Source organism: Theobroma cacao, chromosome 4 (assembly GCF_053813885.1).
Source record: "Theobroma cacao isolate CCN51 chromosome 4, ASM5381388v1, whole genome shotgun sequence".
Lineage (NCBI taxonomy): Eukaryota > Viridiplantae > Streptophyta > Magnoliopsida > Malvales > Malvaceae > Theobroma > Theobroma cacao.
In genome coordinates this window covers 3,393,151-3,537,329 of record NC_142642.1, presented here as the reverse complement: position 1 = coordinate 3,537,329, position 144,179 = coordinate 3,393,151, and the positions used below count along the sequence as shown (strand labels likewise).

Sequence of the window (144,179 nt, the reverse complement as noted above, 5' to 3'; positions counted from 1 at the left end):
AAAATTTCATCCACCATCCCAAATTTTCCCTTGGGTGGAAAAATGACCATTTTACCTCTACGTTATGAAAATTTCAATTTAACTCCAAATCAATCCCCGAACTTCGAATCACCATATTAAGTCATTCTAAGATTCAATAACTCTCAATTGCATCTTAAAATCTTTATTTGAACTAGTTCGAGGCTTAAATCAACTTAATTGTACCACTAGGTACACTATCGACTTTTAACGATTTTTTCGAGGTATTCAAGTATGCAAGTATGTTGTCAAATACATGAATGACATGGCAAGTATATTATAGGGCTGGGCTTGATAGTTCCTTTCAATTTTACCATTCTTGATTGCTCCTTTTATTATTCCACTTGATAAGACTAGATTTGTAAAATTTTTGGTGGCATTGCCAATCAATCTTTCATAAAAAGGAGCCCTAAGTGTATTTATGAACAATACAATCATCTCCTTATCTGTCAGGGGTGGTTGAACTTATGCTACTACATCTCTCCATCTTTGGGCATACTCGTTGAAACTCTCACTAGTCCTTTTTTCCATGGTCTAGAGTGATAAGCGGTCAGGACCTAACTCAGCCACATGCTTGTATTGTGCCATAAAAGCTTTTGCCAAATCTTTCCAAGATTTAACATGACCCCGATCAAGCTGTACATACCATCTTGCAATTGATTTAGGTAGTTTATCATGAAAAAAGTGAATTAACAACTTATCATCATGCGATTGTGTAGCTATTTTTTGACAATACATGGTAATGTGTACCATTGGGCATTTTGTCCCATCATATTTCTCAAATTTTGGCACCTTAAATTTGGCAGGAATAACCATATCAGGTACCAAACATAACTCAGTTGCATCCATAGTTTTGAATCTGTCCACTCCTTCCACAGCACGGAGGCGTTCTTCCAGCAAATCATATTTTTTTCTCATCCTTGTCATTTACTACTATCTTGAATGAGTTCCTCTTCAACCTCTCTTGCTCTTTTAGATCATCTAAATCAGAGACTTGTATTGGTTTAGCAGGATTCACTCCTAAGTTTGATCTAAATTGCCCATGGACTTGCTGAGGACCCAATAAAGGTGAGAAGTTGTAATAAGCATAAGGAAATCCTCCAACAGGTGGTGCCATTTGCGAGTGAATCCCTTGAGATATCTATGCACGGGATGGAACATATCCTGGCAGGCAAGGTTGATCATTTCTCAAATTATCAATGTTTTGGTTTTCTGTTGGGACCGATTCTCCAACCACTATTTTTCCATTGCTTAAACTCATTATTGACTCCATTATTTTTTATAACTGTTCTTTCATATCTTCTTGAGCATTTTCCATCCTATCCAATCACTTCCTTTGTTCCTCTTCCATGCTTTTCATTCGTCGACGAGTATAATGGACATGTTGATCACTTGGTTTAGGTGGTCGAGCTTTTTGGAAAACCTTTTGTAATCATAAACATGAATTAGATACTATGATGCCCCACTCATAAAGAAAAAACAAAAAGAAGAAGAAGAGAGTGAGGGGCCAGCCAAAATGGAGAAGGAAGAAAGAAGAGAGAAGAAGAAAAGTCAATGCTGTCAAAAAAAAAGGGGAGAAAAAACAAGGGAGAAAGAGAAAATGAAAGAGAAGGAAGAGAGTGGGGGGCCCGAAGAAGAGAAAGAAGAAAGGAGAAAGAGAAGAAAAAGAGAAAGAGAATAAGAAATGAGAGAGAGAGCACGGCAGATAAGAAAAATGAAAGAGAAAGAAAAGAAAAAAAGAAAGAGAAGAAGAAAGAAGAGAGTGAGCATGGCAGAGTAGAAAAAAAAGAAAAGAAAAAAGAGAGAGGGAGTAGGACGAAGAGGGAGAAGAAAGAGAAGGAAGAAAGAAGAGAAAGAAAAAGAAGGAAAAGGAGAGAGGGAACACGATGACAAGGGAGAAGAAATAAGAGAAAGAAAAAGAAAAAGAATGAGAGAATGAGCAGCGGTACAAAAAGAAAAAAAAAGAAGAAAATCGAAAAAGAAGAGAGAATAGCTAAGTACACGCGTGAAATAATAGCGAAGTAGCATCCCGCTATTGTGAGGTGAGTGGGTGCTAAATTTCAAAATTTATGTCCCTATAATATAATATATATACATATATATGTCATATTTGATAATTGATCAAATTGTGGACAGCATGAGTTGGTAGAAAGCCTTAGGTTGTTCGTGCTTGTGACAAGGATTTTAAATCCGCTTTTCTTTAAAATATATATATAAATATATATCTACATGCTTTTAAATATGGGGAAACAAACCTTTGACTAGTTTTCACTTCAAAATCATACCTTGCAAGTTTGTGAGATGTTTAGGCCAATGGCCTTTGTTTGATTCATAAAAGTTGATGATAAATTATTTATTTCAATTCGCATGCTAATTTGGTAAATATACCATGTTTTGAGATAGAATATGCACAACATTGATTTGTGATTATAATGTTTATAAACTATGATGTTTTGCTAATACATTAAATTGCAATGATTTTATTTTAACGTGATCGAGATACTCTGGGTAGGACCTATTACCACATCAGGTCAAGTGTGGTCTTTGTGCACAAAGTAAAAATTTTCGATTATCGATATTTGTTTGTAAAAGGGGGACATGAAGCCCCGATTTATATTTGGTGGCGTTGGTAGTTCCCACGAGTAGGTAAAGGGGGACCTGAAATTCCGATTTATATTTGGTGACGTAGGTAGTTCCCACGAGTAGGTAAAAAGGGGGACCTAAAGCCCCAATTCATCTGGTGGTGTGGGCAGTTCCCACGAGTAGGTGATGATGTATGAGAACGTAAGCCTAAGGGTTATAGTAAACCTACCCGAGGTTAATGCTCACTTGTAGATATTTATTTCACTATGCATGGCATTAATATTTGAAAATTTTTATTTTTCACTTGCCATTGAATTAAATGTTGACTGGATGTTGGGGTTGAAAGATTTTCTAGCATCCCAAATACAATTGTTTTCATACATGTTTACTTGGGAATTATTATTTTTAAGAATTGTAAGGTATAAAACAAAATCTCTCATTTTTATGGAATGTATTTTCTACTCTTACTCTTGAGTTTATAAACATTCCACCTTTATGTTGTTTCCCCTCTTCGCCTACTCACAAGGTCGACGATTATCACTAAGTCTATGAGACTCACACCCCTCTTATTTTCCCTTTTTGCAGATAGAGATCAGTCTAACGTGTAACCATCGGTGCATACAAACCACCATAGAGTAGGTAAAGGCATTTCCTAGCCTCGCTCTGAGTCGCTCCGCTATTTAGTGTTATTTTAGAACGAAATTACTAAGTGTTGAAAAATGTTGTCAACTCATAAACGTGAATTATTATTATTTTGAATGAAGTAGATAGTAGTTTAATTTTTATATATTCACTTACGCACGTGATTATATGTATTTAATGAATCTAGCAAAAGTTTTAAATGAGGCTTGTTCGGGACTTAGCAAAAATTCTTTAAAAGTCTCAGACGTCGGTAACGACCAAGGAGGGGGTCGTTACAATATTGGTATCAAAGCCCTAGGTTTAGAAAAATCTTAATATTTGTTGTGTTGTCAGCGGAGTGTCAGGGGTAGTGTAGAGTCTTATCCATGGTTCGTGACTGCAACATAGATTATGGATAAGAGGCTACACGAATTTCCTAATCTTAGTAAGCCACCTTTATTAATAAATTTTAATAGTTATTTGAAGGGTGTTTGTTACTGTTTAGGTACCGAGATGCCACCTAGGACACGAGTTGCCTTAAGAGGAATTAGAGGGTTTAATGCCCCAGATGGCGCTATGGAAGGACCACGTGCATCTTTCTCTAGAAGTAGTGGGAGAGGTGGACCTAGAGGTCAAATCATCATGCCTCAAGATAGTCAAAGTTCCAATGAGAGGAGACCTGGTACCAAATCTAGGGATACGGAAGGTGATTATCTTGAGGTACGCACTGCCACCTTAGAGGAGATAGTGGCTGGATTGCGAGGATTAACCCAGTAGTTTGCAGAGTTAAGGAGACAGGGAGTGTATCAACCAAATGACACAATGGGTTCTAGTTTTAAAGATTTAGATTATCAACCTTATGAGGAAATAGATCGAGGAAATGTCATGGTAACTCTAGGTGAATTTATGAAATTGAAACCCCCTTCCTTTTCGAGTGCTAAATTAATAGAGGACCCACAAGTATTTTTAGATGAGATGGACAAAATTTGTATTGCATTGGGTTGTTCTAGTCATCTGGCAGTTCAGTTGACAGGCTTTAGATTGACGAAGGTAGCGTAGATATGGTTCACTACGCTCAAGCGCTGTAGACCACCTGGTTTTGCTCCACTTACTTGGGAAGAGTTCACACAGGCTTTCATGGACAAATTTTTACCTGAAAGCGTGAGAGACGCTAAGGCACAGGAGTTTGAAACTTTAGTGTAGGCGCCTAGGATGACAGTGTCAGATTATGACATCCAGTTTACTCAGTTGTCGAGGTATGCTCTGTATCTGGTTCAGACTGAAAGGGAGAGGATCAAGAGGTTTATTAAGGAGTTACATAAGACAATATACAGAATTTTAATCTCTCAGAGATTTACATCCTATCCCAAGGTAGTTGATGCTGCTAGAAAAATCGAGGCAGGACATATAGAGGTTGGGGTTGAAAGATAGAGGAGTAAAAGAAATCGAGGTGAAGGATCTTCCAGATATAGAGACCCTAGTAGGGGTAAATATGTTAATATAGCTGGCCAACAAGGTCGAAGGGATGGTAACTTACTCAGAGGATCAGCATTCTCCAGTCCACCGAATCAAAGAAGAAATTTTCAATTTCGTAGTCCCTCAGTAGCAGTGATTTTAGTGGGGTTAATTACAGACAGGCTATGAGTAGTGGGATGACTAATTCAAATCCTAGACAGAGTGGTCAGTGGGGTCTTTTTTGTACTTTTTGTGGTTAGATTCATACAGGGCCATGTAACCAAATGACTGTGTTTTGCTATGAGTGTGGGGGAATTGGTCATCTGAAGAGGGATTGTCCTACCCATAGACATAATCAGGAGATGGCTCGTGGCTCAATACGACTCGATTTTGCTACCACACCAACTAGAAATGTCAAAATGGATAAAAGAAGGGGGTAGCTTCCTCGTCACAAGGTAGATTGGCAAGGTCAACTCAACATGGTGCTTCTGGAGGGGGACAAGCTAGAGTGTTCGCTTTGACACCACAAGATGCTCATGTCTCAAATGCAGTGGTAACAAGTAATCTTTTCATTTGTGGTTACGACGCATTAGTTTTATTTGACCCAAGATCCACACATTCTTTGTGACTTCAAATTTCATGCCTAAATTAGGCGAGCATTATGAATATATGGATGAACCGTTAGTAGTAACCACCCCGTTGGAAGATTCATATGTTGCGGAGTATGTGTTTCGTTCTTGTTTGGTCCAAATTAAAGATAGGGACACTTAGGTGGACTTAGTGTTAATGACAATATTAGGATTCTACGTGATATTGGGAATGGATTGGTTGGCATCTTGCTACGCTAATGTAGATTGTTATCGTAAGTTGGTGAAGTTTAAATTTCTTGGAGAGCCGTCATTTGTTAGTTATGGTCACAACAGCCATTTGGTTCATAGTGTGATGGCTACAATTACTAAATAAGTACAAAGTGAAGAAGGAAATTTAGCAGCTACACCTGTAGAAAATGAATTTGAAGATGTGTTTCCAAAAGAATTGCTTGGATTACCTCTCCAAAGGGAAATCAAATTTTGTATCGATTTGATTCCAAAAACGCAACCAATATCGATGCCTCCATACCGAATGGCCCCGGCAGAGTTAAAGGAGTTAAGGGAACAACTACAAGATTTAATTAACAAGGGCTTTATTCGCCCTCGTGTGTCACCTTGGGGAGAGCGAGTGTTGTTTGTGAAGAAAAAAGATGGGAGTCTCAAGCTATGTATAGATTACCGGTAGCTTAATAAAGTCACGATCAAAAATAAATATCCGCTTCCTAGAATTGATGATTTGTTTGATCAGCTGCAGGGGGCTCAATGCTTCTTGAAGATTGATTTAAGTTCTGGATATCATCAATTAAGGATCAGGAAAGATGACATACCCAAAACCGCATTCCGTACGAGGTATGGACATTATGAATTTTTTGTGATGTTTTTTGGATTGATGAATGCTCCTGCTGCGTTCATGGATTTGATGAATAGGGTGTTTCGAGCATACCTAGATAGATTTGTGGCCGTCTTTATTGATGACATTCTAATATACTCGAGAAGTTGGGAAGAGCACGCACAATATTTAAGGATCATGCTACAGACCCTACGGGAGCATAGACTGTAAGCGAAATTTCCTAAGTGTGCGTTTTGGTTTTGTAGTTTTGGTTTTCTGGGACATATTGTATCCAAGGATGGAGTACAAGTAGATCCTAGTAAAGTGGAGGTAATTGAGAATTGGGCTAGACCCACGACAGTTACAAAAATCAGGAGTTTTCTAGGATTGGCTAGGTATTATCGACGATTTGTGAAAGATTTCTCTAAGATAGCCTATCCGTTAACGAGGTTAACTCAAAAGGGAGCAAAATTTGAATGGTCAGAGGCTTATGAACACAATTTCCAAACATTAAAAGCTTGTTTAACTTTCGCACCCGTATTAAGTCTGCCATATGGGTCAGGGGGCTACACTGTTTATTGTGATGCTTCAAGAGTTGGATTAGGATGTGTATTAATGCAGCATGGTAAAGTCATCGCTTATGCCTCAAGAGAACTTAAGAGGCATGAACAAAATTATCCTACACACGATCTGGAGATGGCAGCGATCTTGTTTGCCTTAAAAATATAGAGACATTATTTGTATGGGGAAACATGTGAAATATATACGGATCACAAAAGTTTGAATATATATTTCAACAGCGAGATCTAAATTTAAGGCAACGTAGATGGATGGAATTGTTAAAAGACTATGATTGTACGATACTATATCATCTCGGCAAGGTGAATGTCGCAGCTGATGCATTGAGTCGAAAGTCAATGGGTAGTATGGCACATGTTGCAGTGGCGAAAAGATCGATAGTGCAAGAATTACAGGATTTGGGTAATATAGGAGTTAAATTTGAGGTCATTGGGTAAGATGCACTATTGGCACATTTTAGGATCCGACCAATATTGATAGATCGAATTCGAGATGCCTAAGCTAAAGATACATTTGTAATGACGATTTTGAGGAGTATGGGTGAGCAAGTTTCTGAGTTTGGTTTTAGGTCTAATGGATTGTTGAGGCATGGATCTCAAATCTATGTGCCAAACTTGGATGGGTTAAGGGAAGAAATTTTAAAGGAAGCACACGTTGCTACTTATGCAGTACATCCGGGAGCCACCAAGATGTATCATGAATTAAGATCCGTATATTGGTGGCAAGGATTGAAGAAGGATGTAGGGGAATATGTTTTGAGATGTTTGGTGTGCCAACAAGTGAAGGCAGAGCATCAAAGACCTTCAGGATTATTACAACCGTTACCGATACTTGAATGGAAATGGGAACATATCGCAATGGACTTCGTGACAGGCTTGCCCCGAGTCAAAGGAGGATATGATTCCATATGGGTAATTATAGATCGGTTGACTAAGTTAGCACATTTTCTCCTGATCAAGATAAATTTTGGAGTGGCACAATACGCTCAAATATATATTAATTAAATTGTTAAACTCCATGGCGTATCGATGACCATTGTGTCCGACAGGGGACCACAGTTTACTAGTCGATTTTAGAGGAGGTTGCAAGATGAATTGGGGACCCGATTGAACTTTAGTACAGCATACCACCCTCAAACAGATGGTCAGTCAGAACGCACGATCCAAATATTGGAAGATATGTTAAGAGCAATTGTGTTGGATTTTGGAGTTTCTTGGAACTTATACTTGCCTTTGGCAGAATTTGCATACAATAACAATTACCAGGCGAGTATCAAGATGGCGCCATTTGAGGCATTGTATAGGCGAAAATGTAGGTCACCCATTGGGTGGTTGGAAGTTGGAGAAAGGAAATTATTAGGGACGAAGATGGTACAAGCAACAATGGAAAGAGTACAAATAATTCGAGAATGAATGTTGGCTGCTCAAAGTAGACAAAAGGTTTATGCCGACAACAGACGTAGGCTCCTAGAGTTCGAAATAGGTGATCTTGTGTTTCTAAAAGTGTCACCTTGTAAAGGAGTACGAAGATTTGGCAAGAAAGGCAAACTCAGTCCTCGATATATTGGCCCATTTGAAATACTGGAACGCGTAGGAGCTGTTGCTTATCGATTGGCATTACCACTAGATTTTGAAGGGGTTAATCAGTGTTTCATGTATCCATGCTCATAAAATATGTTTGAGACCCTTCACATGTGATACAACATGATACGATATTGTTGGAAGATGGGTTGAAGTACCAAGAACAGCCTGTAGCTATAGTGGATTATCAAGTAAAAAGGCTTCGCTCAAAGGACATCTCCTTAATGAAAGTAGTGTGGCAAAACCACTCAGTAGAGGAGGCGACTTGGGAACTAGAAGAGGAAATGCAAGCAGAGTATCCATATTTGTTTCAAAGTTAAATGTACTGTTAAGTGTTTCTATGTTGATGCAATTCGAGGGCCAATTTATTTTAAGTGGGGGAAACTGTGATGCCCCACTCACAAAGAAAAGACAAAGAGAAGAAGAAGAAAGTGGGGGGCCGGCCAAAATGGAGAATGAAGAAAGGAGAGAGAAGGAGAAAAGTCAATGCTACCACAAAAAAAAAGAGAAAAGACAAGGGAGAAAAAGAAAAAGAAAGAGAAAAGGAAAGAGAAGGAAGAGAGTGGAGGGGCTTGAGGGAGAGAAAAGAGAGAGGAGAAAGAGAAAGAGAAGAAGAAAGAAGAGAGAGAGCACGGCAGAGCAAAAAAAGGAAAGAGAAAGAGAGAACACGGCAGAGCAGAAAAAAAAAGAAAAAGAAAGAGAAGAAAAATGAGAAAGAGAGCACGACGACGAGGGAGAAGAAAGAGAGGGAAGAAAGAAAAGAAAGAAAAGAAAGAAAAAGAAGGAAAATGAGAGAGGGAGCTCGGCGACAAGGGAGAAGAAATAAGAGAAAGAAAAAGAAGAAGAATGAGCGAATGAGCAGCGGCACAAAAGGAAAAAAAGAAAAAGAAGAAAAACAAAAAGGAAGAGAGAATAGCTAAGTACATGCGCAAAATAATAGCAAAGTAGCGTCCCACTATTGTGAGATGAGTGGGTGCTAAATTTCAAAATTTATGTCCTTATAATATAATATATATATATATATGTTATATTTGATAGTTGATCAAATTATGGACAGCATGAGTTGGTAGAAAGCCTTAGGTTGTTCGTGCTTGTGACAAGGATTTTAAATCCGCTTTTCTTTAAAATATATATATATATATATATCTACATGTTTTTAAATATGGGGAAACAAACCTTTGACTAGTTTTCACTTCAAAATCATACCTTGCAAGTTTGTGAGATGTTTAGACCAATGGCCTTTGTTTGATTCATAGAAGTTGATGATATATTATTTATTTCAATTAGCATGCTAATTTGGTAAATATACCATGTTTTGAGATAGAATATGCACAACATTGATTTGTGATTATATTGTTTATAAACTATGATGTTTTGCTAATGCATTAAATTGTAATGATTTTATTTTAACGTGATCGAGATACTCTGGGTAGGACCTGTTACCACACCAGGTCAAGTGTGGTCTTTGTGCACAAAGTAAAAATTTTCGATTATCGATATTTGTTTGTAAAAAGGGGACCTAAAGCCCCGATTTATAATTGGTGGCGTGGGTAGTTCCCATGAGTAGGTAAAAGGGGACCTGAAGCCCCGATTTATATTTGGTGGCGTCGGTAGTTCCCACGAGCAGGTAAAAGGGAACCTGAAGCTCCGATTTATATTTGGTGACGTGGATAGTTCCCACGAGTAGGTAAAAAGAGGAACCTGAAGCCTCGATTCATCTGGTGGTGTGGGCAGTTCCCACGAGTAGGTGATGATGTCTAAAAGAGTAAGCCTAACGGCTATAGTAAACCTACCCGAGGATAATGCTCACTTGTAGATTTTTATTTCACTATGCATGGGATTAATATTTGAAAATTTTTATTTTTCACTTGCCATTCAATTAAATGTTGACTAGATGTTGGGGTTGAAAGATTTTTTAGCATCCCAAATACAACTATTTTCATACATGGTTACTTGGAAATTATTATTTTTAAGAATTGCAAGGTATAAAACAAAATCTCTCATTTTTATGGAATGTATTTTCTACTCTTACTCTTGAGTTTATAAACATTCCACCTTTATGTTGTTCCCCCTCTTCGCCTACTCACGAGGTTGATGATTATCACTGAGTCTATGAGACTCACACCCCTCTTATTTTCCCTTTTTGCAGATAGAGATCAATCTAACATGTAACCATCGGTGCCTGCGGACCACCACAGAGTAGGTCAAGGCATCTCCTAACCTCTCTCTGAGTCACTCTGTTGTTTAGTGTTATTTTAGAACGAAATTACTAGGTGTTGAAAAATGTTGTCAACTCATAAACATGAATTATTATTATTTTGAATGGAGTAGATAGTAGTTTAATTTTTATATATTCACTTACGCACGTGATTATATGTATTTAATGAATTTAGCGAAAGTTTTAAATGAGACTTGTTCGGGACTTAGCGAAAAATTCTTTAAAAGTCTCAAACGTCGATAGCGACCAAGGAGGGGGTCGTTACAATATATTATTAGTACATGAATGAAATGAAGAGAAATGAGACCAGTGTCTATGCTAAGTTATAAATATTTACAAGTGAAAAAACTTAGTGTCATGAAATGAGTGTTTTATGCATGCATAAATAAATGGTCATGTGTAAAATAATTTGTCACATAACATCCATTAACAAGAGTGATCCACTACATAAAATGTTGTTTTTTATTACAATTCAAGAGTCATCTTTTACATCTAGAAATATTGACCAATTCTACCGTAATGGCTATACACTTCATCATAATACTCAATTAGCTGTTGCTCTTGTTTCCCCTTTGGAAAGACATGACTTCTTAGCATGTTTATCTTTTTAGCCATTCTTCTTGCCCTATAAGCCACCTCTATCATTTGCTTAATCAAACAATCCATTTGATCTTTTTTCTCCACATAGGCTTGTTTATGGGATTCACGTCAATCTCGAATTCAAGTGGTTTCATGCTTGAGGCATTCATATTCTCGTTGATAAGTTCCCATAATCCCTTTAAGCTCATCATACTCTTGTCTCAGCAACTGGATGGATTCTTATTGGAATCGCACCTAGTTTTTCAATCCATCATTGTACGCTTGAAGCTCATTGCCTCTATTTTCTCTCATTTGTATTTCCCTTTGGAGCTCGCTGGTTATGGGGAAAAACTTGTTATCCAGGCTTTCGAACTACTTTTCTCAATCCTTTTCTATTTTTTGAACCTTCATCCTTTGTTCAATTGCTTCTTTTTTCATCTTCTTACACTTTTTTTAGAGATCTTCATATCGTTGCTTCCAATTGGCACTTTCAGCTTCGAACTTCTATCGAGCCAACTCATTCTCAAGCAAAGCATCTCGAGGTTTCGAATCAATTGGGTGATGAAGTGCATCTTCGTGTAGGTATACTACATCTTCGGCATGCTACATTAGGTGCCCAGTAATAACTTCATCAATGTACCTTTCTTGGTGTACCTGGCTTATCTTCTTCTATGCTCATGCAACCTCCTCAATTTTTTTCAAGAATCTAGGCTCTCTATAATCAAACTCCTAAGTGTTGAGTCAATGTGTTATCGACACAAATTGCTCTAATCCAAATTGCATTCTCACCATGATTGCGGCATAACTGATTGCTTCCCATGGTACCATTAATGTTCCCCAAGGTTCATCTCCACATTTGTACATAATAGGGCGACAGGGCATCCACGAAGCTCTCCACGTTACCTCCACACTTATGAGTTTTCTAAGCTTGGAAATCCATTGCTCTTTAGTCTTGTTCTCTAGCCATTCACTCTCACAGAATTCTTTGATGAGGGCACTTTGTGGATGAAATGGTTTTCTAAACCACTTGACTTTAGAATCAAAGTGACTTATTATCCAGATGCAAAAATGTTGTGTGCATCCCACAAATCGTCCTTCCCCTTTTCTCCAACAATAGTTCAGCGATCTGAGAGTTTCTGTTAGGATTAATGGTGAAGGATTGGCCTTGTATATGCCCCAAAACTTTTGGAAAGATTATTAGCACGTATCTTTCTAATGCCATTGCAAGTTGACTTTGCTCTGTGTCCTAATGCTTCATGATGTAACCGCGTAAAAAGCTCTATGGGATGCATTCATTGTTCCCTTTTTTCCTTAAGTTTTGGTCGACTTCCTCCAGAGTTATACCCATCATTTTGGCTAGCTTTCGTCTATGATCGGTCTTTTGTCCTCCCCAATATATTTTATCTAGATTGTCAAGATCAATTTGGAGCAAAGCTAAATATTCTTCAATTGTCAGCACCATATCCACCTCATTAAAAACAAAACATCTATATGATGGATCCCATAATTGTACGATGGCCTTTAACAATTGATCATCAATTTGAACCTTAAGGAGTCGAGCTACATGGCCATATCTCTTATCAAAATTTTCTCGAGTCGTGGACTACCACCTTTCCCATATATCAATAAAGTTTGTAAAGTCATTCTGTTTAAGATCTAGGTGGACCCTTTTAAGTAGTGATGAAATGTGACCTTTTGCCAAGCAATCTCCCGCACTTCATTAAGCGTTCACCATGTGTTGAGTCACTTCATATATCTCGTCATAGCTTGAAGGTGGCCATGATGACTCCATGAATGCAATTGAACTCTCCCTCGTCAATGGTTGTTAGGTGACAAATACTTTTCCTATACGCAAAATTATGATGTAAATGTGCATATGCAAATAAAAAATGACAACAAGCTCAAGTCAGTATAGTAAATAAAATTAAAGAACATTAACTTGTATTTTAAAAAAAGCAATGATTAAGATCATGGGTATTTACCACGTCGTCAGACGTTATTTACACCATGATTTATTACTATTTTGGTGGGAAGTTTTAAAGTAAAGGGAGTAAGAGAAGTTCCTTCACGTGTGCCTAATCAAAGGGTATATTCTCACGGGTAAGGCTCTACCTAAGAAAAGGTTACTCACGACATTCTATATGCTAGGTTTAGGTTTGACAAAGCTATAGGTTCCCAAATTGTTCCTCACTGTCGTCCGCTCGAACTAGTAAAGCACCTCAATCCTCACCCATTACAAACTTCGAACGAACTGGGTTTAATCTGAGTAAGAGTCTTCACTAGCCCATGCGGAGGTTATCACCTCACGAGAGCTTAACTATTAAACCCCATTCTAACGAAAGATCTAGCCTGAGTAGAAGGCTTATGCATGAATGCAAGATGTGTCGTGTGTTGAGTCACTTCATATATCTCGTCATAGCTTGAAGGTGGCCATGATGACTCCATGAATGTAATTGAACTCTCCCTCGTCAATGGTTGTTAGGTGACAAATACTTTTCCTATACGCAAAATTATGATGTAAATGTGCATATGCAAATAAAAAATGACAACAAGCTCAAGTCAGTATAGTAAACAAAATTAAAGAACATTAACTTGTATTTTAAAAAAAGCAATGATTAAGATCATGGGTATTTACCACGTCGTCAGACGTTATTTACACCATGATTTATTACTATTTTGGTGGGAAGTTTTAAAGTAAAAGGAGTAAGAGAAGTTCCTTCACGTGTGCCTAATCAAAGGGTATATTCTCACGGGTAAGGCTCTACCTAAGAAAAGGTTACTCACGACATTCTAAATGCTAGGTTTAGGTTTGACAAAGCTATAGGTTCCCAAATTGTTCCTCACTGTCGTCCGCTCGAACTAGTAAAGCACCTCAATCCTCACCCATTACAAACTTCGAACGAACTGGGTTTAATCTGAGTAAGAGTCTTCACTAGCCCATGCGGAGGTTATCACCTCACGAGAGCTTAACTATTAAACCCCATTCTAACGAAAGATCTAGCCTGAGTAGAAGGCTTATGCATGAATGCAAGATGTGTCGTGTGTGTGAAGGAACGTACCAACTTTTGATCGATAACCTCATATCCCTCTATCCTAAATTCCCCATAATTATTTAATGGCGATAAAATAACAATAGCAAAACAATAAATGCAACAAATAATAATGCACAAAGTAAATGCTTAAGATTAAATATGACAATAAATTATTTAAGGCTTAGGATAACTTATGATTAATTAATGGCTTAACTATCTATTTCCCCAATGGAGTCGCCAAGCTGTCTAACGTGTGGGTTCGGGAACCTGATCGCTAGACGTAGAAGAATAAGGAGTCGCCACCAATCTTTTTTATCTAGGTGCGATTGGCCACCTGTTAAATTTGTTCTATTCGACAGAATCCTAAATTGATTTTAGGTCCATCTAAAAAACAATAAACTGGTTTGTGAATTTTTAGAGTTGGGTTCGAGAGTACGGTTACACACGGGAAAAGATTAGTACCCTTGTAATGCCCGTTCCATGAACAGTATCATTTAATCATATATTATCTTATTGTAGTCTAAACCATTGATTTTATTCTTATCTTTTCCTAATCCTTGTTTATTTATTTTATTCTTTATTATATTAGCAAATTAAAGCTTTTCATTCGGTTTTACAAGTGCGCATGATGTAGTTATGAAATAATGTCATGATCTACCAATTTTAAATAATAAGTAGCGAAAACCTTGTATAGGAAAATCATTCGTAGACCATCTCAATACTTTGGTGAAATCTCAAAGTTTTCCTTACCTAGGGATATCCCCCGAAAAACTCGTCTCTAAAAGTCTTTCGAGGAAATCCCATCATCGGAGTTCTTGTCCCATTAACAAAATATATTTGTCATATGCTATGCCAAGATAAAAATCGTGAATGATGCCAAATGAGCACGTTTATAAATATAATTTTATTGATTTATAATATATATATATATATATTTAATAGTTTAATACAATTAAATACCTCATTTATTTTTGCTATATATATTTTTTTTAAAAAATTATTTAAATCGATAATTTTTAATTAATATTACGAGTCAATATTATTTTGTTTTATTAAACTATTTTTTTGAATAAATAACAAATCCTTTATTTGCAATAATTGTTTAAATTGATTAAATAACTATAGCGATTTTAATTTAGATAGAACATTATATGAATTTATTTCTTTACGAATTTTAGGGCAATTGTTTGAATTAATCGAAATATCGAAATACAAAATTAGGATTTATCCCGACACTTCGAAAAAAACCTTAATTGAATCCCGTTCTTAACAAAGTCATCTTGAAAATAGCAACTCTTTGCCTTTACGAATAAAATTCCATTATCAGAATTAATCCAAAACAACCACACTATTTTTATATTTATAATTTTATATTATATCATATTTTTTATATTTATATATATCTCTATATAAATTTGTGTAGTTAAATATTTCATTTCTCTTACCTACCTAACCTATTTTCATTTATGACTAAATATATTTTATTTCTCTTATATTTTCTTTAATTTACAAAAGTCTTTTTCTTTATAACTAGGTATTTTCCATTTTTCTATTTAAATCTCTTTTTTTTGCTAAACATTTATCTTTTCTATATTTTTACCTTAACTAAATCTATCACCATAAATATTTTTTTTATTTAGACATTTACCTTATATATATATATATATATATATATATATATATATATATATATATTCTACTTACCTAAACCTCATTTTTTATTACTAAATATGCATTTAAACTTATATTCTTTTTATAACAAACCATACTTAAAACATTTTTATTATTTTGCTATCTTTGTTATTATTTCTATTTAACCCCCTAACATTAAAATATCATCTAGAATTTTTATAACATTATACTAAAATAATTTAAAATAATTCTTCATCATCAAACAAAACATTTATAAACAAATGGCATGGGCTAGACCTAAACAACCTAAACCAGCAACAGATCCACAAAAGATGAAGGGCTTTACCTTATTGGGCTAGGAAGAGTCCGAGTCTGCTGTAGCTCACTAAGTCTTCTCCCCAAAACACACCATCTGGTGCTTACAATAACAGCTCATTTTCTTCTCTCAAAACTACGTCGTTATGGGCTAAGATTTACTTCCCTTTCACTCTTCCAAAACAACACCGTTTCAACCCACAACCCTAGGTATAAATCCCTTCTTTTCCTCCTCTTTCTTCATTTTCTCTCTCTACCCGACGGCACTCTCTACCTTTTTTTGAAAACGTTCAACTCCCCTTTTTCCTTTCAACAGTCACTACCACCGCCAGCTTTGAAAGCCCTTACTCTCTTCACTACCTTGACAGCCATCTCTCTTACCTCTCTCAGTCAAAAAAGAAAAGAAAGAAGGATAGTTTAAACCCAAAAACTTTAGCTCTCTCACACTATTAGACCTTCCCTTCAAAACCTCACCAAACCCATTTCCTAGATCTTGCTTTCAGTTTTGATGGTTTCAATTTCTTTATTTTTTTGTGATTTTTTTTATTTTTGGTTATGGTATCTCACTGGTTGGTAGTAGAAGCTAGGGTTTTCAAAAATAAGGTTTTCGCCAGGTTAGGGATTTTTGAAGAAAATACCTTTTTTGATCTCTAACTCTCATTATTTGATTTGGGAGAAACACAGTTTTATAGCTACCCTTTGATGCTGGAGATACGGCCACCTATGCCGTTCCCATCATAGTAAGGCCTTTGCCAGACACAAATTTCTCACGTCTAGCAAGGCATGATTGTGCGGGTGCAAAACGCACCCTGTCGTATGCCCCCAATTGGCCTTTTTTTTCATTTTTTTTCATTTCTTATTTTATTCCTTTTTTGTTCTTTTGGTTTCTAGAAAGTTCTTAGTTTCATTTAGTTTTTAATTCTTGATTATCAGTTTTAATCTTGTTATCTAGTTTGATCTATATTGCTTTAATTTTAATTATCTGGCATGTTTCTATTAAGTCAAATGCCTAAAAATAAAATTTGGACTGCCTAAAGCCCATTGGGCACCTACATGAATTTGGCTAAGAATAAAAAAAAGTAAAATAAAATAAAAGCACACATATAAAGAGAAAAAGCACCAATAAAAATATTAATTACTCATAATTTAAAAATTAGTGTCTACACTAGCAGCAAAAACATTTCCTAAACCAACAACAAATTATAACATGATAATAGTTTGCCATGTTGATCATACCGTATAGCAATTAGTGAAAGAATGTATTGGAAAAGTGAGTGACGTTTGGCCAAGACCCTGATAAGCTAGGGGAATAAGGTATGCTCTTCGTGGCAAATTCCAACCCAAAGCTGTAATTAGAAAACGAAAAACAAAAAGTAAACCTTTTGTCATACCTCAATAATTTCAAAAGGAAGAAGAAAGGAGGAGACTTCAATCATCAAAGCTTCTTGTTTCTTGGACTAGACTATGGCCCGTGCATTGCAGAGGCCTCTTTGTACCTCTCTTTTTTCTTCAATATGTTTTTTCTTTCTTTCTGTGCTTTTCATGTGGTAAAATGAGAGAGCTTTTTTAAAGCTTCTTTTAAAGTATACTAGAATATTACCCGTGTGCAACATATAGACCTCTTTGCACCCCCTCTCTTTGCTTCAACATCTTTTCCCTTTCACTCTTTTTGCCCTCCACGTGGTTAACTCTGGAAGCCCCATTGGGGTTTCCTTTTAAGTATGTTATAGATTAGAGTGTAGCCCATGTTATAAGTTGGGTACAACTTTTTTATATATGAATAAGATATAAAATGAATTTACATTAATAAAAATAACTATTAAAAAAAATCAAAATATCATTTATAAATTACATTGTAATGTGTAAACATAAATTTTTAAAAGTCAAAAAATATTATGATGACATATTAAATTTATTCAAAATGAACTTGTTTATCAAATTTAAACAATACTATTACTAACAAGTCTATATAATGCATTGTTAGGACTTTTTTTGTTATTTTTTGTATTGTATTAAAAAATTTATTAAAAAGATAAAATTATAAATGTAATCAGTAAAAAAATTAAATATTAAAAAAATAATAACAAAAAAACAAGAGAGAAAAAAACTACAAAAAATTGAATCTCAATTAAAAAAATTACCCTTTTTTTTTCTCAATTTTTCTTTTTGTTTTCTTTTCTACTTTTTCCTCTCACATCTTCCTCTCAACCTAGATTTACCTTTCTCTCATATAGGTACGGATCTCCACCCCTTTTTTTACCCGTTTCTTTGCCCATTGCTTTTTTATCAAATATGATTTTTTCACCCAATTTTTTTTTCAAATTTTGTTTTCTTATTCTTCTTTTTCTTTCCACTTTATCCTTACTCTTTCCTAGCCTTTGCACCTCAACTATAACACCCTTTTAACCCCAACCTATCACATGTCAGCCCCCAACCTAATCCCCAACTCCCTCTTCATGACTCCACCTGTAGAGAAGCAAAAGCATGCAAAAGCCAACTTGAAACGTGGCCACCTTTTTAAGTTGAGACGTGGAAAAATGAGAAAGCTCCTTTAGGCTTTCTTTTAAATATGGAATAGATAAAATAAATATCTCTGGTGCAACATATAAGAAAGTTCTGTCGATTAATTTAATTGTTTAACATAAGTAGGCAGCACAGCATACACAACCTGGTTATAGCTACTTTTAGATTTGACTTGGTGAATCAAGTCGGGCAAATACCTTATCGGGGATTTTTTTTTTTTAGCCCTTAAAAATAACATGTTTTTATAAATAACCCTCGGGATAACTTTAACTGTTTTTAGCCACCATAATAGATTTTGGAACAAAAATGCCTTTAATGAGCCATCTTCTTTAGCGTGCACTCTCAAACAAGCGAAAAATAGGAAAAAATAAATAAATATGCAAAGAATTTTACGAACATTTAATTTTGTGCAAAACATCCATTTTTTCTTTTTTTGCGAAGGTTGTGCAAAACAAAATAATGTTGCATGAGATGGTTCTTTAGAGATTTGGGTCATGGCATTTAGATAAGAGGAGAAGAATGATATTAAACCGAACGAGGAATCGATCGTGATGAATGGAAAGCTTGGCTAATGATGTGAAACCAAAAATCCTTGATACGGTGGTGAATTAAAAGGAGAAAGATGTGAATCCAAAGCAGGAAATGGTCTTGTTATAGCAGGCCATATGTGAGACGGCTGTGGCAGGGCAGGGTTTAGAGTTCGTGAAACGTCATGTTGGGAATGTGTGACACGGCTGTGACACACCAGCGTTCAGAGTTGGTGAGAAGCCATGGAGGAAATCTGTGACATGCTAGAGTTAAGAGTTGGTAACACGCCATGGTAGGAATCTATGACACGTCAGCGTTCAGAGTTGGTGAGACGTCATGGCAGGAATCTGTGACACGCTAGAGTTCAAAGTTGGTGACATGGCATGGAGGGAATCTATGACACACCAACATTTAGAGTTGGTGAGATGCCATGGAGGGAATCTGTGACATGCTAGAGTTTAGAGTTGGTGACACGGCATGGAGGGAATCTGTGACATGCCAGCGTTCAGAGTTGGTGAGACGCCATGGAGGGAATCTGTGACACGCCAGAGTTCAGAGTTGGTGACATGCTATGAAGGGAAGCTGTGACAAGCCAGAGTTTAGAGTTGGTAACATGCCATGTTTAAAGTGTGTGACACGACATTGCTTGTTAAGCTGACACGCCATGGTTTAGAGTGTGTGACACGGCATTGCTTGGTTTAGAGTGCGTGACACGGCATTGCTTGAATAGCTGACACGTCATGGTTTGAAATAGAGAAAGGAAAAAAAGTGGACAGTTAACGTGGTAATTGTTTAAACTTCCACTGAATTGATTCCCCTTAGTGAAACGAATAAATAAGAATATTATAAGGCCATTTTTCATTTTAAACAGTTATTTTTTAAAATTCCTCATGTCTGTGTGATTCATTTCTCATTCCCACTGGTATCGGAGTGTTCGAGAAGGCTCTTTGTAAATGTAACGACAGCACAGCACCAGCAACAATGTCGGCTATGAGTGAAGAGGTCAGTGAGTCTCAAATTAAAACATTCTTGTGTTCGTTAATTTTTTACTTTTTTGCTGGGTTTGTTTGATATGTTCGTGTTTTTTGTTTTGCAAATGTGTACACTGTGTCTTGCTAGTTTAATGGTTTTTGGGGTTAAGTCATGGTGGTTTTAGGGGTTTTTTTGTGTTTACCGTGTCACTGCATTGTTAGCGTGTGACAACATTTGACTCGATTTGCATGGCGTGTCACAACATTTGACTCGATATGCATGGCGTGTCACAACATTTGACTTGATATGTATGGCGTGTCACAACATGTTGCTTACTATGCATGGCGTGCATGGCGTGTCACAACATTTTGCTTGTTATGCATGGCGTTTCACAACATTTTACTTGATATGCATGGCGTGTCACAACATTTTACTTGTTATGCATGGCATGTCACAACATTTTACTTGCTATGCATGGCGTGTCACAACATTTTGCTTGCTATGCATGGCGTGTCACAACATTTATTCCTTATTTATGTCTTCAGTATACCTTGTTGCACATTACGGCTTAACTCACTTGTGCATGTGTGCCATGTTTTGCAAATCCAGCGCAGACAGTATGAGGATTTTGACAGTTTGCTAATCGTGCCGAGGGAAAAGTAGGCGTTCAACGTTGCAATTAACATCCACTGTAAGTGGTCGCAACTGCATTACATCACAAAGACTCTCCAACAGAAGGGGGAGTACGATGCAGTGAAGCGTACGTACTTCGAAAGGATTCTGGACGTCTATCCACAAGGGTACTTTTGCGTCGGTCTCCTGCATAGCATCATGTTTCGCCAGATCACTGAGAGCCAATCAATGGCCCACCAGCTATGGTTTGTCATTGGCAAGAGCAAGGCGCAGCTATCAAAGCAGGAGTTCTGGCTCATCACTGGGCTGAAGTTTGGTCCAATGCCCGATGTGTTCAGACAACCATACGAGGTTACTGCGGACAAAATTCATGCCGGATACTGGAACGGGCAGGAGAGCGTTGAGCTGCAGGCTTTGCTTGATACATTCGGTGGGGGCAACTTCTAGTGACCAGGAGACACGACCAAGATGGCACTCGTCTTGATCGCGAATAAAATTTTATTTGGTCAAGACTACCGTAGACAAGTGACGCCTTGGTTGCTGTCATTGGTGGAGGACATCAAAGCTTGGAATGTCTTCCTATAGGGGCACTATGTTTGGAAGCTGACCTTGGACTACCTTTTGAAGGGGTTTGAAGTGCTTGACTCAAGCATGACAAAGGAAACTCGGTTACGCGACAACATTTATGGATTCGCATAGGTGATACAAGTACTATCACGTAACATTTTTCAATGTCCTTTTTGCTTTAATAATTTATGGCTACACTCGTTTATGATTTACGGTCTAATAATGGTTCCATTTGACTTGCAATTTTGGGCAATGGAGGCAATTCCAACCTTGCAAAACATAGTTGCCCCTTCTGATCCGAAGGACAACGTCTACCCACGAATGTGCAAATGGGATTGCAATCAGAAGCTAAAAGACTTCTACACGACATTTCAAAAGTTAGAGTCATCAGAGCATGTGAGTGAACAGCTACTAATTTTTTCTTTATATTTGTATAATAACTTTCCCTATTCGATAATCATAACATTTTATTTGTTTATTTGCAGTTGTGGGCACTGGAGACTTTGGAACCCACCGCGGATGAGGCCAGCCAAGAGTATTTTGTGGACCTTGATGTCCCGTTATCGGAGGGCCACGAGTATGTGCCAATAGGGCACATGGAGGATCGATCGGATTGGGGCTTAGATGCAAGGCAAAAAAGGAGAAGCTTGAAGGAGAAAAGAGCCTCTGGTGGCACGAAGCGGACACGCACCGTCGCTGGTTTAGTTGATGAACTGTCAGGCCCTGAGTTGATGGACAAAGGGGACGACCATGGTCAAGGCAGTGAACAGCTGGTAAGGACAGTTCTGACGATTTTGTGTTCTCCAATTCCATATGTGATTATCGAATAACATATCTATGTTTGTAGTTGGACCATGTGTTGGTAGCTTCAAAACCACCCACCGATCCTCCTCAAACGCACAGTGGAAACGACCCATCGGTAAGATGGGTTCTAACGGTTTTTGTTTACATTTTCACATATGTTTATCGAGTAACACAATAATTTCTGTTATTACAGTTTACGAAAGCGAGGACAAGTCCTCAAGCATCGATGGGTCTGGCTCCACCGTAGACTGCTAACGAGCCGCTGGTAAGGATATTAAAGTTGTAATGGTTAATGTTTAACAAATCCATATATGATTATTGAATAACACCTTTATATATGTTATTGCAATTGACCTAGTCGAGAAGAGTCAATGATAGAGTAGTCACTACCCGTCAGCTTTGACGGATCATGCGCTAGCATGAAGAAGAGATGTTAGAGCTGAAGGCTTCAATTTAGTCATTGACTCTAGCAATGCAGACGCTTGAGGACCATATCATTGCTCAGATTCTTGACGGCCTTAAATCATAAGTACGTTATTCTATCTTCGCTTGTATTTTAGTGGTTTACGTTTAGCAACTGTTTAGATTGTGTTTTCTTGCTGGTTTGATGGTTTTTGAGGTTAAGTGGTAGTGGTTTAACTAGTTTTTGGTGATTAGCGGGTCAGGACATTTGTATTATAGTTAGTTATTGGCGTGTCAGTGTTGGTGTGTGACAACATTTTACTTGTTATGCATGGCGTGTTAGAACAATTTACTTGTCATGCATGGCATGTCACAACGTTTAACTTGTCATGCATGGCGTGTCACAACGTTTAACTTGTTATGCATGGCGTGTCAGAACATTTTGCTTGTTATCCATGGCGTGTCAGAACATTTTGCTTGTTATGCATGACGTGTCACAACATTTATTCCTTATTTATTTCTTCACTATACGTTGTTGCACATTATGGCTTAACTCACTGGTGCATGTGTGCCATGTTTTGCAGATCCAACGCAGACAGTATGAGGATCCTGACATTTTGCCTCTCCAAGAGACAGGGGAGTTCATGTAGTGAAGCCTACGTGTTTAGGATGCTCGTAGAGGTCTATCCACAAGCTTCGTCTATCAAACTTTGACCTTACTTGCATGGTTGAGTTGAATGTAGCCCGGTACAGTTTACCTAGTACCCCAAGGAAAGCATACATGGGTTTGTCAACCCTCTACATGAAGTCTAGGAACTCCCTTGGTTTCAGGGATCGAGGCATCTTAGCTGGTGCTCTTGTCTTTGCAAAATCAACAGCCATATAGTGAAAAGTTGCCAATTCTAGGTCCATGATTCGAGGTCTTGATCCAGCCTAGAATTGGCAACTCTTCACTCTATGGCTGTTGATTTTGGAAAGACAGGAGCACCAGCTGAGATGCCTGGATCCTTGAAACCAAGGGAGTTTCCAGACTTCAGGCAAAGGGTTGACAAACCCATGTATGCTTCCCTTGGGGTACTAGGAAAACTGTACCGGGCTACAATCAACTCAACCGTGCAAGCAAGGTCAAAGTTTGATAGACGAAGCTTATGGATAGACATCCAGGAGCATCCCGAAGCACGTAGGCTTCCCTGCATTGAACTCCCCTATCTCTTCGAGAGTCTTTGTGATGTAGTGCAATTGCGACCACTTACAGTGGGTTTTAATATTAAGTATGGATAAGCATCTGAAAGCCCAAATCCCCCAAATAAGAATTAAAATATCAGGTTAGTTGATTTTTCTTATAACAGGTGTTACTTTTTTAAAACTTTCCTTAATTTTATTAATTTTGTGCCGTGTCACCAATAAGACTGCAACAATTTGGCGTATCACGCCAAGTCTGCATGCACTCAGCATGTCACCACAATTGGCCTCAGTCGTTTCACCTGCCAAGACTGTAAGAAGTCAACGTGTCATGCCATAAGTCTAAATTAACTCAGCGTGTCATGCTGTCAAGCCCAGCTCTCCAATATGTTTATTATGCCATTCTTACATAAGAATGCACGTTTGCTTACTTGGGTACCTCAGAAATTGTTAAAGGATGGCAATGTACCAAATGGTACAATTAAGTTGAATTAAGCCTCGAACTAGTCCAAATAGAGATTTTAAGATGAAATTGAGAATTTTAAAACCCCAGAATGACTTAAAATGGTGATTCGGAATTCGAGGACCGATTTGGAGTCAAATTGGAATTTTCATGACCTAGGGGTAAAATGGTCATTTTTCCACTCGAGGTTAAAATGTGAGTGTTGGATGAAATTTTTGACTAAGATTGATCATTTGGAGTATAATTTGAGTTTGAGAAGTGAAGAATTTTAATTTTGACATTTTTTCGAGCATAGGGATAAAATAGTCATTTTGCACCACCCAACACTTGTCCAACACATGGATTTTACCCAATATTATCATGGATAATTAAGGAAATTTAAGTGGTGGAGAGAGATTGCTTAATGGGTAAGTATGACACATGGACCAATGGAATGGTGACACATGGTAAATTTTTGTCCATTTACTATTTTCCTTTATAAAGCCAATTTGAACTCTTCCACATTCATTCTTATGACCGGCCAAAGCAAGAACAAAGGAAGAAAAGAAAGAACAAAAACCCTAGGTGGAAAATTCAAGGGAAAAGTGTGAAAATTCAAGGAAACAAGTGAAAAAAAGGTAAGATTTTTCAATTAAGCTTGAGATCTCTCTTTCTTAAGCATTTTCTTCTTATTTTTCATGGTTGAATCATATGAAATCATGATGAATCCCTTGCTGGCCGAACATTTAAAGGGAGGTTTTGATGCTTGATTTGGTTAGATTTCAATGTATTTTAGTGTTTTTAGTTAGTTAGTGATGTGTGGCATGAAAATCAAGCAAGAAAAATTCATGTTCTTCCATAACCCATCATTGGTCAAATTCTCCAAGTGGAATATTGATGATGATTTTGATTTTATTTTAAGTGATTTGGTTAGGAATTAGTGATTTATGGTGTGAGAATCAAGCTTGAAAAATTATATTGTTAGTGAACCCTCCATGGTCGAATTTTTCAAGAGAAAATGTGAGGATGATTTTGCCATATTTCAGGTTATTTAATTTGTGTTTGATGATTTGGAGTACTGGGAGAAAAATTGAATTATTTGGAGTTGAATTAGACATATTGGCCAATTAATCGGGTGATAGATCGAATTAGGCCAATACCATTTTATATAGGTACACAATTGAACTTATACTGAAACACCGTATTTAGATGGTTACCGAGCATTTCACATCCCATTTCATGCATTAGTAAAGAGCCTGAAATAGATTTATAATGGTATGACACAGTATATTGAATTATGTGTCGTGTATTGTCTAGGTGGTAAGCATTCTGGCAAAAGTAAAAAGATAGTACCCGAGGATCAAGAATCGGAGTACTTGAAATTCAATTCCCATTACAGTGAGTAACCTTATCATCATCTTGATTATCTGAAGTGAATTTTAATTCGTTTTTGTGATTTTATGAAAAATGAGTTTAAATCGTTAATTTTTAGGTTTTATAAACAAAATGTGTTTAAATGAAATGATTTTATAAACTGTCTTGAAATTGAATGATGGCTTTGAAAATAGAGTAATTGGAGACCATTTGATGTATTGTGAATTTATGGTTTGAATTGAATGGCTTATGATAATATTGGCATGAATGGTTAAATTGGTAAATGTGCTAAAAATGTATGAACTGTTGATTTGCCTTGAGAGGCTGTAAAATAAAATAATTGCCATATCATGCTATCGTAAATTTTATTGTATGGTGGGTTTAGCTTGCTGCAGTGGGCGGGTTTTGTGGACCAGCCTTTTTGAGGGGCACGAAATCCTGTCATATTCTTACCTCGATTGGGGAGGCGCGTAGGGCAACTCCCGAGGTACACCTTTAGAGTTCACTTCACGCCAAACCACCACGTGAGGGTGAACTCAGCCAACGCCAAGAAACGGTTATGTTTTCAAAATAAAAACATGATTTATGCGTACATGACTTTTTAACAACCTCGGCGGACTCGGTTGGGATAGCCCCAGGCCAAGGTATCCCTGATAACTGAGTATGAGAATGATTTTGGCACGAGCCAAGCTTTTCGAGAAATCATAAGCCTCGTTGTTTATTTATTGAAATGAATCTATTTTATCTTATTAAAATGAGTTCAAAATGCTGTGAATCATTTTTATGCTAATCTATTTTTATGTCTTCATTTACTCGGCTTTAGATATTTTAGATGATATTTGTTTACTCACTGGGATTATATAATCTCACCACCCTCCTTTCCACCTTTTTCAGGCTCAGGATAATCGGTAGATAGCTCATTTCGTTGAGGGTTACAGTTAGACTTGCATCCTCAAAAACTGTAAGTTTATCGCTTTTGATACTTTTGGTCGTTCGTAGGCCCACCTGTCACTGTAAATTAAATCTTATGCTTTGGTTATCTGTATTACAGTATGTATGAATTTATTTAGCTTTTATGCTATAAAAATTATTTATCGGTAACTCTATAAATATTAATTTATAAAAAAATAAAATATTTTATTGAATATTTTTATTATATTTAAATAAGTATAGTGTCACTTTAAATGAATGTTTTAGACATCTAAACTTATTTTTATTATGAAATATGTGTTTTCCACTCGCATACTACATTTTTAGTTGGTTTCGAGATTTTTCAGGAAAAATGACCAAAATGCCCCTGTGAGAAAAAAATTATTTTTCTATTGTTTTGATTTGGAAATAGTTTATAATCTCTCAAAACATGATACTTAACAATTGTTGCTCACAGGGGATGTGCGAAAACTGATATTAAAGCCTTGCGAGGTTCCGGTTGGCATTCCAGGTAATGAATGTCTATCGAGACGTCGCGGTAATTGTCACAGGCTCGAGGGGAGTATCAAGTCGTGACACATGCTATAAGTCTGCTTGCACTCAATGTGTCACCACAATTGGCCCCTACCGTGTCACCCGCCAAGACTGCAACAGGTCAACGTGTCACGTCATAAGTTTGCATTCACTCAGCGTGTCACCATAAAACTTGCAGGCAGAATGCTCTTAGTCAACTAACCGATATTGGCAAAATTTAATTACTCATGAAATAGAAAGGAATTTCATTGTAAGAACATAAACGGTTAAATCAAATGAAATAGAAAGGAATTAAATCAAATCATTAATTGTTTAATACAAGTGGTAATAAAATGTGACAAATGGGGTAACAGTATAAGGACTTTATCTCTTAATATTGGTAGCCATTCCATGCTTGTTGTTCCTTCATAAGATTTGTGTAGCCATTTGTACTTAATGTTGTAATTGTAGTTGAACTGGTTTTGCTTTACGAATTTGTCTGCTCTGTCATTCTATGAGCCACTTTTAGTTGCAGAATTTGTTGCCAAACATTTCAGGTAGATAAGCTTGTCAAGGCTCTTGTCTGATGGAGATTGTAATCGAAAACAGTCTTACAAGCAATGTAAGAATGTACTTTAACACAATCTTGATCAAACAGAGGCCTTGACAGGCTTATCTGCTTGAAATGTTTGGCAACAAATTTCGTAACTAAAAGTGGCTCATAGAATGACCGAGCACACAAATCTGTAAAGCAAAACAAATTCAACTACAATTTTTAGACACATTTAGTTAGGCAGACAAGCTGTCTTCATCCACAACACACCCTACATTTTCAGACATTGTCCTTTGTATTGGACAGTTGTTGCGTGTGTGACCAGTTTGTCTGCAACTTGAATATGCTTTGGGTCGGCGCACTCATGGAGGCATCGATTGACTTGGAGATGGTGCTGGATTTGTGGATGGAACTGCAAATGGGTATGGGCAATTCTATCTGTTATGCCCGTACTTCTTGCATTACGAACATCTCCGTGCTCGACTGCCTTCACCAGCTGATGGAATCCTTCTCCTCCTAGGTCTTCCCGCTTGGCCTCGCCAAGGTGGGGGCAAGACGACAATTTCTTTCACATGAGGGGGGATGTCCCACTCACTAGGATGCCCTACCAGCCTAATGGATCCCAAATAACCCTCCACCAAAACTGTTGTCTTGTAGTAGTCAGCGCAGAATTTAATGGCTTCACGATTACATTTACTGAAAAATACAATGAACTCAATCTTCAAGCACAATGTAAATGCTATGTCAATTATGGTTCAAATAAGAAATAAAGATATTCTGACCTTATTGCTGCAATGGCATGGCTGCATGGCAGTAAATCTGTTTGGAACTCACAACATGAACACGTCTTCCTGGACAGGTTTACAAGTCCGTCCATCTTCCCATCTTTAACTTCGAACTCCACTCGATTGATAGGCTTAACTACAAAGCGATGTGCATCATTGAACCATTTGCTCAACTGCTTAGCAACCCAAAGGCTGAGGGGCGTGGTCACCTTGACGGCCTTTTCGTATTGGTTATGGAACCAACACTAGAACATGTCTCTGATGAACTCGATCAAAATAGTGATTGGCATTTGTCTTGTATGCTTCAAGCATGAGTTAACACATTCCGCTATGTTGGATGTCATCATTTGGTATCGCCTTACTGGTGAACATGCACGTGCCCATCTTTCAGGCCCTATTCTCATAAAGTCAGCATGGGCTCCCGTGTGAGTATGCTTGAGCTGGTTCATATGACTGTTCAAATCGAAAACCTTATAGCAATCTCGAGCAAGGGTAAAAATCATAGAAACGTTGTCACGCTTAAACTTGTTTTTAAAGTTTTTTTTCAAGTGGTAACCGCATAAACCATGGTACGCTTCTGGGTATGCATTTTGGATTGCTTTCTTAATGCCGAGATACTGATCATAAATGAACATAGTGTTTTCAGGACAACCAATCGCATCACGCAGCTTGCTAAGAAACCACATCCACGAGTTTTCGTCCTCAACATGCCCTATGCCCAACGCAACTGGATATACGCACTCATTCGCATCTTTGCATTCAACAATAAACAAAACACCCTTGAACTTGCCTTTCAGATGTGTCGCATCAATTGCAACCGTAGGACACATTACATCCCTAAACCCCCGAATACAAGCCCCTTATGACCAGAAATAATATTTGAATCTTTCTTCCTCATCAGTAGCCACTACAGTCACTGTGCCAGGATTTTCTTGTTCCAACATATAAAAATACAAGGGTAGTAGTTAAAATGACTCCTCCGGTGGACTGAAAACAAGCCTCTCCGCATATTCCTTCGTTTACCAAGCCTTACCATACAACCATTCCAATCCCCACTGAACCCTCATCTCACAAATTATGTCCTTAGGTTTCAATGCTACTCTATTAGCCTGAAGCTTGTGTGACATAAGTTCACCAATAATCTTCACACTTGTAGTTGGAAACGGGCCTGGCAAACCATCAACGGTACAGGTGTGTACTTTGTGGAATGTCCGAAGTTGACAATATTCTCCTTTATCAGGTAACTTCGTTGCACGCACACTGAACTTGCATGCCTTGTCCTAGCAACCAACCTCATAACGAGCTTTACATGACCTTTTTACTCTTATCGCAAACTTTTATTTTATAACCAACATGTCCAAAGCTCGTTTCAACTCGACTTTCAACGAAAACATTCTTCCTTTGTATAAGCAATCTTTGGCACATGTTGACTCCTCAGTGATAATTGTTTGGAAAAAGAACCTTTCTGCACTTGCAATTACCCACGTACGAGATATCCCTGCATTTTCCTTTTCCTAGTCACTATCATCGAGCAATGTATCAAGGGATCGAATCTCGTTCTCACCAGTGATGGGGTTATTGTATATAGGGTCATCACACTGAACATCTCCTACATCAACACCTCAAACAGGTTCCAATTCACCTTCAACATTATTGCAAATAGGAATGTCACTGTCATAAAGGCAGTCATCGTCTGAACTATCATCTTGCCATTGTTCAAGCCCATTATCTGAAGTGTCATTAAATCTATCTTCACCAGCAGCGAACAAATCCTCATTTCCCTCATCAAATGCAGTATTATCCTCCAACGTCGCAGTGTCACCCTCCAACCTCACATTGTTATTCTCAAGTGTTGTATTTTCATTTGACAATGGCATTACACACTCTACAGTTTCACTCGATCGTTGCATTTGTTCGAGAGAAGCAAGAAATTGGTTTAATGCACATCCTGATAGGAATTATGCAGCCAAATGTTCTGTGAATGTCGTCTGTCTATCGGGCTACACAACTCTTGTGCATACCTCAATTGCCATTGTTGTAAGTTACAGACCGAATGATGTGTTATATGTGAAGCATTGTAAATCTCATTTTGATTGAGCTGATTACCATGTTGTCCAACTTCTTCATGTGACATAACATTTGTTTGGCGTCCCTTAATGCTGACATACACAGCCGAAACATTCCTCTATTCTAGCAAAATTAATGCAACATCCTCATCGTCCTTGATAATTGGTCGTGATAGCTCTCCGGGTGTACTGATCAATACATATAACTCAATCTCGTCAATTTCTGAGTTTACCCCAACAACATTTTCAACCAACTTCATCAAGCTTGCAAACGACAAATCACTCCTAACCCCCTACATTCGTGACTCACCACCCTTGTAAATGCCATCCACCTACTTACCACAATGTCTTATCACAAGTCGCACAATTGGAACCCCACTGAAATTTTGAAAAAAAAATATTGTTAATCATTTTACACAATACATGCCGTGATAAAAAATTTGTCAGTCATGTTGTTACACGCCATGCATATAACGTAAAATGTTGTAACACACCATGTATATCAAGTCAAATGTCGTGACACGTCATGCATCAGTATCGTGACATGCCATGCATTACTGTCGTGACACGCCAATCACTGTAATTACTGACTCGTTACACCAACAACCGTGACACGCTAAAAACCCAAAAAACAAATTTACCCACAACACACCAGGAATAGCCATAACACGCCCAAAACCCAAAAAACCAATTAACCCACGACAAGCTAGGAACAGTCATGACTCACCAAAAACCCATAAATCCAGTTAACCCACAACACGCCGACACGCCCAAAACCCAAAAAACCAATTAACCCACAACATGCTAGGAACAACCGTGACACGCCAAAAACCCATAAATCTAGTTAATCCACGACACGCCAAGAACAGCCAGACATGTTAACAACCCAAAAAACTAGTTAACTCACAACACGCCAGGAACAACCATGACACGCTAAAATAACGCTAACACATGTTATAGATGCATGGCGTGTAACAACTCTGGGCAATGTTTCTAATCCATCTTCTAATTTACACCAAATGTTTCAGAAATTTAAGTGTGTTGCAAAAATAAACCCAATAACGGTACCTTGATGTCATCTCTGTTATAGGGTCGTTAATCTACGACAACGCTAAAATAACGCTAACACATGTTATAGATGCATGGCGTGTAACAACTCTGGGCAATGTTTCTAACCCATCTTCTAATTTACACCAAATGTTTCAGAAATTTAAGTGTGTTGCAAAAATAAACCCAATAACGGTACCTTGATGTCATCTCTGTTATAGGGTCGTTAATCTACGACAATGTGGCCAGATACCGAGAAATAGACCACAGCTCGATGACGATGGTGCTCCACAGAGACTTGACAAAGCTCATACAATTTAGAGATCTGAGAGAGCTGACAACGATGGTGCTCAACAGAGACTTGCCAGAGTTGAGACAGTTCAGAGAGCAAGCTCAAACAGCTGAGTTTTTTTCTATTTTCTCTCTAACTGGAGGCAGATAGCTCAAACAGCTGAACATTTATTTGAAACGATGTTTTTAAGGGCATTTTGGTCTACTCATGCTTATTTTTGGCTAGAAACAAATAACTTTATATAGGTGGTTATTTCTCAAATTACTTTATCATGAGATCCTTTTCTCATAATTTTCTCTACCTTGCCCCAAAAGAAAAGCATAGTATCTCTTTTTTTTTTTTCCTTACTTAAACTTTCTTGGTCAATGTTTGAATTTTTCGTGTCTGCCAAACAATTGTATAAGTGGTAGCCTGTTGTTTAGTGCAAAAGAGGAGTGCTGTCTGTCAGCCCAACCACAAGATCAATCTGCTTATTATCAAAATGTGTCATTAATCTTCACCTTCCATTAGGAAAAACTATCGAATCTTTCAAGCTACTTGTTGAGATGAACTCTTGACTGTATTTTTTTTCACCCTCTTCTCCTGTTTCAGCTTGGTATTTTGGATAAATAAAATTACTACTTGTTATCGAATAAAAAGAATTAAAGTTTATCAGATGAACATCAATCTCAAATCAAATAGACAGGGCTGACTGGCAAATGGCTAAGCAATTAAACTTGTTTAATCACGGCAATCGTTGAGTCTTTGCTTTCCACAGGCATGGCAGCTGCTGCTAGCATGTGCAATGACCAAACGGGTGGGAGATTCTGCATTTGCAAGGGTAGCCACATGTCCTGAGCGGTCGGCGGACGGGTGGCTAATTTTCTATTCAAATTTTACCGTTGAAGCATCTTTTGGGAGATATCTTTTTGATTGGGTTAAGGAAAAGAAAGCATCCTTCGATACTTTTTCCAGCTGAAAACTTCTTTTACAAAACAAGGCTGTATCTTCCATGGTTACAAGGGAGGAAACTTTTACTTGAAGCAACTTGCTAAAATGTTTAAGGAGGGTTGAAATTCAAAGTTCAAATTCTCTGTCATTGTGATTCATGATGCCTTAATCTGTATATAGTTCATTTCTACATTCAATATTTCTTTCTTTTCCTTGCAAAATTCATGAAATTAAAACATTGCAACTTGGTTGGGAAGAATTGGCAAAACCAGTTGGGGTCATATATGCACCTTCTTATTGGTATAGAGCTTCTTTTCCATGGCTGGAAACTCCAATAGTCTTTTTTAATTGCCCTTTATCTTTAATTCCCCGGAGACATAATCTGCTTAGTGGCAGGCTGGCAGCATAATGCCTTTAATCTGAATTAAAATGAAAATCTACTTATCTGATAACGGGCTTAAAATCAATGAGGACCTTATCCAAACTGCAGCCACCGACTTCTTGTGTTTCCTTTTTCTGATTCCATCTTCGTCTAAGTGACCAATCATGAACCCCAAATAATTCATGGAAGAACCAATGGAGATCAAATACTAATAAAGAAGTGAGAAAAAAACAAAACAATGGCTCTGACGCTGCACTCAGCTGCATTCTTCCCATCATCCTTCAAGCAACTTTCTCTGTCTCAAGGCCTTAAATGCCCCAAAGCCTCCATGGTCTCCACCCACTGCTCCCCAACTGCGCGAGTTTTCTTTACTTTCCTGTTGTTCATTTTGGTCAATGCATTATTTTATCTTTCATGTTTTTACCTTGATATATAATTAAGGATTATTGACACTAACCCCGTTAGCTGCTTGTCTTTCATGATTAGAATTTTAATCATCCATGATCTCTCTTTTAAATTAAATTTAAAAGAGACTCAATCTAGCAAATCAAAAAGTCCCTATCCATCGCAGCTGTGACTCTATCACATTTGAGTTTAACTTCAAGTAGATAATATGTTATTCTTATTTATCCCCAACATCACCACGTCTAATAATAATCCCCACCCAAAGCGTGTTAATCATGATCAAACTCAAGAACGTCTCACACACCAGAATTTATTTGGATAAAATCCGTCTGTCTTGAAACACCCTCCTTGGCTAATCGATCAGCCACCTCATTTCCTTCACGCCAACTATGATTTATTTTCCAGCTGAGAGTTCTTTCCTGCATACGTTCCATTCCAATTAACAGTTGTCCATACTTCCACGGAGCTTCCTCGGGATGATTCCACCATAAAATCGCATTAAACGAATCACTTTTAATCCATGAATTAAGAGATTTAACCGGCACGTGTAAAAGAAACAAATAAAAACGCTTCATGGACAGCCAATATCTCAGCGAAACTCGAATCTCCCACTCCTATTGATTTTGAGAATTTTATTTTAATCATCCCTAGCTCATCTCATAAGACACCACCAATGCCTGCCATACCCTAGCTACTAGAGGAGGCACCATCACTTCTAGATACCAACAACTGCCAACTCATGAAGAAATCATGAGGATTACTAGGTGCTACCCACCTAACATTCCACTTATTACATCACCTGCACCAAATTTTCCATGATATAACACATGAGAAAAATAGATGATTAACTGTTTCATGGAATTTTTTGACAATTCTTGTTACTTTTTTATAATTTTTTACGTTTTACATAATAGTTTTTCAATTACTATTTTTTACTATAATTATTTTTATTTTTATTATTATTTCTTTATAAATTAAAATTTATAAATTGTTAAAATTAAAATTTGTAAACTGTTAAATACTTCAAACTCGAGAATACAAATTGAAATGTTTAATTTTTCAAAAAATTATGTTTATTTGACATAATTGTCTTGTGACATTAAATCTCACATGTTTTTGTCAATATTTTGATGATGTTTGTTCCATTTTTAAAATTTTTTACTTTAATTCTTACAACTTTACGTTAAGGTTTTTAAATTTCTATGAAATAATAGTAAAGATAAAAATAATTATAGTGAAAAGTAATAGTTGAAAAACTTTGACGTAAAATTGTAAGAATTAATATCAAAAATTATAAATGAGTAACAAGTATTGTCAAAATATTGACGTAAATTATGAGATTTAACATAACAAGTCAATTAAGTCAAATAAAAATAATTTTTTGAAAAAATAAACATTTAAATTTATATTATCGAGTTAAAGTATTTTACAGTTTACAAATTTTAATTTATAAATAAATAATAGTAAAGATAAAAATAATTATATTGAAAATTAGTAGTTGAAAAATCTTGACATAAACTTGTAAAAATTAACATAAAAATTATAAAAGTGGAATAACTATTGACAAAATATTGATGTAAATGTGATAGATTTAACGTAACAAGTCACTTAAGTCAAATAAACATAATCTTATGAGAAATTAAACATTTAAATTTATATTCTTGAGTTTAAAGTATTTAATGGTTTATAAATTTTAATTTATAAATAAATAATAATAAAGATAAAAATAATTATAGTAAAAAATAGCAAGTGAAAAACCTTAACATAAAATTGTAAGAATTAATGTAAAATATTAATAAAGTGGAACAAGAACCATCAAAATATTAACAAAAACGTATGAGATGTACATTATAAGATGAATTGTAGATGCTGAAAACGTAATGTAAAGACCGCCTTGTTATGAGATGTATCGATACTTTTTTATCAAGATTCTTTTGAAAAACTTTTTAATTAAAATGTAGAGATATTTGTTCATCATGTATCTATATATTTACTTCAGTATGTAAGAATAAGCTTGAAAACTTGTCCAATGGATCTAATTTTTTCACCAAACTTTACCAATCATCATTATACATTAAAATATAAACTTTTCAAAAGTTAAAATCTTAATTTAAAGTTTCAAAATATGAAGTCTATATGCTTATCTAAGAATTCCTTAATTTATTCTCTTATGCAAAGTGTGGGGTTTCACAAATTCATCGACAATGTCAACGAAATTTTACCAATGAAATCATTTCCATCAATAAAATCCTTTTTTTTTTCTGTAGTGTTATCTTTTAGCTTTGACAAATGAACTTTAATTTAATATTTAATTTTATTTCTTTCACCTAACTTTTACTTTATTATCTTATTGTCTTTCTTATTTTGTTTGATTTTATTTTTTTTAAACAAATAAATATTCTTTGGTATAAGCCAAATTTGTCCCTGCGACCATCGACTGTGACGCCCGATCTCTGTTAGTAGGGTGCTCCAAAGGAGGATAGAAAATGAACAAATTGCCAAATTAAAGGATAGCAAGACACGATTGCTGTACTATAAACATGTGTTCTTCCATTATTATTATTATGAACAAATTGCCAAATTAAAGGATAGCAAGACACGATTGCTGTACTATAAACATGTGTTCTTCCATTATTATTATTATGAACAAATTGCCAAATTAAAGGATAGCAAGACACGATTGCTGTACTATAAACATGTGTTCTTCCATTATTATTATTATGAACAAATTGCCAAATTAAAGGATAGCAAGACACGATTGCTGTACTATAAACATGTGTTCTTCCATTATTATTATTATTATAAAAGCTAACTTAGAAGTTGTTTTTCCTTTTTTTATTAAAAAAGTCAATGCGTTTTGTCTTTTCACGCCATTAATGCCACGATGTTCACATTCCTCTTGTACAAGTGAAGGTAGTTAGTTGATTTTGGTCTTGTTGTATAAATGTAGCATCGAAACATGCATCAAGCAGAGCCTTGAAAAGCCAAGAGTTAAAACTCACTACACTAATTTTGAAGAGGCGAGCAGAAGAAAAAAAAAAAAAAACAATGGCTCTGACGCTGCACTTAACCGCATTCTTCCCATCATCCTTCAAGCAACTTTCTCTGTCTCAAGGCCTCAAATGCCCCAAAGCCTCCATGGTGTCCACCCACTGCTCCCCCGCTGTGTGAGTTTTGTTTACTTTCCTGTTGTTCATTTTGGTCAATGCATTTTTTTGTCTTTCATGTTTTTATCTTGATAATTCAGGATTATTGACACTAACCCCGTTAGCTGCTTGTCTTTCATGATTGCTCTGCGCCCGTTCCCCAGATATTTTTCTTATTCCGTAGTGATACAGGGGTTCAGAGCAACCAAAGTACCGTCTACGTGTCTAACGGATACAAAAAATCAAATAAGAAAGAACAGCAAAAAGTATTTGTAGTACTTTGCATGGTATACCTGTCCTCTAGTGTCAAGTGTTCTGTCTTTATCTAAAGTTCCTCTTGGCTTATTTTTGGGATGGATTGAGTTCGGTTCAGCTCTTCTTAAATTCTGCCATTTATTTTCAAATATATTTGCTTTTCTAGATTTCACTGTGTCTGCTATTGCTTTGATAAGTTGTTGAAAAGAGAAGGGTAATTTTATGAAGGTGTGGTTTTAAACATAAATGTTTCTTTCGGGAGGTTGTCATCATCAGCATGGATATGAGATGGAAACGATTGTTGCCTCAACAAATCCATTTTATTGTTATGTCACGTTCATGAGATTTATCAGGGCATCAAAATTTTGTGTTTGTACTTGCATTTTTCTGGCCATCTTATCTATCATTTGAGGAGTGCGTTGATCATCAGTCTATAATGGACCCAACAATCTCTAATCCTTCTTATTCAGGGAATCGGAAAACAAGCCATTCCGGCCTGCGAAAGAGGTAGGGTTTCAAGTGACTCACTCCATGCCACCGGATAAGATAGAGGTATTCAAATCCATTGAGAATTGGGCCACCGATAACATCCTGGTTCATCTTCATAATGTTGAGAAAAGTTGGCAACCGCAAGATTTTCTTCCAGCGCCCGAATCAGAAGGATTCTATGATCAAGTCAAGGAGTTGAGAGAAAGATCAAAAGAACTACCAGATGAATATTTTGTGGTGTTGGTTGGAAATATGATCACAGAGGAGGCCCTCCCAACATACCAGACAGCACTCAACACACTCGATGCAGTTCGAGACGAGACAGGCGCAAGCCTTACTCCTTGGGCAATTTGGACGAGGGCATGGACAGCTGAGGAGAATAAGCATGGTGACCTTCTTAACAAGTATCTGTACCTCTCTGGACGAGTAGACATGAGGCAAATTGAGAAGACAATTCAGTATTTGATTGGATCAGCAATGGTGAGAACCTTCACTGTTTGGTTATTTAATTACATTGAGTATATATATTTGCAATATTAAGATACTAAGAAATTCCTGTCTTTAGTATTTTAACTCAAAAAACAAGGACAGAAAAAAGGGTGTATGTATAGTTTGCTTAATTACTTGGCATGCTAGTTTGACTTCATTTCTGCACATGGGGTGAATCTCAGGATACCAAATTTGAGAATAACCCTTACAATGGATTCATATACACTTCATTTCAAGAAAGAGCAACGTTCATCTCCCACGGTAATACAGCCAGGCTAGCCAAGGCACATGGGGACACAAAATTAGCACAGATATGCGGCACCATTGCTGCCGATGAGAAACGTCACGAAGCTGCCTACTCCAAGATTGTGGAAAAGCTCTTTCAAATCGACCCGGATGCAACTATGTTGGCTTTAGCCGACATGATGAGGAAAAAAATCACAATGCCAGCTTATCTGATGTATGATGGACAGGATGATATCCTTTTTCATCATTATTCCGCTGTTGCTCAAAGGCTTGGAGTCTACACTGCTAAGGACTATGCAGATATACTGGAGTTTTTGGTTGGGAGATGGAAAGTTGAGAAGCTCACAGGTCTTTCTGCCGAGGGTTATAGAGCTCAACATTTTGTTTGCGGACTGCCCTCTAAAATTAGAAGGATGGAAGAAAAGGCTCAAACAAGGGCCAAGGCCAAGCAAGCATCAAGCGCTCCTTTCAGCTGGATTTTTCACAAAGAAATAATAGTTTAATTGTAGCTTGATTGAAGTGCAAGAAGTTTAGCTCAGCAGAACACTGCTGCCCAATTATGGGTTTTATGCCCCCCACCATTTTCCTTTGCTTGTTACTATTTTGCCCAAAAAGCAGATCAGTACAAAAACATCGGGGAACTTTAGTCTTTAGCTAGCTTTGTTGATTGTGGTTTTGTGGGGCTGTTGTAGTGACAAAAACAACCACGGACTACCTTGGCCTCAGCCTTTAATAGTTAGTCCTAGTACTTTCCCTGTACCAGAGCAGAGCAGAGGGTCAAGAGAGCTGGCCCAGTTGTTATCAAATTATTATTACTAGGGTGAATGGTTTTGCTTAATCCGGTTGTGTTAGTCGTTCGACACACGCGGCAAGTTGGTAAGCCAGAAAGCTATCGAGCAGGTCCTGTGGCTTTGGGAAATCTAAATCCTGACAGTCAAAAGAGTACCAGATTCCCATAATGTTTTGGTTTCAATTGCACAGAATGATGTGAAATTACCAGGATTCTTGTTACCTGTCAAAAAGTTAACCCCTAAGTCTTCATTTTCGTTCCATACCAAAAAATGAAAAAGAAAAATTCTCAGGAATCCTGCTACAAAGAGGAACAAGCTGCTAGCAGCAAAGACATTTCCTAAACCACCAACAAATTATAACATGATAATAGTTTGCAATGTTGATCATACCCTATAGCAATATTTTAGTGAAAGAATGCATTGGAAAAGTGAATGATGTCTGGCCGAGACCCTAAGGAGCTAGGGGAATAGGGTATGCTCTTCGTGGCAAATTCCAACCCAAAGCTGTAATTAGAAATCAAAAAACAGAACGTAAACCTTTTGCCGTACCTCAATAATTTCAGAAGGTAGAAGAAAGGAGGAGACTTCAATCATCAAAGCTTCATGTTTCTTAGATTAGATAACGCACAGGCTCTTTGTATCTCTCTTTTTGCCTCAATATATTTTTTTTTTCTTTTTATGCTCTCCACACGATAAAATGAGAAAATAGTTTTAAGACTTCCTTTTAAATATATAATAAACATTTCTCGTACAACATATGAGAAAGTTCGGCTGATTAATTTAAGTGAAAATTGTGAGAAATGACTTTCGTAGTAAGGTGACTTTAAAAATAACCGTTTCTATAATTTAAACTGTTTTTAACCAATTTTTGACACGACTTGACAAGAATACCCTTTAAACCAATTAATCCAAATGAAGACGCGTCTCGGTTTCTTTCTTTATGCTCTCTCGCCATTCAGCTTAAAATTTCAAAATTAAATCTCGATTTAGATTTAGCTATCCCTCCATCCAGCGCTCCAACGCCATCGAGGTCTATATCAGCTGTCAACTTTCTTACGATCCCAAAGTGCAGAGATGACATCAAGGTATTTGTTATGTGTTCTTGGGTTTATTTAAGATTATTCATAGAACGAAAAAGTTGATGGGTAAATTATATGAGTTTGGAAACTTAAATCTGGTTGGGGGTAGCGAAATCAATCAGTTTATAGGCGATGCGTGAATATTTGTTAGGCATTAAGTCACTAGATATTAGGGTGTGTGACTGGATATTAGGAATCGTAACTTGTTTATTTGGCATTAGGTGCCTAAATATTACGTGACTGAATATTTGTTAAGCATTACGTGACTTGTTTATAGGCATTACGTGACTGAATATTTGTTGAGCGTTGCGTGACAGGCATTATGTGACTGAATATTTGTTGAGCATTGCGTGACTTGTTTGTAGGCATTGTGTGACTTTATCTACCTAATGCTGAAGGTGATTATCTACTGATTCAGCCCCCTTAATAACAAATTGTGTAAAATTAAAAGAGAAATAGGCTAAAGCTTATCTAATGTATAATGGACAGGATGATATCCTTTTTCATCATTATTCCGCTGTTGCTCAAAGGCTTGGAGTCTACACTGCTAAGGACTATGCAGATTTATTAGAGTTTTTGGTTGAGAGATGGAAAGTTGAGAAGCTCACTGGTCTTTCTGTTGAGGGTTATAGACCTCAACATTTTGTTTGCAGACTGCCCTCTAAAGTTAGAAGGTTGGAAGAAAAGGCTCAAAAAAAGGCCAAGGCCAAGCAAGCATCTAGCGCTCCTTTTAGCTAGATTTTTCACAAAGAAATAATAGTTTAACTGTAGCTTGATTGAAGTGCAAGAAGTTTAGCTCAGCAGAACACTACTTTGATGAAATCTTATGTATAAATAATGTATACTTGTCCAGGATCTATAATAGCAGGAATATAAGATACAAAAGCATACTTTATTTTTAATACTTGATTTAACAGCGAAAATAATATCAATCACGTTAACTACTACTACTCAATGCGCTAGGATCTTTCTCTTTTTTTCTTTGGAACTCTCCAATGAGTGAAATCTTTATGTTGTTATAGACAGGAGAAGGGACCCAGCCTTTCTTTTATATAGTGAATTCTTAGTCCTACGCATTACAGAATTTAAAGTTTCCTATTAAGAATTACACTGTTAAGTTCATATTAATATTAATGCTCAGCTCACTTTATCAAATCATATTAGGAGCTTTTAAATTGTCACTTTATCAAGACAAAATAAGCTTAGCTTGTTTTTATAAAAGGTAAAATAAATTAAATAATGTAAGTCTGCACGTTATTATTGAGAAAATCTAACAATCTCCCACTTAGACTATATTATTTAAATTTAAAATTTTAGTTCTATTTTTGCCTAAATTAAGAACTTATTTTCTACTTTAAGCTTGGATATGATGTACTTGTATTTCAATGTCTTTTCTTCAAATTCAAATACTAAGTTATCATATGCATCTTGTAATTCATCAAATGAGTATGAGTCTTGATCTAAGGTGCATGAAATAGAATCATGAGAAGTAGAGTATACCTTGAAATCCTCATGTGCCATAAACAAAAGGTTGGAAACTTCATCATTTTCATCTCGAGAGCCATCACTATTACTCCAAGTGGCTTTCTTCTTGAAGTTTTTTGTTGCACTCTTCTTATTTGGGCATTCCTATTTAGTGTGTCCCATTTTTCTACACTCATAGCATATTAAGTGGTCTTTGCTATGTTCCCTTTTTTGCTAAACTCATAAATTTACTAAACCCCTTGGCTAGCATGACTACGTTGTGAGACCCTGTCAAGCTCGATTAAAAGACGGTATTGTACCAAGTGGTACAACAAAGTTAAATAGAGCCTTGAACTAGTTCAAATAAATATTCTAAGAGGAAATTGAAATTTTTGAAACCCATAGAATGGCTTAGAATAGTGATTCGGAGTTCAAGGTCCAGTTTGGAGTCCATCAAGAAAATTGACCGATTAGGGACAAAATGGTCATTTTACCATTTGATGATAAAATGGAGATTTCTAGCCAAGATTTGATCACATTTGACCAAGAATAATTATATGAAATATAATTATGATTATTGGAGTATAAAATGATGTTTAGCAGTGAAAATTTGTGATTCTCGATATTTTTGGAGCACAAGGGCAAAATGGTAATTTTGCCACTAGAGGACTAAACGGGAATTTTTATAAAATGAGTTTTGCCCCATTTGGTTAATATTAATCAATGTTAGTGTTATTTGAGGTTGAAAAGTAGAAATAATGTGATTCCGGTACATTTCGGAGTATAAGGGTAAAATCGTAATTTTTCCTCTCCGAGGGTAAATCGGTAAATTTTTTGCCCCAGCACTTGTCAAGACTAAGGGATTTTAATTGTGGTAGGATTGGATAAATACCAGAATATTTGTGGTGGAAAATTAAGAAAAAAAATTCAAAAAGTTAAAAAATTGGGCCAATAAGCATGTGACACGTGGCATGCTTGATTATTTTATTATTTTCATTTCAAAATTTATTTGGGAATTGTAATTAAGTTGAAATGAAATGCGTGAATGATTATATCTAATTCCCATTTAAAAATGAATCTCCGGAACAAGCCTTTAGTGAAAATATTTCTGTGATGTTAAATATGATTGCGATGCATTTGTGTATATCTGTATGATGCCTACATGTATTATTGAGAAATTGTGTGAAATTAAGTGTACTGAATCTGTGTACCCTTGTATTATGCTGATATGCATTATTAATAAATTATGGTGAAATTGATGCAACCGTGCATGTGAGGAGTGGGAAGTGCAATGCCAGTTGAATGATAAAGGATGTGATAATTATGACCGTGCATGTGCATAGTGGGAAGTGCAATGCTAGTTGAATGACAAAGGATGTGATAATTACAACCGTGCATGTGCGGAGTGGGAAATGCAATGCCGGTTTAATGATAAAGGTTGTAGGGACGGCGATACGTAATGCCCACAATTTCCTAGAAATTCAGAGGTGTGCAAAGAGGGATACTGAGTGATACCCCTTACCGAGTACTCCGATAGTTATTTCTTTGTACCACCAAGAATAGTGAAGACTTGGCAGTGTATATAATTGCTCATATCTTTGTGTATATATGTTTGATTGTGTGGTATGTGAAACCCTTGTTTGTGATGGTTTGTGATAAACCGTTAATTTTGCTATCTTGCTTGATAGAACAATTAGTGAATGAAATTGTACGTGATACATATGCATATATGAATCGTACGGGTTGTGAAACCCTTATTGTGTGACGATTTGTAAATAACCGTCAGTTTTACTACTTTGCTAGAAGGATCGGTGTAAATTCAAGGATGTTTAATCCTTGAATGCATAATAAATTTCTAGGTAAGGGAAAAAGGGTTTAGAATAGTAGTTAGATGAAAATGGCTTTATTTTCAACCGGTGCATCATGAATGTCAAATTTCCTGGTTGAGATTGCTTGTTCCCTTCTAATATTCACTCACTGAGTATTGTACTCACGTTTTATAAAAATTCATGTTTTCAGATCAGGTGACTGTTGGACCCTAGATCGAGGAGTCCCCGTAGTGCATTTCCTGGGTATGTGTCTGGCATTCGATAGTAATCCTTTTTATTGTAAATGTCTTCGTTGGATGTCATGGGTCCTTTTGTATTGTGAATACAATCTAATAATGTGAATATGTGTATGCAATGTAAATTGCTAAAGACATGACTGGTATAGTGCATGTATATTATTATCGATAATGCCATTGTGTTTTGGCTATATTCACACCCAGGAAAAGGTTTGTGTGTGTGTATGCATGATATGACAAATTTGTTAAGCAAAAGTAAATGGATAGGCTTGCTTGGGCTTAGTGAGCTATGCTCATTGAGCTCATGCGCCTGTCATGGCTCGGGAAATTGGGTCGTGACATACGTCCTCATTTTCCTCACTCTCATCTCTTATGTTTCTCTTATCCATTTTAATTTTTGACTTCAGAGCTATTCCTTTCTTTTTATTTTCCCCTTTCTTTTCATAATTTTAAGCATTTTCATATTTTATTCTCATTTCGTAGGTAAGTAGAGATCTTATAAGTTCCTCTAGCTTGAAATCATTTAGGTTTTTTGCTTCCTCTATGCCTATCACTTTTGGTCTCCATGACTTGGGAAGACTATAAAGTATCTTTTTAACTAATTGAACATTTGGGAAGTCTTTTCCTAAGGCTTTCAATCCTATAACTATATTTGTGAATCTCTCATATATTTGATTTATGGTCTCATTTTCTTTCATCCTAAATAGCTCATAATCATGTGTGAGAAATCCTATCTTGGATTCCTTAACTCGATTTGTTCCCTCATAGGTTGTTTCTATAGTATCCCAAATTTGTTTAGTGGTTTCACACATGGATACTTTATGAAATTCACTAATTCTTAGATAACAAAGAAGTGTATTGAATGCCTTGCAATTTGCTTGTATTAACTTCTTTTCTTTGTCATCCCACTATTTCCTAGTTTTTTGAATTGTTTTATCATCTACTACCTTGGTGGGGACATAGGGACCATCTAAAATAACATTACAAACATCAAGATCAACCGATTGAATGAACAACTCCTTTCTTTTCTTCCAATAAGGATAGTTCGTACCTGAAAGAATAGAGGTCTTTGAGTTAAATGTCCTTCACCAAGAACAGCTAAGGTGGATTCCATCTTGATGTGTTGAGTTTTGTTTTTAGGATCACACAAGGTTGTTAGACCTGCAGAATTGAACCTTGCTCTAATACCAATTGTTAGATTAATAAGCTCAATATAAATAACTCCAAGAGAGGGTGAATTGGATTGTTTTGAAATTTTGAAGAACCTTTTTCAATTTTTAAAAAGGTAAAATCCCCTTTTTAATTCAAATGCTCAATTTGAAGATAAACAAAATAGTTGACCTCTTAATCAATAAGAGAAATTTAAATTTCAAGTGAAAGTAAGCGTGAAAAAATTGACACAAGTATTTTATAGAAGTTCGACCTCCTTACCTACGTCTTCTCCCTTAGATTCATTGAGTTTAAAATTCACTATTTAATCAAAGTTCAATACAAGGCCTTTTGTGGATCAAGCATAACCTTTCAATACAATGCCTTTTTATGATTAAAGCACAATCACTCTACCTTTTCTATTGGTTAAGGTATAACCACTTAAGCAAGTACAATGAGGGGAATATAAGTGCAGCTAATATGCCTCTTAAAGGCTCAATAAAGAATTTGGTACAATGTTTAATGAAAAGGTTAGAGCTTAACAAATGCTGAGCTAGAAGACTTTAAGGATTCAAGAAGAGTACAATGGGTTTTGAATGAGTTTTGGCTAATTCTTCTCTTTTGAGCTGTGTTTTGAAGTCTTCTAACTTTCATAAATGCTAAAAAAGCTTGTATTTATAGTTGTTGAACCTTCAAAGGTAGTTGGGAGTGCATTTAATATGAAAGTAGTCGTTCCTTTCTTCATTCAAAGCTTAAACAATCATATTGTATCGATACATATGTGAATGTATCGATACATTCCTTTTTCTATTTTTGAATTCCCGCTGAGATGTATCAACACTTTTGTCCATGTATCAATACATTTGAACTTGCTTGCAAAGGTTTTGACATTCTGCTTAAAATGTATCGATATATTTGTCTATGTATTGATACTTTTTAGGTAATTGTCATTCTGTTGCATTTCTATCCATACATTTATCAATGTATCGATAGATTGAGTTTGACTTTTTGAGTTTTGACTTTTTTTAAGAACATGTACTGATAAATTCTGAAATTTATCGATACTTGTCCAAATGTATCGATACATGAAGAACATGTATCAATAGATTTGAACCAAAATGCATTTTTCATAGCCTTTTTCATTGTTTTTCTTTTTCAAACACATTTGAAATTATTTGGAGATCTGAAAATGTGATAGTCCAAAACTTGGATGAATTTAGATCATTTCTTTTATCATTTCAAAACACAAAATTGATTTGAATGCCATTGAGTTAGCAACTTCCTAACATAAAACTAGTTCACAATGCCTGCATCCAAAGGAACTTTAGGATGCAATATTTCTTCACTTTTGTCCCAACTCACGCTCGCTTTCTTGCACCAAGTCGTGATCAAGAAGGGATATCCAAAAGACTATCAAATGGTAAACAAGCAGCTTGAGCAATGCTATTAAACACCACTTAACCCACATTGATTGACATTCCAGAAACAATTGTATATAATAAAATGGTTCTATCCCTTTACACGTCACTCAGATGCTTCACAGGAAGTAATCGTGCCGCTAAAAAGTGATAGCATAGCTTGTGATCATTCTTCATGACTTGGCTTTAAAAGACATTGGTACGCCTTTATTCTTTTTCCACTTTGCACCCTCATTACAAAGCACTCCAATAACTCCATCCAAACCAATATTTCTAGCCAAAAATTGTCCATACTCATCACTTTCAATATCAAGTAAGTTGTAGAATTGATTAATCATCTGACTATTGAAGTGTACCTAACATCCTCGGACAAAAACCTGCCCATTCTCATGTTTAACAACATTGGCATAAAATTCTTAAGCAACGGGTAACATAGCTGCCTCAAGTTACTCACAAAATTTCTCCCTCTGAAGCTCAATGATAAGCCTATGAATAGAACCATAATGGGCGGGATGAAGATCAATGCCTCACTTTGAAATAGGGACTTTTTGCATAAGGGATTGTGTATGCCTTGTGGTCGACTCTACAGAAACAAATTTACTTCAATTAAAGCGAGTTACACTGCCACTACCTCTAGTTTTCTTTTTGGGAGTCATCAAACACTCAACAAACGTACAACAATTCATATTCAATTGGCAACAAAATATACAGCAACTTTTCAAATTAATCCACATAATGCCACCAAAATCACTAGTACATAAATGTGAAACCCCACCTTGATGTAGGAGAATAAATGAGGAAATCCTTAGGAGAGCCTATAGATTTTATGTTTAGAACATCAAATTTAGCTTTAACCTTTAAAAAGGAAATCATTGTCACCTTGGTTGGCTGTCGCTGTTGAAGCAGAAATTTTTTCAAGTCTAGAAAGGGTCAAAATATGTGATATTTATAAAGCAATCTTTTAGAAATAAAAAATGGAGGTGATGATTCCCTTGATATTTAGATAACCAAAAATGATTTTTTTTCATAATTTTTTTAGTACGTTTGCTATGGTAAATGAGACTCGCAAATTCAATTTTAATCAAACTCTTTTGATTTTGTTCTTGAAACCAAAATTTAGATTTTTATTCTTTTTTATTTTTATTGAATCCAAATGGGGGGTGTTTAATTATTTACATTAAATATCTTAAGTAAATGGAGAGTAAAAAGGAAAGTGATAACTCTATGATACAAAGTTATATGGGCTTAATTTTGATAATAATTTAACTTAGTTCTTGTAGTAATACATAGAAATTAATTAGGTTTTATTTAATTTTTTTAAGTTAATTAATTAAGTGAGCCAATCTAATCTTAGTTAAATTTGTACTTAGATTGGTGTTAATGTGCCTAAGATAAGTTATTATTGATTTATTTATGCCTTTGTAGGTGTTTATTAAAGAAAGACTTTTAAGAAGAAGGAGAGAAATTTTGAGATGAAGACTTCTACTACACATGTCTCAATATTTCAACCATAACCCTCTCTAAAGAACTCCAAATGAGGTGCTCAAAAACTTTTCCACTTTGCCCATTAGAAAGTGGGTAGTTTTGCACCATTGAAAAGTTATGAGAAAAGGCTACGACTTTTATGTTTACCACCTTGCACAATTCGGCCAGGAAGGTGGTCAAACCTTTGCCGAAGTTGATGCACTATAGCAATCCTGAAGATAGGCCACGGCTCACATAGTCTGATAAGGAAATCATAGTTAGAATTGACTTCTTTCTTCACCCAACTTGGCCCAACTTCAAAGCCCTATAAAAGCAACCTTTTGGAGAACTTTTAGAGGTACGAAACACTAGATTTAGAGCTAAGATTCAAGCCACAAACATTATTGAAAAAAGTCCCATTGAAGTTGAGAAGAAATCGAGGGATTCTAGAAGATTAGGAGATCAAGTTTGCAAGTCTCGGTTTGTTTTTATCTTTTTGTTAATCTTTTACTCTCTTGGTTTGGCTTTGATGTTTAAACTTTATTTGATGATGATGTGCAACTTGATGGGAAACTAAATTATTTATCTAAGATTATAATTGAACTCAATACATAGTCTGATCTATTTATCTCTCTTTTGCTTTTGTTTGATGGTTTTAAGTTGTTTATTCTATTTTGTTCTTAATGTTTTTAGTTGATTGGCCACCAATTAGATTGATCTAGAAACCTAAGTTAAACCTTGACGAAGAGATTTAGGTAGACCTTGAATAGAATAGCATATGATCGAATGCACTTAGTTGATTAGGTAGTTTAATTTGTATGTAAGGTAGACATACACCTATAAGCCATATGTAGCCAAAATTTAAGCATGAACTTAATGAATCTTTTTGCAATTTAATTTGCATAGATATATAGTAAATTAATTGAAAAAAGTATTTTTATGAGAATCTTGACAGAGACTTGTAAAAAATTTAAGACTCTAGGTTAGCAACTTAGTCAATTAAACTAAGTTAAGAGAGAGAGACAATAATTAGATGAAGTATTGAGGGACATCATAATCTTAGGTTTGGTAGTCAATTGAATTTAATAAAATAATTTTGTTAGTTAATTTTAGATTAGTTTTTTTGGTTTGTTAAATTTAGTTTTTTAATTGTTTAGATAAGATTATGGTGTGATAATTTTAGTAATTAGTAAGTAAAGATTAATTCAATTCTTTGTGAGAACAAATTCTACTTTCTTCTATATTACTTGTTAAACGATTCATGCACTTGCATGAGAAATCAACAACAGAAGAAGTAAAAATGAAGATATTTACTTAAATAGTATTTAATGTAAATAAACTAGGCAGGAGGGATCACCCTTACCTCTAAAAAGTCGAACCCTAAAAGACAGCAAGCAAATTTCCCTATTGAAAATTTAAGGATTAACCCCTTGGCTTTAAAAGGTCGGTCCTTCTAAAACAAAAAGCTTTTTATCTTGTGCTGCTTAACAAGGATCAACCCTCTCTTTTAAAAGGTTGATCCCTTTATCATTTAATAGAAGTGTTGTGCAACAAAGGATCAACCCCTCTTGGAAATAGGTCGATCCTTGGAACATGGCAAGCATGCATTTAAAGCTCCTAATGGCTAATTTCAACATTTAATGTCTTCCAAAAGCTCTAATAAACCTCAAAATTTTTTGTTTTAAGGGTAGTAAGCTATAATTTATTTTTTGAGGTAGCTAGATAGGATTTTGAGCACAACCACGAATAACTTTTTGAGTAGTAATTTTATTTTGTAATAATACAAGTTTCCTTTACCCATACCAAGTCCTCATGCCATGAAAAGTCTCCTACCAATCAACCAAGAGATTTAGAGTGACATATTGGTTCTTGAGGCTAATAAATAAGCTTTTCAAAAAAAACAAACCTCAAAAGGCATTTTTCATTAGTGGATTTGAAACTCCCTGCCAATTAAGGGGACGATGTAGGCAAAGAAGTCGAACCTTTATAAAATTCTTTGTGCATAGTTTTTCCCCTTACCTTTTAATTTTTGTTTTTGTCAAAAATTTATTCTTTATAAAAGGATTGTGTGCAAATTAATAATCAAAGTTTTGATTTCTAACTTCTTATTTGCCTATAAAATTGAAATTGTAAAAAGTTTTAAAGATTTCCAAGTCACCCCACTTGGAAATTCATCATTTTTTTAGCTTTTGCTTTCACAATGTATTGGATCTTGGAAGTCTTGATATGTGTATGTTGGATGGCACAGTGGTTGAGACCACATGTTGTTGGTCCCAAAATCAATGCTAAAGGAAGGGTGAATAGCACATAAAAATATTTTGAAGGTAACTTTTTGAGTTTAAAAACTTTTTTGGAAGAATTAAGATGGAAAACTAGAAAGCTTGTTGTGGTTAGAGAATAACAAGTATAGAGGGGATTAAGAGAAGTGGACAAAACATAATATTTATTGTGGTTTGGTCCCCTTAACCTACATCCACTACCTTGATCTTCCCAGTCAATGATTTTGAACCCAACTTCACTAAAATTAGTGGAATTAACAACTTCCACCAAGCTTTTACAAGATGAGCTTTTAAGTCAAACTCCAAACCCTTATAGAACTCCCTTAGTGTAACGACCCAGTACTCCCCTTGAGCCCGTGACAACCGCCACAGTATCCCGATCGACACTCATTACCTGGAATGTCAACCGAAATCCGCAAGGCTTTAATATCAGTTTCTCTCGCTTCCCCTATGAGTATTAGTCACTAAAATTATGTTTTGAGATATTATAAACATTTTCCAAATCAAAACAATAGAAAAATATTTTTTTTCTCACAGGGGCATTTTGGTCATTTTTCCTCAAAAATCTCGAAATCCGCTAAAAATGTAGTATGCAAGTGGAAAACACATATTTCATAATCAAAAATAAGTTTAGATGTCTAAAACATTAATTTAAAGTGAAACTATAACTATTTGAATATAATAAAAATATTCAATAAAATATTTTATTTTCTTATAAAATAATATTTATAGAGTTATCGGTAAATAATTTTTATAGCGTAAAAGCTAAATAAATTCATACATACTGTAATACAGATAACCAAAGTATAAAATTTAATTTACAATGACACGTGGGCCCACGAACGACCAAAAGTATTAAAAGCAGTAAACCTACAGTTTTTGAGGATGCAAGTCCAACTGTAGCCCTTAACAAAGTGAGCTATCTACCGACTATCCTGAGCTTGAAAGGGGTGGAAAGGAGGTTGGTGAGATTATATAATCCCAGTGAGTAAACAAATATCATCTAAAATATCTAAAGTTGAGTAAATGGAGACAGATAAAATAATTTAACATACTGTAATTCATCACCTTTCAACTCATTTCAATCAAATAAAATCAATTCATATAAATCGAGTAATCAATATGGCTTATGAATTTCTTAAAACTTTGGCTCGTGCGAAAATCATTTTCATACTCAGTTATCAGGGATACCTTGGCCGAGGGCTATCCCAACTGAGACCGCCAAGGTTGTTAAAAAGTTATGTACGCATAAATCATGTTTTTATTTTGAAAATATAGTCGTTCCTTGGCGTTAGTTGAATTCACCCTCACGTGGTGGTTTGGCATGAAGTGAACTCTAAAGTGTTAACATCATGAGTTATCCAACCGCGCCTCTCATACTGAGGTATGAATATAATAGAATTACCGTGCCCCTCTAATAGGCTGGTCCACGAAACCCGTCCACTGCAGCGACTAATTTATAACCCACCAATTTAATAAAATTTACGATAGCATGACATGGCAATTATTTTATTTTACAGCCTCTCAAAGCAAATTGATAATTCATACATTTTCAACACATTTACCAAATCAACCATTCATGCCAATATTATCATAAGCCATTCAATTCAAACCATGATTTATAACACAACAATTAGTCTCCAATTACTCCATTTTCCAAAATCATCATTCAATTTCAAGACAAATTTATAAAATCATTTCATTTAATCACATTTTGCTTATAAAACATAAAGATTTGCCATTTAAACTCATTTTCCATAAAATCACAAAATAGGATAAAAAAACCACTTTAAATAATTAAGATGATAGTAAGGTTATTCATTGTATCAGGAGTTTGAAATACTCCTATTCTCAGTCCTTTGACACAACATCTTTACCCTTGTTAGAGGGCTCACCACCTATATACAATACACGACACATAATTCAATATACCATGTCATATCATTATAAATCTATTTCAGACTCTTTACTAATGCATGAAATGGAATGCAAATTGTTTGGATTATCGTCTAAACACAACGTTCTACACAAATTCAATTATGTACCTAAATAAAATGGTATTGGCCTAATTCAATCTATCTATCGATTAATTGGCCAATATGTCCAATTTAACTCCAAATAATTTCATTTTTCTCCCAATACTCCAAATCATCAAACACAAGTCAAATAGCATAAAATCTAGCAAAATCATCTTCACATTTTCTCTTGAAAAATTCGGCCATGGTGGGTGCATCAATACTATGATTTTTCCTACTTGATTTTCTCACCATAATTCATCATTTCCTCATCAATTCACTTGAAATAAAATCAAAATCATCATCAATATTCAACATGGAGAATTCGGCCAATGATGGGTGATGGGAGAACATGAATTTTTCTTGTTGGTTTTTCATGCTACACATCATTAACTAACTAAAAACACTAAAATATCTTAAAATCTAACCAAATCAAGCATCAAATCTTCTCTCTCTAAATTCAGTCAGCCATGAATCCTTCATGATATCTTATGATTCAACCATGGAAAATGCAAAATAATGCATGGGAAAGGTAGATCACAAGTCAAAATTAAGAAATTTTACCTTTGATTGCTTGATTACTTGAATTTTCACACTTTTCCCTTGAATTTTTTCCGCCTAGGGTTTTTGTTCTCTTTTCTTCCTTTGTTCTTGCTTTGGCCGGCCATATGAAGAGAAATGGGCTGATTTTGTGCTAATTTATAAGGAAAATAATAAATGGATGAGATTTTGACACGTCACCATTCCATTGGTCCATGTGTCATACTTAGCCATTAAGCAATCTCTCTCCACCACTTAAATTTTCTCAATTATCCATGATAATATTGGTTAAAATCCATGTGCTGGACAAGTGTTGGGTGATGTAAAATTACAATTTTTCCCCTGGGGTGGCAAAATGACTATTTTACCCCTATGCTCGAAAAAATGTCAAAATTAAAATTCTTCACTTCTCAAACTCAAATTATACTCCAAATGATTAATCTTAATCAAAAATTTCATCCAACACTCACATCTTAACCTCGGGTGGCAAAACGACCATTTTGCCCTTAGGTCATGAAAATTCCAATTTGACTCCAAATCGGTCCTCGAACTCCGAATCACCATTTTAAGTCATTCTGGTGTTTTAAAATTCTCAATTTCATCTCAAAATCTCTATTTGGTCAAGTTCGAGGCTTAATTCAACTTAATTGTATCATTTGGTACATTACCGTCTTTTAATTATTTTCGAGGTACCCAAGTAAGCAAACATGCATTCTTATGTAAAAATGGCATAATAAATATATTGTAGAGCCAGGCTTGACACTTAGAGTGCCTCGCATACTTTAATTAATCAAGAAATAAGAATAAAATGAAGTACAATTAATCACCTAGCTAATTTAAGGTGTACAAGTTCAAGCTCAAACACATTTTCAAAGAACAAGAGTGAAAAATAGTTGAAAAAAGAAGTTTTTTACTCTTCTAAGCACAATCAACCTCTTGGAAGCTTTTTTCATCCATTTATGACCGACTAACGCTTCTTAAACACTTGGAAAACTGTTTCTAGCTGTTAGAGATAGTTTTGAATCAGTTGTAGCTATTTTTTTGTCTTCTAGGGATCTTTTTCAAATCTCTGATAATAACTCTTTAATCGGGTAAGATGAGCTTTAACCGATTAAAGCCTTTCTATCCAACAATCTACTTCATAGTATTAATCGGTTAAAAGGAACTTTAACCAATTAAAACCTTTCTATCTTCTGTCTTTTTTAATTGACGTTTTTCACCAGTCTTCATTTAACTGATGAATCCTTCCATTAAATAATTGAGGCTTATCTTCTTTCAACTTTAACTAATTAAAGTAAACTTTAATCGATTAAAAATTCTTCGAATTTGAATTTCTTCATTTGACGCCTTTCAACGATCAACATCATTTTGGATTTGAATTTTGGCGCTTGTAAGTACTCCAAGTTTAAGCTTTAATTGATTAACCCCTTTGGTTAATCGATTAATGTGCTTCTAGTTTGCATCCAGTACTCTCTTAATCGATTAAGCCTTGTGTTAACTGATTAAGACTTTTCTGCCTCACTTTAATGTAGTGCCTAGTACTGTCTTAACCGACTAAAGATCTTTGCTAATTGATTAAGACAAATCGGCCTTCATTGAGTTCTTTCTTGTTTGCTTGTTTAATTGATTAACTTATCTTGCAATTGAACAAACTTCTTGACTTGCTTTCAAACAACGAATACATTAACGAATTTAAGCTTTCTCTTGCACACTTAAATAATATAACTAGATACCAATGAATGGGGAAGGTTTTATTATCATCAAAAATACATGGAGTCAACATTCTCCCCCTTCTTCGATGATGACAAAACACTCTTGGATTAAGATTGCAATGTCTATATTTATATTTTGTATCTATATGCAAGTGAAGGATTACTCCCCCTTAATACATGCAAAAAAAAATTCGAGATTTCCTTTAAATCTTTAAATTTTCTCCTTGCATGAAAATTAAGGTTTATCTAATGCCAGATTAACTATACATAGATTTCAAAACCAATAAACATTTTCAAATCGAGAACAAACACAGATATTCATAACCACATCAACCAATAGTTGTGCAAAATTATAGAAGCTCAACATCATAAAGAAAAACACATTACAATAACCACATTACATCCTCTTTTCTCCCTTTTCTTGTCATAAACAAAAAAAAGGTTCTCCTATAAGCAGACGGTGCTACAATCTTTCCAAATATCTTGTAAAGCCCGACCTTATAAAATACTATTTATGAAATACATGTGATGATAGCATGATTGCATGCTAGGAGAGTCTCGAAAAATTTACAAAAGTCGATATTGTACCTAGAGGTACAACAAAGTTTATTTAATCCTCGAACTAGATCAAATAGGAATTTTAAGGTGAGATTAAGAGTTTCATAGTTCATGGATGACTTAAAATGGTAATTTGGAGTTTGAAGATCAATTTGGAGTCAAATCGGAATTTTCACTAACTAGGGGCAAAATGGTCATTTGCCACCTGGGGACAAAATGGGAATTTCAGAAAAGATTTTTTTTGACCCCATTTGACTTATTGGAGTATAATTTGACTTATTGGAGTATGATTTGAGGTTTAGAAGTGAAAAATTTTAATTTCGGTATAATTTGGAGTATAGGGGTAAAATGATAATTTTGCCACCTCAGGGGCAAAATTATAATTTTCCCTCCTCAGGGGCAAAATTATAATTTTCCACCATCAGGATATTTTTTCCAGCACATGGTCTTCCTTTGTCTTCATCTTTGACCCTTGACTAAACATGTGGTGGAGATAAAATGTTTAAAATTTTAAAATTTTAAAAACGGACCAATGACATGATGCCACGTGTCATGCCTTTATTAATTTATTATCTTCCTTTTTAAAAGGCACAAAAATCAGCTCATCTTCCACCCCATGGCTGGCCAAACCAGCAAGAAGAGAGAGAAAATAAAAACAAAACCCTAGAGAGAGAAAATCAAAGAAAAAGTGTGAATTTTCAAGGAAATTAAGTGGAAAAGGTGAGATTTTTTCTATTAAGCTTGAGTTTTCTTATTCCCAAGCATTTCTCTTTATTTTCCATGATTAAATGACATGTTTTCAGGATGAATTCAATTCTGAAAAAAATGGGTTAGGAGAGAGAAAGTTGTTGGATTTATTTGATTTTAATTTATGTTAGTGTTTTTAGTTAGTTTAGCATATTTAGAAACAAAACAACAAGAAAAGAATTTATTTTCTCCCCCAACCATTAATAGCTGAATTTAACATGTAGTGAGTGAGGATGAGTTTGATTTTTATTCTAGGAGAATTGGTTAAGGAATGATGAATTATGAGCCTAGAAAAATAATGGAAATTTTTGGAGCAAAAATACGAATTTTTACCCACTAGGGGTATTTTCGTAATTTGCTATTGGGACTGATAATTTGCACCACACTGAGGGACATTAAGTTAATTTGGGTGCAATTGAGGTATAGAAACTGAAAAGAATTAAATTGGAGTTTAAACGGACCCGTTAGGAATTTAATCGGGTGATAAGACGAATTAGGCCAATACCGGGTTTTGATAGTTACCAGTGCATTTTTGCATTCCATATCATGCATTGGTAGTCTAAATTAGTTTAATTTTGATTCAGTACCAACTTGGTGAAATTCTCGATTTTGTACTGTGTCAAGGTGGTGAGTCATCCGATAAAGGCAAGGAAATTGCATCCGAGGACCAGTAAACAGAGTACTTCGAAAGTCTGCATTCTAGACATTGTGAGTAAACTTACTGTCATTTTAATTATCTAGGGTGGTTTTTAGATGCTTTCATGAATTCTATGAAAAAAGAAATTTAAAAAGGTAAATTTTCATATTTTATGAATAAATGTGTTTCAATGAAATTAATTTATAAATTGTTTTGAAATTAATAGTGATTTTGAAAAATAGAGTACACGGAGACTGTTAATTGTGGCAATTTGATTGTTTAAATTAACTGGCTTATGATAAATCGAGCATGATTGGCTAGTTGGCAATTGTATTGAAATGCGAATTGTTTGGTTACCTTGAAAAACTGCGAATTACAAAATTTCCATATCATGTTATTGAGTTTTATTATATGGTGGATTATATATTAATTAATCACTGCAGTAAGGGGTTTCTGTGGACCAGCCTTTTAGAGGGGCACGGTAAACTCCATTATATTCTTACCTCGAACGGAGAGGCGCGTAGGGTATCTCCTGGGGTAAAGTTTAGGGTTCACTTCACGTTAAACCACCACGTGAGGGGGAACTCAGCCAACGCCAAGGAACGGCTATGTTTTCAAAACAAAAACATGATTTATGTGAAATGTGAATTTTAATAGCCTTGGCGGTCTCGGTAGGATGTCTCGGCCAAGGTGTCCCCGAGAATGGATTTATGGCATAAGCCTAGATTTTTATGAGATTCATAAGCCTTTTTACGTATTTTGAACGAGATGTGTTCTAATTGTATAACCCAGTTTATGATGATTTACTTTATTGTCTCCATGTACTCAACTCTAAATGTTTATGATGATGTCTGTTTACTCATTGGGATTTTATAATCTCACCACCCTCCTTTCCACCCATTTCAGGTTCAGTATAGACTGTAGATAGCTGATCTGATCGAGGACTACAGTGGGATCTGCATTTTCCAAACCGTAAGTTCACAGTCCTCTTTACTTTTGTTTATTCGGAGGCACTCTTGTTATTGTAAATTAAATTAAATATTTTGGCTTACTGTATTTAAGTATGTATAAATTTATTTAGCTTTTACGCTATAAAAATTATTCACGTATAACTCTATAAATATTGTTTTATAAGAAAATAGAATATTTTACTTAATATTTCTTTTATTTTCTTACTATATTCAAATAACCATAATTTCGTTTTAAATGAAGATTTTAGACTTTTAAACTCATTTTGAATATGAATTATGTGTTTTGTACTTGTATATTACGTTTTAGCCAGTTTCGAAATTTTTGAGAAAAATGACCAAAATACCCCTGTGAGACGAAAAATTAATATTTTATTTGTTTAAAGTTGGAAACAGCTTAAAATCTTTTAGAACACGATATTTGACAATGGTTGCTCACAAGGGAACAGAGAAACTGATAGTAAACCCTTGCGGGGTTTCGGGTTGACATTCCAAGCAATAAGTGTCTACCGGGACACCGCGGCGGTTGTCACGGGCTCGAAGGGAGTACCAGGTCGTGACATATCTTATAGCCTATAGTTGGCATAATGGTGCTCCCCTTAAATAGAGTCAATTGAAGACTCATATGTGGAGGGAATATCTAGCCACATGGCAAAAAATTGGACATGTAAAGGCTCAAGTATCTCAGGTTTAGATGATGGCTCAGGTTTAAGGGATGGCTTAGGTTTTCTAAAAAACGTACCCCTTTTTCTAACAACTTTGGTTTTTATTGCCATAGTTTTCCTCCTTTTTCCAGAAGGTTTTTCTTGTGTAGGCTTAGATCGTATGGGTTCTTGAGGAGGGATTTCTGATGGTAATTCAAGTTCCATTTCTTTCCCTTTGTCCTAATTCTTCTCAATTTTAGTATGTGATACCTCAATTTTACATGTGAAAATTTTGAAAGAACTTGAATTTTTTATGATTCTTATGTTGATGACGATTATCAATAAAACTTCCTTGTCATTTGATATAAATCTCTCCATATTATTGTGTTATATTCATAGATCAAAAATGGTTGAAAGAATGGTTTAAAAAGGAAGTCAAATGGATGAATTTTTACAAGTTTGGAATTGAAAGGTCGACCCCTAATGGCAAGGAGTTGACCTTGGGACTGAACTGTGGCATGGAGGGTGATAACTCTACGATATAAAGTTATTTGGTCATAATTTTAGCCATTAAGTTGCTAGGTTCTTGAGTTTTTGCATAGATTTTACGTGTTTTTAGTTATTTATTTAATTATAGTTTATTATGTTGGGTTAATTGAATTTAGATTATTTTAAGCTAAGTTAGATGTTAAATTGCTTAAGAAAAACTGTTATTGATTAAATTATACTTTTGTAGATGTGGTTTAAAGAAGTACTATAAATGGAAGAGGGAAATTGCATTCTAGGTGCATACTTTCATTGCATGTGTTGTGGTATTTTAAGCATATCTCCCACTACAAAAATCCAAATGTTGTAATTCTTAAACCATTGGAAATACAAGATGCAGAGTTACAACTTTCATGTTTACCATTTTGCCCAGTATAGCTTGGAAAAGGTTCAAAAATCATGTGAAAATAGGAATAATGCAGTAGAACATGGAAAATCAAGAGATGCCTTCGAGGCCGCTGCCCCCAACTCCCGAGGCTGCGACCCCCTAATTAAAGGTCACACTTTGGACCTAGGAAACTTAAGGCCGTGGCCCCCATTATAGAGACAAGATTTTGAGAGGATTTTGACTTCTATTTCAACTCGGTTTCAAGGCCTATTAAAGCACTGATTTAGAGCACGATTTAGTAGGAATTAAGCAAGAGATTTCTAAAGAAAAAAAGGCATTAAAGCTAGGATGAAAGAGGGGAATCACAGGAAGAATTGTGGATCGTCAATCTTCAAATCATTAGAGTTTTCCTCTTCTTTCGTTTTCTTTTTACTTTCTTGTTTAGATTTGATGTTTACTCTCTTTTTTTATGATGTTTTTAGACATTATCGTTAACTAAGTTTTTAATCTAGAATCGCAATTGAACCCAATGCGTAGTTTGAGTTTTTAATATTTTTTCTTGCTTATGATTGATAATGTTTGAGTTGTTTATTTCGATTTTGTTCTTAATGCTTCTAATTGAACTAGTCACCAATTAGATTGATTTGAAAACCTAAACAGAACTGGGAGGGGGAGTTTAGTGTAGGTATGGATGAAATAGCATATGATCAATATCAATTACATGAGATGATTGATTTAATTTACAAGTAGGGTAGGAATACACTTACAAGCCATATGCAACCACGATTAGAGTTGGCAGTTAAGGAGTATTTCTTAATTCAATTTTCATAAAACTATAATAAATTGGTTAAGTAGATATTTGTATAAGAACATCGGAAGAGACTTATAAAAGATTTAGAACTCCAGGTTAATAACTCAAACTTATCTTGTAAGTGAAGGAAAAATAAAAGAAATTCAGATGAAACAATGAAGGGATATTGTGGTTCTAGGCTTTTGATTTATTGATTTTAATTAGTTTATTACAAGTTGTGTTTTAGCTTAGTTTAGTTTTAGTTCTTTTAATTTCTTTAATTCGTATGAATAAAATTAAGGTGTGACAAGTTTAGTACTTAATAATTATGAACAAATTCTCTATGGAAATGATACTCTACTTTATCACTATATTGTTTGTTTACGATACATGCACTTACGTGAGAAATCAACAAGTTTTTGGCGACGTTGCAAGGGAATTTGATTTTTATTCTTTTTTGTTAATGTCAATATCAAGCATCCTTAATCTTACTTCAAACTTTTTCTTTACATTTTAGGTACTTTTGGTCATTGTATGCAAACAGCTAGAAATTTGGAAGTTGTTCCTTTTAATCCAGAAATCAAAAAGACTTTCAAAGAATTCAGAGGAAAAATTAACAAGTTTCTACTCAAAGCAAAGCAATGGTTGATCAACAAGGGGAAGAGACCAAGTCTTTAAGGGAATATGCTATCGCACTAGTACAAGGTCTCCACTCTAGTATCCAAGACCTCTTATTCAAGCTAACAACTTTGAAATTAAGCCAGCAATCATTCAAATGATTCAAACTTCTATTCAGTTTTAGGGGTTTGCTTAATGATGATCTTAATGCTCATATTATAAATTTTCTGAAAATTTACATCACATTCAAGGCTAATGGTGTTACTAATGATGCCATAAGATTGAGGCTTTTCCCTTTCTCATTGAAAGATAAAGCAAAAGGCTAGTTAAATTCATTTCACACTAGTTCTATTAGTATTTGGGATGATTTAGCTCAGAAATTCTTAACAATACTCTTTGCACTTGCTATGACTGCAAAGATGCGTAATGACATCACCTCTTTTAAGCAATTTGATTCTAAATCACTGTTTGAGGCTTGGGAGAGGTATAAAGAAAGATACAAGGATTTGTTACCTAAATGGCTGTAAGTTCAGATTTTTGATAATGGTTTGCTAGGACCTATTAGAACCACCATTGATGTTGTAGCTAGAGGTGCACTTATGAGTAAATCCATTGATGAGGCCTATGATTTGCTTGAGGAGATGGCTTCCAATAATTACTAGTGGCCATCTGAAAGATTGGGTGCCAAAAAAGTTACTAGTATTCATGAGCTTGATGCAATTAATGCCTTGACTTCACAATCAGCTACTCTCACCAAAAAAAAATTGATACATTAGGTGTCAATGTTATTAAGAGTCTTTTTTCAACATGTGAGTTATGTGGAGATAGGCATCCTAGTGATCAATGTCCTATTACTACTAAATCTACACAGTTTGTTGGAAATTTTAATATGTAGCAAAATAATCCATATTCCAACACTTATAATCTTAGTTGGAGTTATCATCCTAATTTTTCTTGGAACAACAAACAATCATCTTCATTAGCTCCTAAGCTAAATTTTCCTTTGGGGTTTCAACCACAAGATAAAGCTCCTATGCCAAAGAAAAAGCTTTTAATGGATGAGATGTTCATGACATTCATGACAAAGAATGATGTCTTCATGGCAAAGACTAATGCCTACATTACAAAAAATGATGCCATCATTCAAAGTCAAGCAACATTAATTAGAAATCTTGAGACACAAATGGGCTAACTTGCTAATGCTCTCAATAGTAGACCTCAAGGTATGTTACATAATGACATTGAACCCAATCCAAAAAAAATAGGTAAAAAGCATTGCAATGCAATCACATTAAGAAGTGGAAAAGAGGTAAGTAGTAGTGATTTTAAATCCAAAAATTTGGATAAGTTTTTCTGGAAAAGAAATGGAACTCAATGTTGTAAAAGATGCTAAAAGAAATGTCATGGTTGAAAATTCTAGTGCAAAACTAAGTGCAGAAAATTCACAATTAAAACCTGTACCCACACCCACACCACCTTTTCCTTATCATTTTCATAAACAAAAACCTGACAAACAATTCCAAAGATTTCTTAATGTATTGAAAAAGTTGCGCATTAATATTCCTTTTGTTGAAGCTTTGGAACAAATGCCAAGTTATGTTAAATTATTGGAAGACATTCTTACCAAAAAGAGGAAATTTGAAGACTTTGAGACAATTGTACTTATTGAGGAGTGTAGCGCCATACTTCAAAATAAGCTTCCACCAGAGCTTAAGGATCCAGGAGTTTTTCTTTTCCTTGCACTAATAGTAGTTTTAAAGTTTCTAAAGCTTTATGTGATTGGGTGCTAGTGTTTCAATAATGCCTTTGTCTATTGCTAGGAAACTTGGACTTAATGAAATATAACCTACTACAATTTCTTGGCAATTAGCAAACAAAATAATCAGGTGTCCTGTTGGGATTATAGAAGATGTCTTGGTTAAAGTTAGGAAGTTGTACATTCCAATGGACTTCGTTGTGCATGAGATGGAAGATGATGTTGCAATTTTAATACAGTCCCTTAAAACGAATCAAGTTATGGGACGGTGTGTGGAAAGGTTTGGTTTAGTTTGAAGTACGCTAGGTACTTAGGTAGAAGGTTTCTTTTTTCGACCTATGTTTGTAGTGCTGGCTCATTAAAGAGAACCTGCAGATCTTTCAACGACCAAACCTTGAATAGATCTCCTGAGTTTTAAGTACTCAAAAACTTGAATAGATTCTAGACAACCTCTTTTATTAACTTCACTCCTTTTTAACTACAGCTTGGTGGAATAACCACCCTTAAAGCAAGAAAGTGGAAAGGTGGAGACACAACCTTCAATAACATGAAATAGAAAACTACCACTAACAATAAAATAGGGTGGAGACACAACCTCCAACAACATGAAATGGAAAACTACCACTAACAATAAAATAGGAACCACAATGAAACTATGAACACCATACTGCCAGCAACCAACAGCAACCAATCAAATATGTTGATTTAGTTTATACTTCCCATGTGTGAATCGCTTGTAAACTAAAAGATTATCTGATGTGCTAACATTACTCTCTTCCTTCAAGTCGCGCTTGTCCTCAGCCTTGAAGTGTGGGAAGTACTCTTTCATAGATGAAATAGCCTCCCAAGATGCCTCTGCTGGAGAAGTGTCTTGCTAGTGAATCAAGACCTCTTAAATGTATCGATTGACTCGACGGTCAAGAACAGCCAAAAGTAGTGGCATGGGTTCTACTGGAAGACCCATAAGGAGTGTAGTGGACACTGTATTGTCCCCCTCATGAAAAACTTTTAGACAAGAGATATGGAATAAAAGATGAAGCTTAGTACCTTGAGGGAACTCCAACTTATAAGCCATAGGTTTAAGACAGTGCAAAATTGTCAAAGGACCATAGAACCTTGGCAACAGTTTTTGGTAACGACGATTAGCCAAGGAGAGCTGTCGATATGGCTGTAATCGTAAAAGAACCTTGTCCCCTACTTGAAATTCAATATTACAGTGCTTAGAATCATAAATGGTTTTCATCTTATGTTGGGCATGCAACAAATTCTGCCTTAATGATTTAAGGATCATATCTCGAGATTATAAGGCCTAATCCACAACATCCAATTTGGAAATTCCAAGACAATAGGATAGTAGGTGCGGCGGTGGTCGCCCATACACAGCTTCAAAAGGTGTGGTTTGTAGCGAAGAATGAAAACTAGTATTATATGAATACTCAGCCCAAGACAACCAATCCATCCATTTGGTAGGATAAGCACTGGTAAAACATCTTAAGTACATCTCCACAGTTCGATTGACAACTTCTATTTCGCTGTCTAATTAGGGGTGGTAAGCAGAACTGATATAAAGCTTGGTTCCGCTAAGACGAAAAAGTTCCTTCCAAAACGCACTTGTAAAGGTGACATCTCTGTCACTCACCATTGTTTCAGGTAACCCATGTACTTTGAAAATATTGTCAAAGAAAAGTCTTGAAATACTAACAGCTGAATATGGGTAAGCAGCTGGCAATAAATGACAATATTTAGAGAAACGATCCACAACCGCCAAAATGACATTTTTACCATGTGAATTAGGCAAGCTTTCCACAAAGTCCAATGAAATGTCAGGCCATACATGCTTAGGCATTGGTAACAGCTGAAGAAGACTAGCAGGTTGCAAAGTTTCTATTTTGTGACAAAGGCAAATACTGCAAGCACGGACAAAGTCACAGATATAGTGTTTCATGTTGTTCTAGTGAAAATCTTTGGCAATGCAGAAGAAAGTTTTTTGATACCCTTCATGCCCTTGGTTGTGTAAAGAGGTCATGACTGTCTGGATGGAAGGAGAATTAGGGGCTAAATAAACCCGATGTTTATAAAATAGTAGCCCTTGTTTGAAGCTCCACAGTTTAGCAGTAGTACCGTCTTGGACACTAGAGATTAAACTTTGGACTTCAGGTGAATTTTGTTGTTCATGACAAATTTCATCAAATAGGCTCAATTGTGCAATGGATATGGCAAGAAGGACAGCCCCATCGGAATCTCTCCGAGATAGAGCATCGGCTACAGAGTTGTATCGACCAGCCTTGTATTCTACTAAAAATGAATAGCCCAAGATTTTTTCCAACCAGTGTTGCTATGGTGGTGTCAATAGTTTTTGCTCCAATAAGAACTTGAAACTATAGTGATCGGTGTGAACTATGAAGTGTTTTCCCCATAAATAAGAGCGCCAGTATTTGATGGCCTTAACAAGACCAATGAGCTCCTTTCATAAGCTGGTAAATACCGATGTCACATTGCCATGGCCCTACTAAAGAATGCGATTGGTTTATTATTCTGCAATAAACTCGCACCAATTCTAGTGTAAGAAGCATCACACTCAATAGTAAATGGTTGAGAAAAATCAGGATGTGCTAACACAAGCGTGGTGGTCATGGCAGCGACTGTCGCAATAGGCTCTGATACCACTATCGCAGCGACCTCTCCGCAGTCGCTGCCGGCATCCAAGATTTCAAAAAAAGACCCGTCAAGTCTCGAACAAACCTGTCTAGAATTTGCTCATTAATCCACTACATTCAATCACCATATAATATTGATACTTTCATATACTAAATTGAACCATAAATATAAAAATCAATACAAAGTTTTGCCTTTTATTCGTAAGTATATGCATTAAAATTTATAATCTCCAAATTAATACTTATATAAAAATTTAGAATTCGTTTATAACTTAATAAATAAAATGTACGACTTGACCTCTAACAGCAGAGCGACTCGAAATAAATTGCTAGGAGATGCCTTTACCTATTCACGGTGGACCGAACGCGTCATTGACTCCACGCTAGGCTGATCCCTATCTGCAAAAGGGGAAATAAAAGGGTGTGAGTCTTATAAACTCAGTGATAATCATCAACTTAGCGAGTAGGGCGTAGATGGGAAACAAGCAAACGGTAGATCAGTTGAATATAAAAATGCAAGATTATCAAAGCAACTCGTTTCAAACGAGGGTTTGTGCCTTATATAAAAATCGAGAATTTCTTATAAAGTATAAATAATCGAGGTAATAAAATTTTTCACATCAAAATATATTAATAAACATTTTCAAATCAAATCAATAAAATTTAGCAAGCTCCACGCGAAACCAAATAATATTTAAAATCATGCCCAAATCAAAACTCGCCCCATATGCGAGGAATTACAGATCCATTTCACAGATAAACAAATAGGGGAGCTACGAAAACAGTTTAATTCCACTTTCACCATGCAGAGAAATATAATTCATAATATTAAAACTTATTTCAACTCATATAAAACCATTACATTTTTGTCAAAAATAAGCAACATGGCTTATGACTTTCTTAAAAACTTAGCTTGTGCCAAAATCATTTTCATACTCGGTTGTCAGGGATACCTTGGCTTGGGGCTATCCCAACCGAATCCGCCAAGGCTGTTAAAAAGTCATGTACGCATAAATCATATTTTTATTTTGAAAACATAGTCGTTCCTTGGCGTTGGCTGAGTTCACCCTCACGTGGTGGTTTGGCGTGAAGTGAACTCTAAAGTTTTAACCTCAGGAGTTATCCAACCGCGCCTCTCATACTGACGTATGAATATAATAGGGTTACCGTGCCCCTCTAATAGGCTAGTCCACGGAACCCGTCCACTGCAGCGACTAATCAATAACCTACCAATTCAATAAAATTCAACAGCATGACATGGCAATTGTTTTATTTTACAACCTCTCAAGGAAAATCAACAGTACATACTTTTTCAGCACATTTACCAAATCAACCATTCATGCCAATATTATCATAACCTATTCAATTCAAAATATAATTTATAACACAATAAGTAGCAGTCTCCAATTACTCTTGAATTTCTTTGTTAAAATGAAATCACCTTTTAAAAGAATTTAAATTTGATCTTCAAGGGGATATTTTAAATCTTTCTCAAAATATCAGTCCCCACATCACGTTAAAACTTTCTTTTCGTAAAATGTTCATTGTAAATATTTGCATGATATTTTGTATCAAAATAACATGGTGAATATGTAATAAATTTCATGAATGCACACCACACAAACAATAAGGCACAATTTCCTTTGATGTAAATCTTTTCGAAAAGCTTGTTTCCCGGTTTAAAACAATTTACGTCTAATATACATATATATTTCAAATGATTTCTAAAAATAAATTACACTCGCAATTTCTTAAAATTCTATCAACGCATGTTTTCCATAAATTTGGCACTTCACGTAAAATATACGTACATGTATATATATATGAAATTTTTAAAATTGACACCCCCTACTCACCTCATAATAGTGGGATATTACTTCACTATTGATTCGTACGCGTATATAATTATTCCTATTTGTCGGTCACATACTTCGTTCGGCACGCCTCCACGACAAACTTTTCTAGCAACAATTTAAACTCAGTATACTTAATCACACATTTGTATGGGTAGCAACTTAATTAAAAATTTCTTAAGCAACTTGCATATTTTTCATTCAAAATATGCACAATATTAAACTACCCATAAATCTTAAAATATAACATTAACTTACCAGTGGGCCTTTTTCATTTTTTTTATGACCTTTTGGCCCTCTCCATAGGCTTCTCCATTTTTCCTATTTGGGCTAAGCCCATTTATTTTTATTTCTTATTGGGCCATGCCCACTTATTTTCTATTGGGTCATGCCCATTTATTTTTTATTTCTTTTTCTCTCTTCCACGTTTCTTCTTCTTTTCTTTTTTTTTCTTTCCAGCCCGTCACTCCCTTCACCACCGTGGCTTCCTCTCTTCTTTTCCTCTTAAAATCGATCACCAAAAGCCTCATTTTCTCACCCTTTTTGCTACCATTTTTTGCTCTAAAATCAGCAGATTTCCAGCTCAAATTTTCAGCAACAAAACTTCTCAATTTTGGCAGCACAAAGCTGTCCAATTTTCCTGCACAAACTACCAGCAAACAGCTTCAATTTTTTTACACAAATTGGCAGCAAATAGCTCTAATTTTTCTGCAGCCAAAGTTGTCCTTCAATGGCAGCAAAAACCTCCAAAAATTTCCAGCAGCAAATTCACACAATTTCAACAACAAAAACCTTGAATTTTCAGCACCAAAATCAGCCATAAAAACCTCAAAAATTCCTGCAATTAACCTAAAAAAAAATCAGCTTTCTTACCTCAAAATTTTTCAGCTTTTTCTTTTTCTAAAAATTGCAGCAAAAAGCTCTCTTTTCCTCCCTCAAAGTGCAGCAAAACTGTGCCAAGAAAAGAGCAAAATTTTCGTTCCTTTTTCCTTTCTTTTCTCTCCCATAGTTCTTTCTCTCCCTTTTTCTCTTCATTTCTTTCTTCCTCTCCCACGGTTTTTCTTTCCTTTATTTTTCTTCTCCCACTCACAACCGACTTCCTCTCCTTTTTCTCTTTTATTCCTTTTTCATTTCTTTCATCTCACATGGCCGGCCCCACCATCATTTCTACATTCTTCTCTTTTGTTTCCTTTATTTATTTATTTTTTTGTCTTTCTTCCTTTGATTTTTTTATGGCCAGCTATTCACCTTAGAATTCTTTGGTTTAACTTTTCAACATCTTTTCTTCATTATTTTATCATCCATTTTATTTTCATTTTATTTTTATTTCTTCAAAACAATAAAATTTACATATTATGCCTTAACTTCATTTTATTTAACACACCCCCCTCAAATTTTCATATTTTAAAATTAATTCTTTCGACACATGTAAAAATTCTAATTTCCTTCTATCTTCCTTTTCTTCCACGTGTATAATCAAAATATCGAGATCGCATTTCAACGCGGTGTCACCATAATATTTAAATATTTATTACCCGCGTTAGCTCGATTTAATAAAATCACGCTGACACAATTATCGTCGTTTTCCTTCAAAATTCTTCTTTACTTCTTCTCCCCCACTTAAATTAGTCATATCCCATTTTTCATGACTGATTCAGACAACATGTAAAATATTAATATTTTAATATTATTTTATTGAATAAAATATTATTTTATTTCAAAAATTTTCACTTGCCTTCTTTGATCCTGAAACACATCATTACATCTCGATTTACTTCCGAATCATCCTTTAGCTTATTAATTCCTCTCCAACGAAAATATTATTATTTAATTGTTGTTCCTGCACGCACAAAGCATTTTATTCTAAAACGTTCCTTTCATCCTTTGCCGCTCTTTAGCATGCCAATTCACATCAAACGATCATTCGTTTGATCAATAAGGTCTTATTTGTGTCCAACGAGGGTGCGGGGTATTACATGATGTTTGCTAGGTACTTGGGTAGAAGGTTTCTTTTTTCAACCTATGTTTGTAGTGTTGGCTCGTTAGAGAGAACCTGTAGATCTCTTGAGTTTTAAGTACTCAAAAACTTGAATAGATTCTGGACAACCTCTTTTATTAACTTCACTCCTTTTTAACTACAGCTTGGTGGAATAACCACCCTTAAAGCAGGAAAGTGGAAAAGTGGAGACACAACCTTCAATAACATGAAATAGAAAACTACCACTAACAATAAAATAGGGTGGAGACACAACCTCGAACAACATGAAATGGAAAACTACCACTAACAATAAAATATGAACCACAATGAAACTGTTAACAATAAACTACTAGCAACCAATCAGATATGTTGATTTAGTTTATACTTCCGATGTGTGAATCGCTTGTAAACTAAGGGATTATCTGATGTGCTAACAAATTCCTTTTAGTTTGGGACGACAATTCTTGGCTACAGCAAGGGCAATCATAGATGGGAAGAATGGCAAAACAACTTTCAAAGTTGGACAAGAGGAAGTAGTGTTTAATTTGTTCAATGCAACTAAGCATCCCTATACACATAGTTGCTATAAAGTGGATTCAATTGATAAGTTGGCTAAAAAGGAATTTCATAAGGATTATCCTCCAATTATAATTACAACAAATTTTAAGGTTGGACAACAAGTTTTGTTACTTTCCAATCCATGCTTCAAGCTTTTTCCACGGAAACGCAAATCAAAATGGTTGGGTCTTTTTAAAGTGGTTAAGGTCTATTCTTGTGGTATCATAGAAATCGCTAGTGAGGTTGCTAGAACATTCATGGCTAATGGAATAAGCCTCAAGCCTTATTATGGTGGTGAAAAAGTGCAGAAAGGGGTACCATAGTTAAGCTAGTGATTATAAAGAAGTGCTTCTTGAGAGGCAACCCAAGCTTTCGAAACTCATATTTTCTCTTTTCAGTTATTTTTATTTTATTTATTTATATTTCTATATTAATCTTTATTTATTTTCTTTTTGTAGTAAAAAAAAAAATTTACCTCCCATAGGTATTGGTGATAATGAGGAAGATCAAGAGGAAGACTGAAGCTTCTCAAGAATCATCTACCTACTAAAGGAGTATTCCTTCACCTTTTCTTTATTTTTCTAACATTGAGGACAATGTTTGATCTAAGTTTTGGGGGAGCAAATAGTTTTCTGATGGTGGATATTTTATAGAAATTTAGGATTTAATTTTATTTGCAAGTTTATTTAACTTTTAAGTTAATTAGGATAGTTTGTCATTTACTTTTCATTATGATTGTTTGAAAATTTTAGGATTTAGAATAATGAATGTCAAATTTTTCATTGATTTCCTTATCCAATGATGAAAATTTAGTTGTCTTGTATCTTTAGCTCTTGGAAAATATGGATATTGTTTGGTTCATGCTAAATTCTTTTGTTTAGTATCATTGTTAGGATGTGATTTCCACATATATTGAGCACTATATCTTTTGCTTTGAATTATTGTGCATATCTAAAGAAGAATTATATTTATGTGAATTTTAGATTATGTCAAGAATTTTAGAATTTACTTGATTCTCTTTTAAGGCGAAATCCTAGGCAATACTTATTTAAGAAGATGATTTATGCCATATTTGGACCGTTTGAGCCTTTTAAACTAACCGTGTTAAATTTTGCTTCCAGTAAACCCTTTTAAGCCTATTTTTCCCTTTTCCTTGTTAAACCACATAATAATGGAACCTAGCCTTAAGATAAAATTCTCAATTTTACAACCTTCACTCCTAAGCATCTGTATTGTTTTAGGAAGTGTATTGAGCTAGTTGATGAGAAGGTAGAAAAAGGTGAAATTGTTGAAAAATTCAAAAATTCAAAAATTAGTGATAAAAATCACCCATCTACTTACAATACAAAGAAATAAGTTCTGAGGTGTGAAATTTGATGAAAAAGAAAGAAACAAAAAAGAGAAAATAAAATGTTGAACAAAAAAAAAGTTCAAAGTGGAAAAAGAGGTGTATGTGGAGAACGAGGAAAAAAGCTTAATATAGGTCACGCAATGACTAAAATCCAATCACGCAATGCCTTATCAAGCAGTCATGCAATGCCTAAAAACCAGTCATACAATGTCCTATCAATCAGTCACGCAATGCTTATCATCCAATCACGCAATGCCTAAAAATCAATCACGTAATGCCCTATCAAGCAATCATGCAATAACAAAAAATCAATCACGTAATGTTGTATCAAACAATCACATAATGCCTAAAAACCAATGACGCAATGCCCTGCAAACTAGTCATGTAACTAGTCACGTAATGACTAAAAACCAGTCACACAATGTCTATCAACCAATCATGTGATACCTAAAAACTACTCATGCAATGCTCTAAAAACTAGTCACATAATATCTAAAAATTGATCACCCAATGCCTACATGCCAATCAGGCAATGCTCTAAAAACCAACTACGCAATTCCCTATCAACCAGTCACGTAATACCTAAAAACTAATCATGCAATCCCCTATCAACCAGTCGTGCAATGCCTAAAATGCTTAAACCCAATGCCTAAAACTACTCACGCATGCCCTATCAACCAATCACACATGCCCTATCAACGTTCAACCCAAAAACCACTAAAACTATCAAATTCCATGTAACAAAATCAACAACTTCAAATAACACATATTATTCCATTTAACAATATAATCAACGAATATACCTACCTGTTAAGGAAGGCTCAAAATGCTCAAAGGTTTTTCTTCGTGGATCAAAAACTACTCCAAAATGCTCAACATGCTCAAAGGTTTTTCTTCCTGATGAGGAATGCTCTAGCAAAAAATGCTCTAAAGATGAATGCTCTGTCAAGGAAAGCTAAGTAATTGCAATGATAAAAAACTAACCCAAATATATGGGTCAGTTTCATTAAAGGTAATTTTATCCAAAATTAATTTCTCTTGGCTAAAAATAGTTAAAATTATAGGGCAGGCTATTTTCAAAAACACCTTATGCATGAGGGATATCTTTGAAAAGAACACTTAAGTTTATACTCTATTTTATTGTTTCATTCTTTCATATATGAACTAATTTACTAAAAAAGAAGATTTTTTACTAAATAACCAATTCACCCCCCTCTTGGTAGTTTTACTTTAAGCTTATCTTTTTAATAGAAGTATTAAATTAACAAAATCAAATTGACTTGTTAAATATAACTTAAATATTGTTTACACCAATTACGAAATGATGCATCACAGACTTTTTCCAATTCCTTATCGAAAATACTGTACTATTCTCTTTTAACCATATCGTCAAACATCTTGGAGATAATAGGAACATAAATCACGAATTAATACCATTCTCAATTCACAATTTTCTAAATTAATGGTTAATCTTATACTTACTCAATGTACGATAATATCTCCTCACAGTTCATTAATACATGTAGTTCGGCAACATAGAACTCATCCCTTTCTAAGTATTGACACTTTTCGAATTGACCTAAACGTTGACTGGGATAAGTGAAAATCGACAGACAACTAGCTTCATCAACATCTCCACCATCATCATTCCTTGGGACCTGGTTCATTCTTATTGGGATTGTACGTTCAAAGTACATTTAACCAAATGATGATATTTCATCGATGATATATGCTTAACAAATGTATCCTTTCACGGATGCTTAATTTTTCACCTTTTTTTTCGATAATGTAAGTATCTAAAGATCAGCATTCCATGTCATATTCTAATTGTCAAATTAATAAAAATTAATAATTACATGTGGCTCACAATACCTCTCAAACGGATACATCCATTGATAATGGACCAATCCTCCAACCGTAAAACATTGCATCAACAATTCCATCGATATTTCAACAAAATTACCAACCAAACATTCCGTCAATAATGTGGTCAGTAAAATCCGTCAGGGAAGACATTACTGATAGAAATATTTTGAAGGTAAATTTCACATCATATCTTTGCGTTGCATGCCTTTGTTTTGCCAATGGAATTCATTCCATCAATATGTTTTGTCGGTAGTTACTGACAGAACTTCCTAACAAAATTTTTTCTATCAATAAAACTCTTTTTTTTTTTTTGTAGTGAATGAACAAGTTCACTAAAAATAACATATGTTTTGTCGGTAGTGAGTTTCCTTTGGTATTTCACTTAAGTGCCATGAAAACTTATAGTCATATGACAATTGTGTAAGTGATCAATATGCTTGAGATAATCAAGGTATCTTGTATATGGACTATTATACTTTGATTTTGTCTTATGCAATCCTAACCAAAGATGTACAATGGGATGGATGGGTTTAGCATGAAGCATATGCATATAAAAGAATGTCTAATAAAGGATTCATCACCCTAGCTGATTCTAAAGGGAATATCCTATTGCTTCTTGACATGAAATGACGTAATAAAACCCTTTTCCAAGATAGAATAAATATTTAGAAAGGAGTTTTTGAATTTCATTAAAACAGTCTATGACTAATTTCAAGAGTTAACATTGTTAGGGCATCGATAGAGTTGACATTGTTCCATGTTTTATGTTTAATTAGGATACTAGTTGATGAAAGGATTAGATTACATAGCAAGACTAAGCACTAAAAGGTTGAGCCGAACCACTTAATTTGAATCTTCTTAACATTTGAAGGGTCATGTCACATTACTAGAAGTCAATCTTGATCTATAAATGTGAATTGATCAATTCGGAATTGATGATGAATGTAAAGGGTTTGATTCATCTAATCTTATTTGGCATAGAATTAAAATTCGTATTTATTACAAATATGCTAAAAACCTAATGCATCACACACATTAATAGTGACTATGTGGGAAATTAAAATGAGAACTTAAGTTGGACTTAATTATAAAGAAGTTTGGAATGTCAAAGATTTAATTGAAGCAATTCAATTAAATTAGAACAATTTTATAAATAGCTTAAAGGTTATGCAGATCCTACTAGTGTTAGGATTAATGTAATTGCCTATAAATAAAAGTCTTTAAGCTGACCTTGAACACAACAAGTGCACAAACACTTTCAACATTCTTGAGAAGAAACTTGAGAGCCCCCTAGCTAACATCATGCAATTGGTCTAGACTCTTCCCTCTCTCCCTTAGAGATTTTCCCACTTGTTGCTTACATTAATTATTATGGGAAGTTAAACATTTGGATAGCTTGTGCTTTGTGACACCCTTTGCTTCTTGGTGCTTGAAGGTTTTGAAAATCAGGCTTTTGATCCTTGAGATTTTGACATCCAAAGTTTGAAGGTTAAATGATCTTTTTAATTCTAGTTAGACATATCTATGCTAAACAAATCAAAATTTGATCTTGTTGAGGGGAAAATTTTATATTTTGTTGCTTTATGTTCTTGATGTTTGCATGATTATCTGATAGTGGTTGTAGAGCCTTCTTTGGGATTTTTTAATATATTTCATGTTTAATTGTTATTGTTATGTGTTGTTTATATGTTGATTTAGTTCAAAGTTATGTGAGAATTTTTTCAAAAATTGTTTTGAAATAAGTTTCCAAAATTTAAATTGCATGCTACCAAGACTTAATTCAATTTTCTTTCGTGTGTCATAATAGATGCCAAGTTGTGCATAAGATGCAAAAGCTTTGACAGACATCAACAAAGGGAAAAATATTATATTAGTTGTCACTTGATCATGTCATATGTCACGTGGATAAAAAATGTCAATTTGTATTAAATTTATTAATGATTAATTTTACATTAAAATTTTATTAAAAAGATAAGTTTAAAGTAAAGTAATCAAAAGGGGTGAATTGATTGAACATATTTAGTTCAATCAATTCTGTCATTTTAAAACAAGATAAAGCCAACAAAATTAAAAATTTACATGGATCTAATAAAAAATATAATTTTTTAGTACAAATAAATAAATAAGGATTTTTTTTAATATAATAAAAGTTTAGGTCACAGAGTTTTTTGTTATTTAAGTCTATTTTAATTTCATGGGTCAAGTGGTGCTGAACTCTTATTAAGGTTTATTTGATTTATATTTTTATTACTGATTATATATTTGTTATAAAAATAAATAAAAGCAAAAAATAAAAATAAAAAATGAATTGAAAACAAAATGCATAATAAAAATATCAATTAAGAAGATTCTGGCAGAAAAGAACGTTCATGGGTTGATTCTAGCCTAAATCCACTTAGTCGCCTCTTTCGCGACCGTGCCACCGCGTGTGGCGCCGTATCCCAACCGTGTCCATTTTGACTCAGATAAGCCAGCGGCTTAGCTATGGAAGTTAAAAGCAGTCGAAACGTCTCAAACACTCCTCTCCTCGCTTCACCAAAGTCTAATTTGAATTTCTTCTCAATTGAATCATAATAGTAGTAATATCTGAAAATTTAAGTGAAAAAAAGATGAAATTGACAAGAGGATGAGCTAGTTTGCATGGAAGTTGATCTGTTAGGAACAGAGTTGAAGGCTTGAACCTGTAATTGAACTGTTAAAACAAGGAGCTGTTGGTGTTATTCCTACTGATACCGTGTAACAACTGAGAAGCTCTCTCCTTGTTTAAATAAACAAATGAGGAATTTTTGAGAAATAACCTTCCTGATAAGCCCAATTCAAAAATATCATTTTTTATAATTTTAACTATTTTTGGTCAATTTTTGGCATGACTTGACAATAATACCCTTTAAACAATTTCAAACAAATTAAAATGGTTTCAGTTTTCTCTTTCCCGCCATCCAGATAAAAATTTCAAAATTAAATCTCAATTTCTCTCTCTACTCCAATATGTCTATCTCGCCATCCAATTCGCAAAGATGGCATCAAGCTCTTTCTCATTTTGTTTTATTTTTTTGGATGGTGGATCTTGAGGTTCTTAAGGGTGATGAACAACAATTTTGCTCTTTGCAGGCAGCGATTTTACTCAGGGAAAAAGAACAGCTAAAGTATATTTGATGTGTTTTATGGTGGTTCACAATTTTGTTGTGTCTAGGATTGGAATGATTGTTAAGCATGTTTGCTAGGGATTTTGATTTTTTTTTATGGGATTTTGAGTTGAAATTGTTTAGGGAATATTTTGTAAAGAGGGTATTTTTTTTTTTTTTTGTATAAGGGGAGTGAGCAAGGCCTCCCGATAGGGATGTATTTTCTCTTGCTTTGGAGGGTTATGGAGTTTTGTAACCTATCTTTTATGAAATGGACAATTTCATGGCTTAGCAAAAAAAAAAGTATGTGTTTTAGATTCTTGAGTTTATTAGTTTATTCATAGAACCCTAAAATTGAGTTTACTGATTTTTAGATATTGCGTGACTTAATCATCGTGTGACTAGTTTTTAGTCATTACGTGATTGATTTTAGGCAGTACGTGACTAGATTTTAGACATTACGTGACTGATTTTTAAGTAATACCTAAGTCACACAATGCCTTACTAACTAGTCACGCAATGCCTTACTAACAAGTCACGCAATGCCTATCAACTAGTCATGCAATGCCTTATAAGAAACTAGTCACGCAATGTCTTATCATAAACTAGTCACGCAATGCTTTATCAAAAACTAGTCACGCAATGCCCAAAGTTAGTCACGCAATGCCTATCAACTAGTCACGCAATGCCTTATCAGAAACTAGTCACGCAATGCCTTATCAAAAACTAGTCACGCAATGCCCAAAGTCAGTCACGCAATGCCTTATTAGAAACTAGTCATGCAATGCCTTATCAAAAATTAGTCATGCAATGCCCAAAGTCAATCATGTAATGCCTAAAAACTAGTCACATAATTCTCAAAAATCACCAAAACTACTGAATTCCATTTAACAAGATCAACAACTTCAAACGATACACCATATTCCATTTAACAACATAATTAATGAATATGAATGCTCAAAATGTTCAAAATTTTTTCTTCATATATCAAAAATCACTCTAAAATGCTTAAAAATGCTCAAAACACTCACAAGTTTTCTTCGTGTATCAAAAACTACTCCAAAATGCTCAAAATGCTTAAACGTTTTTCTTTCTAATAAGGAACACTCCAGAGATGAATAGTCTGGTGAGGAAAGCTCAAAAAATATGAGTCAATTTGAAGCATAAACCTAAACATACTTGACCCGTTAATAGGTTTCGGGTTGAGACGCGGAGTCAAATAAATTGATCGATTTCATTAAGGATAATTTTATCTAAATTTTAATTCTCTTGGCTAAAAATAATTAAAATTATGAGGAGGTCTATTGTCAAAAACACGATATGCATAAGACCCATTTAAAAAAAGAACCCTAAATAAATATTAGAAGAAAGACAATGTTAGAAGTTTCAAACTTCACTTGTTTATTAATGTGGTCTGCATGCAAAAATTAGTTATGACACTTACAACAACCACACACTGCTGCTCAATTATGGGCTTTATGCCCACCACCAATTTCCTTTGCTGGTTACGATTTTGCGCAAAGAGCAGATCAGTACAAAAACAGTTGTTTGTGCTTACCGAATTATACTTATAATATCTGGAAACTTTAGTCTTCAGCTAACTTTATTGATAGTGGTTTTGTGGGGGGTGTTGTAGTGACAAAAACAACCACAGACTACCTTGGCTTCAGCCTTTAATAATTAGTCCTAGTAGTTTCCCTGTAACAGAGCAGGGCAGAGGGTCAAGAGAGCTGGCCCAGTTGTTATCAAATTATTATTCGTAGGGTGAATGGTTTTGCTTAATCCAGTTGTGTTGGTCGTTCGACACACGCGGCAAGTTCGTAAGCCAGAAAGCCATCGAGCAGGTCCTGTGGCTTTGGGAAATCTAATTCCTGACAGTCAAAAGAGTACCAGATGCCCATAATGTTTTGGTTTCAACTGCACAGAATGATGTGAAATTACCATGATTCTTGTTGCCTATCAAAAACTTAACCCCTAAGTCTTCATTTCCATACTATACCAAAAAATGAAAAAGAAAAATTCTCAGGAATCCTGCTACAAAAAGGAACAAGCTGCTAGCAGCAAAAACATCTCCCAAACCAGCGACAAATTATAACATGATAATAGTTTGCAATGTTGATCATATCCTATGGCAAGATTTTAGTGAAAGAATGTATTGGAAAAGTGAGTGATGTCTGGCCGAGACCCTAAGAAGCTAGGGGAAGAGGGTATGCTCTTCGTGGCAAATTCCAACCCAAAGCTGTAATTGGAAAACAAAAAGGGATTACAGAAAGTAAACCTGTTCCCGTACCTCAATAATTTCAAACGGGAGAAGAAAGGAGGAGACTTCAATCATCAAAGCTCCATGTTTCTTAGATATTTCTTGTGCGACATATGAGAGAGTTTTGTTGATTAATTTAATTGTTTAACAGAAAAAGGCTGCCCGCATACACAGCCTGGTTACAGCTGCTTTCAGATTTGACTTGAAGCTAGGAGTTGGTGAATCAAGTCGGGCCAATACCTTACCCCAAAAGAAGAAATGTATAGTATTTCTTTTTTTTTCCTTTCCCATACTTGAATTTTCTTTATCAATGTTTGATTTTTTCGTATCTGCCAAACAATTGTACAAGTGGTAGCCTGTTGTTTAGTGCAAAAGAGGAGTGCTGTCTGTCAGCCCAACCACAAGATCAATCTGCTTATTATCAAAATGTGTCATTAATCTTAACCTTCCATTAGGAAAAACTATCGAATCTTTCAAGCTAATGGTAGGTGAAGTAATTGATGTTGAGATGAACTCTTGACCCTTTTTTTTCTTCACGTTCTTCTGCTGTTTCAGCTTGGTGTTTTGGATAAATAAATTACTACTTGTTATCGAATAAAAAGAATTAAAGTTTATCAGATGAACATCGATCTCAAATCAAACAGACAGGGCTGACTGGCAAATGGCTAAGCAATTAAACTTGTTTAATCAGGGCAATCGTTAAGTCTTTGCTTTCCACAGGCATGGCAGCTGCTGCTAGCATGTGCAATGACCAAATGGGTGGGAGATTCTGCATTTGCAAGGGTAGCCACATGTCCTGAGCCGTCGGTGGAGGGGTGGGTAGTTTTCTATTCAAATTTTACCGTTGAAGCGTCTTTTGGGAGATATCTTTTTGATTGTGTTAAGGAAAAGAAAGCATCCTCCAATACTTTTTCTAGCTGAAAACTGCTTTTACAAAACAAGGCTGTATCTTCCTTGGTTTCAAGGGAGGAAACTTAATTACTTAAAGCAACTTGCTAAAATGTTTAAGGAGGGATGAAATTCAAAGTTCAAATTCTCTGTCATTGTGATTCATGATGCCTTGATCTATATATAGTTCATTTCTACATTCAATATTTCTGTCTTTTTCTCGCAAAATTCATGAAATTAAAACATAGCAAGTTGGTTAGGAGGAATTGGCAAAACCAGTTGGGGTCATATGTGCACCTTCTTCATCGGTAAAGAGCTTCTTTCCGTGGCAGGAAACTCCAACAGTCTTTGTTCCATCGCCCCTTATCTTCATTTCCCCGGAGACATAATCTGCTTAGTGGCAGGGTGGCAGCATAATGCCTTAATCTGAATTAAAATGAAAAACGGGCTTAAAATCAATGAGGGCCTCATCCAAACTGCGGCCACCAACTTCTTTCGTTTCCTTTTTCTGATTCCATCTTCGTCTTAAGTGGCCAATCATGAACCGCAAGTAATTCATGGAAGAACCCATGGAGATCAAATACTAATAAAGAAGTAAGAAAAAAAAAAACCCATTTTCCACAAATTGTTGGAGGATAAGATAGCAGCAGGCCAACACGGATAGGAAGGGGAATGTGGATCAAATGTCTGTTTTACCTTCATCTTACTTGAAACCTTGAGTCAAGGCATTTAACATCAAAACTGAAGAGGATACAAGTGCTAGTAATATCAGTAGTTTAAGTGGTAAATTTATCAGCAAATTCAGGTGTTGAACATGAATGGATCTTTGATTATTTGGAGAAAGATGGAGAGGCTCCTGCCCTGTTGCCTTGGTTTAGCTTTGGCCAAACTTAGCTAGCGAGATCATTGATTGTGTGCCGTTGAAAAAGCAAGCAGTAGCCCCACTGCTCCCTTTATTCAATTTCAAAGACACTGTGTTAGCTGTAATGAACTCAACACCTCAACTAATAAATTTCTCTTCACTTACCATGATCATTGTTGGCTTCTTTTTTTTTTCTTTTTTCCTTTGATTTCTGTCTTAAAACAAAAGGCAGCGCGGGGGAGCGGTTGTTGGGTCCATTTTTAATATCTTCTGGTTCTAGAGCTTGAGGTCCCTCTTTCACTCCCTTTCTCCATCATTGCTTCTTTAATTAACATTTTTTTTCCTTGAAAAAACATCAACACTTCTCTTTCTTTAGATAAATCTTTTTGCTGTTACCCCTCTCACCCTTTACGTTTATATATAAATTCCCAGCCCTCCCACTTCAATTTTCTCTCAAAAGGGTTTTCGTTTCTTCTGTGAGGTCTAGCAAACCTCGCAGAAACCAGAAAACCCATCTTCTAATCAAGTCTATCTAGCATTCTGTCTAGCTACCTGAAACTATTATCTCTCTTTTTATTTCTTCAGAACTATGTTTTGTTGTTATAATTCATAATTCAGTTTGTTGTTTGTTAGAGCCTGTAAGCTCAAAGTTATATCCTAGATTGTTTGTTTTTTGTGCCATGGAGGTGCACGCACGTGCACCAGTTATAGCCAAGAGGCTATGGAATGTGTTGAGGATCACATTCTTTATGATAAGGAAGGGATTAATATCCAAGAGGAAGTTGATGATGGACATGAATTTGATGATGAAGAGAGGCAAGCTGCTTAGAAAATCCCTCAGCAACCTCGTTTCCCATCACCACCACTCCAAACGCGTCACACGTGGTAGCTTCGGCTTACAGGAATACGAATTCTCCTGCAGCAACAGTCCCAATCCTGTTTTTTTCCACGTCCCAAAACGTAAGCACCATAACTACTTCCCCTGCATCAATCCCCCCGAAGTCATAGAAGAAGAAGACGACGACGACGATCAACAACACCTTGAACAGGAACCTAAAGCTGTTGTCTTGGTGCCCAAGACACCTGAGTACACGTTCAACTTCCGATTTGATGCTTCTGAGTTTGCCCCTGGAGAGAAGCGCAGCCCGCTTCTGTCACCATTTTCTGTGAGGGTGTCCAATTATTCATCAGAAGATGAAACTGATGGCCGAAACAGACAAGTAGATGACGAGGCTGAGGAGTTCATCAAAAGGTTCTATGAGCAGCTAAGGGAGCAAAGTCGTATACAATTGCTGCAATAGCAGGATTCAGGAGTTGCAGTTCTAGGACATGCTTGCTAGAGGAACTGCCTGGTATCTGTATATTACTATCCAAAAAAAGTTAACACAAGAGTACAGCCACCAAACCAATATCAAGCTGCTTTGGTTGCCAGCCTTGCAAGGGAGCCTCATTCCATCCTTACACGATGAAGATGATCTGGATGAAGCATAGCTGCGTTCTGAATACATAATGCAAATTTTTGTGAGCTGTATGTTATGCTCATTTTTCTTTTGATTCCTTTCTGAAATCTTATTCTTGTTAAAAATCTGTATCGAAATAATGGTGTATTGTTTGTTCTGTAAAGATTCGAAAAATGAAATTGATAATGTGATGCAGTAGATTTGGAACGTTGGCTTGTCGTATCCTTCTCCATAGACACCTTTCTGGTGAACCGTCATAATTTATAGGTGTTTGGTCTGAAAGTATTTGATGTTAGTGGAACTTGCACAAATGAAATTGGCTCCCTGTTTTTGCTTTTAACTGGATTTAGGCCTTTGAGACCCACCATTACCCCATTTTCACCCAACCCTTCCCACTTCACAGGATCATCATTGGTTTGATTCTGTCCATATTCCCTTAATTCCAACAAGCTTTGTCTGCCTGAAGTTTATAGGAACTATTTCAGTAGGAGAAACCCAAAAATTTATGAGGGCCAAATGACTAGAGGGGGAAGAGATGCACAGTCCTGATCGAGTGGAATAAAATGAATAAACTGGTTGCTTACTTTAAGCAACCGGCCTCCCTTTTTGCTTTGCTTTGTAGGAGGGAATCATAGCATAGCATAGCTTAGTTCAAGAGCAAATTAAGGCAGAAAGCAAACCAGGAACGATGTGTGTAGCTTATGTTGATAAGCATGTATGGGCTGATGCATGCCCCTCTACAAGCAAAGCAGTAGCGCCTGAGATAAGGAAAAATCCACCGCCCTCTTAATTTATAAGCAAACAGTGAGAAACCACGTATGGAAAGGGTTAAATCTCTTCCCTGTCAGATGTTTGTGTTATACAATTTTATCAAGTAACTCCCATGGATGCCCCCGTCACTGAGCTCAAATCCAGATTACTTCCTCGGCATATAACAGTAATACCAGCTCTTAATTAAGCTTTGCAACATTTTATTAAGAAAAATCAGAGATGCAAGATGAATTAGCAAAAACAGATGTTTCCTGTATTAGAGAATTTTCTGCCTTTTAGTAATGCTATATTTTCCGGGTGTTTATCATTTCTTTTCACTCGAAAATGTTAGTAATATTTTGACATTACGTTCGAAAAAATTCAAAAATTATTTTTAAAAATTTAAATAAATATTTTATTTTTATGTTACATTTAATTAAGTGTTTGTATTTTTATTTTAAATCATATAAATAATTATAATTAATAATTAATTAATTATCATTAATTAAAATATTAATTGTTATTTTTATAATCACGTAAAAAATGAAAAATATTATATAACTACATCATCACATCACTTATCAAATCATATCCTTATCTACTATAATATATCAGTTTGTTATGATAAATAATATTTTAACAAATAATAGTTAATTTCTATTAACCATAAAACTCATTTTCAAAAAAAATTATTAATTATAAAAATTAATTTGATTTAAAATAAAAATATAAAAATTTAATTGAATGTAATAAGAAAAATTTTATTTAAATTTTTTTATATAATTCAAAGACAATTTTAAATACTATGTCTAATTTTTTTGGAGCAATGAGACTATATTGTTTGAAAAGTAATAATAGTACATAATTTTATTATTCCTCAAAAACGAGAAAAAAAATAACAGCTAAGTAATATAACAATTCAAAGTCCAAACATATTCTATTCGTCTCACCTACCATTCCAAGAAGATGAATGGCGGTTTTCCACTCCTTGCCAACCGGTCGGCCACGTCTCTAAGTGTCCATCAGCAGACCCCAGCTGGGACCCATGCGTGCTGTAACCATAAGCACCCACATAAGGGCCGGAGCCCCAAGGGTTGGCCCCAGGTGGAGGAGGGTAGTAACAAGGGCCATGTGGAAAGGGTGCACGGGGAGGAGGAGGTGGATGTGGATGTGGCAGTGGTGGCATTAGAGGTGGTGGTGGCGGGAGCTGATAGTAAGCATTTTGTGGCATAAAATGCTTTTCTTGGAAGGGATCCTGATTTCCAGATAATGAAGGCTGCAGCTGGGATCCCTGCGACATATTTTCTAATTCTAGAAATGGGTAGTGGACTGTTGGCGATTCGCTATGAGCTTCTGATGAAGAAAACTGAGTCTCAGGAGAGTAATGAATTACCGGATAGCCAGCTATCTGGCTCGCTGGGGAGTCTGTCCCTAAACCTTGATCCTTTCCATTAACCTTAAAGGAGAAGTTCAATACTCCATTGGACTTGCCGTCTGTGGTCCGGACCTCGTAAATCACGAATCTAACAACTCCATTAGACTCTTGGATCACATCCCTGAAGGGAACACGAACTTCTCCAATAGTTTTGTCTCCGAACATGACTCCTTCATGGCGCAGATCAAAGTGAATAAAGAGGTTATCGCAATCCTGAAACAAGGCCTGACTCACCTCTAACCGTATCGTGTGGTTCCACTCTGGATTTCCATCCCCTTCTCTGTCGGTCGGTGTCCTCTGTCGTTGCTGCTTCTCAACAACTTTCTTGTCATCATCACTGGCAATGGAAACGAGGGCATAGACTGAGAGTTTCTGGAAGAAATTGAATGCTTTCAGATCCTTGCAGGAAATCACTTTTAGTTCAATGAAGCTGGATTCCATGGAAAATGTTTCTGGTATACTTGGGACAACCTTTACAATATACCCATTAAATTGCTAGTTTGGTGAAAGCTTTTGGAGTGGGCCTAACTGAAAACAGGTGATAACGCTTAGTAGACACTTGTGTGTACAATAGCTGAAAACTCTTAATGCTTAAGCCAACTTCCCCACATCAGAAAAGCTCAAAAAGATGCAATCCAATGGACCAGTGTGCTTGTAATTTGCATATACGGTCACCAGAAGTTACCGGAGATGAATCCTGTATATCCCAACAGAGCTTAGATCCAGGATAACAATAAACTTATCTAAGTTGACAAAAATGGACTTGATGCCATCAATATCTGACTACACTGTCCAATAAATGTCAGCATAAATTCAATAAATCTTAATTCCTTACTCAGGGTTCACAGAACTTAAGTCCACAGCATCACTCGTTTTCTTTGCTAGGTAATTTGTAAATAGATAAGCTCCGAGTTTTGAAAGTGACATTAATGTGAATATAGGGCAAAAAACGGGGCACATTGTCTGCACGTAAGAACGATTGATGACAAAAATACATAGTACTAACTTCAACAATTTGTTTTGGAATAACCCGACAAGGGTACATGTCGTTCCAGCGGTATTCTTTTTCTTAATTACATTCTCCAAGAAAAAGGAGTATTTCCTTTCCTTTCCTTTCAATCAAGTAAGCAAAGACTATACATCGTAGTAAACGTATGAGTGTGATGCTTCTATGAGCAACAATATGCTCAACAAATCTCACAGAACAAATCAATCCTAAAGCTAACCTGTTACTGGTAACAAGGATGAGAAAAGAAAAAAAAAAATCAATGCTCACTGCTATCCCTATCGGATGCTTTGAGGGAGCACCGGTCCTCCATTCAACATCTTTGCACTATCTTCATCCATGGCAACTCTACTCCAACTAGAATTTTTCATGGAGAATATCCGACTCCGATCAAACCCACCTCCTCTAAAGCCTGTTATCTTTGATGACATCATAGGCATTACAAGAACTGCGGATGCATTGATCGAATCCTCCCCAAAACCTAATGATAACGAACATGTCATCTGCAAAGGGAATTCCAATGTCAACTTTAGCACTATATTAGTGTTACAATGATCTTGTAAAAGGGTTAGTCAAAATCCAATTTGCAGTACCTTTGCCTTGGCTAGCATATCTGTGATCTTCATCATCATTCCTTGTGTAAATGATTTTATCTCTTTATTCTGTACATCTTCGGATGGCAAGATCAACCTAGAAGGGGGACAAATGACAACCGTTGGTTAAGTAAAGATGAACAAATATCTAACATAGCACAAAAATGAATTAACTCCCATTACCAAATTTCCACAGAACTAATTCAGTAGATAACAATGCAGGTACATGTAAGCCTTTATAACCTCAACATAGGTAAAGGAACACAAATATGTGTTCATTTGTCAACATTTCATTAGCTCTCATCTATCACAACCCATGACGGATCACAGGTTGTTCAACAACACCAGGAAATCTACTTTTTACCTGTCAGTTTCAGTCGAATTGCTTGAAGACATAACAGAATCTATATCCTTAACTTCACCGCCTAAAAAAAGGGTAAAAAATGGAAGTCAAAATAAGCTCCCACTTTTAAAAGCTCTATAACAGAATTATAAAACTCCTTTAAGTACCTCTCGACTCATCAGGTGCCAATAAAGAAATGCCTATGAACACAGACATCATTCCTAGTATGAACATAGTTGTCCTCAGTGCATCGAACACCTGTTTTATTAAACAAAAACACCCTTTGAGGTCATCTAATTCCATTATCCAGAACGTAGGGGCTAGAGTTGAAGAATACTGGCTTGTGCAAACTACCTGCACGATTAGCTTTACAGCCTTGCTACATGACAAATGGACAAATGCCATCAATTTCCAATTAGTTCTTTTTTAATGAATGATAACTACTTATTGAAAAACAAGATTACAGAAGGTTGTCCTGTAACCAATAGCAGCAAAAGGCAGCTACAGATAAAAAAAAAACAACAATAATTTAGGATTTACTCAGAACAAAAAGGCATTGAAATTCTCCAAGAAGTTCAGCAAAATGATCTTACTGAACTGAAGCTATATTACATTGAAAAATAATTCACAGGGACAGGGAGTGAGGTGATTTGAACCAAGAATCTTGACATAATATGCATTTGTTGTGTGTGTGTGTGTGTGTGAGAGAGAGAGAGAGAGAGAGAGACCTGATATTCCTGAAAGTAAATAAATCCTGTACAAATGGAGAAGAAAGTCCAAGCAATTTGAAACATGGGAACAATAAGGATTGCATCAAAGAGTGACAGCCCTTCATTCAACCGTGTCATCTGCAGTATGAAAGCTCATGTATAATTTTCCAAAAATCACTCTTCAAGGTAGCAGAATAAGAGTACAAGTTCTGCCATAATTCTTACCCAAAATCCAGCTGTACTAAGAAATAAAAGTAACATGGAGTATGTAAACCAGCTGTGCAACTGATAACCATTGGACATCGCCAACCTTAGAAGGTTGGAACTGGATCACATGAAATTCGCAATTAGAATTAATCACAATGCTAGTTCTACGCAAAAGATTAATTGCATTTAAAACAGCCAACTTACAGAGATTTTGCAAATAACACCGAGCATGATCCCACAGCACCTGAAACTACAGCATATGAAAAAGGAAGCAGCATGTTCCAATATGGTCTAAGGTCTTGTCCAGAAACCGCTAGGAGATGTTCCCCTCTCCTGAATGTTTGCATGTTAAGGCATGTCAAACAATTAAACAAATGGCTAAAATAAAGTGCAGTAGCATGAGTAGAATAGCTGGCTCCCAAATCTCACCTGTAGATAGAGTGATGTAATGCAACAACTAAGATCAAAATCAGGCAGTAAAGAAGAAATGTTATGTTGCTGTATTTCTCTGCCAATTGCTCTGGTGTATAAACTGAAAAGAAAACAGAAAACCCCCATGAATTTTGCAATAAAATCAGTGAAACTAAAGCTCTGTCTCCATGCATGCACGTGAACAACTCTCTCTCTCTCTCTCTCTCTCTCTCTCTCTCTCTCTCTCTCTCAATGTTTATATATATGGATGTATTGTTGCATGTCTTCTTTCTTTTTCAGTTGCCTCATCTGGCTGATGCTCAGGAGCAAGGGATGCAATCAGGATTTCAAAGCTAATGCAATTAAGTCTAAAATCAAGTGAGGGTACATACCAGGGGACTGGTGGTTTCCAAAGGCGACAAGAAAAATATTTCCAAGAACTATAAATGCAGTGGCAACTAGTACCCTGGAAACAATATCAATGACACTGAGACAGTTAGAGACAACATTCGGGGACATAAAAGTGAATACTCAGTTCTAGTTATCAAAATTTAACTCTCTCACTTCAGACTAAAACATACTTTACGGTAACCATTTTGTTTAACACGAAGAAGGCAAATGCAATGTTGGATACAAACTGAACAGATCCCAAGGCTGCAAGAAGTGACTGCAAAGGAATAAGAGAGAGGGAATATGTAAGAAAGGAAAAGAAATAAGCTAGAAAAGAAACATACAAAGTTATTAAAACACAAGAACAATGTTCAACCTTGCAAAAGATGCAGTGGTAATCAGAAAAATACTTAAAAACCTAAAATTCCTTCATCCCAAAAATTCCCCATTGCTTTGGAGTGTCCCAACAAAAGATTGTTAAAATAAAAAGTAAGCAAGTAATCATTATCCAGCTTCCTAAAGCTACTTACCAACAAAAAAGGGTTAAGGATAAAACTTAACATATCAAGCCCAGTAGCCCGCAACATTAAGTGTAGATGCATTTATTCTAGCTTCTTAATCTTAGAGCTTTCTTATAGAGGAATGTTATTTTGAGTCCAAGGGAATATGCCATTTTGTTGAAATTGAACCTATTCAGATCAGAAGGCTCGACGTACTGACCTGAGCGGCATAACCAAAGGAAATGAAGTTTAGGCAATTTCCAAGAACGAAAAAGAGAATACCTGCAAATGAAGAATTTTACATTTACACATTAAGTCACTCCACACATAGCAGAAACGAAAACCCATTTATTTGATTTAGCACCATAAGATTATACTATACCAACTCTCCAAGTTTGGAAGTATATGATAGGCTTCAAAGGGGTCTTTCCTCCACCATCCATTGTAGAATGTCTTTCTCTCTGTGAATTCAGGTAGAGCCAATGAGACAAGCAAAATGGTATTAGGATAAAAAAAACAGAGCTCTCATACTAAATATTTGATATCCCTGCAAGCTCTTTGACAGATAAAAGAATGGACAAGTTACTGAATAGTGAGGTATAGAAACAAAAGGAACATTCATGTTCACATTTGATACTGTTTCACTGCACACTAGAAAAAGAAAATGCAGAAACACGTTTACTTTAAATCCGAAGAACAGGCACAACCCATCAGTATTAATGGAATTCAAACCTAACCACATGAAAGCAGACTTTTTACAAGGCTCAGGCCTGCTAGTAACACCATAAGTTGTGCATACAGTTTTTTATGCCTATTTTCTTGTGTTGTTGAATGCTCAAGAAGCAACATGAACATTTATACAAGTACAAAAACAACTGTCTGACTTGGCAAACATCTCAAGAATGCCAAAAATATCTCCGACAAAGTAATTGATCAACATGAGTTGGTGATTGCAAACAAAACTTTGCAACTTTCTTACCTCATTGTGACCTAATTTAAGAAGGTTTGTCCCGAAGTTGATGGCAATGCTGCCAAAGAGGTTGATGAATGCTCCAATGACCCACTCTCCCATGGTTTAGAATTGTGATCCCCCTCAAGGAAAACCAACATGCAGTTGAGAAGTTAAGCTGAGCTAGAGTAGTTATCGACAATAAATGTAGTCTCATACAACACGGTTATGTGCATTTTCTGGTATCTGTTGGCAAGGGGCTTCAAGCCCATGTTAAAAGAATGTCCGGCTCAGCAGAGAAATTTGTTGAGGGAAAAGGGGTAAATGCACAATTCAACAAAGGGATGCCTGCAGATAATCAAGAATGGCATAAATATTCATTCCCCCACGAAGAATCATGTAGTATTTGGAAAGAAAAGAAAAATTTTGATTTTTTTTTTTTTTTTTTGAAAAAGTGAGGAAGCTTATAAAGGAAAGAAGTATGGCAAAATTAAGCTACCATAAGAACAACCCTAATCCAGATGAAGGTAAAGATAGCAGACTAAAAGAAGACAGCATGATAATTGAATCAACATACTTGTTACCATACAAAAAAGAGGCTATTATTTCTAGTAATTGGCAGCAGCGGTCAATCTTGACTTGTTGAGGAGGTAAAATGAATATACATAAACAATTGAAAAGTAACACGAATGGGAAGAAATGCAGGAAAGTGTAACTGAGATTCTTCAAGGCAATGGCAATGAAAAGGAAAAACTTCATTTACCCAAACAAACAAAAAAAATCAAGAGCAGATCCTATACCAGAATCTGCGTGTGTAGAATGTAGATAACAGAGAAACGAAGCAGAGGATCTACGCAGCAAGCGAAAAAAGATCCAATTCTTGTCTTGTCTTGTCTTGGGAGATCTAATCTAATTCAATGCCGGAATTCTTATCCTTGCTTAAAATTAACCCCACAAAAACACAAAGAAAACCAAAAATAAAAATTAAAAAAAAAAATAGCTTGCCGGAGCTAGCCCTTACCTTTAACGGAAAATGGGAATCCGAAAGGCCCCCACCGGTGTCTTTGATTATGCTTATGCGATTTGGTTGCGATGAATACCGAATAATGCTAATTGGTTGGAGGTTCGGGCACTACGAGCTGATCCAATTAATAAAAAAAAAAGAAAATACCAAAAACCTTGTACGAAAAACAAAGCTACGTATTCCAATTCAAATAAAGGCAGAAGAAGAAGTTGCTTTGGCTTTTGGCTTTTGGCTTTGCGTTTTGATTATATTTGCCTTCGCTTATTATTAAATTATAAAAAAAAAAAACAATGAAAAGTAAGTTTGTCTATTGACTAAAATGTTTAAAATGTTTGATCAAATTTAACATTTGTTATTATTGTAAATTATTAATTTTAATAAAAAATTAATTATAATTAAATTTACTATCATAGACATTTTATACCCACTTGATTAGTTTGCAACTCAATATTAATTAACATTTTTAACTCATAAAACAATTGATATGATCCAATGCATCAATAATGTCAACTATTTACGTTATATCTCTCTGTTTATAAAAAAATATTAACTAATATTGAGTCCGAAGCTATTCAAACAATATCTTTAACTCTAAGAAAAAAAAATAATTTTAATTTTCATCAAATTCAATGTTGATGGACTTTTTATGTTCAATTGACATTTGATCACGTGTAATTGAGTTAGCCAAATGTGTTAACCACGTCATATGTTACACACACAAAAAATTATAGTTGATATTATGTCTAAAGATGATTAATTCTTTATTAAACTTAAAATTTTATTTAAATATAAATTAAAAATTAAAGATTCATTTAGATACAATATTTATTACGAAGCTTGCTTTTTCGGACTTGTGAATGGGAAAAGATTAGAATTTTGGGGTGTGACGTCAATAGCAAAAGAAAGGGGCAGGCGGATGAATATTTATTACCCACCGAAAGGCCGCCGCACTCAACTGTCGACATAGGACTTTTCTACGTACGACACCCCACAAACTCATAATCCCACGCTTTGACCGTTGAATCATCATTCTTGCGTCGTTTTGGCTCTGGGCACAATCTCTCCGTTGTTTTCCGGCTTCGCTTCCAGAACAAATACAATTCGTTTTGACCTTTGACGGCTAAACAAACCTTGGCAGCTCATACAGAAAAGTAGTGATGGCATTTGCTTCCAGGCTTTTAATTGGGTAATCGATCCGATTAAACTCTAATTAATATGGTTTTGAATACTTACAAACATAAGCGTAAGTTTTAGATAATAAAATTAAAATTCCAATTCCAAATGATCTCAAGTAAAATTATGATTTGAAAATTAAAGATATTCGTTATCGATTTATGTATTATTAATCAATTTTGATCGGATACCCGAATAAAAAACTTGTTTAACGAAACAAATTTACCTTTTTAAGTAGTATTATCTTTCTAAGTTGCTATTGTTATATATTAACAATAATTTTATGGATTTCATAAGAAAACTTGGTGTGACTTTTAAGCTTATTATAGTTGATGAATGTTGAATTAGATTAGAAAGTTATTATAGATGGTAAAAAAAATAAATTGTTAGCATGTCACGTTAATAATACACGGTATAAAATAACAAATGATATTTTAACTAAATCAATAATTAACTATAGAGACTTATTTGACTTAAAATAAAAATATATGAGTTTATTTGATTAAAAAAATACAAAAATTATATTGAATGTCATAAAAGTCTAAAAATTTATTTAATTTTTTTAAAATAGTTTATGAGCTTTTTTAGATATTATACTATTTTTTTAAGTGTAAAATACTTTTATTTTCTAAGTTTTAATCGAAATTACACTAAAGTCTATTAATTTTCAAAATAGACACTCCGACCCAAAAAATATTTTTCGCTAGACACGTATGTCTAGTCGTTAGTTAACCTTTAGTATTTTCGTCAACTTGCTGACATGGTAAAGGTAAAAAAATAATTTTACCTTTGATTAATTTTATAATTATTATTATATAATTTTATTATTTTTTCTTAATTAAACAAAAGCTACCATCTGGAGAGCATCGGAGCTCCCCAGAGGAGCCTCGATCGAGCTCCCTAAGAGCACCGATCGATGCTCCATATTTTTTTATTTTTTAAAAAATATAATAATAAGTTTTTAAAATTATTAAAGAAAAAATTGACATTTTAGTCTTTTCACAATTTTTATTAACGGTGTTTGTACTCTTAGGGTGAAGTGTCTATTTTGAAAATTAATAGACCTCTATGTAATTTCGATCAAAACGTAGGAAGGTAAAGGTATTTTACCCATTTTTTAATGATAAGATATTAATGTTAAGTTTGTTTATTTTAATATATCTGTAGTATTATATTATAACTTATCAAAGTACATTTTCGTGTTGAGTTAAATTCGAACATTTAATTTGGTGTAAAATACCTTAATTTCTAAGTTTTAATCAAAATTTCAAACGGGTCTATTAGTTTTCGAAATTGACATTCTATCCTAAAAGTGTAAACACCATTAATAGAGAATATGAAGGATTAAAATGTCTTTTTTTCTTTATTAATTTAAAAAATTATTATTATATAATTTTAAAAAAAATAAAAAAATATAGGAGCATCAATCAGTGCTCCCCTCTCTTGGAGAGCACTAGATCTAGTGCTCTTTTGTAGTACCTTGTATTTTGATACGATGGCTAATAAAGTTTACAGATACCAATTAAAGTTGATTACTGAGTTAAAAGGATAATTCAGAAGTGAACCTGTGAAATCTCGACCTCTATAAATACGTAACTAGAAGTAGACGCGATAATACGGGCTAGGGGTAATTTCGTAATTTCTCTTGGTAGGCTCCTACGAGTGGGTTTTTTTTATGCTATTAAGGTCTAAATAGGCCGAAGGAATGAATAAATGATGTTTATGATGGTAAATAAATGAGAAAATTAAAAATAATGATAATTTTCACGGTAAGGGTAAAATGGTCATTTTACATCTCGAGTCTAAATTTTTATGTGTTCATGAATCCGAGTATTTCTAGACTATTATGGATTTTATCTCATTGTCAAAAGAGTAAAAAGATTGCACAAAGGATAGGAAGAAAACAAAATGACCTTGCTAAGGGCATTTTGGTAATTACGTGAGAAAATGGATAAATATAAGGCAAAAATATCCAAGTTTCTAGCAACTTCTTCAAATTTCCAGCAGATTCTTCAAGCTTCCAACAAGTTTTTCTTCTTCCTCACCCATCCAATGCCATTTTTTATTCCACCTCCATGAAAATCAAATTTTTCATGTGATTTTTCCTTGTCTTCTTTTTATTTCTTTTCTTTTCCTAATCCTTCCTTCTCCTAACTTCTTGGGCACTGAATTTGCAACTTCTAACCCCAATTTCTAGCACATCTAAACCTTAGGAGAGAGAGAGAAAAATCTCTCCTTGTTTTTTATATTTTCTATTTCTACTTCACTTTCAACAACACTAGGATTTTTTACTTCAAATCTTTATTTTCAAGGTTGAAAGGTATATATTTTCAACTTTTGAAAATTTTGAATTTATGGTTATATTTTCATATTTATTCTCTAATTTCTTCAAATTATTTTTCTTGGAAAGATTAGGTTTTTGGTTGATCTTCATGCCTCCAAGATCATCCAGGTAACGAAATTTAAATTGGAGTAGTTGGCCAAATAAGTTTGTGAATTAGACTAGAAACTTAGGTTAAATGTTAGGTTAGAGGGTAGATTGCCTATTGTAAATTCATTAGAATTATTAGATTTAATTTACAACTTAATTGAGGTTGTTATGGTTTATTAATAAATATAGGTTTTAATGGTATTTCGAGACTACTGGATTAGGACCTTGTTGGTGCTAGTTTTGTCAAGTGAGTGAATTGCATTTCAAAATCATTTTGGGAATGTGACTGTTTTATACAAAGCATTTGAATGATTTTATACAACTTTATCTTAAAACAAGTGCCTTGGGAACAAGCTTTTGCTAAATGGTTTTATGTTGTGATATGTGATTGTTATTGATTCATGCACCATTTCATTATGATGATATATATATATATATATATATATATATATATATATATATATATATATATATATATATATATATATATATATATGTTGTGCATGATAGTTGATATTGTGTATGATGACTATAACCGTGTGTGTGCACGATGTAGGGGGATGCACATGCTAGTGATGATGGTGGTGTGGGAGATGGATGATGATAGTGCCCGTGTGCACGATGTGGGGGGATGTACACGATGGCACTGATTGTGCACCATGTGGGGGGATGTATATGATGGCGCCGACTATGTGCACGATGTGGGGGGATGTACATGAGCCGAGTGTGGTTATGCTGATATTGGTGTTATCTATGCATTTATATATATACATCTATGTTTATGAAATCAAAGTTCATGAGTATGGTATATGGCTTTGCATATGTGAATCTTGCATGTTGAACATTGAAAGTTGCTAAGTATTGTCAAATAGGTGTTCATTGCAACAAAGAATTTGGCTGTAGCGAAATGGATTCTCACTACCGCCAAAAACTCTCGGTAGTGGTGCAGTGCTGTCACTTTAACAGCGATTTTGACCACCTTTCGATCAGAACTGGGCAAAGTGGTAAACACTAAAGTCGTAGCCCTGCCTCTTAGCTTTCTAATGACTCAACAACCATGTCAATTGGACGCATGTAGTGGAAGATATGCTTGAAAATCCGAACCATATGCAAACCGAGAATGCCTTTTTCTGCAGTGAGAAACGTGCTGTCATGTTGCTACCTTGCTCGGGTTCTGATATAATTTCCTCCACTCCCTTATCTTCATGATTGAGCATGGGTCTTTGCAATACTAAGAGTCCACTGATCAATGTCCAAAACAAGGGGGTTTAAGAAAGAAATTAAACCAAATTGCATTGTTTTCAAAACAAGTGCATCATGATTTCCAAATTCTTCCTATTGATTGCTTGTTCCCTTCTTATGTTCACTCACTGAGTTTTATACTCACATTTTTAAAATTTATGTTTTCAGATTTGGAGGCAATTGGAACCTAGTTTGAGTCGCACACATATGCTCGTCTTCTTGGTAGGTTTTATGGCATCTCAATAGCTGCACCTTCACTATGGTCACTCCACTGGAAGTCTAGAGTCCTTTTCGTTGAACATATGTATCTTGATGTAAATTGTTAAGATATACATATCTTAAGCAATAGACGTTTATGTTGATTAATGTTGCCACTATGAGATGGCACGAATGACATTATTTTGAATCATAAATGTGAACATATGGTTTCGATGGAAAAGTATTGAAATACTTGTTGATAAGAATTATGAAATACGATTGTAAGAACGAGTGATGAAATCGATGAATGGAGTCACATAAATAGGTTTACTTGGGCTTAGTGGGCTATGCCCATTGGGCCCATGCATCGGTCATGGCCTGAAAATTTAGGTTATGACATACACGATGGCACTGATTATGCACGATGTGAGGGGATGCACATGATGGCGCCGGCTATGTGCACGATGTGGGGGAATGTACATGAGTCGGGTGTGATTATGCTGATGTTGGTGTTATCTATGCATTTATATACATACATCTATGTTTATGAAATCAAAGTTCATGAGTATGGTATATGGTTTTGCATATGTGAATCTTGCATGTTGAACTTTGAAAGTTGCTAAGTATTGTCAAATTGGTGTTCATTGCAACAAAGAATTTGGCTGTAGTGAAATGGATTCTCGATGCCGCTAGAAACTCTCGATGGTGGTGCAGTGCTGTCACTTTGACAACAATTTTGACTACCTTTCTATCAGAACTGAGTAAAGTGGTAAAGATTAAAGTCGTAGCCCTACCTCTTAGCTTTCAATGACCCAACAAGCATGTCAATTGGATCCATGTAGTGGAAGATATGCTTTAAAAACTGAACCGTATGCAAACTGAGAATGCTTTTTGCTGCAGCGAGAAACGTGCTGTCACATTGCTACCTTGCTCGGGTTCTGATATAATTTCCTTTACTCCCTTATCTTCATGATTGAGCATGGGTCTTTGCAATACTAAGAGTCCACTGATCAGTGTCTAAAACAAGGGGGTTTAAGAAAGAAATTAAACCAAATTGCATTGTTTTCAAAACAAGTGCATCATGATTTCCAAATTTTTCCTATTGATTGCTTGTTCCCTTCTTAAGTTCACTCACTGAGTTTTATACTCATGTTTTTAAAATTTATGTTTTCAGATTTGGAGGCAGTTGGAACCTAGTTTGAGTCGCACACATATGCTCGTTTTCTTGGTAGGTACTATGGCATCTCAGTAGTTGCACCTTTACTATGGTCACTCCGCTGAAAATCTAGAGTCCTTTTCGTTGAACATATGTACCTTGATGTAAATTGTTAAGATATATATATCTTAAGCAATAGACGTTTATGTTGATTAATGTTGCCACTACGAGATGGCACGAATGACATTATTTTGATTCATAAATGTGAACATATGGTTTCGATGGAAAAGTATTGAAATACTTGTTGATAAGAATTATGAAATACGGTTGTAAAAATGAGTGATGAAATCAATGAATGGAGTCACATAAATAGGCTTGCTTGGGCTTAGTGGGCTATGCCCATTGGGCCCATGCGTCGGTCATGGCCTGAAAATTTGGGTTGTGGTATCTTTCCCTTAAGGAGCACATGTCTCTAGGGGAGCACCGATCAGTGCTCCCTTATTTTTTTTAAATTAATTATAATATTAATAAAAATTATATAATAGTAGTTTTTAAAATTAATAAAGGGTAAAATTATCTTTTTAATATTGTCACGTTATCAAATTAATAGAAACACTAATAGTTGACTAATGGCTACTAAACCTGGCAATTCGTGTTAACGTGTCGTAAACGTGTCAAACACGATTAAACACGTAACACATTAAGACTAAACACGAACACAACACGTTTAACATTCGTATCTTAAATTTGAAACACGCACATGTACATGTTTAATACACATGTAATAAAACATGACACGATCAACACGTTTATTAAACGTGTTAATATACGACACAACACGATTAATAACACGTTTAACACGATTAACACGTTTAATACGATTAAATAAAAATATTTACAATTAAATATAATTTTATTATTTAAATTTAAAATCTATAATTATAAAAATAATTATAATAAAACAAAAATAATAATAACATCAAATATTTACTAAAAGTTAAAAATTAGGATTGAGCATGTATAATTACATTATACCCTTTATAAAATTAAAAAAACTTATTAAAATAATTATTTAAAATTATTTATATAAGATTAAAATAGTTTTTAATTATTAATTTTTAATAGGTTAATAAATGTGTCACGTATACACGTTTAAACACGATAACACGATTAAACACGATAACACAATTAAGTAAACGCGTTTAAATGTGTTTTAAACGTGTTTGTCGTGTCAGACACGTTAAGGCACGAAAATTTTCGTGTCCTAACATGTCTGACACGATTAGACACGAAACACGTTAACACTAAATCCAAAACCTGTTTAACTCCTGTTTTCTCGTGTCGTGTTAACGTGTCGTGTTCAAAATTGTTAGGTCTAATGGCTACACCTATGTTCCTAACGAAAGATATTTTTTTGCTGTGGAGTGTCCATTTCGAAAATTAATAGACTCGCTTAGAATTTTGATTAAAACTTTAAAAGTTGAGGTATTTTACCTTTTAATTTGACATAAGACTTTAAAAAAGTTTTTGAATTATTCAAGAAAATGCGACTAAATTTTTATTTTTTTATTATGTACAATCAAACCTTTATACTTTTACTTTAGACCAAATAAACCCTTATAACTAATAATTTTTTTTGTTCTTTTGCTTAGAACTAATAGTTGACTAATTATCATTAAGCAAAATATAGCATTCATTTTATGTTATGTGCTGTTGACATACCATGATGACATGATCACGTGTCAATTTTCACCTTTTATATATAATGTCACGTGAACATAAAATGATAAATAATGTTTTGACTGATAACACTTAATCAACTGTTAGTTATAAAAGTCTATTTGACTTAAAATAAAAATACTTACTTGATTGAATTATAGACAATTAAAATAAAATTTGAAATGATTTCAATCAAATTTAAGTTATCACAAAATTAAACGATTTTGGTACCAAGCTTGTCAAAAGCTATTCCTATATATAATTAATAAATGCTTTAAAAAGCTCTTGAACTATTGAAGAAAATTTAAATATGTCATTATTTTTCTATTACATTAAATCAAACCTATTTGCTTTTATTTTAGACCAAATAATCTAATTAATTGGCATAAGTGAAAATATTATTTGTCATTTTATTCCTATGCAACGTTGACATGGAAGGTGAATATGCTATATGACCATATCATTATGTCACGTTATTATGACATGTCAACATATCTGTCAATGCCACATGATTAAAAATAATGACAAGTGGTATTTTGACTAACAACAATTAATCATAAAAACTTATTTGACTTAAAATAAAAATATAAGAATTTGATTAAACGTTATTGTCACAACCCAAATTCTTGGCCATGACCGGCGCATGGGCCCAATGGACGTAGTCCACTAAGCCCAAGCAAGCCTACTATTTATCCTGCTCATTACTCCATCAAATATTGCTAAGTCACATTTTATAACTTTGGATCAAAATGGTGATGGACATTACCAACTCGTACTAGCACTACTCATTTAAAATATACATACATTGTCTACAGTATGTATTCTAATAATTAACATCAAAATTGTCTATACATGTCAAAAGGAGACTCGATGTCTAGCGAAAAAACTCGACGAATATACAGCTACTGAATGCCAAGACACTTACCAATAGTCGAGTCTGCAAAGGCACCTTGACCTAGTTACCAACTGTCTCGTAATCTGAAAACATGAAGTTGAAAATGATGAGTATAAACCCAGTGAGTGAGCAAGGAAGGGAACAAGCAATTGATAAGGAAGAATTTGGAAATCATGATGCACTTATTTTGAAAACAATGCAATTTGGTATAATTTCTTTCCCAAACCCCCTTGTTTTGGACATTGATCAGTGGATTCTTAGTATTGCAAAGACCCATGCTCAATCATGAAGATAAGGGAGTGGAGGAAATTATATCAGAACCCGAGCAAGGTGGCAATGTGACAACACGTTTCTCACTACAGAAAAAGGCATTCTCGGTTTGTATATGGTTCGGTTTTTCAAGCATATCTTCCACTACATGGGTCCAATTGACATGTTTGTTAGGTCATTAGAAAGCTAAGAGGTAGGGCTACGACTTTACTGTTTACCACTTTGCCCAGTCCTAATCGAAAGGTGGTCAAAATCATTGTCAAAATAATAGTACTGTACCACCATCGAAAATTTCTGGCGACAGCGAGAATCCATTTTGCTGCAGCCAAATTCCTTGTTGCAATGAACACCAATTTGACAATACTTAGTAACTTTCAATGTTCAACATGCAAGATTCACATATGCAAAACCATATACCATACTCATGAACTTTGATTTCATAAACATAGATGTATATATATAAATGCATAGATAAACACCAATATCAGTATAATCACACTCGGCTCATGTACATCCCCCCACATCGTGCACATAGCTGGCGTCATCATGTGCATCCCCCCACATGGTGCACAATCAGTGCCATCGTGTACATCCCCCCACATCGTGCACATGGGCATTATCATTATCCATCTCCCACACCGCCATTATCACCGGCATGTGCATCGCCCCGCATCGTGCACACATACGGTTATAGTCATCATACACAATATCAACTATCATGCACAACATATATATATATCATCATAATGAAATGGTGCATGAATCAATAACAACCCCATATCACAACATAAAACCATTTAGTAAAAGCTTGTTCCCAAGGCACTTGTTTTAAGATAAAGTTGTATAAAATCATTCAAATGCTTTGTGCAATTTCATTCACATTCTCAAAACAAGTTTTGAGATGCAGTTCACTCACCGGTAGTAGTTGAGCCTTTAGCCAACTCTAACCTCCCTAATGGTCCAATTGGGATAATGGGGCTTCGTTGGAACCTACCATCAAATTAACATCACCATAATATCAATTCATACTTATAAACCCTAAAAGCTACCCCTTGGCTAGCTTTCAATTGCCATTCTAAATGGCTATCTATTCCCACTATCCTAGTCACAATAGAGTCAATACACAATCTCAACAATAAACCCACAATTCAATTACTAAACATTATCAACACTTAAAACCTAATGCTAATTTACTACTCACCTTGATAGTTTAGTAACTTTAAATTTCTTTCCAACAGTTCCCAAGCTATTATAGGGCTTTTTCTTTCTTTCTCTCTCAAAACACCTAGCTAGTGTGAGAAAGTTTGGAAACAAGATTTTTCAAGGGTTTTAAAGAGAGAGAGTGGAAGAGCATAAGGATTTATGAAAGGGTGCACCAAAAGCATGAAAATTAGAGCTAGAGAGAGAAAGTTAGGAAGTTTTCATACCATGCTTCCATGGAGAAGAAACTAACGTGAGATGGGAGGAGAAGAAGAAGATGAGCTGCTGGAAATTCAAGAAGCTGCTAGAAGAAGAAGATATTTATAGCCAAACTTATCCAATTCCCTTTGAAATTACTAAAATACCTTTTAGCAAGTTAACTTGTTCTTCTCTAATCCTTTGTGCAATCTTTTTATTCTTTTGACACTGGGACAAGGTCCAAAATGGTCTAAACTACTCGAGTTTACGAAAACTTGAAATTTTGACTCAAGGTGCAAAATGACCATTTTACCCCTGTTGTTTCCTTCCATTTTAATTTAGTCCTCCCAACACTCATTTAACTCCAATTTCCTTCTATTACCTTATTCTACACATGTACAAACAAAGTATGAAGTTTGTACTCTAACGCGATATCCCCATAATATTTAAAATATTTATTTGTCTCCGCTATCTTTATTTAATAAAGACACGCGACCCCATTAACGTCGTTTTTCTCCAAAATTCTTTCATTCTTCTTCTCCCCCACTTAGATTGACCATATTCTCCTTCTTCATGGAAAATTTTTGACACTGAATAAATTATTAATATTTTAATATTATTTTATTAATAAAAATATTATTTTATTCTAAATATTTCCTCTTGCCTCCTCTTGTCTCCTTGGCACCCAATATATCTTATTATGTCTATTTAGACCTTAAAATACCATAAAACCTTCTTTTGGGAGCTTTTTATAAGAAATAACGAAATTACCCCTGGCCCGTGTTATTACATCTATGCTTAATTATGAGCTTATAGGGGTTGAGGTCTCACAGTTATGTTAGCCTTGAGTTAAATGTTTTGATTTAATAAAAATCATATATTTTCTTGAACTTAATGTCAAGCATTTGAAATTGTCTTAAATACAATTTTAATCCCCTAAGGTTACATATTTGTTTGAAAAGCCATGCTTCATTAAAAAATGCCTTATAAGCGTTCAAACAATGCATATTCAGCTAAAAATGCAATGCAAGAGCAAACACGCCTTAAAATGTTATTTGAATGTAGGAACAAGATAAGGAGGAAATAGTTGGAAAGAAGCATCGAAAAGTTAAGAAAACTTAAAAACACAAGCCAAAAGTTGATCCTAGGGAAGCTCAAGTCAATTCAAAAGTTGAAAAAGTGCAAAACTTGAAGATTATAAAGCCATAGTCTACCTTGAAGTGTTTATAGTCGACCATGCTCTAGAAAGCTAAAAAAAATCAAGGTTTGAATAGACATAGTCGACCCTAGACCAAGCATAGTCGATCCTGATGAGTCAAAAGCTTAAAAATGTTGACTTTACATAGCTATGATTGACTATAGAGGAGGCATAATTGACTATAGTAGCATAGATTTGCAAAATACAAGCTCTCGGGAAAAAGATCAAGTAGAGGAAGGTTATACTTGACTATGGAGCCCTCAAGCTTCAGTAATGGTCAGATTTAATTCAAACTTGTGTCTAATGGCTCCAAACTTTACCTCTGTCATAAATAGACGCATTTGAGCTATTTTGAAGTAAGAGAAGATGTAAACCAAAGCACTAGAGAGACTACCAAAAGCTCATTTTTACTCTTTAGCATCTTTTTCGTTTTCCACCAAGCTTACAAAGTTGAATCTTTGTTTCATTCAAGCTGATTTTTCTTCTCTCACTACACTTAAGCTAAAATCTTTAGCATTCAGCATTTGTGAGGCAAATCTTTGCAATTTCTCCTTTGTACACACATCTTGAAAAAATTTTAGCTTAATCTTGAAAAGTTATTTATAGGTTATCGCTTGATTCCATTAAAAAGAAAAAATCTCTTTGTGGATTGTGTAAAGATCGCTTATCTGATGAAAGAATTGTTAGAAGGGTTATCGCTTGATCCCATTAAAAAACAAAAATCTCTTTATAGATTGTGTGAAGGTTATCACTTTATCTCGTTAAAAAGTAAGTATCCTTAATAGTGAATTAAAATTCTTTCGTTACCAAAGAAGTGGATGTAGGCGTTGAAAAGGTCGAACTACTGTAAATTTTTTGTATCTCTTTTTAATTTTCTACATTATGATTCATTGCCTTTATTTGTTTTAGAAAAATAGTTTTATATTGATTAATTATTTCACATTTGGGGAAATATTTTTTCTTTATTTTTATAACTAGAAATTAATTTAGGATTTTACTTTCACATATTATTTTTATGTTCAATGATTTATTATTGAAAACTTGATTTTGATGCAAGAAAATATTTTTGATTGAAAAAGTTTTGATTCTTATAGTTAAATTTTTAAGAAATTTTTACTATATCAATTCATCCATTTTCTTAATATATTATTTATTGAGACTTCTTCGTTAACATATTATAAAAGAATAAAAATTTATTTAAAATTTTTTAAATAATTTAAAAGTTTTTTTAAATATTATACCTTTAGTTTTTAAAAATAAAGATTTGAATCTATTAAAAATATATTTAATTATAATTGAATCGTTTAAAGTGCACCTTAAATATAAAATATAAAATTACTTGATAACTTTTTTTTAACTACCAACAATAACTCCAGGACTAAGATTGGGGTACACGACATCAGATCAAAACATTATCAAATACCGAAAGGACATGTTTATGAGCTACAATCAGATGTGGGTGGTACCTGCATGAGGTCGAGAATATTTCAAATGTCAAGCCTCTGAAAACTTTAAGAGGAGCCAGGAGGCGGGGGCTTTCAATTTTTTGAAAGGTCTCCTTCCAACACTTCTATCTAGGAGCCCACGAGGGAGGAAAGGTAAAGCGAAAAGAGCTCTGGGTATCTTTGACGAAGACGATGCCATTGCCAATGCATGCAGATCATAGCTCTGACGACGATTACGGTTACGATCACGAATCGTCTGACCTTTTACTGGACGAGAATGGTTTTCCGTTGGTTGAACAAGGCCGTCAGGACGTAGAAGAGGGAAGTTTCGCTGCCGATTTCTATCGTTGTGGAACCGATTGGTCATGCTTGGGGAGAGAGGACATGGACAACGACAGAGGCAGGAGCAGAAAACTGAAGCAGGCCAATCTGTTCCAGATGTGGGGGCTCAAGAAGCCTCGCCTCCTCCAAGATGCCTCTTTTCCCACTCCCAATCGCACCAACATCCCAAACCCAAAACCCTCTTCCACTATTATTTCCAATCGGCCCCGCGTTTGCCCTTTCTACAAAAAGATCCCAGGTTAACTTTTGCTTCTTCTCCCATTTCTTTACCATATATGAACATTTTAGTTACTCATGTCATGGAGTCAAAACCCAAGTCTTGCAAGATACAGGGGCCGCATTTGCTTCTTAAATTATGTGTTCTTTTTGGATCATTTGCTGTTACTCCAACTTTTTTACTTAAAAAAGGGGGTTTCTTTTGATATTCCAAACCATTTGCGTTGCGTTATACAGGAACACCCTTCACTGTGGATGCATTCCGCTACGGTTGTGTTCAAGGATGCTCTGCCTATTTCCTTACGCACTTCCACTGTGATCATTATGGCGGCCTCACCAAGGGATGGTCTCATGGCCCTATCTATTGCACCCCTCTCACTGCTGGCTTGCTCACATTGTGTCTCTCTGTGAACCCATTGTAAGTAAGCTTGTAGGAGTTGGGTCTTTGAATTCTGCTTATGCCTTTTCATTGCATTGGCTTACTCTTTGCGTGATCCTTCCATGTAAAGGTTTATCAACCCTTTGGAATTAGACAAGGAACATTCTATCCAAGGAATCAAAGTAACATTGCTAGAAGCTAACCACTGTCCTGGTGCAGCTTTAATTCACTTTCGTCTTCCTGATGGAAAATGCTATTTGCACACTGGAGACTTCAGGTCTTGTAAACTGATGCAAACGTATCCCCTTCTTGTCAACCACCGAGTTAACCTGCTTTACCTGGACACCACATACTGCAACCCAAGATACAAGTAAGAAATTTCTCAATCAAAAGTCGTTCAACTAGACCTTCTCTGTTTTGTTTTTTTATTTAGTCATATATTTGCAAAACATTTGGTCTTTCAGGTTCCCTTCCAAAGAAGATGTATTAAATTTTGTTGTCAGGGTCACTAACAACTATCTCAAAATGCAACCTAAAACCCTTGTTGTTGTTGGGGCATATAGCATTGGAAAAGAGTGTGTTTATCTTGCTATTTCAAAGTCTTTAGGGGTATGTTGTTTCAATCTTTAATGTAGATTCCTTTTGTTTATCTTCTTCTTTCTAGATGTAGTGGATGTAGAATTCTTATGAGTTATGGTGTCACCAGTTTTTATTGAATCATTGAACTTTTGAAATTGGTTCAGGTAAAAATATTTGCAAATACCTCAAGGAGAAGGATTCTGCAGTCCTTTGATTGGCCTGAGCTTTCGAGCAGTCTCTGCTCAGATGGAAAGGATACACTTCTTCATGTACTGCCCATATCATCACTAAGAATTGAGGTCAGATTATATATAGCCATCTTCCTATTTCGATATATATTTTTCTATTTTTGTTTTGCTTACTTATCATGTATTTCCTTTCAATTTCATTGAAGACCCTAAAGGATTACTTGAAGACCTACAGGAAGAATTATGCAGCAGTTTTGGCATTTCGACCAACAGGTGAATCAATGCTCTTTTGCCATTTGAGTGCACATGTTAGAAAGTTCTAAAAATATTTCTATTTATTTTACAGGTTGGACTTACTCAGAGAACATAGGCAACCAACTTGATTTGATAAGACCCATTTCCAGAGGCAATGTCACTATATATGGTGAGATAATTTCAAAAACTTTTCTTTCCCGAATGCATGATGAGTTTCATTTGTAGTCCTTGTTGCAATGAACTATGAGGATATGGTAATTGAATTATTTGAGATATTGAGCTTTGGTCCCTGCTTCCTTCTATTCGAAGTTACATTGAGCTGACTATTTCAATGAGGGCAGTTACAAATGCTTCACTGTTTTTGCAGGGGTCCCATATAGTGAGCACTCTAGTTTCACTGAACTGCGAGAATTTGTTCAGGTTTGGTTCTTGAAACGAAAATATTACTAATTTGTGTAAATCATGCTAAATCTCTGCTTGAATGATGTGGTCTGTCATTCACAGTTTTTGAGGCCTGACAAGATAATCCCTACCGTTAACGTGGGGAATGCTACTAACCGAGACAAGATGCAGTCTTACTTCAGGCAGTGGCTCAAGGGCTAATGTGCTCATACTGGGATAAAAGCAATTTGAACTTGTGCCTACAACCTGCCTTCCCTCTTGCATCTGGCCAAACAAATAATGCAATCATTTGGCCAACACATGAAATTATGCAGCTGATTTGGTGCTCAATTTTAACGGTTTTGCAGAGGTTATAATGGGCATAAATTATTGACCTATCAGACCGTAGTCATTCAATGTGCAGTGAGGATTTCACCAAATTGCGGCAGAAGGTTTCACTGGTAACAAGAGGTGGATTTGGAGCAGGTTTTCTCATGCATACGGTCATTGTCAAACCTCAAGAATTTCTACAAAGAAAACATGTGAAAAATTGCTGAGTCTTTTATGATTGTATCAATCATAATATCGTTGTGACAAAGATTGAGAATGAGTGTTGAGATAGGAAATAGGATTATTCTTTATTGTCTTGAAAGTTTGATGTCAAAAGTCATTTATTTAGACAACATTAAATCTGGCATTGCCATGTTGATCAGAGAGGCCATCATTGAGGCAAATTATGCAATAGCTTCAGTAACATCTGCCTTGATAGATTTACATGAACATAAACTGCTTGCACAAATCTTGATCATAAATATCAGGTTCTGCACATATGGGAAAGCAAAGCAGAGAACAGCCACGGATTCTCTTTGATTTGCTACCGTCCAAAATTTGACAAAACTTGTCACCAAGATTCTAGTCCATGTTTTTTTATTCTTTTACATGCCCTGTCTGCTAAGCTGGGAAGCTGGCAAAATGGCATTGTAGGGAAGGTTTCTCAATCCTCACAAATGATGGGTTTTTTTTGTGCCACAGAGACTATGAACCTGCGGATAAAAATGAAGTAATCAAGTCAGTTGCAAAAGAAAGCCGCCCCCTTTTTTTCTTCCCATGGGCTGAGACGTGAAGCAAGGAGCATGGACCCCCTAACTTCTTTAGCCCATAAATAAAATAATGGATTAGATTCAAAGGACAGCATCATTATACAGTAAAGTAGTGCAAAAAAAGTACAGTCGGGTATGGAATTCAGGGTCACTTAAAGTTCTTGCTGCTAGTCTACTACAGAAGAGAAGTGAGCCAACCTAATAGTTAATAGTATGAAAATGGAGAAGAGAACCAAACTTCATCCATACTCTCTCGCCATAGCCTTTCCTAAATTTTCTATTTGACCTCTTGTACAACAGACGAGAAAGAAAAGCCTATGAGGGAGAGAGTAAGGAAGAAATCGGGTTCCCAAAACAACTCCTCAACAGCATTGTTTAACCCTTCCATCGACTCATTTCTGCCTCTCAATTCCCATGGTCGGGACTCAGGGGAGAAGAGATGTTGCAGCAGAAGAGGAGGGAAGGATTGGTGATGCCCTGGGAGCGTTTATATAGGTGCAAGCAAGATTCAAATAAATCCAAAAGCCATGGAAAGTTACCTCCCTGGAAATTTCCAGGTGAATTCCACAGTATTTCACGACAAACTAGTGAAAACTTGAGGAAGCTTTTCTTTGCTTGATGCCAAATATCCTACCTTATAGTTTTCATCGCACCCACAAAATCCAAGTCCTGTTTTTTATTTTTTCTTCTTTTCCCCTGTTCAACAGAAGATGTGTTGCTTGAAAGAAATGATCATAGACATGCCTCCCTCCTTGATATCATCTTCTTATCTTGAAAAGGAGCTTTCTTGTTATGATTTAGATTGTTATTGTATTCTCCCCCAAGGAAGCACATCAAACCAAAGAAAGATCCTCCTCTTCTTATATTTTTTCGTTCCTTTCCTTTACAGGTGTGGAGTGAAAAACCTTCCATCTTAGGAGTTAGTAACATAGAAAATGCTGTAGTCAGATTGATGTGCCAATGAGCAGTGTAATCTTACGCCAACTTCACTTTCATTCATTGTTCACCCTGCATCATTAGATGGAAAAAACCAGAGAACTCACCACTCTCCACATTTAATCTAATCACAGAAAGCATGCAAAGATCCGTTTACTTGACACGCAGGATGATAAAATCAACAAGAGATGGTAAAATCAACAAGAAATTATAAAATCAGTTTAATAGTCGAATGCCCCGAAACAGAACTGTTGGAAACTGATTACTCTACCAAGAATCATGAATTGCTACTTCATCTCTACCAACAATGAACTTGCAGCAGAACAGTGAAATTAATTTGTCACAGCAAAGGGAAACAAAGAATTAAAATTGATTTGGAGGAACAGGGACAGACATTGATACACGATAGGAAGAGAGTTACTGCTGCAATTTTCATGAATCCACAAGCCTTGCTTAAAATGCATATCTAGGAAGGTTCCTTAAGATGGATAGAGTAAACATGCAAAATTCTAGGAAAAAACCCTGTTTAATCAAGGATTAAACTCGGCAATTAACAAACTATAAGCAATGTCTGACATCTAAGAATTAAACAATGTCACTGTGGTACCTGCTCAGAAATTTCAGCAAAAAAAAGTCTCCAGTCTTTATTTCCAAAAACTTCAAAGCACTTTGATGTTGCAGGTGTATTTTAGCACCACAAGGTCTTATGCACTCAAATGATCTTGGATTGGTACTGCAAAAACAGCTATGAGTAACAGACAAGAGGAAATAATTTCTGATAGATACTTGAACTAAAACATAGTTAACAAAATCAGTACTCAAGAGTGGTATAGCTTACGTACTGTAATTTATCCAAGTCACCAGTCCCAAATCTCTCAAGATTTGAATAAACACGGATAAGAAAATTACCTCCATATAAAGACAGATAATCACCAATCTGCCATTACATGCTTGAAATTCATAACAGTGATTATAATTTCAACCAAATTGAGGAAAAAATGCAAAAGAAAAAACATACACCTGGTGAGATTCACAACCATAACTGCAAAAACCACTGAGAACATGTGATAGAACAATACAGAACAATTACAAATCTAACCAAGCTAAAATTTGATGTGCTGAGCCATTCTTAAAACTCTTCATCCAATCAAATGCATTTCACCAATTCAAAACCTTTTTCCACAGATGATACCCAACTTTGGATACATCGACCACCAGTCCTAGAATTCTTCTAACCCTGCAATCTATAAGCAGCCACAAACTCTATTTGCCAAATCTCATGTAGAATAACAAATTATTTCCTGTTCTCTATCTGCTTAGATCTCATACTAGATTGACCCTTGTTATCACCACCTATACATCATCGCAATTTATTTTCCTTTTCCCATTAAAACTCAGTCTTTCTTCAGGTGTTAGGTTTAAAGCATAGGCGACCTCACAAAAGATCCAACTTTTCACTTACCACATTCTAGGAAGCCCAAAGAGTTTAACATAATGAATCACAAAATAGTCCTCATAAAAAGAGAGAATCACTTTCAGCCATTGTTGCCATTGTTTCAGGAAAGCAACACCAGCCTCTCAATCCTAAAAAAAGGGAAAAAAAACCAGATGATTAAGCAGTAAAAGAACTTTACTTCTGAACAAATCATAAGGGCCATTCATTTTACGCACTTGTTAACCCAGAAATGCCCTGTTTCACACTGTAATCTCACAAATGTTACTCTATCACTTCAATGAAAATCAGAAAATACAAAATGAATGCAAAACCAAAAAAAAGTGAAAGTATTTCCTACATTCAGTAATATCCTTTTAGCTCTTTACGAAGCCAGACAAATTAGGCAGATTAAATTCCATTCAACCAATAAACCTTTCTCATAAACAGTAGTCAACTCAACATTTTGGACCCAATGACCGCCGCCCAACAGATATAGAGCTTCTGCATCTGCCATACCACCACAACTAAATGGAGAATTTAACAACAGAGAGACCAAGTAATGAAGTGAAGATAATCTGCCATCAAGCTCATAAAGTAGACAAATAAGGGAAACAGCTTGTATACACAGAATTCGTTAAGTAGCAATAGGTTACATAGTGTCCAAAAAAGATAAAACTTGGATATCCTGGATAATCCTCAAAATGAATGTCACAACACCAAGAATCTAAGTAAAAGAGTAAAAATGAAAAAAAAGATTATAAAAAAAAAAAGGGTAGAGCGCAGAGGAAGAGAAAAGAAAAAGGATCAGGCTTGGGTGCCAGTCAACGCCTTCATCTGAATGTGATTAGAATCAGCAGCATTGGTCGGCAAGGCCTCGTAGGAGCCGAGTCTCTTCATCCCAACTGTCTTAGCAACAAGAGCGTAAGTGAGCATCACAATGATGACCACAAACATGGCATGAACCACGAACACCAGATCCAGAATGGCCACAGCCCTCAGCCTGGACTCGTCCAGGTCGCACTTGGTGGACCCCTCCACTCCGCTCACAACATCCAGCAGCTTATGGCACCCTTCCGGTATAAACGCCTCTACGTATAGGGAAAGCCCTGTCTGCAGCTCCCACAGCCCCTGCAAGCACAGCGCCGCCCCCAAACCAACCTCTGCTATAAAGAGCTTTGGGTGGCAAGCCAGAATCAGACACATCAAGGAAGCCAAAGAGGAGACGCGGGCCGACAAGGAATCGCATTTGGCTTGGAGATCAGATGTCTGGACGGATGCAGCGGCAGTGGAGACAGAGTACTGGAGGAAGAAGAGAGCGGAGGCAAAGGCGAAGAAGAGATCCGATGGGAGAGGAAGGAGGGAAGTGGATTCCGAGAGGAGAAGGGAAACGGAAAGGATGAAGAAGAGAAACAAGACAGCGGCGGAGTGAAGGGTGGTGAAGCGGTGGACAGGTGTGCGGCCCTTGAGGAGAGGGTCAGGGTCGGAGGAGATGAAGGATTGGTGCAGAAAGGCAATGAAAAGGCAGACAATGAGAAGGTAGAGAGGAAGGTATTTAAGGCGGAGATTGGAAGAGAAAGAAAAAGGGTGGAAGGGCTTGGCGGAGTAGGACTGTGGGGATTTGAGGAAGTTTCGGGTGGTGCAGATGAGGTGGTAGAGACCCAGAGTGAGAAGCGTGGATGACTCGAATAGCTGGTACATCAAGCCTGCCATTTCTCTCCTCTCCTCTTCTCTTCTCTGTGTACACTCGTCCCGCCAGTACGCAACAATCAAAAGGAGACACTTCTTCTCCTCTCTGCACTGGAAGAAACGAAATCAAGCCAAAGGGCATAAGGGGGTCGGGAGTGGTGGGTTTGATGATTTTCGGAGGTTGACCAAAGCAGTAGTACTTCTCTTTTCTCCCATGTTTGCTTTTCCACTGTGTTAATACAACTGAAGCCCGCAGATGGAAATTGGGCTTGATCTTCATCTGTTTATATCATTTTCCGCCCAGTTTTTCTGAATTGGGCTTGCTACTCCGCAAGTAAGATGCCCACTGTTTTGGAATTCGAACATCCGTCAAAAGTGATTTCTTTTTTAACTTCTGGTATCCACACCATGTTCAATTTCTTTTTTAACATCTGTCAAAGGCAATTCCATCACAAGTTATACTAGTTGGAGAGAGTTTTGATCATAACATAACCTGTAGAGTTCCAATCCTGTCGACTCAAAGGCAATTCGTTAAGACAGATTGCTCAAGTTACCGAAAAAGAGGATGGAGATCCTACATGGGAAAGAGGCAAGCTACTTGGATCTTTTTTGCAAGCTCATTACGCTTCTCATTGGGTATGCCCTGTTGCCCTGTTTCACTACAACAGTTAGCCTGCCAGCTATGTTGTCTTCCTTACCGGTGAACATGGGGCAGAACCTTTGTTTTGTTACTTTAATTTGTTTCAAGTCTGAGGACAATAATATTCCACAACAACCAATTCATTTATTTTCAAACCAACCCCGATTTCCTATCTATTAAGTATTTGATTGACTATCTTTTATTCTGTAATGTGTGAAGCTGTCATATGTTTTGGTAATTCCTCATGGGTAGATGTATCAAGAAAACTTTTGAATCAGAGTTTGCTTCCATGTATTCTTATCATAGTCCTCAACATTTCAGATATCAATCAAAACCACAAATATTAATCTCAATCGCTCAACTTGAGCACAAAACTGAACCAAACAGAAGAAAGAAAAAATGGACCCTGAAATTTACATCAACCAAGGGAAAACAGAATAAATACGTCCTGTACTGCAGGCCATTACTTCGTAAAGCACTTGGACACTAAATGATAAGAACAAGGAGAAAGATTACCAGCACCAACACAAAAACTACCAGCACCCACCAACACTGCCAAGCCACAATAAGAAAGAAGACATCAAGATGAGTTACAAAAGCTATAAAAATAAAAAGAGGGGGGGGAATGGTTATTAGATCATGTAACACTTGCAAAACATGATGGTGATAATATACGATATTCATAACATAAATATTTCAAACAGATTTAAAACGACCCATAATGATATTTAAAACTTGCATTTTTGCTTCTTTGAGAGCTTTATCTATAACGGAGCATATGATTCCTTGCTATAGGGCATTGTGCATGGGAGTTTTCACCAATGTGCTACCTCCAGAATAAAACTGTTGATACTCATTTGTCTTGGAAGGCTTTCATTAGGACGAATATGCCAGTCCACTACCTATAGATGCAAGCAAATATAGAGTTCTAGAAAGAACTTTGCACACCAGGGAATAAAGCTATGGGTTCATCTGTGGCACAAAAAAGAAAGTTATGGGTTTATCTACTATTGCATGTTAAACAACAGCAGGGTTTTTCTATATGAACTAGTCAGCACTATTTTCCTTAAATTCAAGCTCATTCATTTGTGGATATATAGACCAGCTGCACTTCAAACCTAGGATCCTATCACGTCCATCCAAATATATGGAATCACATTAGGTTCATTGTTTTCTCAACTATACTAGACCATTGAGGAAAATGCCAACTAATAAATACCTCCAATTTCTCACTTATGCTTTCTGCCTTCCTCTTCTATCTGCATGTCTTATAACTATTGACCAAACTCTTACATGCATAATTTGAAGTCTTCAACATAAGTAATTCGTGCACCGCAGACATGCTATGCATGTTTTCATATGATATTAGTACCTGTGCTATTTATCCTCTTCCCCTTTACTAGTAATTCAAGTTTATTTGCAGTTCATATTCTACCATCAAAGCAAGCATACAGTGAATGGATCTGAAAGATGAAACAAGCTTCGCACACTGTATTTCCTCAGCAAATTTTGAACTATGAATATCACATTTCATGTCCAATACATTCTAGAAGTCAACAGTTTACTGCATACCCATGAGGTTTGGGATTTCACACTTTTGGAAGCCTTAACTAGTTGAACTGTAGCCTGGGTTGTTGCAGCAGAGGAAGAACCAATGTTTGATGAAATGTCATCTATTGTGATGAAACAAATTATCAGATAATTAAATAAGAAAATAGTAAGCAGGTAGCTATATTTTGGCATGCAAATCAAGATGCATATATGAATTTAATCTATCTCAGGGGTACTTGGCATCTTACCAATGATCACACCCTGCTCATGGACAAGAACAGCAAGGTCCTTGAATATTTCATTTACTTGTCCTATTTGCTCCTCTACTTCTTTGATACCTTGTTCCCTTTCCTCAATCATGGCTTCATTGAAGGCAATTTCATTATCCAGCAAAATTACCTCTTGTCTGCACGTTTTCAAAGAGGCAACAGGATCATCTTAAAAAAAAAAGCTTTTGCACCGCTTCGCAACAGGGACAACAAAAGATGGGAAAATGTAGTTGAAAAAATTGGTGAAATTCTAACAAACCTCTTTCACCCAAAAGACAGGTAAGTATATAGGAGTAAAAAATGTTCAAGAACAATGGATTATTAAGAAAAGAGAGAGCCAAATTGATACCTTAAGGTTATATCAAGTGCATTCAGGGATGCAACTGAAGCTATTCTATCCATGACAGGTGATGTAGAAGAAAAGTGACAAAGAGGGGAAAGGATGAACTCACCTCCTCTGTTCCATAAGAAAAGGTTGTTTCTCTTGAGGCAGAGTAGGTGCCCAAGAATCATCAGAGCCAGAGCTGCATCCAAAGAAGAAAACATCCTATATATAAAAGGCCACACACACACACACACACACACACAAAAGGAACAAAACGATGCCAAATGGGAAACAGTGATACCTTGTAGGCAAGGAGGGTGGAGGAGCAGCAGGAGAATAAGTAGACTCGCGTTCAGAGGCCAGCTGCTGAACTTTCTGAAATTCTTGCAGTGTGGTCTGAAAGACTCTAGCCAGCTTTGCATCTTCTATCTTCTTACTTGGCTGAAGGTGAGATTTTTTTATTTTTTATTTTTATGAGTCTTTACTATTAACTCGAACTAAAATCTGAAATGAATTGAACTTGTAAAAGGGTACTTTACTTGGGAAAAGAAACAAGTTTAGTGAGAAAGGAAAGATACATTGACAGTAGGGTCATGATCGGATTCACTCAAAGCCTTGAGCTTAGCGGAAGTTTCCTTCACTAATTGCAGAATCCTTTGCCTGGTATTGTGCCTGCCAATCAGTTTTTCCATTTGCAACTTTGTGAGAATTCATTTTGATGGAAAAGAAGAAGGATGCATCTTTAATCTGTTACTGTCAGTATATATAAAGATGAGAAAAAGTAAGAGACAGTTTTTGGCGGTGATCAGGAGTGTCCTTGGCGGTGCCGATGGCATCCACGAGGCGACGGAAAGCAGCAACGGCAGTGTTGATCTGGAAGATACCGGCTGCCACCGCTTGTGAGGGGCTCTTAGACTCCATGGATGATGAAGATGAGGAGTGTCGACCACCACTTGAAACGTCTTGAAAGCTCATGTTTGGCCTTTCCTTTGGAATTCCACTTCCCAGAGGTAACAAAACAGAGACTAAAAAATATCCACTCTTTTCCCTAACTAATAAAGAGCTGAAAATCAGACAGTTTTCGAAGTAACCCAATGCCTAACGCCTAATGCCTAATGCCCAATGCCATGCGGATGCAAATTCGATGCCCTACAGAATCAGGGTGATACGGTTTTCTGTTCCAGTTTTAGCTTTCCAGACCGTCCTCTGTTTCTGTAGCATACAGTGTATTTTATGGTGAGAAAAGGGCCAACCATGCGTTGGCACGTTCTCAGTGCTTCGCTGCTAAAACACCCTTTGGCTGGTAGTCCAACCAACCCTGAGACCCTCTACTTTATATTAATTCCATTGATCATACAAATTTGATCATTTCGATTGAAACGTAAAATAAAATCAATTAAATCGATTAATTGTATTTTTTTGACCGAATTAATCAAAGTTAACCGAGTCTTCCAACCTTTTCAGCCAATACTTGGTGTAATGTAATGTAGTTGGTTATAGTACTCTACTACCAAGTGCTAACTACCTATCAAGTTCAGTGGCAGTGGCACCAACCAGTCAATGGCTCTGCTTCACGCTCATGCCTGATTGCCAATTGCCTACATTGAGGATTAGGCTCGTCAATTTGTGAACATTCCATGCCTTACTCCTTTCCTTTTCTTTTTCTTGCTCTTGGTTAAACCCAATTTACCTAGAAAGTACCAGAAAAAAAAAAGCCCATCAAGATATCTGCAGAAAGCTGCGAAAAAAGAATAATGTTATTGGCGGCTATAATCACTGTCCCTGTTTCATTCCTTTTCTTTTTCTTTGTTTTCCTTTCTCTGGATTTCCTGCGAATAATTACATTAGTAAATGTTTATCTTCAAAAGAACGCGTGCAATCACTGCACAAAAGTATACACTCTTCCTGCCTCTTTCAATAATATATGTTGAGACCATTCTATACGGTGCCTCAACCTAACCCACTGATGACAATTAAACACTGACAGCTTCTATGTAATTGTTATGAGCAGCATGAACCTCCCTATGCTCTTTTTCAACTTCAGTATGTGTACATCCTTGAGACGATAAGCTTACGGTAAGATACCCATGTGACCAAATCGCAGCATCGTCAGAAAAAAGGAATCCGTTAAAGCAGAAGCAGAAGGACATTGGCTTGCTTACTCTTGCAACCTCGCATAACCTGCAAAGGGAGAGCCAATCAGAGGCAGTTAATTAATATAATTAGGATGACAGACTGGGAAACTTTTCATTTTCTTACCTCGAAACAGTATCAGATTCTACCACGTTGAACACTACAACCTAAGTATCTATGAATGGCCACTGGTTTCGTTTCTTGTCTTGCATCCTCGTATGATTTATGCAAGGGGCCAAAACGCATTGGAGCACAACAGATTATGGGCTTCCTTTCTCATAAATTCATAGATTGCTTTGGTGAAACTATGCAATCTTGACCTTAATGGCAAGGGAAGCAACTAACAAAAAGTCAAACATACTATGCTCAACAAAGATATCTAATATTTAATAAGAGCAGGAAGTGAAGCATGAAGTTCTGCCAAGCATTGAAAGATCCAATTGAGCAGTTGCTCTCGCGGCAGCTCCAGAAGAAGTTCTGCCTGCAAAACACACAACAAAAATAAAGAAAAAGAGTATAAAGATATATTTAACTTCAAAAGAGGATTTCCAGATAAAAGTTCCAGTATGGTTTTGCTAGTCCACAATCGATGATGCTACATGTTTAGGTTCAAAACTTTTTATTTCCCAGCATATTAAAGAACTTTATTGAGCCATGGATGTTAGGTATTATCACTCTCCCGACAAGCATAGTGTGCTCGAGAGAGGTAAACTAGTCAACATTTGAACTGCTAATCACAACCACAAACATCATAAGAAATATTATATAATTACCTTTATTTGGTCTTCCTCAAAAAGCAAAGAGTTCCGGTGCGCATCAGATGTCATGGAATCTGTCATCAGCTTGAAAACCCTCTTACTAATATTGGTTTCCATGCCAACCATCTTTCCTGAAGCATATATTCTGCTTATCCCGAGATCTGCTGCCATTCGCTGTACATAAAGCTTCTTCAAAAGAATTTCCATGGAATAAGGCTCTTTTCCATGTTGCCGTCGAAGATTCTCTGTAAATTGCACCAAACTCCAGATATCTTTCTCAGCTGCTTTCTCAGCTTCATTAATGATTTCCATGGGGTTCTCTAGATAATTTATGTACTCAGAAGGGAGACGAGGGTTTATGCTTATATCAATCTAGCAATTACAAAATCACAAAAACAAAGTCAGAATTCATATATTGCTGTCATAAACTGGTACAATTCAAGTTTACTCCAGATTGGATTTCTCTTGTCCGCCAACTAAAATCAAATGTGATGTGGTCTTTAAGCATACTCCTTAAAATTATAGTCAGGTTTACTTATGAAAGGAACTACAAGGAGGAACAAAATCAGCTATCAAATGAAATGATTATTTCATAAGGTGAAAAACAAGTCAAAGAAACAAAATTAAATGGATACACTTGAGAATGCAGCCAAATAGGCACATATTTACCTAATGCTTTCAAAAAAGATTAATTCTCATGTACCATTTGTCCTTTCTTAAAACTGCAGTGGGAACCAAACCCCATGTTTCCAAGCCATTGTTGATTTCCAAAACTAGTCGAGAATTTAGCATTCAAACTCTTAGCCACTCTCTCTTAAAGAAATAGCTTTGCATACAGCAGTTGTCTCAATTCTCAGATAAATGGGTGAGAAAAATGTACCTTCAGTCATTCAGTCTCAATTAAGCATGTTTGTTTGCAATCCTTGACAACATATAAAAACATTATGCCCATTTTATCTTCTTGATGAAATCCTAATGAAGTTTTAAGCTTCTCCATGTTTTCCGTATGATCACAACAAGAGCAGAACCCTACTAAGGCATAATGTATGATCTCATTTACATTCTTTTTTTGGTATAAATGATCTCATTTCCTTTATAGATAGCGATTGATGTTAAGAACAGCCACATATTTTATTCTCTGATTATACAAATTTCAAAAGAAGTGAAATACCTGCACTGACTGGTAAGGAACTGAAACTACACGATGTTCTTCAACCTGGAAAGGGGGAGTTATAATGAGTGAAAGTTAGAAACTGCAAGCACAAAAATGAAAGACCAGTAGCTAGAAACCTGGAAAGCTTAAAATTAATGCATATAACCTATCAGCCCGGTAATTTCCTGCTTACTGATAGTGAAAAGCCTTGAAATTTTATCACATCTTCTAATTTTAACTAGTTGGATGAACATAGCAGAAGGGAGTCTGGAAAAAAGAGAAGGCATCCAGTAGACACCTATATTTCACAAACAGTTTATGTCCTTTAATCAAACATTCAAAATAAGTGGCTCCAGAACATACCTTGGACAAACTCTCAAAAAGCATTTCAAAGAAAAGATCAATGCCAACATTTCCAACATCCCCTGTCTGTTGCTCACCAAAGATGGTACCAAAGCCTCTGATACCCATGTCTCTCTCTGCCAGTTGAAAACCTTGGCCAAGTTCACGGCATTCTTCAAGAGCTGCAAGCCTCTCCTGAAGCACAACCATGATAATGCCATGTCATTTCTATAATTGTATTGCAGTGTATTTGACAATAAAAGTGAAGGCAGACACAGAATACATACCAACGCTTGGTCAGATAGCAAGGACTTATCAGGGTAAAATAAGTATGCATAAGCTTCTTTATCTGCCCGCCCAACCCTTCCCCGCAACTATTGAAATTGAAAGAATGATAACAACATTAACAGTGGAAAGAGAAGATAGAAAAAAGAAAAACAGATATTATTTCATTTCCTCCGTTCTGTGAATAAATAATACTGTAGCAAGTAAAATAATGTGCATAAATCCTTCAAGAACACTACAGAAAATTCTTTCATGGTAAAGATAAAAGGTCACATGAATACACATACAGAGTCACATGTACTGCATAGAAGGACCTTTAATTATGAACCATTATTCCAGATAAAGCAGAAAATGGAAAAGTTCTATAATATACCAAGATATTGGTGTGTTTGCCCTTTAGATAATTTTCCAGATAAAAACTTCCATAGTGCTCTTCAATGAATACCACATCTTTTACAATTCATAAGCACATGTGAGATACGAAAAGCAGAAAGTGCTAGACCTGATATAACTGTGCCAGGCCAAATTGTTGAACATCCTGAATGATGATAGTGTTTGCATTTTGAATGTCAAGCCCACTTTCAACTATATTTGTGCAAATAAGAATCTTAATATCACCCTGGGCAAATTTCTCCATGGTTTCCTCAAGCTGCTTGGAATATTGCTGCAAGAGGAACATATATGAGGTATGAAAAACCAAAATAATATCAATTGATAAAAAGAATAGTTTTAACTTGGGTAAAATAGTATAAATTTAAGATTCTGAAAAGAAAGAATAAACTCCTCAAATTCAGACACTATCACATATATTATAAACAATTTAGTTTTCAAAAAACAACACTGGTAACACTCAAATTATTGTCTTGTGGGCTGTAACTTCAGATTTCAGTAGCTTGTTGAAACTAAAACATAGTTCAAATATTAAAAACTGGAAATACCTTCCCATGAGCAATAGCTATATCAACATCTGGAAATGATTGTTCAAGAAAATCCATCACTATTTCCAATCCTGTTACATAAGAAAGGATGAAATCTATATACATAAACTGATTACTGAAACATAAAGCAACAACATATATATATAGCAGGGAAGATCTGCACGAAGCACCTTAGCTGCTATTAGAATGTTAGTCTTTGAGACCTGTTCTTATTTTTACTTTTTCCTCTTTTTGTGCATGTAACTAGGACTTTAAAATTCATCAAACTAATAAATTAGCTCTGTGATTCAATTCATTAGACAATAATTATTTTCATGAATGAAGAGACAATAGATAGATATGATTATCAATATTAACATCTTACAAGAGCAACAAACCAGCAATACAAAATTTGCCGCAAAAAAATACTACACAATTACTCAACCATCCAGAGAATGACATGACAGCAAGAAAAGTCACAAGTGCTACAAATAGGAAAATGTGGATTAAGGCATTACCTTTAATACGAGGTAAGACATAAAATACTTGTCCACCACGGTCCAGCTCATACTGAATTGCTGCAATGACCTTTTCTTTACCAAATGCTGAAAGATGAGTTTTGATAGGAACCCTTTCTGGAGGTGGTGTTGAAATTAAACTGAAGGGAAGAAGGAGAGAAAAGTATAGCACATTGATGTTATAAGACGATTAACCTAAAATGAAAGTGTAAGTAAGGAAAGGTCCCAATGCTATTAAAAGCTTGTTTCATTGCTTGCAGGTAATTTATTCAAGGCTCAGAATGAAATACAAACTAAATGGCTTCTGAATAGGTTCTTCAAGAACGAGATATGATTCTAATAAGCAAGTCAATCTTTACTTAGACATACTGCTTGGCCCAGCTTCATGAAACCTATTTAAACAATAGTCATCCCCAATCCATGAGGAAAATTGTACTCAACAACTTTATAAAAGTATGGCTACAGATGATCTGATTCCAAAAATGTAATAAAGTAAGTGCAAACTAGTCCATTAGTCTATATTGTTCTACAATAACGACAAAGTCCCCATGTCCTAATAGATTCCACCAAATCCACGGATTCATGTTTAAACAAAAATGTGCAAGGGAAGACTTGGCACTGATAAGATCTACATTGCGTATAAAATGTATTAGTCTTTTTTCAGCTAAAATGTATCATCTGAGGCTTACTTACATCAATGGCACAGTTAATATTGTACCTTTTTCACAAAGGCATTATAATAAACAAAGTGACATGGACATTTGAATCCAGGATCAAATCCGGTACTGAAGATGCTTACAATTTAAATTTTTGACATAATGTATTACCTGGCATCACGGAAACCGGTCAATGCTAAATAAAGTGTTCTGGGTATAGGTGTTGCAGAGAGAGTAAGAACGTCAACTGAAGTTTTAAAGGAAGCAATCTTCTCCTTTTGCTTGACACCAAACCTCTGTGTGGCAAACAAACATACAAACAAGCAAATCAAGTGTCTCTCTGCAAGGCGGGCATGACATGTATGAGCTAAATGACATGAGATTATTGCATGGAATTCTGTCCAGTACAGATCTGAACACATGGTGGTTCCCTGAACCCCTTTATATATACAAACATGAAATGATAATGACACTAATTCCAACCAGAAAATAATATGCTTTTATTATGTTTTATTAACTCAAAGATTATAAAGGAGGTCAAAACCATAATCACGTACTCTGGTCCATTTACATAAAGAAATCTAAATCCTACAAGAATTGAAGTGTAACAAAAGCTAAAGGCTGGAAATCCTTTGGTAAATCTTTTGTTTATGCAGTCAAGGACTTGTTAAAAATGATATCAATAAGAATTGGAGGCAAACCTGTTCCTCATCAACTACAAGAAGGCCTAGATTATTATACACAACACGGCTTCCAAGAAGTGAGTGAGTTCCTACAATAATGGCCAGATCACCCTTTTTTATCATGTTCAAATGCTCCTCTTTCTCTGCTTTAGTCTGCATGTTGTAATAGGTCTTGTCAATATCAAACAATTGCAGTTATAAAATATTCCAGTCCAGCATATTTTTTCAAATTATAGCAGAAGTGACAATAAACCTGCACATGTCTTTACACTTTCAGATAAACTGTGTCAACACAATATCATAACACACTCTGTTGCTATTATCTGTTTATTTGGAAAGATGGAAACCCCCCATATGCTTAAGAGGGGACTTTTAAAATGTTCTGGAGTAGAAAGCATGTCAACTTGGACTCTTCCCACCCCCAGTCCAGCACTTTTCCTCAAGTTTAAGTAAGATTTTAAACATGTGATACCATTCTTAGTCAGAGAATGAGGTCAATCCAGTGAATAAACTTCTCGTACCTGAAACCGACTAAGAAGTCCAACCTTTGTACTAGGATACTTGGAGAACCTCTCTGAAATGACATCAAAATGTTGCTTGGCTAAAACAATTGTGGGTGCCAATACCATAGCTTGCCTCCCTGCTGATACTACACAAAAGATGGCACGTAATGCAACTTCTGTTTTTCCAAACCCAACATCTCCACATATTAATCTATCCATTGGAGTTTCTCTCTCTGTTAAGTCCTTCTCTACATCAATAAAAGCCTGTAACAAGGGACTCGCTTTTGTTAGCAGGAAAAAGACATTCTACTCATAAAAGGGAATATCTGAACCTTATAGTGACTGCTGAAAAAGAAGTAATTTTTTTTGGAAATGTGAGGCACTGACACTTTTCAAAACAATCCAAAGCGATTAAAGAATAACCGAGATGATTATTTGATTTCCTCATAACGGGCACAAGAAAAACTAAAGATGCAGCTGAGTAAGACAAAAAGAGTAGAAATTTTGCAAGGTACCTGCTTTTGATCTGGTGTAGGTTTATAAGGAAACTGAGCTGCAAATTCAGCCATGGCAGGACTCTTTGGGTAAGGAGGTCTTCTTTGTTTCAGCCTATGTAAATAGAGCTCCATTAAATCTACAACCATCTTTTGAATTGCAACCTTCCCTTTGATCTTTCTCCTCTCCCATACACTAGTGTCACTCAACTTGCTTAAAGTCCTAGGCTTTTTTGATTCATTTGGGCTGGAAATACAACCAAAACATGCCTCAAAACACAGGATTGAAATTTGTTTTCAGATGTCAATTGTAACATTCTACCACGGGACAGGAGTTGCTATAAAAGTAGAATTAATCCAAAAGAAGAAAAAGTGGTCACAAAAACCTACAGATTATATCGATAGAGCATGCGAGCAGCCTGCTTAACAGGAAGCTTAGCCATACCATCAGCATACTCGATAAAGGCGTACTCAATGGGCTCAGTGGAACCCTTAGGCACATCGAACTTAATCCCAACGAATCTGCCAACGCCTACTTTCTTGTGAACAACATAGTCCCCAGAACGCAGCGTGTAAGGATCAACCTTGTAGCTAAAAACACCCCCTTCCTTTCTTTCCCTATCGCCTTTGAGCTTCTGCAATCCCCTCTGCTGCTGCTCCTTCACCAGCTGAATGTACTTGTCAGCCTCCTGGGAGTCCATTACAGGCCTTGTGGCCTCTCTCTTGCCGTGCTCACGGCGTATTCTTTCGTTGAGAATGGAGATGGCATCAGTCTCGAGCTCCACCATTTCTCTTTTTGGAGCCAATTTGTGGGTGTCGAGACTGGAGATGGAGACTCCCCCTTGAGTGTAGACAGCCTGGGTGGTTAATATTGGAAATGAAGACCGATTATTGCGTCTGTGTTTGTGCATGTGTTTGTAGAGGAAAGGGCCGTTGACATGGAAAAGGGTCCGCAGAGAAGGAGAAGTAGAGCCGAGTTTGAGTATGAGAGGCCTGGAGATATCTGGTACCGGAAGAAGGGAGGCCATTGTTGACGGAGAAGAAGAAGTAAACTTCTAGAGAAAAGAAGAGAAATTGGGCATTTTTTGGACAAGAAGAGGTACAGAAGAGAAGAGAGAATAAAGAAAGGGGAGGTTTAAGAAGGGTTTTACAGTCTTTGAAAAAAAGTGGGGATATTATCATTTATCAAGCGTTTTTCCTGTTTGTGGACAGATATTTTCTCTACTTTCGCACCCAAATTTGTACTCTTTCAGTCTTTCTCTTTGTCTTTCTGCTTGTGTTTTGTGGGCGGTTGGCTCTTCACTCTCCTCAGCTCAAAGATAATAATAGATTTTCCTCCCCTTTCTTTTCTTTTCTTTTCGTTTCTTTTCTTTTCTTTTCCTGCTACCTGGAATGTGGGAACCAATAATATTATTTTTCTTTTAAACCATGCCTTCACCATTACGGCTTTGTTATATATTAAAGAGGATTGAATTGATGTTGCCTGCTCACAAAATTTACTTGATTGAATTAATTTCACTGTATCAACGGCTGTAATTTTGTCGATCAGACATTTGCTTTTTCTTAAATAGAGCTATCCATGAATATCTTGTAATCAATGTTATAAGTTATCTAACTCGATTAAGTAAGATTAAAATATTTTATAATCAAATTCGAGTAATAGTCTTAAAGCACTTTTTACTTAAATTTTAATTTTATATATATTATTTTTATATTATATATTATTACATAATATTTGTTAAAATTTATTAATGGTTTTAAATATAATTTTTTATTTTAATTTATTAATTTAATTTTAATTAATAATATATATAAAAAATATTTTAAATTTATTTTAATCAAATAATTAACAAATATGAGTATTTAATTGATAGTATTTAGGACATCGAGATACGCGTTCGAGTAGTAATTCAAAAACTTACTCGAATTATAAAATTAAAATATTTTAACAAATAATAAATATTAGAATTTTTTTTGGAAAAGCACTTTCCAAACAAACAAACAAAATGGCATTGATATTCCAGAATTACTGGAATACTCTATCATAGTTTGAGGAGTTAAATAGGTTGGTAAATTTAGAAGGTACTTGAAGATTAACAAGAAATCATTTGCATTATTAATTAGTAGTAACCATCTGTCACAGATAAACCCAAGCCAGGCTTGTATTTGAGTTATTATCAACTTGATTTAACCAGCACACACTGAAAAGAACGTAATATATATATATATATACTAGAAACCACAACAAATTAGCTCAATTATCTTCCAATTTCCAACATCTGACTGGAATCTCCATAACATTTTTTAATTGCCCCCCAAAAGGGATGTTAATGTGGTGTCGGGTACACCCACAAATTCTCAACAGTCATACATATGGCTACGGCAATGATTATGGCGCTATGTGGTGGGAACAACAGGACGCCGGCGGAATCTTCAGCTGAGTTCTTAGAATTTGGAGAACCTGAAACATCCCGACAAAACAAATTTTGTAGTTATTCAACACGAGTAAGAAGCTCCGAATCACATCTAAGTTCTTTTACCTGAGAGGCAAACTAGTGGGTTGACATGCTGCCCACACCGTCCAGGCAACTGTTGTGCTTCGCTGATGTTGATGCCTGCCTGCTCTGCTTCTCTGCTGCCCTCGTTGCTTATCATACTACACAAGCATTCTGGTTTTGATTTGATCACGGATTTCAGAGGATCACAACAGCTATCGGGCACATCTCGAGTTCCATTAAGGTAATTCAGGCAAGGAGCAAGCTGGTTTAGACATAAGGAGGTGGAGGAGTCCTCACCCTGGCCCTGGCCCTGGCCTTGACCCTGACCCCATCCCTGCGGCACCAAACTTGCCAGCACAAATAGTAAAGTTAGAAAGCATGCCCAAAGCTTCATCTTCATCCTGGTTTGCCTTCAATTCGATTTTGCCAACACTATAACTTATATAGAACTTATGTAGAACGACAAAGTTAGTTTAAGAGGAAATTACGAAAAATAATTTTTTTTAATAAAAATATTTAAAAAATAGTTATTAAAATAAATTTAATTATTTTTAATTATATTTAATCATGATTTGATAAAAATATTTTTTAAATTATTTTAAATAAATTAAATCATTTATCATAATTTATCCTCATTTATACTTCTGATTTCTGTCTCTCACCATCTTACTCTCTTTAATTTTATTTATTTCTCTTTTCGACATTCGTCTGTTGTGCTTCGATTTCTCTCTCTTACGTTTTTAGATTTTTTTTTCTGTACTTTCAAGACACCAAGTGATGATTTTAATGTGCTTAGGTGAATGGTTATTTAAAAATTTTATTTTTTAGGTATTTTGAATAAAATTAAAATAGTAAAAATGATATCAGATGTTTGGAATAGCTTTTAATTGGATCAATTCGAGAACTAAACACTAATAAACTCAAAATTTTGAATTTTATAAATCTAGATTTTTAAAAGAAATTTTTTTTATTTTTAGTCAAAATAAGTGTTTTAGATAAGAAAATTTATGTTTTGATGTATGAAAATATGTTAGAAACACTTTAATCAGTGTCAAATTATTAAAAAAGTAAAAAGAAATTAAGAGAGTTGAGAAGATTCGAAATTTTGATTCGTAAGTAACAATAACATTTTAAGTATTAAAGTGTAACAAAATGTTTTTGAATATGACGTGTAATAATAATATTTTTTCAACATGGCATGTCATAACAATATTTTTTTTTTCAATATGACGTGTAATAATTTAATCATGATATGTCATATGTTTTTATACATGACGTGTAATAATCTAACTATAACGTGTAATATGTTTTTATACATGACGTGTAATAATCTAACTATAACGTGTAATATATTTTTATACATGACATGTAACATCATGATACGTAATTTTATTAAGAGTGATTTTGTCTAATTTGATTATAAATAATTAAAATTATAAAAAAATAATTTTAAAAATATCTTATCTATAAAGATTATTTTTAAAAATACTTTTACAGTCAATTCGGGATGTAAAGACTTTAGAACTTTATGAGTTGGTGATCCAACTCCTGCCATGCTAGTTGGCTCGACCTTTTTTTATTATTTTTTGACTTGATCATTATGGTCTGGGGCTTGGGGACCAAGGGCTGACATTTGAAGGAGGGCGGCGGTGGCCGTTGGATAGGTGAAGCTACCTTCAAACTACTTAAAATAGAGTTTGTGGAGTGGGTATGTGGCGAACGTTTAAGAAATGCGCACCGCACCATATATAGTAAGCAAACCTTATATAAGCCGTCAGTCCTTGGATGAAGCACCAGCCAATATCAGCGCATAAGCCCAGATGTGCACTAGGTGGCTACACCTACGCGCCCATAGTAAATGTTCGCCATTGCTATGTCTAGTGCTCTAGACTTTAGGCTATCCATCTGTAAATGGGGCTGAATTTCAGACCAGATAACTAAAAAAAGATGTTGAGTTCATAAACGTGACCACTAGACACTCTTAACTCTGACATGTGAGTCCTCTGAAAGCAACATGTACCTGAGATTAACCTCTAGCTAGAGGATTAATTTCGCAACAAAAATGCTCGATTCCTAGGCTAACCTCACCGAGCTGCCAGAGCAATCTAGGCTATACCTTGCTAGGCGCTTCTCTTGATGCTTGATGTTTCTCAAGATCACCAACGGGTTAAAGCGCCTGGTGTCCAATGTTTTTATTTTTGTCCGATGGTGCCATTTTCAGACTACATCTTGAGCTCAGGGAATAATCATGTGAATCATGGCCTGTTCACACAAGTGGAGGTTTAGCAATTCATGAACGTGGAGGGATTCGTGTCCAACTCTTTATTGTACTTGCTGATGTTACTACCGAGTTGCTCCTAAATAAAACACTTAAAGGTCCAGATCTCAAAGAAATATTAAACATTCTCTAGTCATCATCCAAAAATCATAACTTATCAGGTGAATGATAATAACAATAATAACGACTGATAATGTTATTTATCTATATACATGGAAAGGGTGAGTACCTAAAACGAAAGTTCCCTCAAGAAAGAACTATATCCAAATAGGATTGCGATGTGCCTTCATGTTCCTATGCAAAGGCAACAGCAACAGCTACCTCAACATCTAGCCATACAGATTCTTCCTCAAATGACTAAACATAGTATATCATTCCAACTTCGATGAGACTGATGTGAGGAATGTTTAGTGCTACAGCAGGGCCCCTGCAGTTCTTTCGGAGAAATGAATACCCCATATCAATCACAAGTTTTTTCAAAAATGATGAAGATCTCCTGGCCTTAACATATGAGTGACCCATTATATATGCAACCCCAGCTTCCTTTGCCTCGATTAAATCCATCAGCTCTTCCCTAACTAAAGGATCCATACCAGGATTTGGTGGTAGTTGAAATCTCACCTGGCGCCTCCTAACTGCTGGATTCTCATCATCATAAGCAGATCGCAAGCTCTGCAAGTCTAAGGATTTGCTGCTTTGGATGGTGTTGCTAATAGTGAAATCCTCTATCTCAGAAACAATTAAACTTGAGCTTGATTGGATGGTTCTGGTACTTATAACAGCCATCCTCCCATCATATGATGAACTCTCAGAACTACAAAATTGTGGTTCTCCAGCTTCCATCTGGATGAACTCTGCTATGCTTTGTATAAGCTGGTTCTCAAAATCCCCATCATCCCGCTGAATATCTTTGTAGCCATACCTGACAATGCACCTATACATACGATATGGCCTGGGGCAAATCCGACCAATAAGAAAGCGTTCTTCTGGTGAAACATATGGAACTGGAACTGATTTCACACAAACAAAAACTAACACCTTATGGAACGCAGGTAGATTTGTGACAAAGTGGGAGAAGATTGCAGGGACTCCTGTTGCCAGTTCGGAGTATATGAGGCCTATTCCAGGCACACGGACAATACCAAGGCTAGGGCCCAAGCCAAGCAACCATTTCAATGATACTTTATTGTGCAGGTCAAAGTTGTACTTCTTGCGAGTCCCATAGTGCCAAATGTACATAACCATCATAAAGATGATTGACAGCACAAGAGGCACCCATCCTCCTTGAGGCACTTTCGTGAGTGCTGCTGATAAATAGACCCCTTCAACAAACCAGAAGAACAGAAGGAACATTGCAGCAAGCAAAACGGTTTTCTGCCAAACAAAGGTTATCACAAGTGCCATGAGAAATGTTGTAATGAACATCACCGTCATGCATGCAAGTCCTGAATACCAAAACCAAATATGAAACATCAGCATCATAGCCAAGTAAGATAGGCAAGTTGATGCAAGTAGTTAAATTATGACTAGAATCTGAACTATGTGATCAAGAACCGTACTCACAGTCCATAAAAACCATAAGACATTACTAGACAAGTATCTCAAGGCTGCTGGATATAAGAGGTTAAAAAATTATAATTATACTACAAATTTGTTAAGTTAGAAAGTTTTCTCCTTCAGCTACTTCATTCTTCACATATTTTCCTCTATACATTATTCTTTGCAGCCTCAGTATACAAAATTGATCAACTTTACCCGTGTAACAGAAAAGGAAGAACACAAGAAGTTTACTAGTTGATCATTCCAAGTTTAAACTCTAAAGAGCATATAACAAAGTCCATTTCCAGTGGCTGTGACTATAAGCAAGGAAAGGCATTGACAAAGATTGGCTTTAAGACTTGTTATAGGCACAAAATGTAATTATTATTAAATCATATTCTTCTCAAGAACATTTGAGGAGAAAGGGAGCATTTATCAGAGAATGAATTACCATAAGCATTTCCGATCAAAGTTGTATCTTGAAATCCAATAGTTATGGAAAGAGTAAGGATCATGAGTATCCAGTTTATTTCTGGGATGTAGATTTGGCCATATATATGTTTTGAGGTGTGAACAATTTTGACTCGAGGAAAGCAGCCAAGCGCATGACATTGTTTGATTATAGAAAAAGTGGCAGTTATAACAGCCTGACTCCCAACAATAGCTGCAAGGGTGGCAATTACAAAGACAGGCCAAAATACAGAACCTGCAAGGATAAAAGAAAAAGTTATACAAACTTAAATGTTGTAACAACTTTTAGAAGCAAAACAGTCGATATCAGATTGCACTGACCAGGAATTGAGTCATAAAAACTGTTACGAATTGATTGGAGGTTTCTTGACAAGAATGCAGCTTGACCCATGTATTGTACAACCAAACACGGATATATCACAAATGCAAATGCAAGCTGCACAGCCAGGAATATTATCAAATTTCTAACTTGTAAATCATTCAAAACACAAGTTCATTCTTAAGTTCACCTAATGTAGCTTAAGATGGCAATGGAATAAGGCAATATGGGTTTGGATAAAAGTCTTATTCAACCCACAATCTATTATGAAACTTGGGGAGTGAAAAAAAACATGAACAAAGGGAGGAGTTACACTCACCCTAATTGAAAAGGCAGTGAAATGACCAAGGTCTGCAAACATAGCTTCAGTACCTGGTGAGACCCAAAAAATGCACATGATCAGCAAATTCAAATCAGCAACCACTAATATCAACGAAAGCCATGCTATATTCTGTTGATATAGAGATGCAACCTACCAGTTATTGAGAGAAGGATCCCTCCAAGAGAAATCCAGCCATCTTTACCAGTCTCTCTAAAGAACTTGATAATATAATATGGAGAAATTGCACGAATAATCTTTGGGTTCCAATGTATTATGTTGTACAAACCAATGGAAAAAATTGAGACCAGCCAGATGATCACAATCGGCGCAAACATAAAAGCTACCCTGTGTGTGCCAAAATGCTGCAGAGCAAATAGGCCCACCAATATGACACAGGCAAGCAAGAGGACTTCACCTAGGTTGAAAATAAAGCCAATTTATTAAGCCCTATGGAAAAAAGGAAATATCAAGAGAAATTATGAACCCAAAACTTAAAAGGATTAATTAGCAAAAAAACAAAAAAGGAAAAGAAAACCAAATTAGAGAGCTGAATTACCATTAGTTAGTTTCTTTTCAGTAACTTTTAGCCCAGACACCGATGAGAGAACTGCAAATGCAAAAACATTTAACCCCTTAACCATGGAGAGAGACAGAGAGAGAGAGAAACAATTAATACAACCAGTTCCAGACAAAAAGGCACAAGGTAGAGCAACAAAACAGATGGAAATTTTACTTGATGATGAAATATAAGCATCAGTACATGTCAAACAGTATCTACCTCTGAAGTCATGCAACTGTTTGACAAAAAGAGTGAATATGGAAGTCCATGTTAGTACCACTATAAATCATGAAAGTATTTCTGATGATCGGTCTCCATAACTAAATCATTGTAGGTCGCACCTGAGCATTTGACTCATTGATTGGTGCATGATCCCCCTGCCTAAAGAGCAAGGTTCAAATCCCCTTCCTCCAATTATAAAAAAAAAAAAAATCATTGGAGGTCAAATCTACATAGTCATATATACCCTAACATGACATGCAGTGTTGCCACACTGATTGCATGGTCTGACAAATGGTTCAGTAAAGCAACTTTGAGGAAAAGGATTCTTTCAACTTTCCCCAACTAGTTTGGGACTAAAGATTTGTTAAATTGAGTCTTTAAGGTGTTAAGTATCAGCAGAGTTATTCCTTGGATTGTATTCATTGAAGTGTCCTATCATGTTCATATGCACAACATCAGCAGAGTTATTCATATGAATGTCTTCTCAAGCTCACAACCTTCCTCCACAATCATATTGACAAAATAAAAGCTAGAACCAATAATTTATATTATTGTCCCACATATGTTTAAGAGGAAATTCCAGGAAGGAATAAGTATTGGACTTTATAATCCACAGCAGAAAGATGATAATCAAGGAATTTGAGAATCAACTTTAGTTATCCAGTTTAATATCTACCTGATATTGCTGGAGTGAGCACACCATCACCTATGACCATAGAAGCACCAAAGAGTACCACAACAAGAAGGGCTGTCCTCAGCCTTTTATGTTTCTCCAAAAATCGCTTCAACGGAGAAGAACCAGCAGCCTGTGTCGAGGGCCCATATTTGTAGGCGGAGAGCTCTTCATCAGCTGCTTGCTGATTGGGAAGCAAGCTAAACTTTGCATGCCTACACAGCAGCGAGTAAAGAGCAAAAGTGCCACCTGACAAGAATTGATACAGATCAGCTTGAAAATGGTTAGTCAATAGGATATTTAATTTGATTTTATTAACAAGTGAATCATACCTTCACCGTTATCATCTGCACTCAGCAAGATAAACACATATTTAAGAAGGGGTATCAATGTAATGGTCCAAAAAATCAAGGAAAATGCTCCAAATATTGCTTCTTCATTTTGATGATTCTGCAACTTCCCTATGAATGTGCTTGAGTAAACATAAAGAGGTGAAGTGCTCAGGTCTCCATACACCACGCCCAAGCTCTGGTATGCTAATATTAGGTTCCTCGAGAGGTTGACCCATGAAAGCTGCAAAAGTGATACAGGTACTTAATAATTTACAGTTTCAAAGAAGAACACAATGGTTTTGCCATGATTAATGTCAAAAGATACCAAAAACTAAAACTCCAGGAAAGTCAAGCAGTCCAATATTAGGATTTAACACCAAACAAAAACCAAAGTCATCACATGCTTAGTACAAATTGTTGCTATGCCCTCATGTTAGTTTTCAAGAAGTTGTTTTGACAACAGTGGTCATTAGATATATGATTTTGCAGCAGTGATCAGCATGTAAATTTTAAACATTGTTCAAGTCGGAATAGGACGTGCTGAGTATGCAGGATAGGATAGTTGTCCTTGTCCACCGGAATAAGACTTTGCCATCTTCCATTTCGTGAGAGTGGGGCCATGAAATAGCAGGTCAAAACTTCAGTATTTCCAATCTTATAAATTGCGAAGGCCAAAAGAGCTGCTCTAATCAACGGGGAAGCCAAAAGAAGTTAAAAAAAAAAAAAAAAAACAATAGCAGGTGCAATTAGTAAAAGATGAGATTTTTATCCGATGAAACAGTTAAAACTATCCTACTATGCCACAGAATTAGAACTTAGAACTAGAATCCGGAAATTGGTTGATAACCGATAACAATCTATTCTAGCAAAATGAACCACTGAATCTTCATTTAACCTTCTCATGGTAGGTTTATGGATCTATCTGGAGAACTCAAAATATTTCAAATTTAATATCGCTATATCAGAAGACATGCTTGCCCCAAGTCAAACAAGTAAAAAAGTAAAAAAAAACATCGTATATGATTATGATATAAAGGAGTTGACCTCTTAGTAGTAATAGTAACAGTAATTCCTCGTATAAAATTAAAAAAAAAAAAAAAAAGACACAATCAATCACATGGAAAACAAACTAAGTTAAAAATCAGCAAAGGGTAGGTTACCAACAGCAGAAAAGAGTTGGATTGATTCGTTGACGAAAATCTACGCTCACTTAAGAGTGGAATTCAGTAACACAAGTTCCGGATACAAAACCAAAGATTACAATAAAGAAATGAAGCAGCTGTGTCTAGGGAGAGCGACGACGACAGCTGAAGAGTGGAGCTCCGATTGAGAAGGATTAGATAAGTTAGTTTGAGAGAAGAAAGATGAAACCCGCAGATTCTAAAGCATCGCAAAAGAAGCAGATTACGAATGAGAAATGAAGATCAAACGCACAAGAACAATATTCAAAAATTTAAATTAAAAACAAAAAAACCCTAACCGGGGAAGGATTTCGAATAGGAGTCGAGATTCCATATTCTGGTTCCATGGACAGCTTCCTAACACTAACAATCTCTCTCAGTTTTTGTTTCTGTTTTTCCAATAAAGAAAAGAACAAAAAGGGCAAAAAAAAAAAAAAGACACTGCTTATAGTCGTAGCTCCTCCTATGCAGCAGCAAAGCTAAGCGCCGAGGGAGTGTCAATTCCGATTTTGTGTGGCCAATATATCCTTTCCAAGTCCCCAGCGAACCACCCAAGCCTTCAACTACGACTATTATTTTATTATATATTATTTATTTTTATTTTTATTATCATTTCAAGTAAAGTTCACTTACAACCTTTCCCTTAACATCTGTAAATTTTTTTTAATGTAATTCTCTATGAATCACCGACTATCACATTCTAAATAAATAACTTTCGTTTTCATAAAGATTAAGTTGTTAATTTTATTAATTTATTTATTAAAGTATTCACAAATCAAAGTTAATTAATTTGTTTATATTTTTAAATATTTTTATAATTTTTTTGAATAAAATTAACAATTTAATTATGAAATATTAATTAGGAAAAAAATATTAGCATGGTGTTAATTAAAAAAAAGTCACAAAGTACTTTATAAAAGAAATTAAACCCCCAATGAATGTAGTTGGAATTTATTTATTATATAGTACTATTATTATTTCGGATAAATTTTACGTAACATCTTATAAATAATTTTTGTTTTCATAAATATTAAGTAGTTAATTTTATCAAATTTAATTATTAAAATATTTTTATAATATTATCGAATAAAATTAACAGTTTAATCAAGAAATAGCAATTAAAAAGTAAAAGTACATTGACACAATGTTAATTAAAAGTGTAGTTGAAATTTATCTATTATTTATTTAGTAGAAATAAAAACTTTGCGTTGCAGTACTTGAGACTGGCTGCGTGGAGCGTGTAACGCAGTTGCCGCCCGCGCTGCACGGCATTTCCGTGGATGGGGTCAAGTGGCATCATCATTTCATGGGTGTATGAAATCTTCTAATTCGTAATGAATGCAGCTTACCACTTGGTCTACCACTACCACATTCCACGATAGATGCATACTAAGCACAAGGAATCAAAATATTGCACAGTGTAAGGTGTCAAATAGTAAATGGTGCCATCTCATTCCCTCTTTTAAATAAACATTTATGACAAACAAAATTGTACCAGCTATAACTCAGTGTGTAAATATCGAGAATTATGTCTCTTCTTATATAAATTAATTTATCTAGATCAGTTTGCTCGATTTTTTTGATTTGAATGAAGGGTATTTTGGTGGTATGCTTTAAACGTAATTATAATATTTATGTATTTATAAAATGTATTTTGAAAAAAATATATTATCAATAATTATTTTTTTATTTTATTAATTCGGTTGTAAATTTTATATAGCAAAAATCAGTTGAAATAACTAATAAATTGTTTTCGTGAATCGACTAATATCAAAACTTAAAAGATCAATTCCCACATGTGATCGTTTAGATTTTAAATTTTTAAAAATTAAATTAGCTAAGCTCTTGTAAAAATTAACCGATTTATAATAAAATTAAGAAATAATGAAAATCAATTTATTTCAATAAGTTAAATAGATTATTGTAATTTGAATGAAGGGTATTTCATGTATGGATTAAGCATAATTACAATATTTTTATATAAAAGAAGTGTTTTTACACAAATATATTATTAATAATCGATTTTTTGATCGATTTGATTTTTAAATTTTAGATATTGAAAATCAACTAAAATAACTAAATAAATTCCTTGCGTGAATTGACTAACATCTAAACTGAAAAGAAAAATCAATTTGAACTAATTGAAATCAATTATGTGGATTTGAAACTATAAATGTTTACCCTAATCTAATCTAAAGACTAAGCAAACCAAAGTCACAGACAAATGTAAAGCCATTTAATGAAATCCAATTGAAAGTGTTTTCAGCTACTTATTGATTCCATAAGTCTAAAAGATTGATGGCCCAGCTCCACTCCTATCTGTTACCATGATGAATACAAAGTTAGGCACTCGGTTTCCATTCAATGATCCCACTTCAGCATTAGTGCTTGTCTTCCTAAGTCAATGCGGAAAGCCGGACAAGCCAATTACGATTCTTGACTCTTCAAGGATCCAAGAGTACTTACCGTACGGCCCTAAACTGCCAACTTCATCTTGACTCAGACCTTTGCCGCCCCTAAATTATCAATTAATATCACAAAAAGAACATAAGATAAAATATTCTTACTTTTATAAGTTTTAATTCAAATTATATAATGTTGATGTGGTAAGAGTAAAAAAATAATATTACCATTGATTAGTTTTTTTAATTATTATTATTTTTATTAATTAAAAAAAAATCTCCCTATCAGGGGTCATCGAAGCTCCTGAGGAGCACTGATCAATGCTCTCCTCCTTTGGAAACACCGATCGGTGCTCCTTTTTATTTTTTTAAAAAATAATAATAATTTTTTAAATTAATAAAAAAATGATATTTTAATCTTTTCATAACTTTTGTCAATTGTGTTTGTACTATTAGGATCGAGTGTTAATTTTAAAAACTAATAGATCTTCGTATAATTTCAATCAAAATTTAAAAAGATCAAGGTATTTTACCCAAAATATATATATATTTTCATGACTCATCATTGGTGGTTTTCTTTTTAACTATTATTACATAATTTATATTAAAATTATAAAAAATTTAAATTTATCCACCATGTTATTTTAATTGATGTTATTGTTCATGATGCGCCTTGTTTTGTAGTTTGTAATTATGTTATCAATAATAACTCAAGTAATTCAAAAATTATGACATGTGACTAAAAGTTTATTCATGTAAAAGTCAAATATATATATATATATATATATATATATATATATATATATATATTACTAGTCATGATGATGTTGCAACTCAAAAAAGTGGACAAATTGTTAACGGAAACAATTTTATTTTACTTCAATATAAATAAATATAGAATTAATTAAATAAAGGTATAATATTTTAAAAAAATTAAATTAATCGAGAAAATTTAAATAAAAATTTTTAATTATGTTTAATTAAGTTCTTATATTTTTATTTTGAGTCAACTAGACCAACATGACTAACCATGGACTAACCTACATTAATAAAAGTGGTGTCACATGACACCACTTATTCAATGAAAGGTCATAACTTTGTATTTGTTATCCTATTTATGCTAGAGTTTTTGTATAATTAATGATACTAATGATCTCATTAATTTTTTTTACAATTTTGTAGGGAGTAGGGTCAAAAACTTGAAATCAAAATAGATTTATCAAAATGTAATTTATATATTAATATTTAAATACTACAAGAAAAGACAAAAGAATTTTCTTCTATAATTTAAGATTTTATTGAAAAAGTCAAAACCTAAACTATTTTCCCTCGTTCTCCAAAAATTCAAGTCTACTCTTAAAGACAGCAATGACACTTCCCCTTCTCGATCTTTAATTATGTTTTTCATTCTCTCAAAATAATTTATCTAGACTTCAATTGTAAGTCATTTTCAACCTAAATTAAAATTTTAAATATTTCATATCTAAATATTTTTTATTAATTTAATAGTTTGAGTTCATAATTATAATTCAGTTAATAGAAAATAATATTACATGTCAAATAATATCTTGAAGTATTAAATAAATATACTAAATTTACATTTTTTTAATTTGATGTTAAAACTTCTAGTTTATGGATTTTAATATATTTATATTTTTTAATTAGTATTATTTTAGTTATGACGTTACTCAAAAAAAAATTTGAGTTTACCCTTGTGACAAACAGTTGTTAGTCAAAACAACACTTATTATTTTATATTACGTGACACAGACTTGATATGTTGATATATTATAATAAATAATTATATAACCACATGATTTTTTACCCTCCGTATCAATACTAAAAAAATATGGCAAGTGTATTTTAACTAATAATAATTAATATTTGATTCAAAATAAAATATATAGAATTTAATTGAACTCAATAGAAGAATAAAAATTTATTTAAATAATTTAGAGACTTTTTAAAGTAATATTTCTTAAATGAATGAGTAAATTCTTGTAATGAAAAAGTGTACGTAGTACTTTTTTTTGTCTTCTTTTCTTTTAATTTTTTTGTGAAATGTATTAAAATGAAATTATTATTTTTTATTTTAGAACACTTAATATTTTTACTTTTTTATGTTATAAATTTATTTTTATGATTTTTTTAGTTTTTAAAATTAAAAAGTATTAAACATTCATAATATAAAAAATTTAAAATTTTAATATAAAAGTTACTAAAATAAAGAGTTTTTTCTTAATTTTTATGAAAATCAAATCAAAAAATATTTAGAGATGAAAAAGATAATATTATATCATATAGGATTGGGATATAAATCGTAAGATTTGGTAAAAGGTTGTTCTAAAGCGATTTTGTGGTGTTGGCTTGACACACTTGGCATATATATTCCCCACGGTTTGGACGCGGGAAAGGGAAACCGGCGGCTGATGGACAAGTGTATGGTAGCATCACGCGTGCGATGGGAGCGTGGATTAGACATCATTATGTTTTTTTATCTAAACATAGCGCATTCACAACATCAGCAGCAGCAGAAGTGTAAATTAATTATTACATTTTCTTTAATAATTTAAAATATCTTATGCATGCATTGACATCATAATTAATTATTATTTAGTAGAATAATTTACTTCTCATGTCCAAACACGTAAGCTTAGCTTCTGTACGGATCCACTTTGCAGGTAATTTCCGAGCACCAACCATTCCAAGGACATGAAAAGTCCAAGAAAATTATTCTTTTTTATATATATGCATTAACTTTTAGGTTAGATTGAAATTTTATTCTTTTATTTGTAAAAAAAAAAAAAAAAGAAGTAAGGATGATACTTATGTTGGTATTTTATTTAAATTTTTATTTTATTTTTAGTGATTTAAAATTTAAAGTGTCTATTGGAAATGTATGATTTTTTTATTATAGAAAGGCATGTACCTATGAATGACACATTTGTTCACTTTTGAATTAAGGTGGTGTTTGATAGTTTACAATACAATATGATTATAAGTAATGTGATTGTAGGAAAAATTATATTACAGTGTTTGGTATATAAGTAAAATAATGATTAAAATATAGGAAAGATAACATTACAGTGTTTGGTTTATAAATACTTTATTGGGAATGCAATGTTAATTTTTAAAATTATATTTATTAAAATGTAAGTTTAATATATTTGTATTTTTTATTGTTAATTTTTATATAATGTTATCTTTTAAATATATTTTTAATGTCAGATATTTTATTTTCATTTCTTATTATAATCTTATATATTTTATTTTCATTTCTTTAATATAATTTTTATATTATATATTTTATTTTAATTTCTTTTACCTATATTATATAAATTTTAATTTCTTATATTTTATTTTATTTTAATTTCTAATTCATATATTATATATTTTATTTTAATATATTTTATTTTAATTATAACATTACAAAATGTTTTTTACAAAATAATAAAGTTGAAAGGCAAAAATATCTTTAATAACATTGCAGAGTGTAATGCAATGTGATTGTATTGATTTTGGACTACAATCACATTATATCCCTTGACTGTAATGTGATTGCATTACAATCTTATATTGCAGTGGTCTGTTACAAAATAAACACTGTAATATAATTTAATTGGACACATTGCAGGGAATGTACTCCTATTTCCTTCATACGGAACGCTATCTAAGTGTATTTGAATGGAGAGACACGTTGGTGATGGTTCACTATCTATAAATACCTTGCCCCTCTTTCTGAAAAATCATTCAAAGCATTTCATATTTCCAAAAACTTTATTTTTCTTCATTATAGAATTCTTTCTAGAGCAGTAAAGAGATTTACGAATTTCTTGAATTTTCTATTTGAGTGCACATTAGAATATCCTTGAGTGGTTTATTGTATTTTCGAAGTAAAACGTCATCGATTACTATTTGCACCACGTAGCGACAGAAATCTACTATAAAGTCAACGCCTTCCATGGCATGCCTCGAACCGATTTTCACATTCAAAACTCTTTCTTATTTCTTTTGTTGTTAACTGTTAAGTATCTATAATTTTTTATGTGTTCTTCTTTATCTTTTCGAGTATAGTTTCCAACAATTTCAGAGTATATTTGGTTTTGCATCTTTTTAAAAAAATGGTTTCAATTGAAGAACAAATTTCTACAAAGCTAGAGAAATTCTCTAGGCAAAACTTTCATAAATGACAGAATCAAATGCATTATTGGTTAGCAATCTTAGGATTTTTTTCTATCAATCTCCAAACCTGTTGATTCTTCAAATGAAAATCCTAATCCTATGGACATTCAAATAAAAACTCTATTTCTAATTTATTTGAGACCACGAACAAACAAATACAATTAGATAAGGATTATCTTTGTCATTGTCGTATTTTGTTTGCTTTGTTTAGTAATCTTTATGATATCTTTTGCATTACAAAAACTGCATGTGAATTGTGGGAAGCATTAGAAAAGAAATATGATAAAGAGAATGAAAGTTTTGACAACTATATTATAGGAAAATATACAGGGCTTCAAAATGACTGACAATAAATCTGTTGTGGAATAAGCACACCTTTTTCAAGTTCTTATTCATGAATTGAACCAAAGGAAAATTGAAATGTGTGAAAAATTTCATGTGGGTGCTTTCATTGAAAAACTTCCTCTAAAAAGGAGATCTTTTGCTTTATCCTTAAAACACAAACGTGAAACTTCGACTATGGGCAGTTTAACTGTTTCTTTTCAAATTAAAGAAAAACAGAGAGATAAGGATAAATTATTTAAATAAACTATTTAATGAGTTTGAGGACAAAGTAAACATTGTGGAAGGGAAAAATTCAAACTCGAAAAAAAGAAAGTTTTCAAAAGAAAATTTTTGTAAACAACCATCTAGTGTTAAAAAGAAAAAGAAAAGATGTTGCTTTGTTTGTGGAAAATCGAACATTTGGCAAGAGTTTGTTGACTTTGCAAAGGCTAGAAGACGTTTGAGACATCGGTTTCACAAGTCAATGTTGTGACTAGTAAAGATGACAAAAGGTTTTTTTTAAAACATTCCTATGATCAATTTAGTGTGTGAGTCTACTGATTTATGGATCAATACCGATGCTAATATCCATGTTTGTGCTGACCAATCTATATTTTTCAAATATCAGGTCATTGATGGAAAATATGTGAATATGGGTAATCTTGTAATTGCACAAGTGAAAGGAGAAGAAAGAATAGATTTATTACTAACTTCTAGGAAGACCTTATCACTTCATAAAGTACAACTTTGATTAGTAGCTCTCTTCTTACTAAAGATGATTATAAATTATTATTTGAATCCAACAAAGTTGTAATTAGTAGAAATGGGTCTTTTGTCAGTAAAAGACATGTATCTGAGGGTCTTTTCAAATTAAATGTGTCGAATGTTGTATGTCATGGTAACGAAAGTGATAATAGTTTTTCTCTTTATAATGTTGTCCTTTGTTCTAATGTTTGGCATGGTCATTTATGACATATTAATAATGCGTCCATTAAGAGAATGATGAATATGGATCTTATTCCTAAATCTGACATAAACATGCTCGAAAAATATGAAATTTGTGTGTAGTCTAAATTACTTAGAAAACTTTTTAAATTTGTAACTAAAAAATTTACAATCTTCAAGTTAATACATTGCGATATTTGTGACATTCAACTTTACTCTAGGAATGGTAAAATGTCAAACCCTATTCTATAAAATAATTACGACGTCATTTACATGCTAAATAGAATATTTGCATATTTAGAAAGTTCGAAAAATCGTTAAAAGACGATATTGCCCATAATGGTATCATTAAGTCGGTTAAGCCTCAAACTAATTCAAATAGGAATTTTAAGGTGAAATTGAGAGTTTCACAGTTTAAGGATGACTCAAAATGGTAATTCGGAATTCGAGGATCAATTTGGAGTCAAACCAAAATTTTCATTATCTAGGGGTAAAATGGTCATTTGCCACCTGAGGATAAAATAGGAATTTTAGAAAATATTTTTTGGCCCCATTTGACTTATTGCAGTATGATTTGAGTATTTGAGTATGATTTGAGGTTTAGAAGTGAAAATTTTTAATTTTTGGTATAATTTGGAGTATAGGGTAAAATGATAATTTTGCCACCCAAGGGCAAAATTGTAATTTTCCACCACCAGTACATTTTTCCAGCACATGGTCTTCCCTTATCCTCATTTTGACATTTGACTAATCATGTGGTGGAGATAAAAGGTTTAAATTTTTTAAAGTTTTAAAAATGGACCAATGGAAACATGCCATGTGTCAAGCTTAGGATATTTTATTATTTAACTTAAAAATCAGCATAAATCAGCCCATTCTTCTTCTCCATATTTGGCCAAGACAAAAGGAAAGAAAGGAAAAACAAGAACAAAACTTAGGTAGAGGATTTCAAGAGAAAAAGTGTGAAAAATCAAGGAAACAAGTGAAAAAGGTAGGATTTTTCAATTTAAACTTGAAATCTATTTTCCTTAAGCATTTCTCCTTATTTTTCATGGTTAAATTACATATTTTCATGGTGAATTCATGGCTGGTCAAAATGGGTATGGAGAGAGAATGAAGTTGGAATTGTTTGATTTTAAGTTATGTTAGTGATTAAGGTTAGTTTAGCATATTTAGAAGCAAAACAACAAGAAAAGAATCTATTTTTCTCATGAATCTTCATTGGCCGAATCTTCTTTGATGTGTGTGGGTGATGGATTGTTATTATTTCAAGAGAAATGGCTTAGAAAATGATGAATAATGGTAAGAAAATTAAGTAGGAAAAATCACGGTGTTAGTGCACTGTAATGGCCGAATTTTTCCATGAAGAAATGGGAGGGTTTTGATGCTGAAATTCGTGTTATTTGAATAATGTTTGGTGAATTGAGGTACTAGAAATGAAATGGAGCAATTTGGAGCCAAATCGGACACAATTGTCATTTAATCGGGTAATAGGTCGAATTAGGTCAGCACCGCATTTAAGCGGTCATCTGATAAGTTGCATATCATATCATGCATATACACCGAGCCTGAATTGATTTTATAATGGTCAAGCATTAATGTGGTGAATTATGTATTGTACATTGTGGATAGGTGGTGAGCAAATTACACTAGTAAAAGTACAGAGATTGTGCTTGAAGACTGGGATTAGGAGTACATCGACTCTTAGAACTGTGAGTGGATAATTTATCGTTTTAAATATCTAGAGTAATTACACTTGTTTAATGCTTTTATTGAATGATGAGTTTAAATTATAGAATATTATATTTTCTAATTAAAATATTTTTTTTAATAAAAATGAGATTTATACTGATTTTGAAATCAAATATTGTTTTGGAAAAATTGAGTATATGGAGACTATGTTGAATTTATGATTTTATATGTTATTGAAATTGTGGCTTATGACACTATGGTAGCATGATGGCTAAATTTTGGGGTTGACATGAAATATATGAACAGTTTTGGATTGGTCTCGGTAGACTAGATTAAATTTTATTCATCATATTATGCTATTTAAAATTTTATGGGTCTGGTGGTATATTAAACGGTCATTGTCATGGCGGGGGTTTTCGTGGACTGCCTATGAGAGGGGCGCGGTAAACCAATTATATATTTACCTCCGGGGGGAGATGTTGGATGAAGTATCTTCTGAGGTAAGATTTGAGTGCACCTCACGTTCGGGCCACCACTTGAGAGTGAGACTAAGCGAACGCCAAGGAACGGTTGTGTGTTAGATGTGAAAACATGTTTATGGGTATGGGACATTTAACAGCCTTGGCGGTCTTAATGGGATACCTTGACGAAGGTACTTGCAAGAATGATTCTGGCAGGGGCCAAGTTTAAGAAATTCATAAGCCGAAAAATTTTGACGAAAAGAAATTGTTTGGTATAGATTGAAACAAATTTTACGTTATGAACATTATTGAAATATAACGTTTTTATATTGTCTCTATCTACTCGACTTTAGATGCTTTTGATGGTAATTGTTTACTCACTGGGATTATGTAATCTCACCCCTCTTCCTATCCATTTTTCAGGCTCAGGATAGTTTGTTGATAGTTGATTAAGACGAGAATTAATCTCGGAGCTACATCCTAAAAGTAAAGGTTCGTAGCTCTACACCTTCTTGGTCAGTTGGGGGCCCACGTGTCACTGTAAAAGAAATTTTATACTTCAGTTATCTGATTTAAAGTATGTATGAACATATTTAGCTTTTACACCATGTTTTTGACGGGTTTTGGTATTTTCGAAAAAAGAAAAAAAATGATGAAAATGCCCCTGTGAGCTAGAAAATAATATTTTGCTGTTTTGATTTGGAAACGACTTATGATTTCTTAAAATGTGAGATTTAATAACTGTCACTTACCGGGGAGATGCGGAAGTTGATGCTAAGTTTTGCGAGGTTTCGTAGGCATTCGGGGTAATGAGTACCTATCGGGACGTCGTAACGATTGTCACGGGCCCGATGGGAGTTCTGGGTCGTGACATAAAAAATACTTTATTACTTTCATAGATGATTTTTCTAAATATTGTAATGTCTTTCCAATTTGAACAAAAAATGAAGCTTTGGTTAGAAAAAAGGATCAAAATTCTTCATTCAGATAAGGAAGGAGAATATGATTCTATAGAGTTTTCAAACTTCTGTAATAAGAATGAAATTGTTCATCAGCTATCCCCCTTACACACCCCAATTAAACAGTCTGACAAAGAGGAAAAATCGAACTTTGTTGGATATGGTAAACTGTATGCTCTCAAGTTTCGGAGTGTCAAAAAATTTATAGAATAAAGCACTGTTATCAGCATGTCACATTCTAAATAGAGATCCTTAAAAGAAATTAGATAAAACTCCATATGAATTATGGAAAGGGAAAAAACTCAATTTAAATTATTTAAGAATGTGGGGGACCTTGGCAAAAGTAAAAGTTTCAAAACTTAAAAGGAAGAAATTGGGACCTAAAACTATTGATGGAGTTCTTGTGGGTTATTCCTAAGATAGTGTCACCTACAGGATTTTCGTAATAAAACCCGAAATTACCGATATAAGTGTCAACACTATCAGAAAATCGAGAGATGTATTTTCTGAGGGTATTTGACTCTTGAAAATTAAGGTAACTAAATCAATATCTTCTGAATATACTCCAATTTTGGTAGAGCAAAAAGAAGAAGATATGATAAATATGGAAGGTCCTAGAAAAAGTAAAAGAGCAAGAGTAGAGAAAAATTTTAGAAACGATTTTATACTTATCTGATGGAAGATGATCCTCGAACATACAAAGAGGACACATCATTTGTAAAGTCTACTTTTTGGAAAGATGCCATAAATGCTGAAACAGAGTCTTTAATAAATAATAAAACTTAGGTTTTAACCAAATTGTCTAAGGGGTGTAACCTATTGGCTGTAAGTGGATATTTAAAAAGAATCTTCAACTAGATGGGCCAATAAAAAAATTCAAAGTAAGATTAGTTGCAAAAGGTTATTCTCAAAAAAAAGAGTTTGATTATTTCGACACCTATTCTCTAGTAGTAAAAATGACGACAATCTGAGTGCTTATAGCTTTAGTATCCATATATAAGTTAAAGATCCATCAAATGGACGTTAAAATCGCCTTTTTAATTGACGAATTAGAAGAAGAAATATATATGAAACGACATGAGGGATTTGTCAAAGTATAAGGTTTGTAAACTAACGAAATCCATAAATAGATTAAAGTAAGCCCTAAAGCAATTGCATGAGAAATTTGATCAAATCTTCTTTTCAAATGGATTTTTGATAAATGACTCTGATAAATGTGTTTATATTAAAGTTACTAACCTTGGATGTATCATATTATGTTTGTATGTATATGATATTCTCATTTTCGGTAGCAATATGAGTATTATTAAGGAGACTAAATATTTTTGTCGAATGACTTTGACAAGATGGATTTAGGAAGGGTAGATGTTATTTTGGGAGTTAGGATTTTATGAAGTCCTTTGGGTATTACAATTACACAATCACATTATATACCAAAAGTATTGAAGAAATTCAATAAAAATGATTGTAAACCTGTGAGTACACCTCATGATTCGAATGTGAGATTAAGGAACAATGTTGGAAAGCTTGTTTCTTAGTTGTTGTACTCTCAAATTATTGGTATACTCATGTATCTCTCAAATGCTACGAGACTTGATATAGCACAAGTAGGGGGAAGGTTAAGTAGAGTAATCTTGATATAAATCATTGGACAACATTGGTAAGGATATTGAGATTTCTAAAGGGTACCATATCATTGGGTTTACACTATTCCTGGTTATTCCGCTGTACTCGAAGGCTACAACGATGCAAACTGGATCTCTAATTCAGATGAAACCAAAGTTACCACAAGATATGTTTTTCACATTAGGTGGAGCTGCTTTTGCATGGAAATCCTCTAAGCAAACATGTATTTCGCAGTCCTCTATGGAATCCAAGATGATAACCTTAGATGTGATGGCACAACAAGCGAAATGACTTAAACATTTATTAATGGATATTCTAATTATGGAAAAACCAATTCCTGCAATTTGCCTTCATTGTGAAAATCAAGCGGCTATTTCGAAATGTAAACAAAAGAACTTAAATGAGTAAAGGAGACATTTACATTTGAAGTAGAAAACAATTATGAGTTTAATTAAAAATAGAGTAATCACTTTGGATTACATTCTTTCTTTGTAGAATATTACAGATCTATTAACAAAAGGATTAGCTAGAAAGCAAGTTATTGAATGTTCACGAAGGATGGGACTGGATCCCATTATTTGAAATTACTGGCAGTGGTAACCCAACCTTTTTGAT

General features: G+C 34.9%; 10 protein-coding genes and 2 long non-coding RNA genes across 18 annotated transcripts; 3 read left to right on the top strand and 9 right to left on the bottom strand.

Annotated features, from left to right (window-relative positions):
* Positions 1-36,340: 36,340 nt before the first annotated feature.
* Positions 36,341-38,945, top strand: LOC18601170 (stearoyl-[acyl-carrier-protein] 9-desaturase, chloroplastic). The gene is made up of 3 exons (XM_007032019.3): positions 36,341-36,528; positions 37,233-37,731; positions 37,923-38,945. The coding sequence occupies exons 1-3, from the start codon at positions 36,410-36,412 to the stop codon at positions 38,487-38,489; spliced, it is 1,185 nt and encodes a 394-aa protein (XP_007032081.2). The 5' UTR covers positions 36,341-36,409; the 3' UTR covers positions 38,490-38,945.
* A 25,435-nt stretch (positions 38,946-64,380) lies between these two features.
* On the bottom strand, positions 64,381-66,303 carry LOC148763067 (uncharacterized). The gene is made up of 2 exons (XR_016025955.1): positions 66,068-66,303; positions 64,381-64,610 (listed from the first exon to the last, which is right to left on the bottom strand). It is a non-coding gene; the product is annotated as an uncharacterized LOC148763067 (long non-coding RNA).
* A 13,083-nt stretch (positions 66,304-79,386) lies between these two features.
* On the top strand, positions 79,387-80,619 carry LOC18601169 (uncharacterized). Its single transcript, XM_007032018.3, has one exon. The coding sequence runs from the start codon at positions 79,633-79,635 to the stop codon at positions 80,251-80,253; it is 621 nt and encodes a 206-aa protein (XP_007032080.2). The 5' UTR covers positions 79,387-79,632; the 3' UTR covers positions 80,254-80,619.
* Positions 80,620-81,999: 1,380 nt separating this feature from the next.
* LOC18601168 (protein SRC2-like) lies at positions 82,000-83,362 on the bottom strand. The gene has a single exon (XM_007032017.3). The coding sequence runs from the start codon at positions 83,036-83,038 to the stop codon at positions 82,109-82,111; it is 930 nt and encodes a 309-aa protein (XP_007032079.2). The 5' UTR covers positions 83,039-83,362; the 3' UTR covers positions 82,000-82,108.
* Positions 83,363-83,580: 218 nt separating this feature from the next.
* Positions 83,581-88,944, bottom strand: LOC18601167 (magnesium transporter, putative (DUF803)). Of its 3 annotated transcripts, none has more exons than XM_088805730.1 (15): positions 88,728-88,944; positions 88,507-88,615; positions 87,737-88,054; positions 87,140-87,218; positions 86,978-87,039; positions 86,449-86,534; positions 86,260-86,333; positions 85,886-85,988; positions 85,661-85,789; positions 85,475-85,574; positions 85,268-85,387; positions 84,707-84,797; positions 84,561-84,621; positions 84,197-84,293; positions 83,581-84,106 (listed from the first exon to the last, which is right to left on the bottom strand). In XM_088805730.1, exons 3-15 carry the CDS (start codon positions 87,827-87,829, stop codon positions 83,882-83,884), a joined length of 1,320 nt encoding a protein of 439 aa, XP_088661856.1. In that variant the 5' UTR covers positions 87,830-88,054; positions 88,507-88,615; positions 88,728-88,944; the 3' UTR covers positions 83,581-83,881. The 3 variants fall into 3 exon arrangements, with proteins under 3 accessions (XP_088661856.1, XP_088661857.1, XP_007032075.1); XM_088805731.1 differs by having other exon boundaries at positions 88,507-88,610; XM_007032013.3 differs by lacking the exon at positions 88,507-88,615.
* Positions 88,945-101,891: 12,947 nt separating this feature from the next.
* Positions 101,892-104,949, top strand: SNM1 (DNA repair metallo-beta-lactamase family protein). Of its 2 annotated transcripts, none has more exons than XM_007032010.3 (9): positions 101,892-102,435; positions 102,651-102,831; positions 102,923-103,162; positions 103,257-103,401; positions 103,536-103,670; positions 103,766-103,832; positions 103,906-103,983; positions 104,182-104,234; positions 104,564-104,949. In XM_007032010.3, the coding sequence occupies exons 1-9, from the start codon at positions 102,048-102,050 to the stop codon at positions 104,570-104,572; spliced, it is 1,296 nt and encodes a 431-aa protein (XP_007032072.1). In that variant the 5' UTR covers positions 101,892-102,047; the 3' UTR covers positions 104,573-104,949. The 2 variants fall into 2 exon arrangements, with proteins under 2 accessions (XP_007032072.1, XP_007032071.1); XM_007032009.3 differs by having other exon boundaries at positions 101,893-102,435; positions 104,319-104,949.
* On the bottom strand, positions 104,809-106,959 carry LOC148763066 (uncharacterized). Of its 2 annotated transcripts, none has more exons than XR_016025695.1 (2): positions 105,835-106,959; positions 104,809-105,238 (listed from the first exon to the last, which is right to left on the bottom strand). It is a non-coding gene; the product is annotated as an uncharacterized LOC148763066 (long non-coding RNA). The 2 variants fall into 2 exon arrangements; XR_016025696.1 differs by having other exon boundaries at positions 105,930-106,959.
* A 1,283-nt stretch (positions 106,960-108,242) lies between these two features.
* Positions 108,243-109,528, bottom strand: LOC18601162 (plant viral-response family protein (DUF716)). The gene has a single exon (XM_007032007.3). It carries the CDS (start codon positions 109,374-109,376, stop codon positions 108,471-108,473), a length of 906 nt encoding a protein of 301 aa, XP_007032069.1. The 5' UTR covers positions 109,377-109,528; the 3' UTR covers positions 108,243-108,470.
* Positions 109,529-110,259: 731 nt separating this feature from the next.
* On the bottom strand, positions 110,260-113,450 carry LOC108661760 (syntaxin-22-like). Its single transcript, XM_018119655.2, has 7 exons — positions 112,928-113,450; positions 112,716-112,809; positions 112,439-112,578; positions 112,265-112,336; positions 111,792-111,949; positions 111,565-111,665; positions 110,260-110,544 (listed from the first exon to the last, which is right to left on the bottom strand). The coding sequence occupies exons 1-7, from the start codon at positions 113,110-113,112 to the stop codon at positions 110,479-110,481; spliced, it is 816 nt and encodes a 271-aa protein (XP_017975144.1). The 5' UTR covers positions 113,113-113,450; the 3' UTR covers positions 110,260-110,478.
* A 444-nt stretch (positions 113,451-113,894) lies between these two features.
* On the bottom strand, positions 113,895-121,955 carry LOC18601161 (DEAD/DEAH box helicase). The gene is made up of 14 exons (XM_018119589.2): positions 120,970-121,955; positions 120,601-120,826; positions 120,104-120,349; positions 119,601-119,735; positions 119,071-119,195; positions 118,244-118,383; positions 117,747-117,817; positions 117,311-117,472; positions 116,811-116,897; positions 116,545-116,718; positions 116,200-116,244; positions 115,044-115,400; positions 114,397-114,751; positions 113,895-114,318 (listed from the first exon to the last, which is right to left on the bottom strand). The coding sequence occupies exons 1-13, from the start codon at positions 121,605-121,607 to the stop codon at positions 114,650-114,652; spliced, it is 2,508 nt and encodes an 835-aa protein (XP_017975078.1). The 5' UTR covers positions 121,608-121,955; the 3' UTR covers positions 113,895-114,318; positions 114,397-114,649.
* Positions 121,956-122,816: 861 nt separating this feature from the next.
* LOC18601160 (Bifunctional inhibitor/lipid-transfer protein/seed storage 2S albumin superfamily protein) lies at positions 122,817-123,576 on the bottom strand. Its single transcript, XM_007032005.3, has 2 exons — positions 123,120-123,576; positions 122,817-123,040 (listed from the first exon to the last, which is right to left on the bottom strand). Exons 1-2 carry the CDS (start codon positions 123,475-123,477, stop codon positions 122,907-122,909), a joined length of 492 nt encoding a protein of 163 aa, XP_007032067.2. The 5' UTR covers positions 123,478-123,576; the 3' UTR covers positions 122,817-122,906.
* An 870-nt stretch (positions 123,577-124,446) lies between these two features.
* On the bottom strand, positions 124,447-131,464 carry KUP3 (K+ uptake transporter 3). 3 transcript variants are annotated; one of them, XR_016026043.1, is made up of 11 exons: positions 131,273-131,464; positions 129,793-130,033; positions 129,464-129,709; positions 128,563-128,613; positions 128,161-128,421; positions 128,004-128,056; positions 127,687-127,801; positions 127,346-127,600; positions 125,585-126,800; positions 125,098-125,339; positions 124,447-124,982 (listed from the first exon to the last, which is right to left on the bottom strand). XR_016026043.1 is itself a non-coding variant. In XM_007032002.3 (9 exons), exons 1-9 carry the CDS (start codon positions 131,318-131,320, stop codon positions 125,713-125,715), a joined length of 2,358 nt encoding a protein of 785 aa, XP_007032064.1. In that variant the 5' UTR covers positions 131,321-131,464; the 3' UTR covers positions 125,492-125,712. The 3 variants fall into 3 exon arrangements, 1 of the variants encoding a protein (XP_007032064.1); XR_016026042.1 differs by having other exon boundaries at positions 124,447-125,339; XM_007032002.3 differs by lacking the exons at positions 124,447-124,982; positions 125,098-125,339 and having other exon boundaries at positions 125,492-126,800.
* Positions 131,465-144,179: the final 12,715 nt, after the last annotated feature.

Bases quoted from the DNA above. Each gene is read 5' to 3' on its own strand.
- LOC108661760 (XM_018119655.2), bottom strand. From the start codon at position 113,112: ATGAGCTTTCAAGACGTTTCAAGTGGTGGTCGACACTCCTCATCTTCA. The intron at 112,337-112,438 runs GTATCACTGTTT...CTTTGGATGCAG, and splicing joins CCACCCTCCTTGCCTACAAG to CTCTGGCTCTGATGATTCTT. The intron at 110,545-111,564 runs GTATGCAGTAAA...GTGGCTTGGCAG, and splicing joins TGAAATCCCAAACCTCATGG to TGTTGGTGGGTGCTGGTAGT.
- SNM1 (XM_007032009.3), top strand. From the start codon at position 102,048: ATGCCATTGCCAATGCATGCAGATCATAGCTCTGACGACGATTACGGT. The intron at 102,436-102,650 runs GTTAACTTTTGC...TGCGTTATACAG, and splicing joins TTTCTACAAAAAGATCCCAG to GAACACCCTTCACTGTGGAT. The intron at 103,163-103,256 runs GTAAGAAATTTC...TTGGTCTTTCAG, and splicing joins TACTGCAACCCAAGATACAA to GTTCCCTTCCAAAGAAGATG.
- LOC18601169 (XM_007032018.3), top strand. From the start codon at position 79,633: ATGGAGGTGCACGCACGTGCACCAGTTATAGCCAAGAGGCTATGGAAT.
- LOC18601161 (XM_018119589.2), bottom strand. From the start codon at position 121,607: ATGGCCTCCCTTCTTCCGGTACCAGATATCTCCAGGCCTCTCATACTC. The intron at 119,736-120,103 runs GTACGAGAAGTT...TACAACATGCAG, and splicing joins GACTTCTTAGTCGGTTTCAG to ACTAAAGCAGAGAAAGAGGA. The intron at 115,401-116,199 runs GTATTTCACTTC...TGTAATTGCTAG, and splicing joins TTCCTTACCAGTCAGTGCAG to ATTGATATAAGCATAAACCC.
- LOC18601170 (XM_007032019.3), top strand. From the start codon at position 36,410: ATGGCTCTGACGCTGCACTTAACCGCATTCTTCCCATCATCCTTCAAG. The intron at 36,529-37,232 runs GTGAGTTTTGTT...CTTCTTATTCAG, and splicing joins ACCCACTGCTCCCCCGCTGT to GGAATCGGAAAACAAGCCAT. The intron at 37,732-37,922 runs GTGAGAACCTTC...GGTGAATCTCAG, and splicing joins ATTTGATTGGATCAGCAATG to GATACCAAATTTGAGAATAA.
- LOC18601162 (XM_007032007.3), bottom strand. From the start codon at position 109,376: ATGGCAGGCTTGATGTACCAGCTATTCGAGTCATCCACGCTTCTCACT.
- LOC18601160 (XM_007032005.3), bottom strand. From the start codon at position 123,477: ATGAAGATGAAGCTTTGGGCATGCTTTCTAACTTTACTATTTGTGCTG. The intron at 123,041-123,119 runs GTAAAAGAACTT...GGGATGTTTCAG, and splicing joins CCCACTAGTTTGCCTCTCAG to GTTCTCCAAATTCTAAGAAC.
- LOC18601168 (XM_007032017.3), bottom strand. From the start codon at position 83,038: ATGGAATCCAGCTTCATTGAACTAAAAGTGATTTCCTGCAAGGATCTG.
- KUP3 (XM_007032002.3), bottom strand. From the start codon at position 131,320: ATGGAACCAGAATATGGAATCTCGACTCCTATTCGAAATCCTTCCCCG. The intron at 128,614-129,463 runs GTAGATATTAAA...TTGCATTTGCAG, and splicing joins GCTCACTCCAGCAATATCAG to TTCTCTCATCGGTGTCTGGG. The intron at 126,801-127,345 runs GTAATTCATTCT...TTTGGTATTCAG, and splicing joins TTTGATCGGAAATGCTTATG to GACTTGCATGCATGACGGTG.
- LOC18601167 (XM_088805730.1), bottom strand. From the start codon at position 87,829: ATGGGAGAGTGGGTCATTGGAGCATTCATCAACCTCTTTGGCAGCATT. The intron at 86,535-86,977 runs GTCAGTACGTCG...ATTCCTTTGCAG, and splicing joins CCTTTGGTTATGCCGCTCAG to TCACTTCTTGCAGCCTTGGG. The intron at 84,622-84,706 runs GTACTTAAAGGA...CCCTTTTTTTAG, and splicing joins GGCACCTGATGAGTCGAGAG to GCGGTGAAGTTAAGGATATA.